The sequence below is a fragment of the Orcinus orca genome, chromosome 11, assembly GCF_937001465.1.
Source record: "Orcinus orca chromosome 11, mOrcOrc1.1, whole genome shotgun sequence".
Classification (NCBI taxonomy): domain Eukaryota; kingdom Metazoa; phylum Chordata; class Mammalia; order Artiodactyla; family Delphinidae; genus Orcinus; species Orcinus orca.
In genome coordinates, this window is record NC_064569.1 from 40,511,567 (window position 1) to 40,655,745 (window position 144,179).

General features: G+C 38.4%; 2 protein-coding genes across 8 annotated transcripts in view; one reads left to right on the top strand and one right to left on the bottom strand.

The window, feature by feature from the left end:
• Window positions 1–5,439: 5,439 nt before the first annotated feature.
• Window positions 5,440–70,736, bottom strand: FAM186A (family with sequence similarity 186 member A). The gene is given in 14 exon segments (XM_049694929.1): window positions 5,440–5,787; window positions 6,434–6,576; window positions 8,938–9,130; window positions 17,905–18,246; window positions 18,248–18,390; window positions 18,392–18,621; window positions 18,624–18,907; window positions 19,014–20,549; window positions 20,551–21,636; window positions 21,638–22,547; window positions 31,433–31,465; window positions 31,468–31,599; window positions 32,596–32,815; window positions 70,575–70,736. Coding segments are annotated over 14 exon segments (5,601 nt in total). The 3' UTR covers window positions 5,440–5,600.
• Window positions 70,737–93,741: 23,005 nt separating this feature from the next.
• The window catches only part of LARP4 (La ribonucleoprotein 4), a 67,004-nt gene continuing 16,566 nt past the window's right edge, over window positions 93,742–144,179 (top strand). For 2 of the 7 annotated variants that reach the window (XM_004274332.3, XM_049694101.1), the window contains exons 1-9: window positions 95,098–95,257; window positions 112,151–112,298; window positions 112,922–113,074; window positions 115,833–115,908; window positions 119,314–119,450; window positions 120,935–121,038; window positions 121,919–122,029; window positions 122,806–122,859; window positions 143,877–144,089. In XM_004274332.3, coding sequence (XP_004274380.2) covers window positions 95,240–95,257; window positions 112,151–112,298; window positions 112,922–113,074; window positions 115,833–115,908; window positions 119,314–119,450; window positions 120,935–121,038; window positions 121,919–122,029; window positions 122,806–122,859; window positions 143,877–144,089 — 1,014 coding nt within the window. In that variant the 5' untranslated portion in view covers window positions 95,098–95,239. Of the gene's footprint in view, window positions 93,952–95,097; window positions 95,258–103,967; window positions 104,017–112,150; window positions 112,299–112,921; window positions 113,075–115,832; window positions 115,909–119,313; window positions 119,451–120,934; window positions 121,039–121,918; window positions 122,030–122,805; window positions 122,860–143,876; window positions 144,090–144,179 lie in introns of those variants that run through there. The other 5 variants (XM_033436317.2, XM_049694098.1, XM_033436316.2 and 2 more) reach the window with 5 other exon arrangements.

Below are 144,179 nucleotides of genomic sequence, written 5' to 3' on the forward strand. Positions count from 1 at the left end.
GAGGGCACGGGGAGCGGGAAGGGTAAGCTGGGACGAAGTAAGAGAGTGGCATGGATATATATACACTACCAAATGTAAAGTAGCTAGTGGGAAGTAGCCGCATAGCACAGGGAGATCAGCTCCTGCTTTGTGACCACCTAGAGGGGTGGGACAGGGAGGGTGGGAGGGAGGGAGACGCAAGAGGGAGGAGATATGGGAACATATGTATATGTATAGCTGATTCACTTTGTTATACAGCAGAAACTAACAGACCGTTGTAAAGCAATTATACTCCAATAAAGATGTTAAAAAAAAAGTAACAGAATCCCTGACTAAGGATGGTTGAAACTGAAAAAGTCATTTATTGCTCACTTAACAAAAAGGCCAGAGGCAGGTGTACTCAGGGTTGTTCCAGCAACTTAATGTTATCAAAGATAGGGTTTCATTTATCCTCCTCCTCTGTAATTCTTGGTGTATTGTCTTTTTGTCCTGTGGTTATCACCTCAGGGTTGCCAAAGATGACAATAGCTCCAAGCATCACATGACACATCAAGGCAGGAAGAGAAATTTTAGTTCTAGTCATCTCTGTTGGAAACAGGAAGAAAGGGTGCTGGAGAGTAGGGAGGTTTTTGTTTTTATATATTTTTAATTAAAAAAATCATTTATTTATTTGACTGCCTTGGGTCTTAGTTGCGGCACGTAGGATCTTCGTTGTGGTGCACGGGCCTCTCTCTAGTTGTGGCATGCGGGCTCCAGAGCACGTGGGCTCAGTTGCCCCAAGGCATGTGGGATCTTAGTTCCCCCACCAGGGATGGAACCCACGTCCCCTGCATTGGAAGGCGGAATCTTAACCACTGGACCACCAGGGAAGTTCCTATATTTTAAATTTAAAAAAAAATTTTTATGAGATAAAGTAAAAGAAGAAATATGTTATCGGCCCTGGATTTTTGCATGTAGTGTACCTTCTGCCTGGCGTCCATGGTCTCTTGAACCCTTTCCACATATTATAACTCAGTGCCTCATTATAGTACCTGGCACATAGGAAGTAGTAAATATTTTTGAAAGGAAAGCAGGCAGAGCAAAAATAGAGGCAGTTGAACACAACAGACAGTTAATCTCCTTAAAACATATTGTCTAGGGGCTTCCTTGGTGGCACAGTGGTTAAGAATCTGTCTGCCAATGCAGGGGTCACGGGTTCAAGCCCTGGTCCAGGAAGATCCCACATACCACGGAGCAACTAAGCCCATGGGCCACAACTACTAAGTCTGCGCTCTAGAGCCCGTGAGCCACAACTAGTGTGCCCCTGTGCCACAACTACTGAAGCCTGTGTACCTAGAGCCCATGCTCCTAAGCCAGAGAAGCCACCACAATGAGAAGCCTGCACACCCCATCAAAGAGTAGCCCCCGCTCGCCACAACTGGAGAAAGCAGGTGTGCAGCAACGAAGACCCAACGAAGCCAAAAATAAATAAATTAATAAATTAATTAAAAAAAGCATATTGTCTGAAATCAGGGGAGGTAAGTAATAAGGCAATTACAATACAGAATGGTAAGTGCTAAGATAGTATTAATTGATGCTATGGGAGAACACAGGAGTCAGAGAAGACAGCTCGGAAAGAGTGATTGGGAACTTCCCTTTGATCCAGTGGTTAAGACTCTGTGCTTCTAATGCAGGAGGCGGGTGTTCCATCCCTGGTCAGGGAACTAGGATCCCACATGCCCTGCGGCATGGCCAAAAAAAAAAATGTTGAGAAAAAAAAAAGAGTGATTGTTTAAACTGAGATCCAAAGGATGGTAGAAATAACCAAACCCAGAGGGAAAAACGTCTCTTGGTTTGGACTATAATTGCCACAAAGTAAAAAAATATATAATCCTCTTTGAGGGAGAAAGACCTTGAAGAGATTCTAGGGAGGAAAAAAGGAGGGGGAGGATGGCAAATAGTAACGGATCATGTAGTGCCCATTATTACTAATTAAAGATGTCTTAAAAATAGGTTTAGTGAAAAATAGAAAAGAATCCAAGTCTTCAATTCTTCTATTTCCTATAATGTCTTATTAAAGTTTTTCACTGTTTTCAGCATCTCCTACTCTGAAAGTTTTCAAACATCTAACTCTATAACTCAGAAACTCCTAATACATATTTTGTATCTAATATCATGTAAAAATGGAAGTTTTGGCAAAGCCCAATAGAAGGGTTGCCAGATTAAATACAGGGTGCCTAGTCAAATTTGAACTTCAGATAAATAATAAATAATTTTTTACAATTACATGGGCCATACTTATACTAAATCACTTGCTGTTTATCTGAAATTAAAATTTAACTGGGTGTCCTACCTTTTTATTTGCTAAATCTGGCAACCCTAACAATGGATACCAAATTCTGAAGAGAAGTGCTAGACTAGGATTTACAAAGAACTTAACTCTTAATCTTTTAACTCACTCTGAGGGTATGAGATGGTCAAGGAGAAGAGGATTTTGAGAGTGCTTCTACCCTTCCTCCACTCCAAGAACTTAACACGAGTCTCCAATTTGGAGGCCCAGTAGACAAGGGTCTGATTCCATACCCGAAAAAAAAAACCATACCTGACTGATTGGCTAGCTGCTCTAATGGCAGAAACAAAGAAAAAGCTGCTGCTGCATTGGGATAGGCCTTCAGCCTCAGAGTTTATCTGGACAAAGGAGGCTCAAGTGTTTCCTATAGACTAGATGAGGGCCACACATACATATATACCCAGGAGAGATGACATAGGGCTGTCATGTATTCTGTCCAGGAGAACTGCCTTAATATGCAAACACATCTCAGCAGAGAGAAGCTGGGGGTATCACACATGCAAACAACCAGTTGGAATAGAAATGTATCTGCCATGATGAAGAAATCTGCAGGGAATTCCCTGGCTGCCCAGTGGTTAGGACTCCGCACTCTCACTGCCAAGGGCCCGGGTTCCATCCCTGGTCAGGGAACTAAGATCCCACAAGCCGTGGGGTGTGGCCAAAAAGAAAAAAACATGCAGAAGACATCTGCAGATGAGTGATCTCCAGTGATGATGATCACCAAGGAGCTCACCAAGTACATCCATGAAAGAGTCATCTTCAAAAATCTGTCACATCCAGGAAGCAATGATGTGAGAAAATGCAACAGTGGTAGTCAGTAAGAACTTTCTCTTTCCCTTTCCCTCTCCTCCCTTCTCAGAACTGTAATCCGTAAGAGGTCCAATGCCAGCAAGCTGGAAAAGTTGGAACAAAAGCACTAGGCCACAAGAGAGAAAATAAGCTGTTCATGTCCTCCTTCCCTGACTGTTAAGTTGCAATAGTCTTAGCTGGAAGAGAGGAGAACTTTAAAAGAAAATTAAAGCTTTATTATACATGGTTCTGGACATTTTAATTACCGACTAGATAAACTTACATTATTAAAAAGTTACCAGAAATGGGGACTTCCCTGGTGGTCCAGTGGTAAAGAATCCATCTTCCAATGCAGGGGACACGGGTTCGATCCCTGGTCGGGGAATTAAGATCCCACATGCTGCGGGGCACCTGAGCATGCACACCACAATTACTGAGCCTGAGTGCCTCAGCTAGAGAGGTGTGCCCACAAACTACAGAGCCCACGCTCTCTGGAGCCCACACGCCCCAGCAAAAGATCCCGCATGCCACAGTGAAGATCCCACCTGCCGCAGCTAAGAATAAATATTCGCGACGCAGCCAAGAATAAGATAAATAAATAAAATAAATATTTTTAAAAATACTATATAAAAAAAAAGTTACCAGAAATGTCATGGAACCATCTAGGTTTTCATCTGGAGGTAGGGTAAGAACTAGCTTCACTGAATAAATGTAAAGGGATGTAAAATCACTTTGGAAAATAGCTTAGCCATTTCTTATAAGGTAAATATACACTTATCATACAACCCAGCAATCCCACACCTGGGTATTTTTCTAGGAGAAGTCAAAACTTACATTCACCCCAAACCCTGTATATGAATTTTTAGAGCAGTTTTATTCATAATTGCCAAAAACTGGAAACAACTCAGATGTCTTTGACCTGGTGAATGGATAAAGTAATATGGTATAGCCATACAGTGGAATAATACTAGTCAGGAAGTAAAAGGAAATGAATTACTGATACATGTAACAGCATGGATGAATCACGTGAATTATGCCAAGTGGAAAAAGCCAGATTCAAAAGATTGCGTACTGTATACTTCCATTTATATGACATTCTGGAAAAGAGAAAACTATAGGGACTGCAAGCAGATTAGTGGTTGCCATAACTATGCAAGACTCAGAACTGTACCCTAAAGAGGTTAAATGTATATACATTATACCTTAAAAAAATGTATACCTTAAAAAAAATTATACCTTAAAAAAATGTGTATACATTATACCTTAAAAAAAAATCTATGGAAAGCTCCTTGATTCTGAGTACTTCCAAACAGTAAATTGGAAGTAGGAGTCTCACTAATTTTGTAGGATTTAGCATGAGTAAGAAGTGAATAGTTAGGTCAGTAGTATATCTAATAGTTGAAGCTAGCTGTGGAATGGAGATAAAGGAAATATTATTCAAAGAAAATTTTATACATCTTGTCCCAAGCACTATAGGCATTAAATTAGCAATGTTATCTCTCCAAATAGCCTAAGTTAATTAATTTAATTACTCAAAAAATGTAAGGGAAAATGGGAGACAAAAAGAAAGCTGCTTTCTGATTATAACCTATAACTTAGGAGTCATACTTATTCAACTTAATGGTTACATTTGATTTGGTTACTTTTTTTCATGAACGCTTGTGCTCATGGTATATGATTTTATATTGTATACATTATGTAATATTTTTGCTATTACTTTACTTTATTATAGAATTTTAATTGTCTTATTTCATGGTGTCTGCTACCTAAACAAATTGATGAGTTAACACTATTTCTTCTTACCCCAGGACTTGGATTTCACCAGAATAAATCAGACTGCTCCCACAAACTCTTTCAGGTTACAAAAGTTCCATTTCTAAATTCTTAGCTTAGAACATTAAATAATTCTCTTACTTGAGAGAGGTAATGGAGACTCCAAAACTCTTCACTTCCACTAGAATGGTTTCCAGTAGTTTCAGTGAGAATCTGGTTTAACAGAATTTGGAAATGTGGAACCACATGACCACCTTACCTGTTCTCTCCGAGTCTCTTCAGTGCATCCTGGGATACAAGCACCGAATTTACTTCAGATTTGGCCTAGATATGACAACTGCATTTAAGGTCATGTTACTGAATCATGAAGTGGGTGAAAGCATTCTACTACGGTCTTTCTGGTTCTTCCAGTAATAAATCCCTAAGGGTGGAATTCAAAGTGGACCTATCTAGTGTTAGATTAGGTTTCATGGTATTATAACTGCTTTTTGTCTGTTTGTTTGTTTGTTTATATTATTCCAGTAGTGACATCTATAGGCCTATGAAGAGAAACACTAAAAGACTAATGTTGAATTTACCTGTACTATTTTATGGCTGGTGTGAGTCTGACCTCACACCAAAAAACTGCTTTTGGCAACTCCCTGGTGCTGTAAGAGAAAGTCAGGTTAGGGAAACAAAAGGTATGTGACCAAAGGCCCAATTACCAGAGTGCTCCCTCCGAGTCCTAAACTTACTTTGGTTGAATGCATGTAAGAGATCTTCTGAACGTAGAGTGAACATCTAACTGGAGCAGCATAGGAATATCTGGGTACCCACCCAGCTGGGCCCAGAGTGATTACATTGATGTCTTCTCTGTTATTGGGTAACTTGAAGTGAATAGATCAGCATTCCAGATGGCTTCCATTTGGTCTTCTTGTCTAGAGAATCAGAGAACAAGCACCATTTGGAAGCGTCAAACTCTCCTGAACTCCATAGCCATTCAAAAGATATAATTCCTATTCTCGCCCCTTCTCTTCACCACCACCGTGTCCTATAAAGCCCCCCCGGAACCAAGGAACATTAGCTATGCCCACTTTGACCGAGAGATGGATTAAAACAGCAGAATTTGCAGAAATAACGTTTTTTCCCCCTGAAAGTTGCATTTCTGACTTCACCTACTAATACGTTTTAAAACGACTTTCTTAGCTTCATGGAGTATACACTCCATATGCAGGCTATGTTTCCCCCACAGCAGTCTTTTCCCCTTCCTTCCCAAAGTTCCTACCTTCTTAAAAAAAAAAACAACAACAAGTAATGCTTCTAAGTTTCTTCACTGTGTGTATTAAAATAATTTGTTTCTTCGTAAGGAAGAATCAACTTCATTTTTTTTAAGGAACTCAAAATTAGTTATTAAATATTTAAGTAGAAATAAGCCTTTTGCTAAATTAGCTAAGAAAATTAATATTCTCCACTGAACCATATCAAAACTGTGGAGAAGGGGAAAGCTCTTGGGCAGGAAAAAAAATCATGAGGTCCCAGATATTATCCAAAGAAAGTTTAATGTCAGTCTTTCCTACCACATACCTGAACTTATTGAATATGTCATACTTTTTGTCCTCTTCTTTTAGGATTGGCTGTTGAACAAATTTGGTAGAGGCAGGTATTTGCTTCTTTTTGATGATCAAAGGGATAGGTTGATTTAGATTCAATTTATATATCTCTTGAAGCTAAACATAAATAAATCAGAAAAAGGAAATCATGAAAAGAAAGGGCCAAAGTCTTTAGGAAGGTCTTCCTAGCTGGCCTTAGCTAAACTGTGACACTTCCTTTTCCTTGGAAAAGGAATTCTCCTTCTCCAGGCCCTTTCTCCCTTCCTCCTGCCACTCCTCGACCTCTACCTGCCTCCAACACACAATTTCAGAGTTGGCAACTGTGATGTATAAAAACCGTGGTCCTGCATTAAGTTCTAGTTTTAGTCCTCTCATTTCCCAGCTTTGTGACTTTGGGTTAGTTGCTAATTTTATCTGCACTTCTTTCTTCTCATTTCTAAAACAAGAATAATAAACACAGCGTTCTTATGAGAGTTGTGTAAGACAATATATTCATCAGTTGTGAAACATTGTGCAAATATAATGATAGCTAACTTTGACTGTCAGGTGCTTTCTATGTATTAATTTATTTGATATTTGCTACCTTATGAGATAGGTGCTATTATTATCCTTGTCTTCTTACATATGGGGATATGAAGCTCAGAAAAGTTAAGTGGCTTGCCCAAGATCTCTTAGCTAGTATGTGGTGAAGCTGATCTGAACCCAATCTGGTAGCAGAACCAACCTCTTGACCACCACTCTGATTCAGTGTATTTATTCATTTCTACCCTTTTCTTCCTTTTTGCTTTTTCCCCTCCCTTCTTGATGCCTTGATACCCACCTCATCATCTAGATTCTAGCTTCCCTGACCCCAGACCCATATGAATCCCCTGAAATGCCCTAGACATTGTAATTCCTGTCAGACAGTTCATGACACTGCCAATTCATCTTGCTTTACTCCATTTACATTGGTCGTATTTTCCAAACCCAGAACTGTCAAAAATATCCAATTTTTGAGGTCAGAGAGTTTTAATGTTTAAAGTGTACTTCTAGGGACTTCCTTGGTAGTCCAGTGGGTAAGGCCCGTTGCTCCCAATGCAGGGGGCCCAGGTTCAATCCCTGGTTGGGGAATGAGATCCCGCGTGCATGCCGCAACTAAGACCCAGTGCAGCCAAACTAAAATAAAATAAAATAAAATAAAGTAAAATAAAATAAAATAAAGTAAAATAAAATAAAATAAAATGTAACTTCTTGGGTGTTCCCTGATGGCCTAGTGGTTAGGATTCCAGGCTTTCACTGCTGTGGCCTGGATTCAATCCTTGGTTGGGGAACTGAGATCCTGCAAGCCGCGTGGCATGGCCAAAAAAAAAAAAAAAAGAAAAGAAAAGAAAAAGTAACTTCTGGAAAATTCACAATATGTCTATAATGAGAAGTCTCTCTGTACCTTCTAGAGTAGCAAGTAAACTAATCTTGTAAATTATTTACTTTAGTAAAAGAAAATGATGTATAAATATTCCTAGAACTCCAAGAATGTTCCAGAACTCCATGCTGGAGAAAATAATGGGAGCATATAATCCCAGAACAAAGAACTCTAATCTCAGCTCTATAACTTTTGGAAGGTATCACTTCCAAAAGCATACTGATGGTCATCTCAGAGAGGGCTCTGAGACATAATTGGGTGGATGTCAGAGTTTAGCAGGATCTTCTGTGCCTGGTGCTATGTAAGCAAGTTAAGTAAACCCTTATCTCCATTTTTTGTAAATGCATATTAAAACTTGCTTTCTGATAGTTTTGAGGAATGTAACCACCAAGAATCAGCTGGAGAGCAGTGAGCTCAAGAGGTTTCATATCTAGAGGCTGGTAGATGTGGGTTGACTAGGAAGGAGTTGAGCATTTCTGGAAGTCTCTCCTATTCTAACCTTTTCTCATCTAGAGAGTCCAGCCAGTATTCCTGTTGTCAATTTAGGAGTTTCACTGAAGTCACAGTGTAGTGGATTGAATGATGAACTCCCCAGAAGATATGTTCACTCAGAACATGTGAATGTGGCCTTATTTGGAAAAAGGGTCTTTACAGATGTAGTTAAGGATCTCAAGATGAGGTCATCCTGGTTTAACCAGATGGGTCCTAAATCCAATGACACATGGCTTTGTAAGAGGAGAACATAAAACACACTAGGAAGGAGGCCATGGGAAAGACAGAGGCAGAGATTGGAGTTATGCAGCTACAAGCCAAGGAATGCCAAGGATTGTCTATAGCCACCAGAATCTAGAAGAGAGACTTGGAACAAATTTCTCCCTCAGAGCCTCCAGAAGGAACCAACCCTGCCAACACCTTGATTTCTCGAACTGGCCTCCAGAACTGTAAGAGAATACATTTCTGTTGTTTTAAGCCATGAAATTTGTAGTATGTTATGGTATCTCCGGGTAACTTATTTTCAAAGCCTACCACTTTGCCTTTTCTTACAACACACTGGGGAGAGGGAAAAGAAAACAGATTACCTGGCTGAGTAAGTACATCATTTTCCTGAGGCACTGATTCTGTTTCTGCTGTAGCGACTTCTGCTTCCCTGTGCAGATCTGCATCACCTTTTTTTGATAGTCATCAATTCTGCTCAGCATTATGTAGAGGTTCTGGGTCTCATAACCTCTCCCAGTATTCTGGATGGCTTGTAACCATTTAATTATGTTGTTTCTTGGAAAAATTAACAAGAATGAGATTCATATAATTACTGACACTAACTCAGCAAACCTGGTGTCACCATTCTCATCTCATCCTTAGTAAGTAGAGAGAGATAGTATAGGGGTGGCAGGCTTGCTTAATGAGACCTTAATCTAGTTCCCTATATGACTAAACTTTCAAAACTCTATATGACTGTCAAATTTTCATTAACTCCTCACAGAGTTTTTAGTGTTAAAATAGTGTTGCTTATTATTTTTTTAATATATTATATTTTAGTATTGATATGTATACAACATATAGAAGGTACTTAATACAATTATGAAAAAGAGTGTCCTTGCCTTCAAAGCACTTACAAGCCAGATTAGGAGACTAATAAATTGTGTCAGAGAGAGAATGAAATAAATGCTAAATAGCAATTTAGCTGTTTGAGCAAAACATAATTAATTCTAATAAGAGGAATAAAGAATGCTTCGTAGGAAGATACTGAATAGGATCTTGAGGAACAGTCATAAAAATGTAGTACTCTCTTTACTATAATGTAATAGGCCACAATGTTTGGGCCTCCAAAACATAGTTTTTTGCCATCCCTATTCTACAGGAGAAGAAAAGGATTCTTAGCAAAGTTAAGTAATTTTCTAAAGTCACATAATTGATAAATAACAGATTTTGGAAGCAAATCCAGATCTTTTCTCTTTCCACAATACCAGTATTTTTCAAAGTATGGACCCTAATCACCTGGACTGAATCATTTTATTGGGGGTGGGAGGGTGGTGCTTGTTGAAAATGCAGATTCCAGGGTGCATCACCAGACCTTTTGAATAAAAAATCTTGGTGGTAAGCTTCAGGATCTGTATTTTAAAAAATATCTCAGGTAAAACTTATAGCCACTGAAGTTTGAGAAAAAGGGGATGAAGAATTCCAGGTTGAGGGAACACTATAAATAAAGGCAAGACAATAAAAGTTATATTTTGGGAGTGGTGAATAGTCTGGAACTTTTAGATCACATATATGTGAAAGGATATAGTGGGGGATGAGACTGACATAGCTGGATCGTGAAAGGCTTTAAACAGCATATTATGGAGTTTGGATTTTGGGGGAGGTAGGCAATGGGAACCCACTGAAGACGTTTTTCTGAATATATGTATTTTACACATATAGAGAGAGGGGGAAGGGAATAACTCTTAGGTCTCTTTGTGGGTTGTAATAGCTTAGAACCTACTGTATATATGGATCATTTAATACTTAAATATATTAACTTTCTGAGTTAATTTTATATTTTTTTATTATTATTATTTTTGGCTGCGTTGGGTCTTCATTGCTGCGTCCGGGCTTTCTCCAGTTGTGGTGAACAGGGGCTACTCTTTGTTGCGGTGCAGGGGCTTCTCATTGCAGTGGCTTCTCTTGCTGCGGAGCATGGACTCTAGGCATGTGGACTTCATTAGTTGCAGCACGCGGGCTCAGTAGTTGCAGCGAGCGGGCTCTAGAGTGCAGGCTCAGTAGGTGTGGCACACGGGCTTAGTTGCTCCACGGCTTGTGGGATCTTCCCGGACCAGGGATCGTCCCCTGCATTGGCAGGCGGATTCTCAACCTCTGCGCCACCAGGGAAGTCCCCTTGCAACCATTCTTTGAAGTAATTATCATTACATCAATTTTACAAATTTGAGTCAGCACATTTGAGTCTTAGAGAAGTTCAGAACTGGAAATTCAAGCCAAGTTCTTCCTGACATCAGAGAAAAAGCATGATCAGAATTTGTATATAAAACTATTACTACCCTCCTCCACTGTTGGTAGGAATGTAAATTGGTGCAGCCTCTATGGAGAACAGGATGGAGGTTCCCTAAAAAACTAAAAATAGAGTTACCATATGATCCTGCAATCCCACTCCTGGGCATATATCTGGAGAAAACTCTAATTTGAAAAGATACACGTTCTTTTGAAAAGATACATGCACCCCAATGTTCACAGCAGCACTATTTACCATAGCCAAGACATGGAAGCAACCTAAAAGTCCATCAACAGATGAATGGTTAAAGATGTGGTATATATAGACAATGGAATATTACTCAGCCATAAAAAGAATGAAATAATGCCATTTGTAGCATATGGACGGACCCAAATTTTATCATATTAAGTGAAGTAAGTCAGAGAAAGACAAATATCATATGATATCACTGATATGTGGCATCTGAAAAAATGGTACAGGGAATTCCCTGGCGGTCCAGTGGTTAGGACTTCATGCTTCCCTGCTTCCACTGCAGGGGACACGGGTTCGATCCCTGGTTGAACTAAGATCCTGCAAACCACATGGCATGGCCCAAAAAAAAAAGATAAAAATGAACTTATTTACAAAGCAGAAATAGACTCATAGACATAGAAAACAAACTTATGGTTACCAAAGTGGTTACCAGGGGGTGGGGGAGATGAATTAGGAGTTTGGGATTAACATATACACACTACTATATATAAAATAGGTAAACAACAAGGACCTGCTGTATAGCACAGGAAACTATACTCAGTATCTTGTAATAACCTATAATGGAAAAGAATCTGAAAAAGAATGTATATATATATGTATATATATTTATACGTATATGTGTATAACTGAATCACTTTGCAACGAACACAACATTGTAAATTAACTATATATCAATTTTTAAAAATTAAAAAAAAATAAATAAAAATACTTTATTGCTAAAAAATTCTAACAGTCATCTGAGCTGGTAGAGAATCTTGCCTCAGTGCTGATGGCTGCTGACTGATCAGGTGGTGGTTGCTGAAGGTTTCGGTGGCTTTGGCAATTTCTTAAAGACAAAAATGAAGTTTGCTGCATCCATTGACTTGTCCTTTTACGAATGATATCTCTGTAGCCTGCAAAGCTGTTTGATAGCATTTTTTGTTTGTTTGTTTGATAGCATTTTATCCATGGTAGAACTTTTTTTTTTTTTTTTTTTTTCTGCATTACGCGGGCCTCTCACTGTTGTGGCCTCTCCCCTTGAGGAGCACAGGCTCCGGATGCGCAGGCTCAGCGGCCATGGCTCACGGGCCCAGCCGCTCCGCGGCATGTGGGATCTTCCTGGACTGGGGCACGAACCCGTGTCCCCTGCATCAGCAGGCGGACTCTCAACCACTGCGCCACCAGGGAAGCCCATGGTAGAACTTCTTTTAAAATTGGAGTCAGTCCTCTCAAACCCTGCCACTGCTTTTTAACAGCTAAGTTTATGTAGTATTCTAAATCCTTTGTTGTCATTTCAACAGTCTTCCCAGCGTCTTCATCAGAAGAATTTATCTCAAGAAACCACTTTCTTTGCTCTTCCATAAGAAGCAACTCCTCATCTATTCAGGTTTCATCATGAGATGGTAGCAATTCAGTCCCATCTTCAGGCTCTACTTCTAATTCTAGTTCTCTTGCTGTTTCCACCACATCTGCAGTTACTTCTTACACTGAAGTCTTGAGCTGCTCAGTTACCCATGAAGGTTGGAATCAATTTCTTCTAAACTCCTGTTCACGTTGGTATTTTGCCTTCTTTGCATGAATCATGAATGATCTTAATGGCATCTAGAATGGTGAATCCTTTCCAGAAGGTTTTTAATTGACTTTGCCCAGATCCATTATCTATGGCAGCTACTGTATAGCCTTACGAAATCTATTTCTTAAATAATAAGACTTGAAAGTCGAAATTACTCCTTGATCCATGGGCTGCAGAGTGGAAGCTGTGTTAGCAGGCATGAAAACAACATGAATCTTAATGGAGATTAAGATTAATGGAGCATCTCCATTAGAGCTCTTGGGTGACCAGGTGCATTGTCAATGAGCTGTAATGTTTTGAAAGGAATCTTTTTTTTCTGAGCAGTAGGTCTCAAAAGTAGGCCTAAAATATTTAGTAAACCATGTTGTCAATAGTTGTGCTGTCATCTAAGCTTTGTTGTTTCATTGATAGAACATAGCCGAGTAGCTTTAGCATTTTAATTTAGCATGGTTAATGAGCACTGGCTTCAACTTACAGTCACCAGCTGCGTTAGCCCCTAACAAGAGAGTCAGCCTGTCCTTCAAAGCTCTGAAGCCTTGAAGCCAGGCATTGACTAATCCTCTCTACCTATGAAAGTCCTAGATGGCATCTTCTTCCAATATAAGGCAGTTTTGTATACATTGAAAATCTGTTTTTTAATAGAGCCACCTGCATTACTTATTTTAGCTAGATCTGGATAACTTGCTCCAGCTTCTACATTAGCACTTGCTTCACCTTGCACTTTGATGTTATGAAGAGGCTTCTTTCCTTAAACCTCATAAATCAACCTCTGCTAGCTTCAGACTTTTCTTCTGCAGCTTTCTCACCTCTCTCAGCCTTCATAGAATTGAAGAGACTTAGGGCCTTGCTCTGGATTAGGCTTTCAATTAAGGGAATGTCATGGCTGGTTTGATCGTCTATCCAGACCAGTAAAACTTTCTCCACATCAGCAATAAGGCTGTTTGTCTTTCTTATCATTCCTGTGTTCACTAGAGTAGCACTTTCAATTTCCTTCAAGAACTTTTCCTTTGCATTCACAACTTAGCTAACTGTGCAAAAGGCCTAGCTTTCAGCCTTTCTCAGCTTTCAACATGCCTTCCTTACTAAGCTCATTCATATCTAGCCTTTGACTTAAAGTGATAAAGGGAGAGACATGAGACTTCCTTCCACTTTAACACTTAGAGGCCATAGTAGGATTATTAACTGGCCTAACTTCAATATTGTTGTGTGTCTCAGGGGATAGGGAAGCCCAAGGAGAGGGAGAAAGATGGGGGAACGGCCGATTGGTGAAGCAGTCAGAACACACAAAACATTTATCATTTAAATTCGCCATCTTATACGGATATGGTTCATTGTGCCCCAAAACAGTTACTGGTTTCCACCGACAGACACACACACACACACACACACACACACACACACAAAACTTTGCTTCTTTCTTCCTTTCTTTATCCTGCTAGACTCTGCCTTTGCTGCCTTACTGACTTTTACTAGTTCTTTGAGACATAGTTCAAAGGTCTGGACTCCTAGAAGCTTTACCTAACTCTCCCCTCTCCTCAGTCCTCTTGTATAGAGGAGGTGATATATTCTTTCCACATCATACTATATAATCATCTGTTTGTATGACTGTCTCTTAGTAGACTTTGAGTGCCCTCAAGGCAGGGTTATGGCTTATCCATTTTTGTATCCTTCCACCCTCTACCCCCTGGGCCTAACCCAGCCCCTGGCATGTAGTGGATATTTTAAATGTTGATGAATTAAATGATAAGTTAAATCCTATCTAGTCACCACAACATTTAGTATCTTTAAGAACTTTCTTCAATATATATGGAAATGAAATGTTTAATTATCAGCATCTGGTGTAATTTTACATTCTTTCCGTCATTGCTTTTCAGGTATATTACACTGATCATGTGGTAATACAACTCTAAAACTGTATTTTAGCATTTAAACATGGACTCTTTACTTACAGAGGTTCTACAAAACTTTCTTTATTCAAAAATAGTTTATATTATTATACTTTATGTTTTCTCTCCCATGTAATGTTAGAATCTTCTTGACTCAGCCATTTTTATTATGGAATCTTTCATCTGTCAATATTTAATTCCTTGTTATACCTGTTGGTGATTTGATTATTATAACATTAAATATTAAAGAAGAGCTTTCTGCAGAATGAACAAATTGATCCTTGATGGATCAATTATAAAAGTTATAAGTGTATAAATTAAATATTGTTATGAAATGTTGATCTATATATTTCCATTTTTAAATGATTTTACTAAAACAGGTCACATCATGTCACTTAGATCTTCAAAATCTTCACTAAAACTAAACAAACTTAATTGCCATATAAAAATTAAGAAAGTTGTCATAGAATTCACCCCCAAAAGTACCAAGCCCATATAATATCATAGGTGAAATCTACCAAACTTTCAAAGAATAGCTAATTTTATCATTAAACTGTTCCAGAGCATAGAAAAAAAATAAGCTTTCACATTTTTTAAATGATATAAACTTAAAATTATACCAAAATTTGACAAAGATAGCACCAAAAGAAGTAAACCACCAAACTTACTAATGAATATCAATGCAAAGTAAAATCCTAAATAAAATATTAGCAAATGTAACACATTCAAAGAAAGATACAACAAGGACAAATTCCAGGGATGTGATGATGGTTTAAAATAATTAATCATATTAATAGATCTGAGGAGAAAATATGTTCTCTAATAACCCTGAAAATGAAGTGCTGAAATCACATTTAACAAAATGTGATTTAATAAATTTAACAAAATTCAACATCCACTCTTGATTTAAAAAAAATAACAAAACAGGAGCTGACGGATACTTTTTTAATATGATAAAATGTATTTCAACCCAAAAGCCGGCATTTTTTAATGACATATACTAGAAAGATGTCCACTATCACCACTATAATAATTAGCAATGAAAGGACTTACATTTTGGCATTCTGAGTTACAAAGGAATGGAGAAAATAACCCCCCTCAAAATGAAATTGACTAAGGTTAAAGTTGTTTTGTAACTTTTTCAGAAAGGAGAATATAAATATAAACAATCCTTTTAAATGTTCTTGAAGGTGAGTTTTTCCTAGAAAAAAATAACATGGGACCATGGAAGGGCACTACTAGCTGTTACTCAGGGCAAGTCAAATGAACAAAGATGGCCTTGTGGCCACATCACCAATATTTTTTAATATAGTTCTGAAGGTACTAATCAATTCAGGTAGACAGGGACAGAAATGAGATGTTTAAAAGTTGGAAATTCTAGATGTAAAAAATTATTATTTGCAGGTGTTATGATTATGTAATTGGAAAACTCAAGAATATCAACTGAAAAACTATCACATGCTTTTGAATACAGCAAGATGGCTGCATACAAAATTGATATAGAGAAATCTAGCCTTCATTTATACAAATAACAACCAGTTAGAAGGTATCATAGAAGAAGAGAGTCCATTTACAATAGTAACAACAAAAATAAAAACTAGCAAGATATACACTTATGGCAGAATATGCAAGAGCTAGATGAAAACTTTAGAATGTTCCAGCAGGACACACGCACACACACACGCACACGCACACACACACGACCTGAACAAAAACAAAGGTATATCATTTTCTTGAATAGGAAGACTATATTAGTAAAGATAAACTGGGTTTTGCTGTTTGTAAACAAAAGTTTACCTGTTGCTCATACTACAAATCCATCATAGCTTTGCAGGGAATGAGCTTCATCCTGTACTCTCAGGAACACAGGCTAACAGAGCAGTCATCACCTTGAACACTATAGGTTATCATACCAGAGGAAAAGGAGACTCTAGAGGGTCTCAAACTGACAATGACAAGCTTAGTACAGAAATGATACACATTAATTCTGCTCACATCTCATTGACAAGTACTGGCAAATAGTACTAACTACCACGAAGACTCAGCATCATAAAAATAAAACTGCAATAAATAACAGAGAATAGAAGTAACTCATCTATATGCAATCAATAAAAAATAATAGAAAATCCAGTTATGGACTTAAATGATACAACAATTTATGACGAAGCTACATTCAAATCAATGGGGAAAAAGGTAGATTATTTTGTAAATAGTGATGGGGCAACTGTGCAGCCATGTGGGGGAGTGAAAAACATCACACCTATATCTCACAACAGAAAGCTTAGAATCGAAGACTTAAATGTAAAACAAACAAAAAACTAATAACCAACCATAAAAGTACTAAAAGCAACCTAGAAATAATTTTTTTATATTTCTCATAGTGGAGAGGGCCTTTCTAAATATGGTACAAAGCATTATTGCAAATATTGATATAGGGACTTCCATGGTGGTCCAGTGGGTAAGACTCCAAGTTCCCAGTGCAAGAGGCTCGGCTTCAATCCCTGGTCAGGGAACTAGATCCCGCATACATGCCGCAACTAAGAGTCCGCGTACCACAACTAAGACGTCCACATGCCGCAACTAAGACCCAGTGCATCCAAAATAAATAAATAAATATTTAAATAAGAAAATATAAGCACATAAAAATCAAAATTTTTTTAGAAAGCAGAACCCACCAAAAGCAGAGTCAAAACACAAGTGGGGGAAATTTGGCAATTTATGTCACAGACAAGGGACTAATTTTCCAAATATTTGAACAGGCCCCACGAATCAATTAAAAAAGCAACTTGACAACCCAATTGAAAAATGGGCAAAGTATTGAATAGAATCTTCACAGAAAATAAAATACAGATGGCTCTTAAGTCTATGCAGAGATGCTTAACCTCAACCTATAATAAAAGTAATGCAAATTAAAGCATTGAAATGCCATATTTTATCTATTACATTGGCAATGAACCAAAAAACTGATAATATTTCATGTTAGTCTTGATGTGGGGAAGTACTCTTTTATAATGCTGACCAATGTATAAATTGTTACCAGTTGGAAGTTACCATTCTTGCAGTTGGAAGCATTTCTAAACTTCTGAAGTTGATATTTTGGAGATCAACCATGATCCACAAAATATACTTAAGCATGTCTGCTAGAGATATAAATGAATGAAATAGATGTTATAAGACATTTTTTATTTCCTAAAAAATATACTTCCTTTTACTATCTTAAATATGCTTCCATTCCACAGACCTTCTAGAAGAGAATCTTTTAGAACATCTAATCTGACAAATATGTATATACTTATAGGGCAGTGAGGGAGGATATTTGAAATCAGGACTAAACCTGATTTCAGAAAACTGGACACACAATATTTATATCTACCTTGCACACTGGATCAGCCTATAGGCAATGTTCTTGTGGAATAGGTATCCCAGCCGAACTTTGTCCGTATGAAGTGTCTCAATTATGAGATTCCTAGCTGTTGTGTGTAGTTGTGAAGGGAGTATAGAAGCTTTTGTCTCCTGATTTAAGAGAATCAGGTTCTTCCGCTGAGCCTCCACATCAACAAAATAGTTCTGTTCTTTGAGCTCTTGGGGATAGGAAGTGGGGGCCATCATCTTGGTTTTCTGGGTACCTGAAAGTGAGGTCAGTATCCAGGGCTTATCTATAGGGGGAAATCGGGATTTCTGGTCCCATTCAGAAGGTGAGCTCTGTGATGTTTTGGGTAGTAAGAGAAGGTAATGATATTACAGGCTTAATGAGAGTAGGAAGGGCCCCCTCATCAATGTAAGGGGTTTGGGATACTGGTGTCCTGTAATCAGTGGGATAGGACTTAAATGTTCTAAATTGTTCCGTAGCAAAAGGATCTCCGGGGTCTCTGGATTTCTTCATAAGTGTCAGAGACCTCTGATATTTGGAACTTCTTAGTGGTGAAAGGGGCTTGAGGTACCTTGAAACTTGGAGCACTGGGATGGACCAATGCTGATTTAGGTTTCAGAGAAGAAATAATTGACAATCTTTCCTTACTTTTCTTAGAGACAGGAGAGGACAAATTTTTCTGGGGCTTTCCAGGGGTTGAGGGAGCCCATAGTGTAGGGCGTTGCCCAGGGTGGGAGGGATCCATAGTGGGCAGGCTTGCCCAAGAAGGGTCCATGGTGACAGATGCTGCCTAAGGGTAGAAGGGGCTTGTAGATAGGGAGATTGCTCATGGGTGGCAGAGGTCTGGAATGCCTGGGGCTGCTCAGAGAGGGTTAAGGGTCCAGATTCCAAGAGTTCCTCAGGGGTGGAAGAAGCCCCAGGAACCAAGCACTTCCCATGAGAGAAAGGAGCCCAGATACTGGGAATCTGTGCAGAGGTGGCTGGGACTCCAGATATAAGGAGCTGTCTGAGGTCAAGAAGGGGCTTCAATATCAGAGGCAACTGGGGAGTCACAATGTCCCTAGATATGAAGAATTGCCTAGAACTAAGAAGGGCCTGGTGCAAGGGGCTGCCCTGGAGTGGGAGAGGGCCCAGATATTGGGCTGGGGACTGGAGCTGGGAACCGAACAGAGGTGGATTGACCCTTAGAAACTGGGGTCTGTCTAGAGGAAGGAAAAGTCTGTGGTGCCAGGAGCTTCCTGGGTTCTGAAGGAATCCTCATTCCCAAGGATTTCCCAGGGACAAAGGGGGCTTGTGTAAGAGGAGACCTTGATATCTGCAAAGGAGTAGAAGAGACCTCAAATATAGGGGACTTCTCAGCAACAGCAGATGATACTGGGGACTGCTTAGGAATGTGAGGAGCACGTGTTGTGATAGATTTATCAGTAATGGAAAAGATCCCAACTTCCAGAGTATGTCTTGAAGGAGAACCAGCCCTGTGTGGTAAGGACTGCTCATTAATAAGAAGAGCTCCTAATTTTAGGTCCTGCTCAGACCTGAGAGTAATACCCATGGACTGGGCCTGTCCTGGGGTGAAAGGGGCTCCCAAAGGTTGGATTTGTTCTGGGATGTGGGGAGATTCTAAGGTATAGTTGTTATCTGAGGTGGGAGGAACTCCTAATTCCTCAAACTGTTCTGGAGAGAGAGAAACCCCCAATGCTTGAGCCTGTCCTAAAGTGAAAGGGGCCCCCAAGTCCTGGGCCTGCTGAGGGGTGACATGGATCCCCAGTCCCTGGGCCTGTTGAGGGGTGAGAGTGATCCCCAGTTCCTGGGTCTGCTGAGCAGTGACATGGGGGACCACCTGTGCCTGGGCCTGTTCAGGGGTGACATGAATCCCCAGTGTCTGGGCCTGCTCATGGGTGAGAGTTATCCCCAATGCCTGGACTTGCTGAGGGGTAAGAGTGACCCTCAGTGCATGGGCCTGCTCAGGTGTGTGGGCTGCTCCCAAACCCTGAGACATCTTAGGAGTAGGGGTTTCCCCCAATTCCTGAACCTGATGGGAGGTGGGGGTGATTCTCAGTGCCTTGGCCTCTTCAGGGGTGAGGTCAATTTCCATTGCCTGGGTCTGCTGAGGGGTAAGAATAATGGACTTTGTGGGAGACTGTCCAGAAATAGAAAAGGCTCCTGGTGAGGAAGATTGTGTAGAGATGGGAGGAATGATTGGTATGGGGTGCTTTCCATCAGCCAGATTCTCTAATTTCTTAAGATTCCCATTGAACTCTCTTCTTTGGTGTAACTGCAATGCGTCTTTTGGTGTGCTCTGCCACCTGGAAGACAATGTCACTGAAGTGTGACTGAGCACCTGTTCTGGTTGTTCAAAAGTTTTCATCTCCTTTGCTGTTTTCTGCTTCTGCCTTTCATGGTCCTCTACCTTTCTCCTTGGCTTCTGCTTCTCCTCCTCTCTCTGCCAACTGCTTTCTTGCTCCAGTTATCTCACTTCCTTCTGAACCTGCATCATCTGCTGTCCTTTCTCCTTCTCCAAGGGCACTCCTTGTTCTTTCATTTTTTGCTTCCATGCTTCCAGCTGCTGCTGCTTTGACTTCTGATGCCCTTCTTTCTCCTCTTCCCTTTTCTTTTGCTTCTCATCTGGCTCAATCTGCTTTTGCATCCTGTTTTTGCTGTCCCTTCCACACCTCTTCTTCCTGCCGCTGTTTCTGCTTCTGTTGCCCTCGCTTTCCCTCCTTCATTGGGAGCCATGCCTCTTCCTTTTCCAAATTCTTATTTATCGTCTCATAGCTCCTTTCTTCTAGCCTTTGTTTTTCCTTCTCCTTATGGTCTTTCCCTACTGTTGAGGCTACAGGAACATCCCTTTCACTTTCTTTTTCAGCCAAGATCATTTGTATTAAATTGTCAGTTAGTGGGCCAAGGCTCTCCTGTGAAAGTAAGGTGCTAATTTCTGACTTTGCACTAATCTGCTTCTGAAAATGCACTTCTGGCATAAATTAGACCACTTTTTTTAGTTCATAGGTTTCTCTCCAATTTATCCTGCATTTTTTATATCTGTATTTTCTCAAGATTTTTGTCACAGTTTCAGTCACTTTTTGGAAATATTCCTCGATTTTTGCCTTTATGATTCCTAATTTTTCAACTTCTGCTCTTTTTAATAATAACTCTTCTTTTGACCTAGTCTTTTTATCCAAAGGCTTTCCTGTGTTATCAATTTTCTCTTTTAGGAATGACACTATGGCTTTCTGAATTTCTTCTAGGTTACTCTGTTCTCTTTTGCCATCTGGAATTCCTGAAGTCTCTTTAGTTATCCTAGACTGTGATTTAACAAGTTCAAGAGACTTGACTTTCATGGCGAAGACGGACATATCCTTCTCTTCAGTTTTTTCTTCTTTGCTTATAATGGTTCCTGGAGAGATTTGGTGTTTCTTTCCTTTTATTTTCATTTTCTCAGAGGAATAATCAAGTTGGCTCAACCTGGATGGCTCTGCTTGGCTACTCATCTCACTTCTGCCTTCTTCGTCCATTGACTCAATGATGAGTTCCTCTTTATTCTCTGAAGAAATTTGACTTTTGCTATGTGAATATTTAAGTTTGGCTTTCCTGAGTCTTTCCCATATACTACTGGTTCCACTTTTGCCACCTTGGCTCTTTGTGTCAGAAGGGAAATCAGAAGGAAAATGTTGACTTTTTGATTCAGTGAGTGACTTTGATTTGCTTTCAGAAAAGGATTTTATTTCTTTTCTTTTCTAGTGCTTGTATTTCAAAGTGGTGATCAAGTTTGGTCCCTGTGACTTTCTGTTTACCTTTATCATCATTCACATTTGATTCAGAGGTCTCCTGCACATATGGGCCTTTTGTGTGCTTTCCTTCCTGTGATTGGTACCGATCAGTCCCATCTTTCTGAAAGGCACCGCCTTTCTTCGCTGATATCTTATCTATAATGATATCTTCAGTGATCTCTTCAGAAGACTTTTTCTGTTTTCTTTCAGGTAAAGGGTATTGCTGGTCAGTTATATCTGAAATTGTCTCACCTTGGGCTGTGTATGAAGGAGATGAGTCCCACTTGATCCCCAAGGCTTTGGTCCCTTTTTGGGGGGCCTCATCTACAACAATTTCAAATTCTTTGGCCAAAATATTATCTACATTGTCTAATGTGTCAGCTTGGCTAATGGCTAATTGTGGAGAAGGCTCAGGTAACACTCTCAGTGTTGGTGTGGGCAATGCTTGGTGTTCTACGCCTTTGGATCGAACAAGGTGTTTATATTTTTCTTCTGCTTCTTGAAGTTTCTGCTGAAGCATTTCATTTTTTTTACTGAGATCTTGTATTATCTTCAGGGAAATCTCTTTTTCTCTTTCACTTGTCTCATTTGTATACATATTGGCACTTTGGAGGTTAATAACTTTCACTTCATCATTTAGTGTACTCGAAGCTTTAGAAAGGTTTTCTATTGTTGATGACATATATTTAATAGCATTGTTTTCCAATTTATTGAACACTGCAGTATCTTTGAGTTCCTGTAGCATATCTTGGATTTCTGAAACCTTTGTATTTGTTGCAAATTGATCACTAATCATCTGATCTGGTCTTAAAGCATGAGCTGTTGCAGGTCGCTGTATAACACTTTCTATCCAAGATTTCCATAGAGAACCTCTAGATGCTAGACGAAATAAATAAATAAATTAAATAATGAGATCGCATTTCTTCTTTTGTGCTGTGCTCTATGTTTAAGCCTAAGGAATTGAGCCTAAATTAACAGATAGATATAGGATAAAGTTTCATCAGGAAAGTTTGGCCCCAAAATAAACAGCACTATTTTCAAAAGAATGACTCTTTTCCCACAATCATCTAGAAGTTCTTCTTCCAGAGTTTAGGAGAAGAACTCAGCTGTGACCTCAACTTACTTCCGATTACAATTTTGAGATTAGACATAAGGTAAACCAGAACTTTCCTTTGGTTTTGATTATGCTTGGTGCTTTCCATTTTCTTTCTTGGGTTCCTATCTTTCTATTCTCCCTTTTCTGAGTCGAAGCTAACCTTGATTCTTTCAAAAGGATCACAAAAGACTAGAAGGCAAACATTTGAAGGGATTTCCAAAATGGCTGAATGAGAAACTCAGCAAATTTTTCCCAAAAAGGCAATGAAAAAACTGAGCAAAACTGCCAAAAACAATCATTTTAGGACTTTGGAAACTGAGCAAAGGCATACAACAAATTGAGAAGAATTTATTCAAGAAAAATTTGCTATGATGTTTTAGCCTGGAGCTGCTTCCATCTCCAACTCCCTAGCCCTATGGCCTGAGTTCTACCAGAGTGAGGCAACCTGTGAGGACTGACAGCTCTACTGCCTGAGGGGGTTGATTTGATCTAGAGCAAAGCAATTCTTTAACAATTCTACTTTAACCCATACACAGATCTGTTAGCAAAGAGTAGAAGCCTTACTGGATCAATCTGGATTAATTAACGATTGACTAATCATTGACTGACCACTAAGCTATGCTGACCCAAAAGTAACCCCTAAAATTCAGGCTTAAAAATAAAAATAAACAAACAAAAAAACACAACTGAGCAGAGATATCAGTGGCTGCCCACTGTGGGGGATACAGACTCCACCAAATTAGTCCAGACAAGTCACTAAAAAACAAACCAAAAAGGCAACAGAAACAAACTCTGGAGGTTGTAAGGAGAATCAAAATCCAGAGTTGCTACAACATATTACCTAAAATGTCCAGTTTTCAACATTAAAAAAAGCATGCAAAGAAACAGAAAAGTGTGACCCATACACAGGAGGAAAAGCAGTCAGTAGAAATTGTCTCAGGGACCAGGGAGAGGAGTGGGCAGATGTTGGACTTATTAGAAAAAAAGAAGCAGTTATAAATATGTCCAAAAAACTAAAAGAAACCATATTTTAAAATAAAAGTATGATGACAATTACTCGTCAAATAGAGCATATCATTAAAGAGATGAAAACTGGAAAACCAAGTGGAAAAATTGGAGTTGAGTAGTACAATAACTGAAATGAAAAATTCACCAAAAGGGCTCAACAGCATGTTTGAGCTTACAGAAGAAAATAACCAACAAACCTGATGCTAGATAACTAGAGATTGTCTACTCTGAAGAACAGGGAGGAAAAAGAATAAAGAAAAATGAACAAAGCCTCAGAGACTTGTAAGATACCATCAAGCATACGAATGTACAAGCAATAGAAGTCCCAGAAGAAGAAGACAGTGGGGCATTAAAAGTATTTGAAGAAATAATGGCCAGATTATCCCAAATTTGATGAAAAACATTAATCAACACGTTCAAGAAGCTCAGCAAATTCTAAGTGGGATAAATACCGAAAGATCAATACCTAGAACATCATAGTCAAACTGTTGAAAGCCAGACAAAGTGAGAATCTTTAAAGCAAAAAGAGAAAAATGACTCATCACAATCAAAGGAGACCCATTTAGAACAGGGGAACCGCAGTAAATTTAACAGGTCACTTCTTATCGGAAACAGTTGAGGCAGAAGGCAGTGGGATGGTATATTCAAAGTGCTGAAAGAATAATACTATTAACCAAGAATTCTATATCCAGCAAAACTGTTCTTCAAAAATAACACAGCAAACTTGATGCTAGATTACTAGAAGTGAAGACATCCATTCCCTGAAATAACACTCTTCCCAAAGTAGCATGAATGTACAGCCCTCATAGCCATCATTATTGCATGTTTTTAAACACTTCTCTAAATGTATTACGGAAGAGCTATCACATCCATTCACTGAAATAACACTCCTGTCAAAGTTGCTTTCAGTGAACACTCATATATCCATAGTTAATACATGTATTTTTAAACTCTTCTCTAAATACATTACAGAATGTCTGTCACATCCATTCACTGAAATAAGTACATGCTTCTCAAAGTAGCATGCATGTACAACTCTTTATTTTTAATGAAGGTAAGAAATAATATATACTGACAGCAAGTAAGCATATGAGAAGATGCTCAATATCACTTGTCATTGGAGAATTGAAATTACAATGAGATACTGTTGCACACCTATTAAAATATCTAAAATTTTTAAAAAAACAGATAATACCAATGCTCGCAAGGATATGGAGTAACTGGAACTTTTGTTTATTGCTGGTGGGAATGAAAAATGGTACAGATACTTGAGAAGACAGTTTGGAAGTTTCTTACAAAATTACTTACAAAATAATGTAGTCTTTTAAAAAATTTACTACTATTATTTATTTATTTTTGCCTGCATGGGGTCTTTTTTCCTATGTATGGGCTTTCTCTAGTTGTGGTGAGTGGGGGCTATACTCTTCGTTGTGGTGCGCGGGCTTCTCATGGCTTCTCTTGTTGTGGAGCACAGGCTTTAGGCATGCAGCCTTCAGTAGTTGTGGCACGTGGGCTCAGTAGTTGTGCCTCGTGGGCTTTAGAGTGCAGGCTCAGTAGTTGTTGTGCACAGGCTTAGTTGCTCCGCGGCATGTGGGATCTTCCCGGACCAGGGATCGAACCTGTGTCCCTGCGTTGGCAGGCGGATTCTTAACCACTGCGCCACCAGGGAAGTTCCAAATATTTATTTATTTGGCTGTGCCAGGTCTTAGGTACGGCACACAGGATCTTTGTTGCGGTGTGCAGACTTCTTAGTTGTGGCATGTGGACTCTTAGTTGCAGCATGTGGGATTTAGTTCCCTGACCATGGATGGAACCTGGGCCTGCATTGGGAGCACGGAGTCTTGACCACTGGACCACCAGGGAAGTCCCAATGTAGTCTTATATGATTCAGCAATCATGCTTCTAGGTATCTACCCAGTTAATTTGAAAACTTACGTCCACACAAAATACTTGCATGAGAATGTTTATAGTAGCTTTATTCTTAATCACCAAAACCTGGAAGCAGCCAAAATGTCCTTCAATAGGGAGATAAACAAACTGTGGTACATCTATACAATGAAATACTATTCAGCAATAAAAAGAAATAATCTATTAAGCCACAAAATGTTATGGAGGAAACTTAAATGTGTATTGCTAAGAGATAGAAACCTGTCTGGAAAAGCTACATACTGCATAATTCCAATTATATGACATTCTTGACAAGTCAAAACTATAGGGACCCTAAAAAAGCAGTGGTTGCCAGAGTCTTGGAGAGAGAGGGGAAGGATTAAACACAGGGGATTTTTAGGATGGAGAAACTATTCTGTATGATACTGTAATGGTGGATACATGACAATATACATTTGTCAAACCCTACAGAACTCTACAGTACCAAGAGTGAAACTACATAGGCACATTTTTTAAAATAACCACCTAGGAGGTAAGGGGATCCCAGGAAGGAATTCATACTGTGATACGAGAATCTAACCATATTAGAAATGTATGACACAACCTCACTGAAGGAAATGGCAGTGCTGGGGAAGAGGGAGTGTTGCTGACCTAAGTAACTGGAAATGAAAGGATTCTGTAAGACCAAGGCAAAAGGAACTACATATGAGGGCTGTACTGTAGTTGATAAGTTGTTTCCCTTGGGAGTATGGGTTAATAATTCTGATACTGCTATACATGTATACTGGACTGAACAATTAAGTAAATGGATGGCAGATGGTAGGAACAGGTTTCTCACTGTTTTGGGTAGGAAATTACTGATAAGCAAGGGGAGGGAGCTAGAATGATCCATGTGATAATGAATTAGAGTTAGAGACATTGACAAGAACTCATGTTTAGCTTAATGTAGTTACAGATGATTATATACATAAATGTCTATAGATATGTGTATATTCATGGGTCAGCACACGCACACATTTTTTTTGCTCTGTCAGATGAGAGGGCCAAGGGAATTCCCTGGTGCTCCGGTGGTTAGGACTCCAAGCTCTCACTCCCAAGGGCCCAGGTTGAATCCCTGGTCAGGGAACTAAGACCCCACAAGCCAAAAAAAAAAAAAAAAGGAAAAAAGAAAGATGAGAGGGCCAAACAGAAATAACACCCTAGTAGCAATGACCACACATAGCAACCAGATCTTGGTTTTTAATACTATTCTCTAATGAAAGGAACCAGAAGTCCTTGGAGAAATGACAGATTCTAGAACTGGGGCAGGAAATATTCAAGATGAACCTGAAGCATCTTGTAACTTGTAAGTACCAGAAAGTAAGGAAGTGCTAAAAAAAAAAGATAGAGAGAATAAACCACATTGATGCGGGTATGTGAAAGGGGCACAAAAACCAACTGAAAGAGGTTCTGATGGCCAAAGCTGGAACTTGAGCAAGAAAATAAAGTAGTATTAGGTTTTATAACCCAAAGTATTAAATGTCTGTGAGTTCATTTTGATATAAATAAATAACCTAATAAATTACTAAATAGGAGAGAAGAGACAGACTCCTGTGCTTAAAAGTTCAAATAATTTATGTAGATACCCCACCCTAGAGGAGGGGGCGCATAACTCTCCATTCCTTAAATGTGGGCTGCACATATGGACTTCCTTTTAAAGAGCACAATATGGTAAATGAGGAAGAAACTAACTTTGCAGTGGAGAAACCTGACAAGCACTGTTTTAGCTAGGTGATCAAGGTCAACACTGAGTCATAAATCATTTGATAATATGTACCCTTGAAATGATATTGTGACAATAGTACTTTACCTCTGTGATCTTTCTCCCCAAACCCCATAGCCCCAGGGTAAATGTGAGAAAAATATCAGATGAATTCCAATAGAGGGGCATTTTACAATACACCTGACTGGTACTCCTCAAACCCATCAGGGACATCAAACACAAGGAAAAATCTGAGAAATTGTCACAGCCAAGAAAGCCTAAGGAGACATGGCAACTAGATGTAATCTGGTACCCTGGATGGGCTCCTGAAACAGAAAAAGGACACTAGGTAAAAACAAGGAATTATTAATCAATTACAAACTTTAATTAATAATGTCTCAATATTGGTTTGTTAATTATAGCAAATGCATCATACTAATGTAAATATTAATAATAATAAAGTATGGTGAGATAAATGGAACTTTATTATAGTCTCAATTTTTCTCTAAATCTAAAACTGCCTGAAAAAAATGAATGTGAAATGAAGACAATGCCAGATAAGCAATGACTTGGTGCTGGTAGACTGGCCTTACAAGACATAGTAAAGAAGTCCTTTAGGTTGAAAGAAAATGACACCAGAGGATAATGCAATTTCACACAAAGAAATAAAGAGCACCAGTATATGTAAGTAAATTTAAAAGACGGTAAAAATATTATTTTCTTTTTCCTCTCTTAGTCAATTAAAAAGACAATCATATAAAACAATAATTTATATGGACTTCCCTGGTGGCGCAGTGGTTAAGAATACTCCCACCAGTGCAGGGGACATGGGTTTAATCCCTGGTCCAGGAAGATCCCACATGCCTCGGCACAACTAAGCCCATGTGCCACAACTACTGAGCCCACGTTCCACAACCACTGAAGCCCACGTGCCTAGAGCCTGTTCTCCGCAACAAGAGAAGCCACCACATTGAGAAGCCTGTGCACTGCAATGAAGAGTAGCCCCCGCTTGCTGCAACTAGAGAAAGCCCACGTGCAGCAGCGAAGACCCAACGCAGCCAAAAATAAATAAGTAAATAAATAAATAACAATAATTATAAAACTATATTGTTGGGCATATAATGCGTAAATATGTAATATGTATGACAAAGCACAAAGGAGGGGAAGAGAATGGAGGTATTGGAGCAAGGTTCTATATTTTGCTGAAATTAAGTTAGTACTAATCTCTGGCAGATTGTGGTAATTTAAGGTGTATAATGCAGTTCCTAGAACAACCACTAAGAAAATTACTCCAAAAATGTAGGAAAAAATGGAATTAAAAGGTAGACTAGGGCTTCCCTGGTGGCGCAGTGGTTGAGAGTCCACCTGCCGATGCAGGGGACACAGGTTCGTGCCCCAGTCTGGGAGGATACCACATGCTGTGGAGCGGCTGGGCCCGTGAGCCATGCCCGCTGAGCCTGCGCGTCCGGAGCCTGTGCTCCGCAACGGGAGAGGCCACAACGGTGAGAGGCCCGCGTACTTCAAAAAAAAAACCAAAAAAAAAAAAAGGTAGACTAGAAAATATCTGTTTAGGGGACTTCCCTGGTGGCGCAGTGGTTAAGATCCACCTGCCAATGCACAGGACACGGCTTTGATCCCTGGTCCCGGAAGATCCCACATGCCATGGAGCAAGTAAGCCTGTGTGCTACAACTACTGAGCCTGTGCTCTAGAGCCCACGAGCCACAACTACTGAGCCAGTGTGGCACAACTACTGAAGCCCACGTGCCTAGAACCTGTGCTCCGCAACAAGAGAAGTCACCGCAATGAGAAGCCTGCAAACCACAAAGAAGAGTAGTCCCTGCTTGCTGCAACTAGAGGAAGCCTGCACGCAGCAACGAAGACCTAACACAGCTAAAAATAAAATAAATAAAAATAAAAATAAAATATCTGTTTAACACAGAAGGCAGTAAAAGAAGAATAGAAGAAGAAAAAGATATATGAGACATATGGAAAACAGCAAAATAGCAGGTATATATCCAACCATATCAATAATTACATTAAATATGAATTAATCACTCCAGCCAAAGTCAGAGATTGCCATATTGTATTTAAAAATAAAAAAAAGCCCACAAGATCCAACTATAAGCAACACATCCTAGATTTAATCTTGCTAACAGTAAAGACAGGGGAGCTAGAGAGACTATACTAATATCTGACAAAATAAACGTTAAGGAAAAAAAATAGTTCTAGAGATAACAGAAGACATTTTATAATGATAAAAGGGTCAGTTCATCAGGAAGCTAACACAATTATAAACATATGTGCATCTAACAACAGAGCCTTCAAATACAGGAAGCAAAAAAACTGACAGAATTAAAGAGAGAAATAACAATAATATTGGAGAGTTCAATATCCCGCTCTCAATAATGGATAGAACAACTAGATAGAAAAATCAGCAAAGAGATACATAGAAGACTAGAACAACAAGATAAACCAACTATAAAACACTGCACCTGACAACAACCAGATATATATTCTTCTCAAGAACATATGGAATACTCTCCAGAATAGCTCATATGCTAGGCTATAAAACAAGTCCCAATACATTTAAAAGAATTAAAATAATACAGAGCATGTTCCTCAATTGCAATGTGATAGATAGATGGATAGATAGATTATATATAATCTCCTTCTGGTTCTGCTCTCATGGTTGAATTCTGACTGATACAAGTTCATAATACAACACTAAAACCACGATCCATATAAGAAAAAAATGATAAATTGATGGAACATCATCAAATTAAACACTTTTGGGTTTCAAGGCACCATTAAGAAAATGAAAGACAAGCCACAGAATGGGAGAAAACATTTGCAAATCACTTTTCTGATAAAGGACTTGTATCCAGGATATATAAGGAACTCTTAAAACTCAATAATAAAAATGGCTAAGTATTTGAATAGCCATTTCATCAAAGATATAGGAATGACTAATAAGCACATGAAAAAATACTCAACATCATTAATCATTAGGGAAATGCAAATTAAAACCACAATGAGGGCTTCCCTGGTGGCGCAGTGGTTGAGAGTCCGCCTGCCAGATGCAGGGGACACGGGTTTGTGCCCCGGTCTGGGAAGATCCCACGTGCCGCGGAGCGGCTGGGCCGGTGAGCCATGGCCGCTGGGCCTGCGCGTCCGGAGCCTGTGCTCCGCAACGGGAGAGGCCACAACAGTGAGAGGCCCGCGTACCGCAAAAAAAAAAAAAAAAAAACACAATGAGATATCACTTCATACTTATTAGAAAGGCTATAATAAAAAGGACAGACAATGACAAGTGTTGTTGAGGATGTGAAGAAGCTGGAACCGTAATACACTGCTGATGGAAATTGCAATGGTGCTGTCACTTGGGAAATCAGTTAACAATTTCTTAAAAAGTTAAACATAAGTTTACCAGCAATAGATAAATAAATGACATAGAAATTCTACTCCTAGGTATCTCCAAAAAGAAATGAAATTTTATGTCCACACAAAAACTTATACATGTGTGTTCATAGCAGCATTATTCATAAAAGCCAAAAAGTGGGAGCAATGCAAATGTCCATGCACTGGTAAATGGATAAACAAAGTTTGGTATATGCAAACAATGGTGTACAATTGGCAATAGAAAGGAAGAAACTACTGATACATCCTATAACATGGCTGAACCTCAAAAACATTATGCTAAATGAAAGACACCAGACATAAAAGACTACATAAAATATGATTCCACTTCATGAAATATCCAGGAAAGGCAAATCTATTGAGACAGAAAAGAGATTAGTGGTTGTCTGGGGCTGTGGGTGGGAATGAGGATTGACTGCAAATGGGCCTGAGAGATCTTTGGGGGATGATAAAAAAGTTCTAAAGTTAGATTGTGGTGATAGTTGCACAACTCTAAATTTATTAAAAGTCATTGAATTGTACAATTATCGTGGGTAAATTTTATGGTACGTAAATTATAAAGCTCTTTTTTAGAAAAAGTCAAATCTATTTTCAAAGTCTTAGAGCACTCTTACCTCGTTTTTTCTTTTGTTTCTTCTTTTCTTCAAAGATGTACTAATTCTGCTCAGTAGCTTGACATTGCTCTCGATAGCTTTGAGCGTTTCTGGTAACATCTCCATTTGTGCTATACAGTGGTGGTGTTCATCAATATCAATTGTAGTCATCTCAGACAAAATAACATCTTGAAGAGAGTAAAAAAAATTACTTTTGTGCAGAAAAATAAATAATTATAACCATATAGGCTTATAATATTGGCTACCTATTCAATATTGTAGTATTGGGAAATATAGGTATCTCGTAATTATTTCTATTCTGAGGCTTCCTCTATGAAGAAATTTAAAAAGAGAAACTTGGAATAGAAGGCCGAACAATAAGCCTTGGCCATGAAAATATGGTTAAAATATGGTTGAAAGGTGTCTAATTTGTTAGTTCCCTGACTTCAGGGATGGGGATATCTAAAATGTGAACATGTGCTTTAATATTGGGGATCTAAACCCCAATTAACTCCTTTGGTAAGTTTTCTAGTATTTTATAACCCCTGTTACATGAGATTTCTTGTAACTAAATGAAATTTCTCTTTTTTGTATTCTTAGCTTATTCATTCTTTCATTCAACCAGTGTCTCCTCTGTCATGTACTGTTCTAGATCCTGAAGATACAGCATTGAATAAAACAAATTCCCTAATTTCATACTATTTACATTCTAGTGAAAGGACACAGACAAAAAATATTTTAAAGACACATTAATTATAAAGTATGTCAGATGGTAAGAAATGCTATAGACAAAAATAAAGAAGAGTAAAGAATAATGGACAGTGCCAGTGGGTAGAGAATGGGGATGGTCAGAGAACACCTCATTTTAAATAGAAATATAAGCAGAGAATGAGCCATGTGGCTACCTGATGGAAAATGTTCCAGGCAAGGGACTAGAAAGCATAAGGACACTGGGCAGGAGTATGCTGGCATGCTTGAAGAAAAGCAAGGAGGCCAGAATAGCTGGTACTAAGTGAGCGAGCTTATATTTTCCTTATTCTATTCTTCCTGGAACAGAGAGCACCTGTTCTCTAAATAACCACCTTAGTCTTTTCTTGTTTAGTCTTCTTCTAATCCTTCATAATTTGGTTATAATTCCATTCTCTAGCTTTTTCATTAACTCTAAATCACTTCTGGAAACTTACTCCATTCTTCCAACCAGGCCAGAATGTAGACAAGAGTCTTTTCTTTAATTTCAGCAGTCTTGGCACAAGTAACTATTTTCTCCAGCAAACTTGCTCTCTATTTCTTATGTTCTGTAAGGGATATTTTCCTTCCAGAGTGCACATTCTCATCCATAGTATAGTGATTTATTATTATCTACTGCACATTCTGCATGATGTCACCCAGCTGCATATTAAGGTCCTATAAGAATAAGAAGGGGGAATATATTAATAAATCCTCTGACAGTAAGCTTTGACCACCTTTCTTCCCAGAATGTCAGTGACAGTCACTATAGAGCTGTCTAATCAAAGGCCTGCCAATTCTAGTTTTTTGTTGTTGTTGTCTTTTGTTTGTTTGTTTTTGGCTGCGTGGCATGTGAGATCTTAGTTTCCTGACCAGGGATCAAATCCACACCCCCCTGCAGTGGAAGCATGGAGTCTTAACCACTGGACCACCAGGGAAGTCCCCTAATTCCAGTTTTTCTCTGAGTCTCAGATTTTCCTCTTAAATTTTTTTTCTCTGCCTTCATCCTAGCATTGCTATGATATAATGAAAAGAATATTGGGTCTGAAACCATATCTGGACTCCAACTCTAGCTCTCTCATTAAAATGACTTTTAATAAATCACTTAACAATTCTGAGCTGCCCTGACTCATCTGTAAAATAACGGAGATGCTGAGTTTATAGTTGATGTGAGACGCGTAAGATGTGTGAAATACCTTATAAACTGTGGCTGCTGTAAACAAACTAATTAATTACTAATTAATTAAAGGAAGTTACTTCTTTTTCTTTTTTTAATCAACGCTTACACCTGGAAAGCAGCTATCAGAATATTCCACAACATGACTTCTACTTCATTATTTCCCCTCCTCAAGAATCTATCAGCAAATTCTCAGTGGGGGTAATTACTGCCTCATATGGGCATTTAGAAATTTGTGGGGACTTCCCTGGTGGCGCAGTGGTTAAGAATCTGCCTGCCAATGCAATGGACACGGGTTCCATCCCTGGTCGGGGAAGATCCCACATGCCGCGAAGCAAATAAACCCATGCGACATAACTACTGAGACTGCGCTCTAGAGCCGGCGAGCCACAACTACAGAGCCCACACACTGCAACTACTGAAGTCCACATGCCTAGAGCCCACACTCCACAACAAGAGTGGCCACTGCAACGAGAAGCCCGTGCACCCCTACAAAGAGTAGCTCCCGCTCACCTCAACTAGAGAAAGCCTGCACGCAGCAATGAAGACCCAACGCAGCCTAAATAAATAAATAACTTAAAAAAGAAATTTGTGGAAGCATTTTTGGTTGTAACAATGAATGGGAGGGAAGATTTATTGTATTTAGTAAAAGGTGCTAAGTAAGGGGTGCCAGCCCACCCAACGGTGCAATGGACAGTACACATGTTAAAGAATTGGTCCGTCCTGCATAAATTTTGACTGTCCCATGGGATATTCACATAGGTTTTAAAAAAATCTGTTTATAATTATCTGAGCCTAGAAACTTACTCTTTTTAAAGTATAAATGCAGAATAATTTTTTACAAAGTTTCATTGCTTACTGAAATTTCCAGGAATGCAAATACTTTGTAAATCAAAGGAAAATATTCTTTAGAATTTCTCCAATAAAATTTCACCATTCTGAAACACCATAGTACCAACTAGCAAGGCACTACTGCTAATAGTATGTAGTGCCAGTACAATAAACCTGCATTTGTATCAGCCTATATTTGTAGCTTTCATATTTATTTTAATTCTACATAAGGATGCAAGCCTCTATCTACTACTTTGTTATGTCTTCTAGTGAAGTTTGACCTAGAATTTACACATTGAAATGCATGTTATTATAAATTAGCACTTATATTTACGCTCACATATTAATTTTTTAAAGTATCAGTATAGATATTTTATCTATAAATTTCACTTCAGAGGAACAAAGGTATGTTAAAAATATTTTAAAAGGGAATGGTAAATCTGATAGATGGAGAATCACTGCTCCATCGTTTCCAAATTTATCAATTACTCGCTCAGTTTGGCTTCAGACAAACTGAACTCTCTCTACACTCCTTACAATAACATTAAGATTTGGATTTTGCAAGCCAAATCACCATGTCAAAAGAGTAATCAGGGCTTCCCTAGTGGCGCAGTGGTTGAGAGTCCGCCTGCCGATGCAGGGGACGCGGGTTCGTGTCCCGGTCCGGGAGGATCCCACATGCCGTGGAGTGGCTGGGCCCGTGAGCCATGGCTGCTGAGCCTGTGCGTCTGGAGCCTGTGCTCCACAATGGGAGAGGCCACAACAGTTAGAGGCCCGCGTACCGCAAAAAAAAAAAAAAAAAAAAAAGAGTAATCAAATGTTAGGTGCTGGAAATACTGCAATCAGAAATAGGTAATGCAGTTGCAGCAAATTATCAGAAATACAGGAGAGCAGAGACAAAGTTTGATAAGCCGTGATGAAGAATAACATTACAAACTAACACACAGCATGATGATTAAAGAAAAAGTATCACCAACTTCTCATAAATTCTCCCAGAAAATTGAAGAGAAAGGAACCTTTCTCAACTCATTCTTTGTGGTCAGAATTACCCTCATACCAAAGTCAGATAAAGATACTGCAAAACAGAAAAAACAAAAAAACTACAGACCAACATCTCTAAACATTGTTGCAAAAATCTTCAACAAAATACTAGCAAACAGAATTAAACAGCACATTAATAGAATTATATACCATGACCACGTGGGGTTTATTCAAGAGATGCAAAAATGGTTCAACATGTGAAAATAAATGAATGAAATATACCAAATTTACAAAAGGAAGGGGAAAAAAATCATATGATCATCTCAATTGATGCAGAATAAGCATGTGACAAAATTCAGCACCCTTTCATGATGAAAACTTCAACAAAACAGGTATAGAGGGAACATACCTCAAAATAATAAATGCCATATATGACAAGCCCACAGCTAACATCATACTGAAAAGTGAAAATCTGAAAATTATTCCTCTAAGATTAGGAACAAGGCAAGGATGCCCACTCTTACCAGTTCTGTTTGACATATTACTGGAAGCCCTAGCCAGAGTAATTAGGCAAGAAAAAAGAAATAGGGACTTCCCTGGTGGTGCAGTGGTTAAGAATCCACCTGCCGGGCTTCCCTGGTGGCGCAGTGGTTGGGAGTCCGCCTGCCGATGCAGGGGACGCGGGTTCGTGCCCCGGTCCGGGAAGATCCCACATGCTGCGGAGCGGCTGGGCCCGTGAGCCATGGCCGCTGAGCCTGCGCATCCGGAGCCTGTGCTCCGCAACGGGAGAGGCCACAACAGTGAGAGGCCCGTGTACCGCAAAAAACAAAAAACAAAAAACAAACAAAAAAAAAAGAATCCACCTGCCAATGCAGGGGACACGGGTTCAATCCCTGGTCTGGGAAGATCCCACATGTTGTGGGGCAACATAGCCTGTGTACCACAATTACTAAGCCTGTGCTCTAGAACCTGTGAGCCACAGCTACTGAACCTGCGTGCCACAACTACTGAAGCCTGCATGCCACAACTACTGAAGCCCGTGCACCTAAAGCCTGTGCTCCACAACAAGAGAAGCCTGCGCACAGCAACGAAGAGTAGCCCCCACTCGCCGCAACTAGAGAAAGCCCACCCGCAGCAGCAAAGACTCAACACAGCCAAAAATAAATAAATATTTTAAAAAAGAAAAAGAATAAAAGACATCCATATTGAAAAGGAGGAAATATTATATTTGTTTGCAGATGATATAATCTTATATATAGAAAACTCTAAAGATTCCATCAAAAGGGACTTCCCTTGTGGTGCAGTGGTTAAGAATCCACCTGCCAATGCAGGGGGCATGGGTTCGATCCCTGGTCCAGGAAGAGTCCACATGCCATGGAGCAATTAAGCCTGTGCACCACAACTACTGAGGCTGTGCTCTAGAACCCACAAGCCACAACTACTGGGCCCGTGTGCCACAACTACTGAAGCTTGCATGCCTAGAGCCCATGCTCCACAAAAGAGAAGCCACCGCAATGAGAAGCCCACTGTAACGAAGAGTAGCCCCTGCTCGCCACAACTAGAGAAAGCCTGTGTGCAGCAACGAAGACCCAACACAGCCAAAAAAAAAAGTTTCCATCAAAAAACAACAGAAACAACAACAACAACCCAAACCTGTTAGAACAAATAAATGAATTCATGAAAGTTGCAGGATACAAAATCATACACAAAAATGTTTAGTTTTCTATATACTAATAATGAACTATCAGAAAGAGAAATTAAGAAAGTAATCCCATTTACAACTTCATCAAAAAGAATAAAATACCTGAGACTAAATTTAACCAAGGAGGTGAAAGACGTGTATATTGGAAACTACAAGACATTAATGAAAGAAATTGAAGAAGACACACATGGAAAAGTATTTCATGCTCATACACTGCGAGAATTAATATTGTTAAAATATCTATACTACCCAAAGCAACCTACAGATTGAATACAATCCTTTTCAAAATTCCAATGACATTTTTTACAGAAATAGAACAAAAAATCCTAAAAATAGAAGAAAAAATCCTGAAATTTTTTACAGAAATAGAACAAAAAATCCTAAAATTTGATTCTTTTGGAATCATAAAAGACCCTGAAGAGCTAAAGCAATATTGAGAAAAAAGACAAAAGCTGGAGGCATCAAGCTCCCTGATTTCAAACAATATTACAAGCTATAGAAATTAAAACAGTATGATATCAGCATAAAAATAGACACATACATCAATGGAACAGTAAAGAGAGCCTGGAAATAAACCCCCCCACACATATCATCAGTTTATGACAAAGGAACCAAGAAGGGCTTCCCTGGTGGTGCAGTGGTTAAGAATCTGCCTGCCAATGCAAGGGACGTGGGATCGAGCCCTGGTGCGGGATGATCCCACATGCCGCGGAGCAACTAAACCCGTGCGCCACAGCTACTGAACCTGTGCTCTAGAGCCCACAAGCCACAACTACTGAGCCCGTGAGCCACAACTACTGAAGCCCACGTGCCTAGAGCCCGTGCTCTGCCACAAAAGAATCCACCACAATGAGAAACCCGTGCACCGCAACGAAGAGTAGCCCCCACTCACCGCAACTAGAGAAAAGCCCGCGTGCAGCAACAAAGACCTAAGGCAGCCAAAATTATAAAAAAAAAAAAAAAAAGGAACCAAGAATATACAGTGGGGAAAGGAAAGTCTTTTCAATATATGGTGCTGGGAAAATTGGACAGCCACATGCAAAAGAGTGAAACTGGATTTCTATCTTATACCGTACATAAAAATTAACTCCAAATGGATGAAAGACTTGAATGTAAGACCTGGAACTATAAAAATTCCGGAAGAAAACATAGGTAATAATCTCCTTGACATTGCTCTTGGTGATAATTTTTTCGATTTGACACCAATAGCAAAGGTAAAAAAAGCAAAAATAAACAAGTGGTACGACCTCAAACTAAAAAGCTTCTGGGGACTTCCCTGGTGGTCCAGTAGGTAAGACTCCATGCTCCCAATGCAGGGGGTCTGGGTTCAATCCCCAGTCAGGGAACTAGATCCCACATGCATACGACAACTAAGAGACCACATGACACAGCTAAGAGTCTGCATGCCGCAACTAAGAAGTCCGCATGCTGCAACTAAAAGATCTCATATGCTGCAACGAAGATCCCAAGTGCCTCAACTAAGACCTGGTGCAGCCTAAATAAATAAATAGCTTCTGCACAGCAAAGGAAACCATCAACAAAATGAAAAAGCAACCTACCAAATGGGAGAAAATATTTGCAAATCATATATCTGATAAGGGGCTAATATTCAAAATATGTAAAGAACTCATACAACTCAATAGCAAAAACCCAAACAATCTGATTAGAAAAATGGACTGAAGATATGCATAGACATTTTTCCAACGAAGACATACAGATGGCCAATGGGTACATGAAAAGATGCTCTACCATTATTAATCATCAGGGAAATGCAAATCAAAACCACAATGAAATGTACCTCATACCTGTTAGAATGGCTATTATCAAAAAGACTAAAATTAACAACACTTCTTAGTGTTGGCAAGGATGTGGAGAAAAGGGAACCCTTGTGCACTGTTGGTGGGAATGTAAATTGGTGCAGCTACTATGGAAAACAAAATGGAGTTTCCTCAAAAGATTAAAAATAGAGCTACCATATGATTCAGCAATTCCACTTTTGGGTATTTATCTGAAGAAAATAAAAATACTAATTAGAAAAGATATTTGCACTCCCATGTTCACTGTAGCATTATTTACAATAGCCAAGATATGGAAACAAACCAAGCATACATAAATATACAATGGAATATTATTCAACCACAGAAAAGAATGAAGTTTTGCCATTTACAACAACATGGATGGACTTTGAGTGCATTATGCTAAGTGAAATAAGTGAGACAGAGAAACACAAATACGGTATGATCTTTCTTATACGTGCAATCTAAAATAAAACTAAATTCATAGCTACAGAGAACAGTTTGGTGGTTACCAAAGGTAGGGGTAGGGACAGTGTGAAAAATGGGTGAACTATTTCTTTTTTTAGTTTAGTTTAAATAAATTGAATTTTTAAAAATCAGTTGTGTTGTTATACACTAACAGTTAACCATCTGAAAAGGAAATTAAGAAAACATTTCTACTTACAGTAGCATCAAAAGAATAAAATACTCATAATAAACTTAACCAAGGAGATGAAAGACAATGTTAAAACATCAGTACTACTGAACCAATCTACAGACAGTACAATCCCTAACAAAACCCCAATGGTGTTTTTTGCAGAAATAGAAAAATCCATCTTTAGTATTCATGTGGAATCTCAAGGTACCCCAAATACCCAAAACCATCTTGAAAAAGAAGAATAAAATTGGAGACCTCATACTTCTCATTTTCAAATATTACTATAAATCTACAATAATTAAAATAGCATACTGTCATAAAAGACATATAGACCAGTAGAATAGAATACAGAGCCCAGAAATAAACTTTTGCATATATGGCCAAATAATTTTTGACAAGAGTGCCAAGACCATTCAATGGGAGAGGACAATCTGTCAACAAATGATATTGGGAAAACTGGATACCCACATGCAAGAATGAAGTTGGACCCTTATCTTATACTATATACAAAAATTGACTCAAAATGGATCAAAAACCTAAGCATAAGACCTAAAACTATAATACAGAGGAAATGTAGAGAGAAAAGCTTCATGACGTTGGATTTGGCAATGATTTCTTAGATATGACACCAAAAGTACAGGCAATAAAAGTAAAAATAGATAGATTGGTCTAAATCAAAATTTAAAACTTGTGCATCAAAGGACACAACAAAGTGAAAAGGTAATCTATAGAGTGAAAAAAATTTTTGCAAATCATATATCTAATGAAGGGTTAATATCCACAATATATAAAGAACTCTTGGGACTTCCCTGGTGGCACAGTGGATAAGACTCCATGCTCCCAATGCAGGGGGCCCAGGTTTGATCCCTGGTCAAATCCACTGTGGGATCTGAGAACTAGATCCCACACGCATGCTGCAACTAAGAGTTCACATGCCACAACTAAGGAGCCCATGTGCTGCAACTAAGACCCAGAGCAATCAAATAAATAAATATTAAAAAGAACTTATTTAAAAATAAACTCTCAACATCAAATAAATAAATAACCCAATTCAAAAATGGGCAAAGGACTTGAATAGACATTCAAAGAAGATATATAAAATGGCCAACAGATATATGAAAAAAAGCTCAACATCACTAATCATTAGGGAAATGCAAATCAAAACCATAATGAGATACCACTTCACACCCATACAGATGGCTACTATCAAAAACAAACAAACAAGAGAAAAATAGAAAATAAATGTTGGCAAGGATGTGAAAATTGGAACTCTTGTGCACTATTGGTGGGGATACAAAATGATACAGCCACTATGGAAAATGTATAGCAGTTCCTCAAAATATTAAAAATAGAATTACCATATGATCCAGCAATTTTACTTCTGGGTATATACCTGAAATAATTGAAAACAGGGTCCCTAAGAGATCTTAGTACACCTGTGTTCATAGTAGCATTATTCACAATAGCCAAGAGATAGAAGCAACCCAAGTGTGCATTAACAGCTGAAAGGATAACAAGATGTGGTATATACATACATTGAAATGTTATTCAGCCTTAAAAAGGAAAGAAATTCTGACACATGGTACATGGATGAACCTTAAGACATTAAACTAAGTGAAATAAGCCAGTCATAAAAAACAAATACTGTATGATTTCACTAATATGAGATATCTAGAATGGTAGAATTTATAGAAACAAGTAAAATGGTGGTTTCCAGAGGCTAAAGGGAAGAGGGAAATAGGATATTGTTTAATAGGTGTAGAGTTTTAGTTTTGCAAGATGAAAAAGTTCTGGGGGAATCCCCTGGCAGTCCAGTGGTTAGGACTCTGTGCTCTCACTGCCAAGGGCTGTGCAGTGGGGCCAAAAAAAAAAAAAAAAAAAGATGAAAATGTTCTGGAGGTTGATTGCATAACAATGTGATTATACTTAATACTACTGAACTATATACTTGAAAATGATTGAGATGATAAAATTTATGTTATGTGCATTCTACCACAATTAAAATTAGACAAAAACTTTTTTAAAATTAAAATAAGGAGTAATCAGATGTTAAGTGCTGGAAATATTGCAATAGGAAACAGATGATCCAGTTGCAGCCAGTAATTTAAGTCAGGTATACAGGAGAGCAGAGTCAAACTTTGCTAGGTCAAGTGATGAAAAATAACATTACGAACTAACCAGCTGCTCATAAATTCTTCCAGAAAACTGAACAGGAAAGAACATTTCCCAACTTATCCTTTGAGGCCAGCATTATCCTGATACCCAAATCAGACAAAGACATAAGAAAATAAACTATATGTCAATATTCTTTATGAACACAGTCACAAAAATGCTTAACAAAATATTAGAAATTAGATCAAACAATGGACTAGAAAGAAAACATTATGAATAAGTGGAGTTTATTCCTAGAACACAAGGTTGATTCAAAACTGGAAAATTAATAAATGTAAGTCACCATATCAATAGTCTAAATAAGAAAAAACATATGATCATCTCAATAGATGCAGAAAAAGCAGCTGACAACATTCATTCATGATTTTAAAAAAAATTCTGTAGCAAACTAGGAATAGAGGATAACTTCCCCAACGTGATGAAGAACATTTACAAAAAATTTACAGCTAGGATTATACTTAATGGTGAAAGTCTAGATTGCTCTAAGGATTCATTTTTATTCAATCTTGTATTAAGGTCCTACCCAATGCAATAAAGTAAGAAAAGGAAATAAAAGAATATTCATTGGAAAGGGAGAAATAAAAGGTTTGTATTTACAGACCAAACAAAAACAAAAACAAACCAAAAATCAAACAAACAAAAAACTGTCTGTGTAAAAACTCCCAAAGAATCTATAAAAAAGAGCTTCCAGTATACAAAAATCAAAACCATATTTCTATGCACTAGCAATAAACAATTGAAATTTAATAAAACAGTACCATTTGCAATTAACACTAAAAATATGAAATACTTAAGTACAAATCTAACAAGTGCAAGATCTGTACGTTGAAAATTACAAAGCATTGATGAAAGAAATCAAAGAAGATCTAAATAAATGATGACAATTCTAAGCACAGACAAGGATGTAGAGCAACTGGAACTCATACTTTCCCAGTAGGAATGCAAAATAGTAAAGCTATTTAAGATAACAGTTAGGCAGTATTTTGTAAACGTATGCTACCATACGATCTAGCAATACCATTCCTAGGTATTTAGCCAAGAGATGAAAACTTATGTTTATACAAGAATTTATACATGAATGTTTGTAGTGACTCTACTTGTAATTGCTCCAAACTGGAAACAACCCCAATATCCTTCAACTAGTGAAAGCATGCTTTATGGTAAGACAGATTCAAATGATGTAGGGTATGATTCCCTTTGTGTGGCATTCAGGAAAGGGAAAACTATAAGGACAGAAAACTAATGGCTTCAGGGGTCTATCAGCCAGGGAGAGGTTGGCCACAAAAGGGCATAAGGGGATTTTTCGAGGAGACAGAATTGTTTTAAATCTGAATTTTGATGGTGATGACATGTCTTTGTCAAAACTCTTGAACAGTATACCAAAAGTGGGAATTTTACCTTAATTAAAAAAACAAAGTTACAGGCAGTAGAATCAGACTACCTGGATTTTATTTTATTTTTTTAATTTTTAAATTTTTTTGGCTGCGTTGGGTCTTCATTGCTGTGAGCGGGCTTTCTCTAGTTTTGGTGAGCGGGGGCTATTCTTTGTTGTGGTGCACGGGCTTCTCATTGTGGTGGCTTCTCTTGTTGCGGAACAGAGGCTCTAGGCACACAGGCTTCAGCAGTTGCAGCACTCTGGCTCGGTAGTTGTGGTACACGGGATTAGTCCTCTGCAGCATGTGGGATCTTCCCGGACCAGGGATCAAACCCGTATCCCCTGCATTGGCAGGTGGATTCCCAAGCACTGCACCACCAGGAAATCCCACACTACCTGGATTTGATTCAGATCCACCACAGTGTAACAACTATGACCTTTAGGCAGGCCTCAAATAGTCTCAGTTTCCCATCCGTGAAATAGGATTGATAGTAATACCTATCCATGTTGAATTATCATGGGAATTAAGTGAGATAATCCGTAAATAAACTTTTACCATAGGTAACATGGTAAACACTTTAAATGCTACCAGGTTATTAAGTGCTCACTATATGCCAGAGGGGTGAAAGGGTCAAAGTAAGAAGAAGGGTAGAGAAAGCACCGTAACCTGGAGCAGGATAGAACATGAGAAGCAGATAATAGCAATAGCAAAATGAACACAGTGTACCTATTCTCCAGTTGAAAAAACAGAAAATCTTTAAAGTCTCCTGTGTTCCCCATATCAATTGCATCCCTTTCCCAATGCCCAGAGATAAATACTATCCTGAATTTTAATCTCTATACTTTTAACACTGTAGTAAGCTGAATGATGTCCCCATCCCCCAAAGATATTGTTAACGAACACAAGTTCCTTCACAGTGAGGCCAAACAAATCTAAATGTCGGAGTTTGGAGCAGAGAAAGGTTTATTGCAGGGCCAAGCAAGGAGAATGGGTGGCTCCTGCTCAGAAACCCACAACTCTCCAATGGTTTGGGGAGATAAGTTTTTACAGGCAAAATTGGGGGTGAGGGCTGCAGGGTGTGTGACTTTCTTCTGATTAGGTTGGTGGTGAGGCAACAGCGTGGTGCTCTAGGAATCTTGTGTTCAGCCTGAAGTTACCATCATAACCTGGGTGGAGGCCTTAGTACCTGCAGAAGAACTCAAAGGCATTGTTATGTATATTCCTTGCAGAGGAACCAGGACCCTGCCCCAAGGCTGCACTATTGTTTCTTGACTGCTCCTCCTTTGCTTCTGCATTCCCTCCCTTCCCTGATTAGCAACTATTTGAATCTGCCCTTTAGAACTCAGGGAAGGTCGAGGAGGTTGAAGACTTTGCCTGCAAGTAAGAAACGGGACACGGAAAGGATTTGTAACAGAGAGGGCCCCACAGGGTCTTACTCCATTTCAGTATCAGGTCATAATCCCTAGAATGTGTAAAAGTTACTTTATATGGAAAAAGGGTCTTTGAAGGTGTGTTTAAATTAACGATCTTGGGGTGGAGAGATTATTCTGGATTATCCAGGAGTGCCCTATTGCAATCACAAGTGTCCTTATAAAAGGGAGGAAGAGGGACATAATTTTACAGACACATACAGAAGAGAAGGTTCAAAGTGAAGATGGAGCAGAGAGAGATTTGAACCTGCTGGCCTTGGAGTCTGGAGTGATGTGGCCACAGACAAGGAATGCCAGCAGCTACCAGAAACTGCAAGAGACAAGGAATGGATTCTCAGAGTCCGGGGAGAGAGCAGCCCTGCTGATATCTGGACTTCAGCCCAGTGATGCAGATTTCAGACCTCTAGCATTTCTGACCTTTAGACTTGTGAGAGACTAAGTATCTGTTGTTTTATACCACGTGGTTGTGGATATTTGTTACAGCAGTGAAGGAAACCATAATATGTCACCCCAAAATATGCCTCTGACATAAAAATTATTTTGAGCTGAAGGCTATTAAGAATCAGCAAACGTGGGAATCCCCTGGCTGTCCAGTGGTTAGAACTCCTGCTTTCACTGCCGAGGGCCTGGGTTCAATCCCTGGTTGAATCCCCGCAAGCTGTGTGGCGTGGCCAAAAAAAAAAAAAAAAAAAAAAAAAATCAGCAAATGCCAGAAAAGCTCTCTCATCCCCCTGTTCTGCCTAAAGGCAGGATACAAATTCTTTTTACCGAAGATAGACTTATCAGCACCAGAGGAATCTGCAAAGAAACCTTACTCTATTAGTTTCCTCCCATATATTTACCTTCCCACAGTTTGCCACTTTGAAAGCCTAAAACTACTTTCCTTTGTCCTGTCATTTCTCCACAAATTTATTGTTCTTTGTTGAAGATGCTAGCATAAGCCACTTGGAGTTACTCTTCCTTTAAATTTCTCCCAGGTGATGTGCACTGCACACGTTAATAAAGTGCTTTTCTCTTGTTAATCTGTCTTTTTGTGAAGGAGTACTAGCTGAAAACCTAAAATGGGTGAGGTAAAGTTTTTTCCCCTATAGTAGAGACCACACACGCACTCACTCACGCATGTGTGCACACACACATCCTTAGACAGTAGATTGTGTAGTTGTGCTTGTTTTTAAATTATTCTCTTTATCCTTCAGTGACTTGCTTTTTTCCCTCTACGTAGTGTTGTTTTTAGTTTATACACGTTGGAATGTATACCTATAGCTCGTTCATTTACACTGTTGTGTGTTTAGTATTTTATTGCACAAATATACTACAATTTACTTATCCATTACTATATTGGTTTGTTTTCAGTTTTGTGCTTTTACAGACAATGGTATAAAATTTTTGAACATTCCTCATGGTACACACATGCAAGAGTTTTTCTAGAGCTACGCTGTCCAATATGGTAGCCACTAGCCACATGTAGCTACTGAGAAATTTTAATGAGGCAAGTGTGACAGGAAATAAATTTTAATTTACATTAAACTAATTGAACATGTAAAACTAATACGATTCATTTATTGGAAAACCTTTAAGTATTTTGGAAGAACTTGGTATATGAATCTAAATCTTCATCTATAAATTTTATGAAATCTAAATATCGATCAAGTATTTCTGATGAAAATTTGACGTGCAATTTGAGATGTATTCTAAGAACAAATTACATGCTGAATTTCAGACAGTATGAGAACAGTGTATACCTCTTAATAATTTTTTTTATTGATAAACAACTTCAAGCTTTGAAGAGTAAATAGCTCTCAACCTAGAACTATATATCCAGCAAAATTATCTTTCAAAAGTATGAGGGTTATATGATATTAATATTATAAAAATATGTTATAAAGAGTTTTCCATTTTTCTCTTCTCTGAAAAATTTGTGTAAGTTTAATTTTCCTAGAAAATTTCCCGATTCACCTAAGCTTTCTAAGTTACTGTCCCCAAGTTGTACAATATATTCTATATCCTCTTATCATTTTTTCAATCTCTGCGGCATGTACTGTTATATCACCCCTTTCATTCTTTTTTTTTTTTTAAATATTTATTTATTTATTTGGTTGTGCTGGGTCTTAGTTGCAGCAGGTGGGCTTCTTAGTTGTGGCTACCCCTTTCATTCTTTTTTTTTTTAAAGGTAGAAATGAGTTTTCTTTTTTTTAAAATTAATTAATTAATTAATTTTTTGGCTGCATTGGGTCTCTGTTGCTGAGTGCGGGCTTTCTCTAGTTGCAGCGAACGGGGGCTACTCTTCATTGCACTGTGCAGGCTTCTCATTGCAGTGGCTTCTCTTGTTGCAGAGCATGGGCCCTAGGTGCGTAGGCTTCAGTAGTTGTGGCACGTGGGCTCAGTAGTTGTGGCTCATGGGCTCTAGAGCACAGGCTCAGTAGTTGTGGCTCTCGGGCTTAGTCACTCCGCGGCATGTGGGATCTTCCCAGACCAGGGCTCGAACCTGTGTCCCCTGCATTGACAAGTGGATTCTTAACCACTGCGCCACCAGGGAAGTCCACCCTTTTCATTCTTAATAGTGTTTATTTGCTCCTTGTCTTTTTTTTTCTTGATCAACTGTTACAAAGATTGTTCAATTAGACTACTCAAAGAATCATTTTTTACCTTTCTTAAGCCTCTTCATTGTATTTTTTTCTATTTTTTAAATTTGTACTCTTAATTTTTGTTATTTCCTTCATTTTACATTCTCTGGGCTTAATCTGTTGTTTCTTTCCCCCTAACTTCTAAGTTGTCTGTTTAACTTATGCATTTTTAACTTTCTTTTCTAATATAAGGTATAAATTTCCCTGTAAGTGCTACTTTCATTACATCTCATATGCATTTAATATAGTGCATTTATTGTTATTCTAAGTATGTTATTCTAAGCATTTTCTAATTTCTACTATGACTTATTTGACTTATGAATTATTTTGGAGTTTTCCCCAATTTGTTTCTCTATTTTTTAGCCAACTTTTGTCCACTAATTTCTAATTTGGTTACATTGTAGTCTGTACGATATCAATTCTTTGAAAATTTTAAAACCTTTAATCTAAAATGTGGCCAATTCTGGGAAATGTTCCATTTGTGCTTAGAGAATATGTATTTTCCAGTTTTAATGTTGATTCCTGAATTTGTCCATTAAATGATGCTTGTTATTGTGTTGTTTAAACCTTTTACATCTTCAATGTGGTTTTGTTAGCTTAATCAACCAATTATATCAAAATAATAGATTTTTTTTCTATTTCTTCTTGTACTTGTGAAATCTTTTTCTTTGTATATTTTTAAGCTTTGTTACTAGAGGCATAGGCATGCGTGCAGGTTCAGAATTATCACATATGGAATTGAATCTTATTGCTTGATAACCCTCTTTCTCTCCAGTAATACTTTTTTTTTTTTTGGCTGCGTTGTGTCTTCGTTGCTGCCTGTGGGCTTTCTCTAGTTGCGGCGAGCAGGGGCTACTCTTCGTTGCAGTGCACGGGCTTCTTATTGTGGTGGCTTCTCTTGTTGCAGAGTACAGGCTTTAGTCGCGTGGGCATCAGTAGTTGTGGCACGTGGGCTCAGTAGTTGTGGCTCACTGGCTTAGTTGCTTCACGGCATGTGGGAATCTTCCTGGACCAGGGCTCGAACCCATGTCCCCAGCATTGGCAGGTGGATTCTTAACCACTGCACCACCAGGGAAGCCCTCCAGTAATACTTCTTGACTTAAAGTCTATTTGTCTGATACTAAAACAATTGCACCAACAGTTAATATTTGTCTGGTATATGTTTTGCCATCCTTTTGTTTTCAATTTTTCTGTCTCTTGTTTTAGATATCTTCTAAAGAGAATTTACTGAATTTTTTTCATCCAGTCTAACAATCTTTGTATTTTAATTTTTACTTTTGCATAGCTATTGAATATATCAGTCAGGGTCTAACCAGAAAAAGAGAGAGCATTACATACGTAAAGCATTAAAAAAATTTAAAGTAGAGAATTTGTTACATATGTCATAGAAGAGCCAAAAGGCCAAACAGGGGATGAAAGTGAGGCAACCAGAGATTAGTAACAGCAGGAACAAAGAGAGGAGATTGTGTTACTGAAGCTCAGGTGCTTGGAAGCTGGTATAATAGGCCTGTCATGAACTGGATCCATGAAGGAGATACTCCAGAGACACTGCCCCAGCGAAAAAGGGAGGGGGTCTACCTTCCTCCTGCCTTACAGCCTTTTGCTTTGCCTTCCTTTGTCCAAACCCAGAAGCCTGCTGGCATAGGTGCTTGGGAAAGGCAGCATGCAGGGGTCTGTCCACCTCTCCTCCATTCCTTCCCATGCCACATAATTCAGAGAAGACTAAGGGAAAGGTAAACAGATCCAGGCCCAGCAGATTGATATATTTGCTTCATTTTTACCATCTATAATCATTCACGTTATTTCTAATTAGAATGATTACAAAGCACTAAATAAGACTGATTAGAATACTTACTGTTCTAAGATTTTCACCTTTCTTGCTGACTTTTGAATTGATTTTTTTCTCTTAGTAATAGCTTCCTTAAAAATTTCAACACATATATTTATAAATTAACACAGTCTAAGGTAAATCAATATCGATACGCATCTTGGATAGTACAAGTATCTTAATGCTTTAACTCTGATCAATCTCTTTTTAATATGTTATTGTTGTCCAGTATTTTATTTCTATTATTGTAAAGCTCCACAAATTAGACATTATTACTGTTTTATTGTTATTGTTGTATATACCTGATTTCTTTATATTTGCCTATGTGTACAATTTTATTTTCTCATTACACCTTTTTTCATATTAAACTTCTCTGTAATTACCTTCCTTCTTCCTCAGAAACATCCTTTAGAAGTTCCTTAAGTGAGGGTCTATTAGTAGCAAACCCTCTAAATTTCTCATTGTCTGAAAATGTCTTTATTTCACCCTCATACTTGAAAGATTTTTTGCTGGATATACAATTCTAGGTTGAGAGCTGTTTACTCTCAAAGCTTTGAAGTTGTTATCCCATTATCTTTGGTATCCATTGTTACTCTTGAGATAGCTGGGAGAATAAATGCCATTACTTTGTAGGAATCTGACTTTATTCTCTGCCTGCTTTTAAGATGCAATCTTTGTCATTGGTTTTCTGCTGTCTCACAACTATGTATTTAAATATTGACTTGATTTTTGTTACCTTGCTTGGGATTCTTTGGGATACCTGAATCTGAATATTGGTGTTTTTATCTAATACGTAAAATTCTCAGCCATTATTTATTTATGTATTACCTCTCTCCAGTCTTTTCTATTTTCTCCTTCTGAAAATCTGACTAGAATATATTGGATCTTCATGTTGGTTAACCCCTCTTTTGTGGTTTCAATTTTTTCATCTCTCTGAGCTGCATTCTTTTTTTTTTTTTTTTTTTTTTTTTTGGCTATGCTGCGTGGCTTGTGGGATCTTAGTTCCCCGACCAGGGATTGAACCCAGGTCCATGGCAGTGAAAGCACCAAGTCCCAATGACTGGACCACCAGGGAATTCCCCATGAGCTGCATTCTTAATAATTTCTTCACAATTTTCTCAGTTTATTAACTCTTTCTTTAGTGTTTAATCTGCTATTTCACCTGTCTATTGAGTTTGTGATTTTAATATTTTTATGTTTAGAAATTTTATTTGGTGGCTTCGCTGCTGGCACAGTGGTTAAGAATCCACCTGCCAATTGTAGGGGACGTGGGTTCGAGCCCTGGTCCAGGAAGATCCCACAGGCCACGGAGCAACTAAGCCCGTGCGCCACAACTACTGAGCCTGCACTCTAGAGCCTGAGAACCACAACTACTGAGCCCACGTGCCACAACTACTGAAGCCCACACCTAGAGCCTGTGCTCCGCAACAAGAGAAGCCACCACAATGAGAAGCCCACGCACCACAATAAAGAGTAACCCCCGCTTGCCACAACTAAAGAAAGCCCACACACAGCAACGAAGACCCAACACAGCCAAAAATAGATAAATTTATTTATTAAAAAAAAAAAGAAATTCTATTTGGTATTTTTCAAAACTTCCTGCTCACTTTGAGAGAATTTTAATCTTATCGTATTCTGGTCATTTTTATTCTTTTACACATGGTAAATGAGCTTAACTTCTACATCTGACAATTTTAAAAATCCAGTGTTGGTGGGTGTGATTTCTTAGATTCTTGTTTCTGCTAAATGTTGATCATTGTAGCCTATTTCCTCTTCCATAAAACTTCTTTGCTGGGGACATCCCTTGTGGTCCAGTGGTTAAGACTCTGCCCTTCCAATACAGGGGACGTGGGTTGGATCCCTGGTTGGAGAACTAAGATACCACCTGCCCTGCATACAGCCAAATAAAAAACAAAACAAAACAAAAACACTTCATGGCTGAAAATACATTGTCTTGTGTTTAAAATAATTCCCCTTGGGCAGGATCTATAGATCTATATATTCATTTTTGGCAAGATCCCTTGTGATTTCTTTAAAATTCCAGCTTGATTTTTAGGGGGATACAGAGTTAGCATGAATTCTAGTTCCAAACTCATATGAGCACCAATCTATTGGTAGGCATTCTAAGAGATTTTCTTTTCTTCTCTACCTTCCAGGCCCAAGACTGAACCAGTAAGCTTTCTTATTATTACCTTTGGTAGTATTGGGCAGTGGAATATAGTTAATTTACTGAGGATATTGTCTATCAAAGGTCCCAATTACATGCAAAGTTCTGTGTTCTGACCTCCCACCTTACTTGAAACCTGGACTTGTCTCGTTCCCCCAAGCTTGTGTCTAGTTAAAATTCAAGTTCTAATCTCTACTTCACATCATAAACAAAATTTAATTCCAGGTGGATTGTAGATCTAAATGTGAAAGGTAAACACAACATATAAATATATTTTCATTACTTTTTTCTTATATAAAATGCAAGAAGCACTAAGCGTAAAGTAAAAGAGAAATAAATTGGATTACATTAAAATTTAAGAAATTGCATTAGTCAATAGGCACAATTAAGAGCATGAAAGGAAATCCACAGAGTAAGAGAAAATAGTTGCAGGCCATATTATTAGTGAAGGACTTGAATCCAGAACATATAAAGAACACTTACAAATTAATAGAACCCGATAGAAAGACTAGGCAAAAGACATGAATGGTATTTCAATAAAGAGAATGTCCAAATGATCAAAAATCATAAGAAAATGTGTTCAATTTCATTAGTAACTAATAAAATGCAAAGGAAAACCATAATAACATAGTATCATATACCCATTGGAATGGCTAAAAATAAAAGACTGTAATATGAAGTACTGGTAATGCTACAGAGTCATGGCATTCTTATAGATTGTTCGTGGAAGTCTATTTGGTACAACCACTTAAAAAAACTCTTTCGGGGGCTTCCCTGGTGGTCCAGTGGTTAAGAATCTGCTTGCCAATGCAGGGGACACGGGTTCGATCCCTGGTCCGGGAAGATTCCACATGCCAAGGGGCAACTAAGCCCGTGCACCACAACTACTGAGCCTGCGCTCTAGAGCCCATGCACCACAACTACTGAGCCCATGTGCCGCAACTACTGAGCCCAAGTGCTGCAACTATTGAAACACTCATACCTAGAGCCTGTGCTCCACAACAAGAGAAGCCACCGCAATGAAAAGCCTGCTCACCACAACGAAGAGTAGCCTCCGCTCACCACAACTTGAGAAAGATCGTGTGCAGTAATGAAGACCCAGCGCAGCCAAAAAAAAAAAAAAAGAAAAGAATCCACCTTCCAATTCAGGGGACGTGGGTTTGATCCCTGGCTGGGGAATTAAGATCCCACACACCTCAGGGCAACTAAGCCCGTGTGGTGAAACTACTGAGCCCATGCGTGCTCTGGAGCCTGTGCACGACAACTAGAGAGAAGCCCATGCTCTGCAGCAAAAGATCCTGTGTGCCACATCAAAGATCCCAAGTGCAGCAACTAAGACCCGACACAGCCAAATAAATAAATAAATATTTTTTTAAAAAAGAACTCTTTGGGACTTCTGGGTAACTGCAAACAATGGAGGTCATGTAGCAAATAATCTTTCTAAATCTCTTTCCTAAAAGATACAGAATAACATCACATGTATGAAAATTCAATGCAAATATATACATACATCGCTGAAAGAGTTCTGAAAATGCAAGATGACTGTAAGTAAAAAGAGAGAAGAAAAAACCAAATACCAGTTACCCAGTCGCACATACTCCCACCCCATCCCTGCCCTGCCGCAGAGCTTTATAATGAGCAAAGGGAGACTGATCAAAACTACAGAGAAGATGGTGCAGTGGTTAAGAATCCGCCTGCCAATGCAGGGGACACGGGTTCAAGCCCTGGTCTGGGAAGATCCCACATGCCGTGGAGTGACTAAGCCTGTGCACCAAAACTACTGAGCCTGAGCTCTAGAGCCTGTGAGCCACAACTACTGAGCCCACGTGCCACAACTACTGAAGCCCACACACCTAGAGCCCGTGCTCTGCAACAAGAGAAGCCTGCACACAGCAATGAAGAGTAGCCCCCGCTCACCGCAACCAGAGAAAAGCCTGCATGCAGCAACAAAGACCCAACACAGCAAAAAAAAAAAAAAATCAATAAACAAAAAATTACAGGGAAGGGCTTCCCTGGTGGCGCAATGGTTGAGAGTCCACCTGTCGATGCAGGGGACATGGGTTCGTGCCCCGGTCTGGGAAGATCCCACATGTCACGGAGCGGCTGGGCCCGTGAGCCATGGCCGTTGAGCCTGCGCATCCGGAGCCTGTGCTCCACAACAGGAGAGGCCACAACAGTGAGAGGCCCGCGTACCGCAAAAAAAAAAACAAAAAAACAAAAAACTACAGGGAACACATAGGAAGGATGCTAGCAAAGATACCTTAGAATGAATTGGAACAATCCAGAAAAATCAAATTCACCTTAAGCCTGAAAATACTTTAAAAAAGCAGTAACTGGGCAGATGAGATCCTAAATTTCATAGAAGAGATTTCAAAGTTTGGGCATCCTGAAGGCCAGCTGCTGTAAAGAGTCAAAGCTGGGTTTTAAAAAGATAAACGCCTTTTCCAGATATGGGATTCAAAGAGACAGATACCATACGGCATGCCAGGCATGGACCTCTACTTAAAGGGGTATGACTTAAAAGGGCAGTCTTCTAGGGGGAGAGGGGGAATCCACAGGAAGAAAGAAGCATCTGTTAGTGATTGGGTAGTAAAGGGTGGGGGGAGATAAATTTAGGGTTCTGCAAAACCAAAGAGAACTACAATATCACAGGACTCATAATCCCTCCCCTCACCACCAATGCAAACAAACTAAAATTCTTTAAAATACCTGGATTTTGCTATCCTGACAGAAAAGGGCACAATTAAACTGGAAATCTGTCATAAAATGAGAGAGAACTCCCTGGATGTCCAGTGGTTAGAACTCTGTGCTCTCACTATCAAGGGCCTGGGTTCAATCCCTGGTCAGGGAGCTGCACAGGCATGGACCAAAGAGAGAGAGAGAGAGAGAGAGAGAGGCAGAGAAAAAAGAAATCTATAATAAATTACTGCAGAAGATTAGGAAATAAGTTTGCACATAAATCAAGTGGGGAAAATCTCTCTCTCCAAAAACAATCAGGAAGTCACAGACAAATTTAAATCCAACTCCAAACAGAATTAAATACACTCAAACAAGTATCTGAGGATATGAAAAACCACCTTGAATCATAAATTTTAAAACTAAAAACAAATATGGACAAAAACAGGGAGAATTGAAAAAAATGATGAAATGGGAAAGAAATGAAAGAAAAATAAAACTAGAAACAACTTAAGTATCCATCCACAGATGAATGGATAAAGAAGATGTAGAATATATATATATATGTGTATATATATATACACACATATATATATACACATATATGTGTGTGTGTGTGTAATATTATTCAGCCATATAAAATGGAAGTCCTACCATTTATGACAACATGGATGGACCTGGAGGGTATTGTGCTAAGTGAAATAAGTCAGAGAAACACAAATACTGTATGATCTCACTTATATGTGGGATCCAAAAAAACTAAGTTCATAAATACAGAGAACAGATTGGTTGTTGCCAGATGTGAGGGTTGGGGGGTGGATGAAATGGGCAAAGGTGGTCAAAGGTACAAACTTCTAGTTGTAACATGAATAAGTTCTGGAGATGCAATGTACAGCATGGCGACTATAGTTAACAGTACTGTATGCATATTTGAAAGTTGTTAAGAGAGTAGACCTTAAAAATTTTTATCACAAGGGAAAAATTTTGTAACTGTGAAATGATGGATGTTAATTAAATTTATTGTGGTAATCATTTCACAATGTATACATATAGCAAATCATTATGTTGCACATCTTAAACTAATACAATGTTATATATCAATTATATCTTAATAAAACTAGACAGAAAGATTATTAAAAATAAACTAAAGATATCTGTTGGCTCATCAGGGAAAAAAAGAAAGAAAAATATAAAATTGTCTCAGAAATAAACTATAAATTACAAGGTGCCCCAAGGGAGAATAGACTCAAATGTCAATTTAATAAGGGTCATTGAAGTCAAGAAAATAACCAAAATGATGAAGGACATAAGAGAAAAGTCAAAAAGGACCAGAGAAAAAGTGGATGAAATTGAAGATAAGCAAATAATTAGTAATATTCATATTTTCAGAATCTCTGAACAATAAAAATTTTTTAAATTGTATTTCTATATACTAGCAATGAATAACTGGAAATTGAAATTGAAAAACAATAACATTCACCAATATTTATAGCAGCTTTATTCATAATTGCCAAAACTTGGAAACAACAAGATGTCCTTCAATAGGTAAATGGATTAATAAACTGTGGTTTGTCCAGACAATGGAATATTATTCAGCACTGAAAAAAGAGAGCTATCAAGACATGGAGGAACCTTAAATGCATGTTGCTAAGTAAAAGAAGCCAATCCGAAAAGGCTACATACTCTATGATTCCAACATATCACATTTTGGAAAGGCAAAAGTGGAGGCAGTAAAAACATCAGTGGTTGTCAAGGGTCAGGGAGGATGGTGAGGCATGAATAGGTGGAGCACAGAGGATTTTTTTTTTTTTTTTTTTTTGCGGTACGCGGGCCTCTCACTGTTGTGGCCTCTCCCGTTGCGGAGCACAGGCTCCAGACGCGCAGGCTCAGCGGCCATGGCTCATGGGCCTAGCCGCTCTGCGGCATGTGGGATCTTCCCAGACTGGGGCATGAACCCATGTGCCCTGCATCAGCAGGTGGACTCTCAACCACTGCGCCACCAGGGAAGCCCACAGAGGATTTTTAGGACAATGAAAATACTCTGTATGATACTATCATGATGGATACATGTCATTATATATTTGTCCAAACCTATAAAATGTACAGCACAAAGAATGAACCCTAATGTAAACCATGAACTTTGGGTGATCATGATATGTCAATGTAGGTTCATCGATTGTAATAAATGTACCACTCTCTTGGGGGTTGTTAATAATGGAGAAGGGTATGTATTTTTGAAAGGGGGGTATATGGGAAATCTCTGTACCTTCCTCTTAATTTTGCTGTGGACCTAAAACTGCTCCAAAAAATATAAAGTCTTTCAAAAAATACTCTTCACCATAACATCAAAAATAAGATTTTTAAGGAATTGGTCCATTTCATCTAGGTTATCAAATTGGGGGGGGCACAGATTTATTCATATTATTCCTTTATTATCCTTTTAATGTTCATGTAATTTGTAGTGGAATGTTGCCACTTTCATCTCTGATATTAGTAATTTGTGTCCTCTCTCTCTCTTTTTTTTTTTCCCTAGTTAGCCTGGCTAGAGGCTTATCCATTTTATTGTTTTCAAAAAATGAGCTTTGGTTTAATTGATTTTCTCTATTGATTTCCTGTTTCCAATTTTATTGATTTTGGCACTAATTTTATTTCTTTTCTTCTGCTCTCTTTGGATTTAATTTGCTCTTCCTTTTCTAGTTTCCCAAAGTGAAAACTTAAGTTATTGATTTTAGATCTTTTTCTAGTGCTAGTTGGGTTAACATCTATCATGTTTGTTACTGTTTTCTATTTTTTGCCCTCCTTTTTCTATATTTGTATTCCACTCTATTTCTGCCTTTTGTGGTTTTCATTGAGCATTTTATATTATGCTCATTTCTCCTTAGTATATCACCTATACTTCTTTTTTCTTTTTTTCTTTTTAGTGATTGCCTTAGAGTTTTCAGTATATTCTTACAACTAATTGAAGTCCATTTTCAAGTAACATTATATTACTTCACATGTAGTGTGAGTACCTTATAATAACAAAATAATCCTAATTCCTCCCTCTCATCCTTTGTATTATTGCTATCATTCATTTCCCTTTTATACCAGGACACATAAGCACATATATATACAATATATACACAAGCATACGTAGTCAAATACATTTGTTGCTATTATTTTGAGCAAACTGTTATCTGTTAGAGCAATTAAGAATAAGAAAAATAAAAATTTTGGGACTTCCCTGGTGGTGCAGTGGTTGAGAATCCACCTGCCAATGCAGGGGACATGGGTTCGAGCCCTGGTCCAGGAAGATCCCACAGGCCACGGAGCAACTAAGCCAATGCACCACAACTACTGAGCCTGCACTCTAGAGCCCGCGAGCCACAACTACTGAGCCCGCGTGCCACAACTACTGAAGCCTGTGCGCCTAGAGCCCATGCTCCGCAACAAAGAGAAGTCACTGCAACGATAAGCCCGTACACCGCAATGAACAGTAGCCCCTGCTTGCCACAGCTAGAGAAAGCCCACGCGCAGCAATGAAGACCCAGCATAGCCAAAAATAAAGTAAATAAATAAATAAATTTATTTTTTAAAAAAAGAAAGAAAGGTTTCTATTTTATCTTTGCTTATTCCTTCTACAATGCTCTTTCTTTCTGAAGATCAGAATTTCTGGGCTTCCTTGGTGGTGCAGTGGTTAAGAATCTGCCCACCAATGCAGGGGACACAGGTTTGATCCCTGGCCCGGGAAGATCCCACATGCCGCGGAGTGACTAAGCCCGTGCGCCACAACGACTGAGCCTGCACTCTAGAGCCCACGAGCCACAACTACTGAGCCCGCGAGCCACAACTACTGAAGCCCACATGCCTAGAGCCCGTGCTCCACAACAAGAGGAGCCACTTCAATGAGAAGTCCGCGCACCGCAACAAAGAGTTGCCTTCACTTGCCGCAACTAGAGAAAGCCCACGTGCAGAAACGAAGACCAAACATGACCAAAAATAAATACATTTATTAAAAAAAAAGATCAGAATTTCTGATCTATATTATTTTCCTTCCCTCTAAAGATGTACTTCAAACATTTCTTGCAAGACAGGTTTATTGGCACCAATTTCCTCAAATTTTGTTTGTCTGAGAAAGTATTTCTCCTTCACTTTTTTTTTTTTTTTTTTTTGCGGTAAGCAGGCCTCTCACTGTTGTGGCCTCTCCCGTTGTGGAGCACAGGCTCCGGACGCGCAGGCTCCGCGGCCATGGCTCACGGGCCCAGGGGCTCCACGGCACGTGGGATCTTCCCCGACCAGGGCACGAACCTGCGTCCCCTGCATCGGCAGGCAGACTCTCAACCACTGCACCACCAGGGAAGCCCTCTCTTTCAGTTTTGATTGGTACATTTGCAGGGTACAGAATTCTAGGTTGGTGGGTTTTTTCTCTAAACACTTTAGATATTACACTCCATTCTCTTGCTTGAATGGTTTCTGGGAAATAGATGTAAAATTCTTACCTTTGTTCCCCTATAGATAAGATTCTTGCCCCCCTTCCCCAGTTTCTTTTAGGATTTTTTTGGTTTTATGAAGTTTGAAAATGATATACCTAAGTGTAGTTTGGGAGGCATTTATCCTGCCTGGTTTTCTCTGAGATTCCTAGATCTGTGGTTTGATGTCTGACATCAATTTGGGGAAAGTCTCAGTAAATATTGCTTCCAATATTGCTTCTGTTCCTTTCCCTCCTCTCCTGGTATTCTAATTACACATCGATTACACCTTTTGTAGTTGTCCCACAGTCTTCCGATATTCTGTTGTTTTTTTCTTTTTTTCCCAGTCTTTGTTCTCTTTGCTTTTCAGTTTTGGAGGCTTCTATTTTCATATCCTTGTGTTCAGAGATTCTTTCCTCAGCTATCTCCAATCTACTAATGAGCCCATTAAAGGCATTCTCCATTTCTGTTACAGTGTGTTTGATCTCTAGCATTTCTTTTCGGTTCTTTCCTAGGATTTGCATCTCTGCTTACATTATCCATCTGTTTTTTTGTTGTTTTTTTGTTTTTTTGAGTATAGTTGCTTATCCGTCTGTCCTTGCATGTTGTCTCCTTTTTCCATTAGAGGCTTTAGCATATAAACCATTATTATTTTAAATTTCCAGTGTTATAATTCCAAATCCCTGCCATGTCTGATTGTGATGCTTACTCTGTCTCTTCAAATTGTGCTTTTTTCCTTTTAGCATGCTTTATAATTTTTTGCTGAAATTTATACATGATGTACTGTGTGAGAAGAATTCTGGTAAACAGGTCTTTAGTGGTGTGGTGGTAAGGTGTGGGGGAAGGGGAAACATTTTATAGTCCAGTCTTTGGGAGAGCCTATGCTCTGGACTGTGAACTTCCCCAGTGCTTCTTAGCTTTTCCCCCACTTAGGTGGGACCCAATGGCAAAAGCAAGTTGGAATTAGGTATTATCCTTCCCCCAGGTATATTAGGTTCTGATACAATCCCAGCAGATGTGGCTATGGTTAAATAGTTTCTCCTGAGGGCAGCCCTTGTTAAGAACAGAGTGCTCTGGCATATTTCAAAATGTATACTTTTTTCCTCCCCTTGCCAAAAGCACAAGGGGATTTTTCTCGGATATTTACTGTGAGAACCTGTTCAAGCTCTTGGAGGTAAAATTCATGAAAGTGATGGGGTGCCCCCTATGATTGGGTCTCCCTGGAATTTTAAACTCTCAGACTCACCTACACTGAGCCTGCAGCAATTGTCAATTACAATTCAGGTTTTCCTACTCCAGCACTTGTTCCCACAGCAGTTTCTGCTTGTGAGTTCTCTCCTCCAGTAATCCGTTGACTCCCTGTACTCCCCTGTCTCTCCAGTCTTGAGTGCAGTGGTTTGACCCATGTCCTCACCTCTCTTACGGATCCAAGAAGAGTTGATTTTTCAGCTTTTTACTTGTTAGGATGGAATGGTGACTTCCAAGCTCCTCATATACAGAATCAGAAATCATAAGTCTCCCAAAAGGATTGTTTTTTCAACACATTGTTTTGGAATAATTGGATATCTATATGACCAAAAACAATTTTTTAAATGTTTATCCATATCTCATACAATATTAAAAAATTAAGTCAAATGGACCATAGACCCAAATGTAAAATCAACACTATAAAACTAAGAAAACAAAGGAGAAAATATTTGTAACCTTGGGTTAGGCAAAGATTTCTTGGATATGACATCAAAGCACAATTGATAAAAAAACAAATTCATAACTTGGGTTTCACAAAAAGTTTAGACTTCTGCTCTTTTGAAAACACTGTTAAGAGAATTAAAAGTCAGGGACTTCCCTGGTGGCACAGTGGTTAAGAATCCACCTGCCAATGCAGGGGACATGGGTTCGGGCCCTGGTCCAGGAAGATCCCACATACCGCAGAGCAACTAAGCCCATGTGCCACAACTACTTAGCCTGCGCTCTAGAGCCCGTGAGCCACAACTGCTGAGCCTGCGTGCCACAACGACTGAAACCCACGTGCCTAGAGCCTGTGCTCTGCAACAAGAGAAGCCACCGCAATGAGAAGCCCATGCACCACAACGAAGAGTAGCCCCTGCTCTCCGCAACTAGCGAAAGCCTGTGCACAGCAACGAAGACCCAATGCAGCCAAAAATAAATAAATAAATTTATTAAAAAAGGAAAAGAAAAGAAGAAGTCAAGCCACAGACTGGGAATAAATATTTGCAAAACATGCTGCTGGTGGAAATGCTAATTGGTACAACTTTTATGGAAGGAACTTTGTTATTACTTAACAGAACTACACATGCATTTACATTTCAACCCACCAACCCCACTTCTAAGGATCTACCTTGAAGGTATACATTTAACCACATGAAAATATATATACACAAGGTTATTCATTGAATCAATGCTTGAATTACAAAATATTGCAAACAACCTAAATATCCATACACAAGAGAGTGATTGAATCAACTACCATCTACCCACATAATGGATTATTATACAGCTATAAAAAAGAATAAGGAAGATCTCTTTGAATTGGTATGATCTCCAGGACACAGAGTTAAAGTGAAAAAAATAAAACAAACAAGAATAACTATTGTATGCTGCATTTTGTGCAGAAAAGAGAGAATATAAGAAATTACACATGAATCTGCTCATTTATGTGGAAGAAATACAAGAAGAATAAGCTAGATGCTAAAGAGATTGGTTATATACAGGATATATGTCGGAAATGGGTGGAAGGAAAGGAGGAATAAGAATGGGGCAACAGGGATGAGGAGGAAGTGACATTTCTCTGAGTATATCTTTTTGTATAGCTCTGCCTTGTATCACCATAGTAGTATTTCACATACCCTTCACATACTTGATAAAAAAAAAAACTATTAAAACCAACCAGTATATGGGGTGATAAGGAATGGATACAAATACTAACAATTGAACCTAATTGTATACAAGTGAATAACATAACCACACAGAAGAAAAGAACTAGCTAGTAACTTTGGAAAACAATATCTTGGCTGAATAATGTAATGTTAAAGAATGATACATATATGCCGTACTAGTCAGTAAACGTGTTTCTTGCAGGCTTATGAGTTAGCAACTCTGAAACTACTCTATGTGTATGCTAGAAATGAACAAATAAATAAATATACTGTAGATAACTAGAACTGGGATTCTAACTCTTGGGGAAAGAAGTAACAAATAAGGAACAAGAAAAGAGTAACATAAACCCTGTGGTACAGGACTGGAATCTGAACTATCAGTATAAAACCATATATTAAATATATATTCAGAGAGAGATAGTTATATAAGTATAAATATCTATATATACATGGGCTAATACACATACATATATTTCCTAGCTCTTTTCTTGCTGAGAGGACCTAGAAGAAATGACACTTGGATAGTAATGAACACACCTAGCCAAAGGTTTGGTTTCTAAACATCATTCTCCAGTAAAAGGAACCAGGGCTTTTGGAAAAGTCATTGATTCCAGGGCTGGGCTGGGAATGTAAAAGTTATGCTTCCAAAAAGTAATGAAATGCAGATAGATAGATAGATAGATAGATAAATAGATAGCTAGCCACTTGTTGAAAGGACACAGGAATTAATCTGAAGGTGCTCCTAATGGGCCAATCTGGAACTATTGAAGCCACACACACACACACACACACACATAGTTTGAATAATAACCCCACAGGCTAGAATAAATATCTATCAACCTATCAGTATATGTAAGTAAATAAATGGAAGAGGTAGCTCTTCCTTGCAATTGACTTCCAATTAATAAATATGAAAGAAGGAAATTTAAAAATTACCATTAGGTAAACACCACAGTAATAATTGTTGCAGACAATATTTATCAGTGGATTCCAAAAAGTGGACAAAAGTTTGAGAAGGTACAGAATGTGCATAATCTCAAAGTATCTTCCCCAAGATATTTCTTTTTTTTTTTTTTATAAATGTATTTATTTATTTTTGGCTGCATTGGGTCTTCGTTGCAGTGTGCTGGCTTCTCATTGTGGTTGCTTCTCTCGTTGAGGAGCACAGGCTCTAGGCATGCAGGCTTCAGTAGTTGTGGCTCGTGGGCTCTAGAGCTCAGGCTCAGAAGTTGTGGCTCGGGCTTCCCTGGTGGCGCAGTGGTTGAGAGTCCGCCTGCCGATGCAGGGGACACGGGTTCGTGCCCCGGTCCGGGAAGATCCCACATGCCGCGGAGCAGCTGGGCCCGTGAGCCATGGCCACTGAGCCTGCGTGTCCAGAGCCTGTGCTCTGCAGCGGGAGAGGCCACAGCAGTGAGAGGCCCGCGTACCGCAAAAAAAAAAAAGAAAAAAAAAGAAGTTGTGGCTCACAGGCTTAGTTTCTCTGCGGCATGTGGGATCTTCCTGGACCAGGGCTCGAACCCATGTCCCCTGCATTGGCAGGTGGATTCTTAACCACTGTGCCACCAGGGAAGCGCCCCAAGATATTTCTTAACTACAAAGGGAAAAATAGTAACTTTACAGTGAACAAGCCACTTTAACCAAGTGACCAAGTTCAACATTAGTCATAGCACAAAACACTGTAATATGATGTACTGAGGACACAGATCATTTCTAGTGTATATTCTTGACCCCAAAATGCATAACCTCAGTCCCACCATGAAAAATATTAGAGAAACCAAAAATTGATAGACATTCAGAAAAGTAATATTCTTTGAAAATATCAAGGTCATGAAGGACAATGAGTAAATGTCTAAGGAAATAGTAAAGACTGCAGAGGAATAAGGAGAAACAAGTAAACGTTATATGAGACCCTGGATAGGATCTGGTTACAGAAAAAGAATATTGGTGGAAAAACTGGTAAAATTCAAATGAGATCTTTAAGAGTATTTTATCAATTTTAATTTCCTGGTTTCAACAATTTTACTATGGTTATATAAGATGTTAACCTTAAGGGAAGCTGGGTTAGAGATATATGGAAACTCTGTGCTATTTTGGGGGCTCTTCTTTAAATCTAAAATTAACTTGAAGTAAAAAGCTTAAAGAAAAAAACCTATTTTGCATTATTTACTAAAGTTGAGTCTATACATAGCTGATTGCCCAGCAATTTCATTCGTAGATGAAATGCATGCTTACATGCATCAAAAGATGTTCACAAAAATGTTTATTGCAATATTATTTGTAGTAGACAAAAGTAGCAGAATGGATAAAATCATAAAATAGAATGACAGTGATAAAAATAAACTATAGCTTCATATAAAGAATCTCATGAACTTAGTATTAAGCAAAAGAAGCCAGACATTAAATATGTACTGTGTGCTTCTATTTATCAGGAAAAGCTAACCTAGAATGTTAAAGGTCAGGATAATAGTTGTCTTCAGAGGAAATCAGGAGGTTTCTGTAATGCAGATAATTGTTTTGTTTTTAATTTCAGAGTTTGTTCACTTCGTGATAATTGTTGAGTTTTTCAACTGTGAGTTCTCACTTATGTTTATTATAATTTTTAAAGTTTTCAAAAGAAGAATTTAACCTATGTTACTACCCTAGATAAACACACATGGGCCAGATTTATTCTCTTATCTGAAACAACTAAAAGAGGGCCACCTAAAAGGGTTAATAGAAACAATCCCCAGAGGTCACATAGGGAGAAGGAGTATTTTCTGTTCTCAGCTGGAGTAGAAAGCTTAACTCCTGGGACAACTGGTAGAGTACTCAGAAGGATTTTTGCCTCAGTGGTAGTGGGAACAAAATTAAGCGTAGGGTAAATGCTGTTATAGTCTCACATAACAACGCACAAAAGGAAGATTCAAAAGGCTCAAACTACTTCTGCATAACTTAACTGTGTTCTCAAAATTTGAAAATATTTATAAGATTAGAAATATACCCAGCACCTAACAAGATAAAAATTACAATATCTGATATTCGATCAAACAATATCACGCAGGAGGAGTGACACCAAGGAAGATGGCTGAGTAGAAAGCATGAGGAATCTATCTCTCCAACTAGACAACAACTGTATTGGCAGAATCTGTCTGATTTAACTGTTTTGGAATTCTCGAGTCTGTTCAATGGTTTCCATCTTTCAAAGGAAGACTGGGCCAGTAAAGTATGGGCAATTTCATTCAATTGCAGCCTTTAACATGGTAGCAGCTATTCATTTCCTACCCTCCACGCCTGTGACAGGAAGTGTTCCTAGAGCAGCTTACAAGAGCCAGGATGGGCAATAAGATTCTTGTCCTCCAAATATGAGAGATCTGTGTTCTGATTATGAACTGCTGTTTCAAATCACAGAGGTGCAGATACAAAGGCAAGCTACCATTTTAACCTGCACTGGGTGGAAGCTGCTTTCAGGGGATTTAAACAGACAGTTTCAGGGTTTTTTCCCCTCACTTTTCCTTTTTCCCCTTTTGGGAGCCAGACATTTAAAGATTAGAGCATTCAAATGCAACTGTATTTTCAAGGGAACTTAGAAAGTCACCAAGCATGCCCATAAAAAGATGCAGTTTCGGAAAACACCTGAGAAGAGCTGAAATTTACACGTCAGGCTGATCCATGGCACATAGTAGACACCATACAACACTAAAAACAAACAACAACCCTGGGAGAGAAGGAGAATCTGATTTCCAGACTTACAACATTATGAGATTCAGATGTCCAGTTTTCAACAAAAAAAAATCATAAAGCATACAAATAAATAGGAAAGCATGTCCCAGTCAAAGGAAAAAAAATTACAGAAACCATGAGGAAGAACTTAAGACATTATCAGATAAAAGCTGAGAAAGTACATTACCACTAGAACTGCCTTATGAGATATGCTAAAGGGAGTCCTTCAGGTTGAAATGAAAGTACTCAATGTTGTGTGAAGAAATAAAACTCTTTGGTAAAGGCAAATACATGGGAAATTATAAAAGCTAGTATTGATGTAATTTTGGTTTATAACTCCACTTCTTATTTTCTACATGATTTAAAATACAAATGCAGGGCTTTCGCTGGTGGCGCAGTGGATAAGAATCTGCCTGCCAATGCAGGGGACACAGCTTCGATCCCTGGACTGTGAAGATCCCACATGCTGCGGGGCAGCTAAGCCTGTGCGCCACAACTACTGAGCCTGAGAGCCACAACTACTGAAGCCTGCGTGCCTAGAGCCTGTGCTCCGCAACGAGAATCCACCGCACTGAGAAGCCCGTGCACTGCAACAAACAGTAGCCCCCACTCACCGCAACTAGAGAAAGCCCTCGTGCAGCAACGAAGACCCAGCACAGCCAAAAATACAATAAATAAATTGAAAAAAATTTTTTAAAGATTTAAAAAATACAAATACATTAAAAAACAATTACAAGTCTGTTTGGGGGCACACACTGTATGAAGATATAATTTGTGGTATCAGTAATTGAAAGGAGTGGGGACAGAGCAGTAAGGGGCAGAGTTACTATATGCTATTAAAGTTTAACTGGTATAAATTCAAGTTAAGAGTGTATAACTTTACAAAGTTATGTGTAATTCTCATGATAAACACAAAGAAAATAAATATAGAATACACTCAAAAGGAAATGAGAAGGGAATTTTTAAATTTCACTAAAAAAGAAAATTTAAAAAAACACAAAAGATGACAGCAATGAAAGAAATGAGGGGGGAAAAGCTATAACACAAATAGAAAACAAATAACAAAATGGCAAAAGTTAAACCCTCCTTATCAATAATTACTTTAAATGTAAATGGATTAAACCATTTTATCAAAAGATAGGGATTAGCAGAACAGATTTTTTTAAAAACCAATGATCCATGCCCTCTGTAAGAGACTCACTTTAGTCCAAAGACCCAAAGAGGTTGAAACTGAAAGGATGGAAAAAGATATCCATGTAAGTAATACCCAAAAGAGAAGTTGGGCGTTATAGTAATATCAGAAAAAATAGACTTTTTTTTCCCACTGGGGTATAGTTGCTTTACAATGTTGTGCTAGTTTCTGCTGTACAATGAAGTGAATCAGCTATATGTATACATATATCCCCTGCCTCTTGGACCTCCCTCCCACCACTCCCATCCCACCCATCTAGGTCACCACAGAGCACTGAGCTGAGCTTCCTGAACTATACAGCAGGTTCCCACTAGCTATCTGTTTTACACGTGGTAGTGTATATATGTCAATCTCAATCTCCCAATTCATCCCACCTCCCCTCCCCACTCCCATCCACATGTCCATTCTCTACGTCTGCGTCTCTATTCCTGCCCTGCAAATAGGTTAATCTGTTCCATTTTTCTAGATTCCACATATATGCATTAATATATGATATTTGTTTTTCTCTTTCTGACTTACTTCACTCTGTAAAGTCAGACTTTAGGTCCATCCACATCTCTACAAATGACCTAATTTCATTCCTTTTTATGGCTGAGTAACATTCCATTGTATATATGTACCACATCTACTTTATCCATTCATCTGTCAATGGATGCATGTTTCCATCCATCAGGACTTGGTTGCTTCCATGTCCTGACTATTGTAAATAGTGCTGCAATGAACATTGGGGTGCATGTGTCTTTTTGAATTACGGTTTTCTCAGGGTATACGCCCAGTAGTGGGATTGCTGAGTCATATGATAGTTCTATCTTCAGTTTTTTAAGGAACCTCCATACTGTTCTCCATAGTGGCTGTATCAATTTACATTCCCACCAACAGTGCAAGAGGGTTTCCTTTTCTCCACACCCTCTCCAGCATTTACTGTTTGTAGATTTTTTGATGATGGCCATTCTGACTGGTGTGGGGTGATGCCTCACGGTAGTTTTGATTTGCATTTCCCTAATAATTAATGGTGTTGAGCATATTCTCATGTGCCTGTTGGCCATCTGTATATCTTCTTTAGAGAAATGCCTATTTAGGTCTTCTGCCCATTTTTTGATTGGATTTTTTTAAACATCTTTATTGGAGTATAATTGCTTTACAATGTTCTGTTAGTTTCTGCTGTGTAACAAATGAATCAGCTATATGTATACATATATCCCCATATCCCCCTCCTGCATCTCTTTCCCACCCTCCCTATCCCACTCCTCTAGGTGGTCACAAAGCACTAAGCTGATCTCTCCGTTTTATCCAGCTGCTTCCCACTAGCTATCTGTTTTACATTTGGTAGTGTGTATATGTCCATGCCACTCTCTCACTTCGTCCCAGCTTACCCTTCCCCCCACCCCCGTGTCCTCAAGTCCATTCTCTACGTCTGCGTCTTTATTCCTGTCCTGCCCCTAGGTTCATCAGAACCTTTTTTTTTTTAGATTCCATATATATATATGTTAGCATATGGTATTTGTTTCTTTTGTTTTTCTTTCTGACTTACTTCACTCTGTATGACAGACACTAGGTCCATCCACCTCACTACAAAGAACTCCATTTCTTTTTATGGCTGAGTAATATTCCATTGAATACATGTGCCCCTTCTTCTTTATCCATTTTTCTGTCAATGGACACCTAGGTTGCTTCCATGTCCTGGCTATTGTAAATAGTGCTGCAGTGAACCTTGTGGTACATGTCTCTTTTTGAATTATGGTTTTCTCAAGGTATATGCCCAGTAGTGGGATTGCTGGGTCATATGGTAGTTCTATTTTTAGTTTTTTAAGGAACCTCCATACTGTTCTCCATAGTGGCTGTATCAATTTACATTCCCACCAACAGTGCAAGAGGGTTCCCTTTTCTCCAGCATTTATTGTTTGTAGCTTTTTTGATGATGGCCATTCCGACTGGTGTCAGGTGATACCTCATTGTAGTTTTGATCTACATTTCTCTAATAATTAATGATGTTGAGCAGCTTTTCATGTACCTCTTGGCCATCTATATGTCTTCTTTGGAGAAATGTCTATTTAGGTCTTCTGCCCATTTTTGATTGGGTTGCTTGTTTTTTTGATATTGAACTGCATGAGCTGTTTGTATATTTTGGAGAATAATTCCTTGTCAGTTGCTTCATTTGCAAATATTTTCTCCCATTCTGAGGGTTGTCTTTTTGTCTCATTTATGGTTTTCTTTGCTGTGCAAAAGTTTGATTAGGTCCTATTTATTTATCTTTGGTTTTATTTTCATTACCCTAGGAGGTGGGTCAAAAAAGATCTCTCTGTGGTTTATGTCAAGGAGTGTTCTTCCTGTGTTTTCCTCTAAGAGTTTTATAGGGTGCGGTCTTACATTTAGGTCTTTAATCCATTTTGAGTTTATTTTTGTGTATGGTGTTAGGCAGTGTTCTAACTTCATTCTTTTACATGTAGCTGTCCAATTTTCCCAGCACCACATATTGAAAGACTCTCTTTTCTCCACTGTATATTCTTGCCTCCTTTATCATGGATTAGGTGACCATAGGTGTGTGGGTTTATCTCTAGGCTTTCTATCCTGTTCCATTGATCTATATTTCTGTTTTTGTGCCAGTACCATATTGTCTTGATTACTGTAGCTTCATAGTATAGTCTGAAGTCAGGGAGCCTGATTCCTCCAGCTCCATTTTTCTTTCTCAATATTGCTTTGGCTATTCAGGGTCTTTTGTGTTTCCATACAAATTGTAAAATTTTTTGTTCTAATTCTGTGAAAAATGCCATTGGTAATTTGATAGGGGTTGCATTGAATCTGTAGATTGCTTTGGGTAGTATAGTCATTTTCACAATATTAATTCTTGCAGTCCAAGAACATGGTGTATCTCTCCATCTGTTTGTGTCATCTTTGATTCCTTTCGTTGGTGTCTTATAGTTTTCTGAGTACAGGTCTTTTACCTCCTTAGGTAGGTTTATTCCTAGGTATTTTATTCTTTTTGTTGCAATGGTAAATGGGATTGTTTCCTTAATTTCTCTTTCTGATTTTTCGTTGTTAGGGTATAGGAATGCAAGAGATTTCTGTGCATTAATTTTTTATCCTGCAACTGTACCAGATTCATTGATTAGCTCTAGTAGTTTTCTGGTGGCATCTTTAGGATTTTCTAGGTATAGTATCATGTCATCTGCAAACAGTGACAGTTTTACTGCTTTTCCAATTTGGATTACTTTTACTTCTTTTTCTTCTCTGACTGCTGTGGATAGGACTTTCAAAACTCTATTGAATAATAGTGGTGAGAGTGGACAGCCTTGTCTTGTTCCTCATCTTAGAGGAAATGCTTTCAGTTTTTCACCATTGAGAATGATGTTTGCTGTGGGCTTGTCATATATGGCCTTTATTATGTTGAGGTAGGGCATAACTTCTATGCCCACTTTCTGGAGAGTTTTTTTCATAAATGGGTGTTGAATTTTGTCAAAATCTTTTTCTGCATCTATTGAGATGATCATATGGTTTTTATTCTTTAATTTGTTAATATGGTGTATCACATTGATTGATTTGCATATATTGAAGAATTCTTGCATCCCTCAGTTAAATCCCACTTGATCATGGTATATGATCCTTTTTTTTTTTTTTTTTCGGTACACAGGCCTCTCACTGTTGTGGCCTCTCCCGTTGCGGAGCACGGGCTCCGGATGCGCAGGCTCAGCGGCCATGGTTCACGGGCCCAGCTGCTCTGCGGCATGTGGGATCTTCCCGGACCGGGGCACGAACCTGTGTCCCCTGCATCGGCAGGCGGACTCTCAACCACTGCGCCACCAGGGAAGCCCGGTGCATCGGCAGGCGGACTCTCAACCACTGCGCCACCAGGGAAGCCCGGTATATGATCCTTTTAATGTGCTGTTGGATTCTGTTTGCTAGTATTTTGTTGAGGACTTTTGCGTCTATTTTCATCAGTGATATATGTCTGTAATTTTCTTTTTTTGTAGTATCTTTTTCTGGTTTTGGTATCAGGGTGATGGTGGCCTTGTAGAATGAGCTTGGGAGTGTTCCTTTCTCTGCAATTTTTTGGAAGAGTTTGAGAAGGATGGGTGTCAGCTCTTCTCTAACTGTTTGATAGAAGTCACCTGTGAAGCCATCTCATCCTGGATTTTTGTTTATTGGAAGATTTTAATTGCAGTTTCAATTTCATTACTTGTGATTTAGTCTCTTTATATTTTCTGTTTCTTCCTGGTTCAGTCTTGGAATGTTGTACCTTTCTAAGAGTTTGACCATTTCTTCTAGGTTGTCCATTTTATTGGCATATAGTTGCTTATAGTAGTCTCTTATGATCTTTTCTATTTCTGCAGTGTCAGTTGTAATTTCTCCTTTTTCATTTCTGATTTTAGTGATTTGAATCCTCTCCTTTTTTTCCCCCTTTTTTTCTTGATGAGTCTGGCTAAAGGTTTATCAGTTTTGTTTATCTTCTCAAATAACCAGCTCTTGGTTTCACTGATGTTTGTTATTATTTCCTTCATTTCTATTTCATTTAGTTCTGCTCTGGTTATTATGATTTCTTTCCTTTTACTAACTTTGGGTTTTTTTGTTCCTTCTCTAGTTGCTTTAGGTGTAAGGTTAGGTTGTTTATTTGAGATTTTTCTTGTTTCTTGAGGTAGGATTGAATTGCTATAAACTCCCCTCTTAGGACTGCTTTTGCTGCATCCCATAGGTTTTGCGTCATCATATTTTCATTGTCATTTGTTTCTACTTTTTTTTCAAATTTGGAAAAGGGTCTTTAATTTTATTGAAGCTCATTTTTCTGGGCTCCATTGAATAGGGCTCTAACTTTGGGTGTATCTCCAACTTCAATGAATTTGGCTCCAACTAACAACTGCAAAATCAAACCAGATGTTACAATTGGGGAGATACCCAATTGCATTAAAGTTCCTCTGTTGGATGCAAGAATAACTCCCATCCAGTAGAAAGGATCTGCAGAATCTGATGACATGATTCCAAATAGTGGTATCTGACAACATACTAAGAAGATGAAGAAAGTTATAGGAGTCCATAGTACCTTTTTTCTAAACTGGATTTTCCTTTCAGGTTTCTGAGTATCTGGTAGAACTGCACAGAAAGGTTTGATAACTTCTAAAACTTTGATACCCTTGGTGGCAGCTAGGGCAACCCGGGTGGGCCCAGCGACCTTGGGGAGGCCTTCACTAGGGTCCCAAGGCTCAGGCCTCAGCACCCACTCCGGACACTCTATGTATTTTTTTCTTTTCACTCTGTATTTTTTGATTTCCTCTTTGATTTCTTCAGTGATCTCTTGGTTATTTAGTAGCGTATTGTTTAGCCTCCATGTGTTTGCAGTTTTTTTGTTTGTTTGTTTGTTTGTTTTGCGGTACGTGGGCCTCTCACTGCTGTGGCCTCTCCTGTTGCGGAGCACAGGCTCCAGACGCACAGGCTCAGCGGCCATGGCTCACGGGCCCAGCCACTCCATGGCATGTGAGATCCTCCCAGACTGGGGCACGAACCCGTGTCCCCTGCATCGACAGGCGGACTCTCAACCACTGTGCCACCAGGGAAGCCCGTGTTTGCTTTTTTTTACAGTTTTTTTTTCCTGTAATTGATTTCTAATTTCATAGTGTTGTGGTGGGAAAAGATGCTTGATATGATATCAATTTTCTTAAATTTAGTGAAGCTTGATTTGTGACCCAAGATGTGATCTATCCTGGAGAATGTTCTGTGCGCACTTGAGAAGTAAGTGTATTCTCCTGCTTTTGGATGAAATGTCCTATAAATGTCAATTAAGTCTATCTGGTCTAATGTGTCATTTAAAGCTTGTGTTTCCTTATTTATTTTCTGTTTGGATGATCTGTCCATTGGTGTAAGTGGGGTGTTAAAGTCCCCCACTTTTATTGTGTTACTGTCAATTACCCCTTTTATGGCTGTTAGCATTTGCTGTATGTATTGAGGTGCTCCAATATTGGGTGCATAAATATTTATAATTGTTATGTCTTCTTCTTTGATTGATCCCTTGATCATTATGTAATGTCCTTCACTGTCTCTTGTAACAGCCTTTATTTTAAAGTCTAGTTTATCTCTTATGGGTATTGCTACTCCAACTTTCTTTTGATTTCCATTTGCATGGAATATCTTTTTCCATCACCTCACTTTCAGTCTGTACGTGTCCCTAGGTCTGAAGTGGGTCTCTTATAGACAGCATATATACAGGTCTTGTTTTTATATCCATTCAGCCAATCTGTGTCTTTTGGTTGGAACATTTAATCCATTTACATTTAAGGTAATTATCAATATGTATGTTCCTATTACCATTTTCTTTATTGTTTTGGGTTTGTTTTTGTAGATCTTTTTCTTCTCTTGTGTTTCCCGCCTACAGAAATTCCTTTAGCGTTTTGTTGTAAAGCTGGTTTGGTGGTGCTGAATTCTCTAAGAGTTTGCTTGTCTGTAAAGCTTTTGATTTCTCCATCAAATCTAAATGAGATCCTTGCTCGGTAGAGTAATCTTGGTTGTAGGTTTTTCCATTTCATTACTTTAAATACATCCTGCCACTCCTTTCTGGCCTGCAGAGTTTCTGCTGAAAAATCAGCTGATAACTTTACGGGATTCCCTTGTATGTTATTTTTTGCTTTTCTCTTGATGCTTTTAATATTTTTTTCTTTGAATTTAACTTTTGTTAGTTTGATTAATATGTGTCTTGGCATGTTTCTCCTTAGGTTTATCGTGTATGGGACTCTCTGCGCTTCCTGGACGTGGGGTGCTATTTCTTTTCCCATGTTAGGGAAGTTTTCAACTATAATCTCTCTGAATGTTCTCTCAGACCCTTTCTTTTTCTCTTCCTCCTCTGGGACCCCTATAATTTGAATGTTGGTGCATTTAATGTTGTACCAGATGTCTCTGAGACTGTCCTCATTTCTTTTCATTCTTTTTTCTTTATTTCTTTAGTTTTTAATTTATTTATTTTTGGCTGTGTTGGGTCTTCATTGCTGCACGTGGGCTTTCTCTAGTTGCGGCGAGCAAGGGCTACTCTCCGTTGCGGTGCATGTGCTTCTCATTGTGGTGGCTTCTCTTATTGCAGAGCACAGGCTCTATGCACGCAGGCTTCAATAGTTGCAGCATGCGGGCTCAGTAGTTGCGGCACGTGGGACCTAGCGTGTGGGCTTCAGTAGTTGTGGTGCGTGGGCTCTAGGGTATTCGGGCTTCAGTAGTTGTGGAGTGTGAGCTCAGTAATTGTGGCTCATGGGCTCTAGAGCACAGGCTCAGTAGTTGTGGCACATGGGCTTTGTTGTTCCATGACATGTGGGATCTTTCCAGACCAGGGATCGAACCCGTGTCCCCTGCATTGGCAGGCAGATTCTTAACTACTCTGCCACCAGGGAAGTCCCTTCGTTCTTTATTCTTTATTCGGCTTCTCAGCAGTTATTTCCACCACTCTATCTTCCAGCTCACTTATTCGTTCTTCTGTCTCAGTTTTTCTGCTATTGATTCCTGTAGTGTAATTTTCATTTCGGTTATTGTGTTATTCATCACTCTTTGTTTGTTCTTTACTTCTTCTAGGTCCTTGTTAAACATTTCTCATATTTTCTTGATCTGTGCCTCCATTCTCTTTCTGAGATTTTGGATCGTCTTTACTATCATTACTCTGAATTCTTTTTCAGGTAGGTTGCCTATTTCCTCTTCGTTTATTTGGTCTTATACGTTTTTACCTTAATCCTCGTCTGTAACATTTTTTTGTTATCTTATTTTTTTTTGATGGGTGGGGCTGTGTTCCTGTCCTGGTAGTTGTTTGGCCTGAGGTGTCCAGCACTGGAGTTTGCAGGCAGTTGGGTGGGGCCGGCTCTTGGTGCTGAGATGAGGACCTCCAGGAGACCTCACACCAAGTAATATTCCCTGGGACCTGCAGTTCTTTGTTAGTCTAGCAGCTGGGACTTGGCGCTTGCACAACAGGCGCTCAGGCCTGACAACCAAGATCCTGCAAGCTGTGCAGCGTGGTAAAAAAAATCAATCAACAAAAAGAAAAGAGCAGAACAATAGCAAAGACTAAGAAATAAAATAAAATTAGGGCTTCCCTGGTGGCGCAGTGGTTGAGAGTCCGCCTGCTGATGCAGGGGGACACGGGTTCATGCCCCAGTCCGGGAAGATCCCACATGCCGCGGAGCAGCTGGGCCCATGAACCATGGCCGTTGAGCCTGCGTGTCTGGAGCCTGCGCTCCGCAACGGGAGAGGCCACAACAGTGAGAGGCCCGCATACCACACACACACAAAAATAAAATAAAATAAAATAAAATAAAATAAGAAAAATAAAAAATATATTAGAAAAAAATAACAATAAAAATGAAACAACCACAAAACAAAGCAGAACCACAACAGCAAAAAAATTTTTAATAAAATAAAGAAAATAAAAAATATTTTTAAAAATAAAAGATAAAAAAATAAGATAAAAAAATTAAAAAAATAAAAATTTCCTGATGCCTCCTCGTCAGTGTCCTTGCCCTTATGGTGAGCTACAGCTTCCTCCCACCTCCCCAGTAGGCCTCCAAGACCTCTAGGTAGGTCTCTGGACCTGCTGTATCAGCCCCACCTATGTATGTGTTCCTCTCCCACAGAGGCTGGTGCAGCCAGAGGAGGCCCTGTCAGGGGCGGCACTCGGGCTGCGTGCACGCACGTGGCTAGAGGAGGCTTTGGTGGGGGTGGGGCTCAGGCCCAGGACGCCCTCGTCTGGGAGAGGCTTTGTTGGGACAGTTCACGGTCGCTCAGGACCTGTGTGGCCCACGGAGGCTTTGTGGGGGAGCTGTGCTCAGGCCGCTGGGAACAGCACGACCCACAGAAGCCTTGTTGGGGGCGGTACTCAGGTCTGCCAGGACCCAAGCAGCCAAAGGAGGCCCCAGCTGGGGCACAGCTGAGGCCCAGGACCCACGCATTCAGAAGAGGCTTGGGGGGGGTGCTCAGGCCCAGGACCAGCACAGCCGGAGGGGGCCTCAGATGGGTGGGGGTTCAGGCCTGGGACCCCAGCAGGCTTGCTGGGGCCTGAGCAGGCGGGTGAGAAGTATTCCCCTCCGATCCCCCAATCCCCTGAAGGTCCCTCTTCGTCCCCACTGTCCCATGTCCATGAGTGGGCACCTCTGAGCGTGGGAACATTTCCCCTCCCCCATCCCCCCTCAGGGGTGCTGGTCCCATCCCACCTCTGCTTTTTTTTTTTCACACACACTGTATTTTATTTTTACAAGATATAAATAAACTGACACCAAGCATTGTAAATGGATGACCACAATAAAAGCAACAATGATTGCAATTACCAAACAGGAAGCACACTCATACTATGTCATAATATTGACATTCAGTCCAGTAATCCTCCACTGTAACAGCTCCTTTACTTTGCAGTGAAAATTGATTTGTATATTTTTTGCCTCTGAGTCCTTGTGGGACTTTTTTTGTTTTTATTGAAACAGAAAGTCACAAATATAATCATCCTCATCAGTTCACTCAGTCCCATGTAATTAATTTTTTTTCATCTTGATCTTTGTTAACACTTTTATGAATTCATCAGTTTTCCATTAGGGTTCTGAAAATGCTTATTCATTCAGTTCAGCAGTATAGTCAGTTACCAGAAACCTGTATTTGTCAGTCTTTTCCATGAATTCCTTGAAGATGAAACACTTTTATAGGAACATTTTTGCAAAAGTATCAGAGTACACCCAGAACTGTCTGTAAATGACAAAAGACTTAAAAATGACCACGGATAAAGATTTGATGAAAGTTCATAATAATGCAATTGACAAGGAAATTTAGTTATTTCTGAGATATACATTTTAAAATAATAACTAGAATTATGACTTATAACATTATACCAGAACATATAAGATTTTTAGAAATTTCATGTAATGTCTGAAACATTTATATTAACATATTTCCATACAAATAACCCAAAGAAAGTTTAGTATTAGTGTCTTTTTTGTTTGTTTGTTTGTTTGTTTATACTACAGGTTCTTATTACTCATCAATTTTATACACATCAGTGTATACATGTCAATCCCAATCGCCCAATTCAGCACACCACCATCCCCACCCCACCGCGGTTTTCCCCCCTTGGTGTCCATACGTTTGTCCTCTACATCTGTGTCTCAACTTCTGCCCTGCAAACCGGTTCATCTGTACCATTTTTCTAGGTTCCACATACATGCGTTAATATACGATATTTGTTTTCCTCTTTCTGACTTTCTTCACTCTGTATGGCAGTCTCTAGATCCATCCACATCTCAGCAAATGACTGAATTTCATTCCATTTTATGGCTGAGTAATATTCCATTGTATATATGTACCACATCTTCTTTATCCATTCATCTGTCAATGAGCATTTAGGTTGCTTCCGTGTCCTGGCTATTGTAAATAGTGCTGCAATGAACATTGTGGTGCATGTGTCTTTTTGAATTATGGTTTTCTCTGGGTATATGCCCAGTAGTGAGATTGCTGGGTCATATGGTAATTCTATTTTTAGCTTTTTAAGGAACCTCCAGACTGTTCTCCATAGTGGCTGTATCAATTTACATTCCCACCAACAGTGCAAGAGGGTTCCCTTTTCTCCACACCCTCTCCAGCACTTATTGTTTGTAGATTTTTTGATGATGACCATTCTAACTGGTGTGGGGTGATACCTCATTGTAGTTTTGATTTGCATTTCTCTAATAATTAGTGATGTTGAGCAGCTTTTCATCTGCTTCTTGGCCATCTGTATGTCTTCATTGGAGAAATGTTTATTTAGTTCTTCTGCCCATTTTTGGATTGGGTTGTTTGTTTCTTTAATATTGAGCTGCATGAGCTGTTTATATATTTTGGAGATAATCCTTTGTCCATTCATTCATTTGTGAATATCTTCTCCCATTCTGAGGGTTGTCTTTTCATCTTGTTTATGGTTTCCTTTGCTGTGCAAATGCTTTGAAGTTTCATTAGGTCCCATTTGTTTATTTTTGTTTTTATTTCCATAACTCTATGAGGTGGATCAAAAAAGATCTTGCTGTGATTTATGTCAAAGAGTGTTCTTCCTATGTTTTCTTCTAAGAGTTTTATAGTGTCCAGACTTACATTTAGGTCTTTAATCTATTTTGAGTTTATTTTTGTGTATGGTCTTAGGGGGTATTCTAATTTCACTCTTTTACATGTAGCTGTCCAGTTTTCCCAGCACCACTTATTGAAGAGATTGTCTTTTCTCCATTGTATATCTTTGCCTCCTTTGTCATAGATCAGTTGACCATAGGTGCATGGGTTTATCTCTGGGCTTTCTATCTTGTTCCATTGATCTATGTTTCTGTTTTTGTGCCAGTACCATATTGTCTTGATTACTGTAGCTTTGTAGTATAGTCTGAAGTCAGGGAGTCTGATTCCTCCAGCTCCGTTTTTTTCCCTCAAGACTGCTCTGGCTATTCAGGGTCTTTTGTGTCTCCATACAAATTTTAAGATGATTTGTTCTAGTTCTGTAAAAAATGCCATTGGTAATTTGATAGGGATTGCATTGAATCTGTAGATTGCTTTGGGTAGTATAGTCATTTTCACAATATTGATTCTTCCAATCCAAGAACATGGTATATCTCTCCGTCTGTTGGTATCATTTTAAATTTGTTTCATCAGTGTCTTAGAGTTTTCTGCATACAGGTCTTTTTTTTCCCTAGGTAGGTTTATTCCTAGGTATTTTATTCTTTTTGTTGCAATGGTAAATGGGAGTGTTTCCATAATTATTCTTTCAGATTTTTCATCATTAGTGTATAGGAAGGCAAGAGATTTCTGTGCATTAATTTTGTATTCTACAACTTTACCAAATTCCTTGATTAGCTCTAGTAGTTTTCTGGTGGCATTTTTAGGATTCTCTATGTATAGTATCATGTCATATGCAAACAGTGACAGTTCTACTTCTTTTCCAATTTGTATTCCTTTTATTTATTTTTCTTCTCTGATTGCCGTGGTTGGGACTTCCAAAACTATGTTGAATAATAGTGGTGAGAGTGGACATCCTTGTCTTTTTCCTGATCATAGAGGAAATGCTTTCAGTTTTTCACCATTGAATGATGTTTGCTGTGGGTTTGTCATATGGCCTTTATTATGTTGAGGTAGGTTCCCTCTATGCCCACTTTCTGGAGAATTTTTTTTATAAATGGGTGTTGAATTTTGACAAAAGGTTTTTCTGCATCTATTGAGATGATCATATGGTTTCTATTCTTCAATTTGTTAATATGATGTATCACATTGATTTGTGTATATTGAAGAATCCTTAGATCCTTGGGATAAATCCCACTTGATCATGGTGTATGATCCTTTTAATGTGTTGTTGGATTCTGTTTGCTAGTATATTGTTGAGGATTTTTGCATCTATATTCATCAGTGATATTGGTCTGTAATTTTCTTTTTTTGTAGTATCTTTGTCTGGTTTTGGTATCAGGGTGATGTTGGCCTCATAGAATGAGTTTGGGAGTGTTGCATCCTCTGCAATTTTTTGGAAGAGTTTCAGAAGGGTGGGTGTTAGCTCTTCTCTAAATGTCTGATAGAATTCACCTGTGAAGCCATCTAGTCCTGGAGTTTTGTTTGTTGGAATATTTTTAATCATAGTTTCAATTTCATTACTTGTGATTGGTCTGTTCATATTTTCTATTTCTTTCTGGTTCAATCTTGGAAGTTTATACCTTACTAAGAATTTGTCCATTTCTTCCAGGTTGTCCATTTTCTTGGCATAGAGTTGCTTGTAGTAGTCTCTTAGGATACTTTGTATTTCTGCAGTGTCTGTTGTAACTTCTCCTGTTTCATTTTTAATTTTATTGATTTGAGTCCTCTCCCTCTTTTTCTTGATGAGCCTGGCTAATGGTTTATCAATTTTGTTTATCTTCTCAAAGAACCAGCTTTTAGTTTTATTGATCTGTGCTACTGTTTTCTTTGTTTCTATTTCATTTATTTCTGCTCTGATCTTTATAATTTCTTTCCTTATGCTAACTTTGGGTTTTGTTTGTTCTTCTTTCTCTAATTCCTTTAGGTATAAGATTAGATTGTTTATTTGAGATTTTTCTTGTTTCTTGTGGTAGGCTTGTATAGCTATAAACTTCCCTCTTAAAACTGCTTTTGCTGAATGCCATAGGTTTTGGATCGTCATGTTTTCATTGTCATTTTTCTCTAGGTATTTTTTGATTTCCTCTTTGATTTCTTCAGTGATATCTTGGTTATTTAGTAACGTATTGTTTAGCCTCCACGTGTTTGTGATTTTTACTTTTTTTCCCTGTAATTCATTTCTAATCTCATAGCGTTGTGGTCAGAAAAGATGCTTGATATGATTTCAATATTCTTAAATTTACTGAGGCTTGATTTGTGACCCAAGATGTGATCTATCCTGGAGAATGTTCCATGCGCACTTGAGAAGTGTAATCTGCTGTTTTTGGATGGAATGTCCTATAAATATCAATTAAATCTGTCTGGTCTATTGTGTTATTTAAAGCTTCTGTTTCCTTATTTATTTTCATTTTGGATGATCTGTCCATTTATGTAAGTGAGGTGTTAAAGTCCCCAACTGTTATTGTGTTACTGTCGATTTCCTCTTTTATAGCTGTTAGCAGTTGCTTTATGTATTGAGGTGCTCCTATGTTGGGTGCATATATATTTATATTTGTTATACCTTCTTCTTGGATTGATCCCTTGATCATTATGTAGTGTCCTTCCTTGTCTCTTGTAACATTTTTTATTTTAAAGTCTATTTTATCTGATATGAGTATTGCTACTCCAGCTTTCTTTTGATTTCCATTTGCATGGAATATCTTTTTGCATCCCCTCACTTTCAGTCTATATCTGTCCCTAGGTCCTAAGTGGGTCTCTTGTAGACTGCATAGATGTAGGACTTGTTTTCATGTCCATTCAGTGAGCCTGTGTCTTTTGGTTGGAGCATTTAATCCATTCACGTTTAAGGTAATTATTGATATGTATGTTCCTATGACCATTTTCTTAATGGTTTTGGGTTTGTTTTTGTAGTTCCTTTTCTTCTCTTGTGTTTTCCACTTAGAGAACTTCCTTTAGCATTTGTTGTAGAGCTGGTTTGGTGGTGCTGACTTCTCTTAGCTTTTGCTTGTCTGGAAAGCTTTTGATTTCTCCATCGAGTCTGAATGAGATCCTTGCCAGGTAGAGTAATCTTGGTTGTAGGTTCTTCCCTTTCATCCCTTTAAGTATATCATGCCACTCCCTTCTGGCTTGTAGAGTTTCTGCTGAGAAATCAGCTGTTAACCTTATGGGAGTTCCCTTGTATGTTATTTGTCGTTTTTCCCTTGCTGCTTTCAATAATTTTTCTTTGTCTTTAATTTTTGCCAATTTGATTACTATGTATCTCAGTGTGTTTCTCCTTGTGTTTATCCTGTATGGGACTCACTGCGCTTCCTGGACTTGGGTGGCTATTTCCTTTCCCATGTTAGGGAAGTGTTCGACTATAATCTCCTCAAATATTTTCTCTGGTCCTTTCTCTCTCTCTCCTCCTTCTGAGACCCCTATAATGCAAATGTTGTTGCGTTTAATGTTGTCCCAGAGGTCTCTTAGGCTGTCTTCATTTCTTTTCATTCTTTTTTCTTTTTTCTGTTCCACAGCAGTGAATTCCACCATTCTGTCTTCCAGGTCACTTATCCATTCTTCTGCCTCAGTTATTCTGCTATTGATTCCTTCTAGTATAGTTTTCATTTCAGTTATTGTGTTGTTCATCCCTCTTTGTTCTTTAATTCTTCTAGGTCTTTGTTAAACATTTCTTGCATCTTCTCGATCTTTGCCTCCATTCTTTTTCCGAGGTCCTGGATCGTCTTCACTACCATTATTCTGAATTCTTTTTCTGGAAGGTTGCCCATCTCAACTTCATTTAGTTGTTTTTCTGGGCTTTTATCTTGTTCCTTCATCTGGTACATAGCCCTCTGCCTTTTCATCTTGTCTGTCTTTCTGTGAATGTGATTTTCGTTCCACAGGCTGCAGGATTGTAATTTTTCTTGCTTCTGCACTCTGCCCTCTTGTGGATGAGGCTATCTAAGAGGCTTGATGGGAGGGACTGTTGGTGGGTAGAGCTGACTGTTGCTCTGGTGGGCAGAGCTCAGTAAAACTTTAATCCACTTGACTGTTGATGGGTGGGGCTGGGTTCCCTCCCTGTTGGTTGTTTGGCCTGAGGCAACCCAACACTGGAGCCTACCTGGGCTCTTTGGTGGGGCTAATGACAGACTCGGAGGGCTCACGCCAAGGAGTACTATCCAGAACTTCTGCTGTAAGTGTCCTTGGCCCCACAGTGAGCCACAGCACCCCCCGCCACGCCACGCCTCTGCAGGAGACCCTCCAACACTAGCAGGTAGGTCTGGTTCAGTCTCCTCTGGGGTCACTACTCCTTCCCCTGGATCCCGATGTGCACACTACTTTGTCTGTGCCCTCCAAGAGTGGAGTCTATGTTTCCCCCAGTCCTGTCCCAGTCCTGCAATCAATTAATTCCCACTAGGCTTCAAAGTCTGATTCTCTACAAATTCCTCCTCCCGTTGCCAGACCCCCAGGTTGGGAAGCCTGAGCTGGGGCTCAGAACCTTCACTCCAGTGGGTGGACCTCTGTGTTATAAGTGTTCTCCAGTCTGTGAGTCACCCACCCAGCAGTTATGGGATTCGATTTTACTGTGATTGTGCCCCTCCTACTGTCTCATTGTGGCTTCTCCTTTGTATTTGGATGTGGGGTATCTTTTTTGGTGAGTTCCAGTGTCTTCCTGTCGATGATTGTCCAGCAGCTAGTTGTGATTCTGGTGTTCTCTCAAGAGGGAATGAGAGCACGTCCTTCTACTCTGCCATCTTGGTTCCCCTCTCGCTTGTCTTTAAGTTTGTTTCCTGGGCAAATGTCCAAGCAGTGACTGGGAGAATGACTCACTCTTGTCTCTGTGAAACTCTAACTTCTCTCTGTTTCTTCCTCTGTAACAGCCCCACCTCCATTTTTCTTTCCCCTCTCCCTCCCACATCCTACCTGGTCACGTGGGGATTCCTCCTGTCCCCTTAGGTGTCTGAGGTCCCCACCAGCACTTAGTAGGTGCCCTAGTTGTGAGGAGATGCGAACTCCATGTCCTTCTACTCTGCCATCTTGACTCCGTCCCCCAAAATAGACTTTAAATTTTTTAAAAGATTGCAAGAGACTGTAATAAAAAGGTTCAATAGAGGAAGAAGATATAACAATTATAAAAATGTATGCACCTAATAACATACCCTCCAAATATAAGAAGCAAAAATTAACAGACTTGAAGGGAGAAATAGATAGTTCTACAGCAATAAGGGGAGATTTCACTTTCAGTAATGGACAAAACAACTAGACAGAAATAAATTAGGAAATGGAGGACTTGAACAACCAATAAACCATCTAGATATAACAGATGTATACAGAATACTCCATCAAATAACAGAATAGAAGAAAAGGGACTTCCCTGGTGGTCTAGTGGTTAAGACTCCACACTCCCAATGCTGGGGACATGGGTTTGATCCCTGGTCAGGGAACTAAGAGCTCACATGCCTTACCGTGTGGCCAAAAACAAACAAAAAAAACCAGAATACACAATTTTTTCAACTGCATGTGGGGCATTCTCCAGGATAGACCATTCTCCAGGATAGGCCACAAAATAAATCTCAATGTATTTAAAAATATATTATACAAAGTATCTTTTCCAACCACAGTGAGATGAAATTATAAATCAACCACAGAAGGAAAATTGGAAAATTCACAAATATGTGAAAATTAACACATTCTTAAACAAGTGAGTCAAAGATGAGATTACAAAGGAAATTAAAAAATTCTAAGAGATGAAAATGAAATCACAAGATAGAAAAACTTATGGGGGGAGGGCTTCCCTGGTGGTGCAGTGTTTAAGAATCCTTCTGCCAATGCAGGGGACACAGGGGAGGCAGGTTCTTCCCCTGGTCTGGGAAGATCCCACATGCTGCAGAGCAACTAAGCCTGTGCACCACAACTACTGAGCCTGAGCTCTAGAGCCCGTGAACCACAACTACTGAAGCCTGCGTTCCTATAGCCCAAGCTCTGCAACAAGAGAAGGCACCACAGTGAGAAGCCCATGCACCAAAATGAAGGGTAGCCCCTGCTTGTCGCAACTAGAGAAAGCCCTTGTGCAGCAACAAAGACCCAACGCAACCAAAAATAAATAAATAAATTAATTAATTAAAAAAAAAACTTATGGGGGGACTTCCATGGTGGTGCAGTGGTTAAGAATCTGCCTGCCAATGCAGGGGACACAGGTTCAATCCCTGGTCCAGGAAGATCCCACATGCTGCGGAGCCACTAAGCCTGTGCACCACAACTACTGAACCTGTGTGCTGCAACTACTGAAGCCCATGTGCTCTAAGGCCCATATGCTGCAACTACTGAGCCCATGCGCTGCAACTACTGAAGCCCGTGCGCCTAGATCCCGTGCTCTGCAACAAGAGAAGCCACTGCAATGAGAAGCCTGTGAACCGCTCGCCACAACTAGAGAAAGCCCTCGTGCAGCAACGAAGACCCAACGCAGCCAAAACAAAAAACAAAAAACAAAAAACTTATGGGATGTAGCAAAAGCAGTGCTAAGAGGGAAATTTATAGGAATAAACATGAAAAAAAGAAGGTCTCAAGTCAACAACCTAACTTTATACCTTGAATGAACTAGAGAAAGAAAAATTAACCCAAAGCTAGCAGAAAGAAGGATTAGAAAAATTAGAGCAGACTTAAAAAAAAAAAAAAGAGTATAGGGACTTCCCTGGTGGTCCAGTGGTTAAGACTCCAAGCTTCCACTGAAGGGGGCACGAGATCAATCCCTGGTTAGGGAACTAAGATCCCACATGCCCCATGGCACAGTCCCAAATAAATAAATAAATAAATGAGTTTAGAGAATCAATACAGAAAATCAATGAAACAAAAAGTTGACTTTTCCCCCTAAGTCAACAAAATTGACAAACCTTTAATTAGACTGACAAAAAAAGAGATTACTCAAATTACTTAAACCAGAAATCAATGTGGGGACATTACTACTGATTCTACAGAAATAAACAGGATTAACAAAAACACAAATTCGAAAAGATACATGCACCCCAATGTTCATAGCAGCATTATTTACAATAGCCAAGAGATGGACACAATCTAAGCATCCATCAACAGATGAATGGATAAAGATGAATGGATAAAGAAGATGTACATAGGGACTTCCCTGGTAATCCAGTGGTTAAGACTCTGTGCTTCCACTGCAGGGGGTGTGGGTTTGATCCCTGGTCAGGGAACTAAGATCCCACATGCCACGTGGTGTGGCCAAAAAAAATAAAAAAGAAAAGAAAATGTACACATACACACACAATGGAATACTACCCAGCCATAAAAAAGAATGAAATTTTGCCATCTGCAACAACATGGATGGACCTAGAGGGTATTATGCTTAGTGAAGTAAGTCAGACAGAGAAAAACAAATACTGTATGATATCACTTATATCTGGAATCTAAAAAATACAACAAACTAGTGAATATAACAAAAAAGAAGCAGATTCACAGATATAGAGAGCAAACTAGTGGTTACCCGTGGAGAGAGGGAAGGGGGGAGGGGCAGTATAGCGGTAGGGGAACAAGAGATACAAGCTACTAGGTATAAAAGAAGCTACAAGGATATATTGTACAACACAGGGAATATAGTCAATATTTTATAATAACTATAAATGGAGTATAACCTTCAAAAATTGTGAATCACGGAATGGGTGGGTGAATGGATGGGTGGATCTGTGGTGGATGGGTAGATGAATGAGTGGGTGGGTGGATGGATGGGTGGATAGATGGTTGGGTGGGTGGAAGAAAAATTATGAATCACTATATTGTACACCCATAACATAAAATATTGTTCATCAATTATACTTCAATTTTAAAAATTTTTAAAGAAAAAAGTAGGATTACAAGAGGGTACTATGAACGATTGTATGCCACCAAATTGTTAACCTAGATGAAATGGAAAAATTCCTGAAAACACAAAACATATGAAAACTGAATAACAAAGAAATATAAAATCTGAATAGATATATAACTAGAACAGAGAACAAACCAGTAATAAAAAACCTCCCAACGAAGAAAAGTCCTAGACCAGGTGGCTTCACTGGTGAATTCCAACAAACTGGAGAGTTGGTATGTCCTGAGGTAGACCAGTAAAAGTGTATTGCTCGCCTTGCCCACTGAAAGAAAATTGCGTCTGGTGGTCCATATTAACAGGTATGGAGAAAGCCATTTGCCAGATCAGTAGCTGCATACCAGGTACCAGAGTGTGTGATAATTTGCTCAAGCAATGAAACCACATCTGGTACATCAGCTGCAATTGGAGTCACCACCTGATTAATTTTACAATAATCCACTGTCATTCTCAAAGGTCCATCTCTCTTCTGCACAGGCCAGATAGGCAAGTTGAATGAGGATGTGGTGGGAATTACCACTCCTGCATCTTTCCCTGATGGTGGCATTTACTTCTGCAATTCCTCTAGAAATGCAGTATTGTTTTTGGTTCACTACTTTCCTAGGTAAAGGCAGCTCTAGTGGCTTCCACTTGGCATTTCCCACCACAATAGCCCTCACTCCACAGGTCAGGGAACTAGTGTGGGGATTCTGCCAGCTGCTGAGTATGTCTTTTCCTTTTACGTATTCCAGAATTGGCAAAATAACCACAGGATGGGTTCAGGGACCCAGTGGGCCCACTGTGATATGGACCTGAGCTAAAACTATTAATCACATGACTTCTATAAGTCCCTACTCTGACTGGTAGACCATAGATTACACTTTGGATCTCCTAGAATTAGTGTCAGTTCAGAGCCAGTAGTCCCCAAAAGGTCTGGTTATTTCCTTTTCTCCAATGCACAGTTATCCTGGTAAAAGGCCAGTTCTCTTCAGAGAAGGCTTGGAGAAGGATTAATAGTATAAAATTTTGACAGTGTCCTTCTGCAAGGAAACCCAACCTCCCCTTCATTCAAGGGGTTCTGGGTCTGTAAACTGGCTTAAGTCTGGGAATTGATTGAGGGGCCATGACTCTCTGTTGTTACGATTCAGGTTAGACTTTTGTTCACTTGACCTAGAAGTTTTCCACTTATACAGATCAGGTAAGAATTTAGTAGGTTCCTAACTATTTTACTTTTAGTAGGAATACCGCGATCAACTAGCCAATGCCATAGTTCTTTGTAAGTCAGACTATTCTCATTGATGCTTTGACTCTGCTGTCCATTATGGTAACCATGCCCACTTGGCCTTTGATGGTTGACTGCCACCACTTGGTCCTTGGCATCTCAGGATCCAATCACTCCCATTGTTTTTAGATTTCCCACTGTAAGGTCTGGTCTACAGAGAAGAGTGATCACAGAGTTCTCCAAGAATGCCAAGGCTCCTCTCGTACATCTGTTTCTCACAGTCATGATGAAAGGTGTGTCTTCTGGACTCTCCCAGGTTGGATGAGCAGATCTTCAATGACAAATCCACTTTAACATTCCAATCTCTCTAAGCCTTTTAATTCTTTCCCCTACATTAGACAAGTCTGGCATGTCTAACTTATTCACTGTGAGTAACCTTTCGGTCCATGCTTCCGTCAACCAACCAAACTGTTAGAACCTTTTCTGATTCCCCAAGCTGAAATGTTAAATACTGAATCTCAGCTTAGTGAGTCTACATCAGTTGGCCTGATCCAACTTTATGTTCCTTCCACCATTATCCCACATCTTTAACATCCATTCCCACACATATTCCCTGGATTTCTGCCTGTAAAAATTAGAAAACTCAAGTAGTTCTTCTGGAGTGTAGTGTACCTCCTCATGGGTCACTCTTTGTACCTCACCTTTAGTGGCCTACTGGCATTTGAATCTAGTTATAGATCTAGAAACAAAGAAATACTGTGGGAGTGGTTCCTGAGGAAACTCAGCCTTGTCTTGCATGACAACTGCCTCAGGAGAGGTCAGTACAGTTTCCTCAGGCAATGCAGGGTTAATACTCTCAGACAGGGGTGGAGTGGCCATTCCCACTGGTGTTGGGTGAAGAGGCCGCTCCCCTGGCAAAGAACACTCATCAGAATTTAGAGTTTTCAACATCCCAAGCTTTAACGAAGTCTTTCCACACATCCCCATTCCAACTTTCAGGATCCCATTCCTTTTCAGTCAATGCCCTTACTTTATAAATTTATGTATTTATATTTAGCTGCATTGGGTCTTCGTTGCTGTGTGTGGGCTTCTCATTGCAGTGGCTTCTCTTGTTGCAGAGCATGGGCTCTAGGCACGTGGGCTTCAGTAGTTGTGGCACGTGGGCTCAGTAGTTGTGGCACAGGCTTTGTTGCTCCATGGCATGTGGGATCTTCCTGGACCAGGGCTCAAACCCGTGTCCCCTGCATTGGCAGGAGGATTGTTAACCACTGCGTCACCAGGGTAGTCCCAATGCCCTCACTTTAACATTAGCCACCCAGTGAGGCTGGGAGATCAACTTGTAATTCAGTTAGTCAGAGAATGAGATTCTTCGTTTAATTTTCATCAGTCTTAGCCTGGAGCTACAGGAGATTAAGGGTCTCCTTTAAGGCACACACAGAAGCTTTCAGGTCATTTATGTGGCACTTGAGCTGGGAATCTGATTCCCTGAGCTCATCCTTTTCTTTCCCCACTTTGTTCAGTGACATTAGGAGCAACCAACCAATCTCATTATATTTGTTAATTTGCCAAAAATGTTTGAAAGTGTCATATACACAGTCACCCAGGTTCTTGCTTCTTATAAGCAGTGCATCAGGAATATCCAATGGTGACATTTTGCATATCTTAATTGCCAGATCATGCCAAGGATGGAGATAAACAGGATACTGGCTCTAAGTAGTTAAGGTGCATGTCAAAGGAATGATTTCAATGAGCCCAGATTCTTGCATCTTCCCAGTTAATGAATTTAGAGAAGTGCGAAATTCATTAACTTGAAATATCTGGTTTTCTTTAATTAACAATAATCTTTTTTGATGTTCCAGCTACCTGTTGTTGTTGGTTTTTTTTTTAATGCAAAACATCCTATATATCCTTGGTCCTCCCTTACCTCTTTGGAACAGTCCCTCACAGCTATCTGAGAGGCTGTCTCCTGGGCTTAAGTTTTCAGCAAGTGCACCAAATAAAACATAATTCTCAACTTTTAGGTTGTGCATTTTTTTTCAGTTGATATATATATCTTTTTTTTCTCTTATAATGAATCAGCTCACATGATTGTGGAGGCTAAGAAGTCTCATGATCTCTACTTGGCAAGCTAGAGACCCAGGAGAGCCCAAGGTATAGTTCCAGTCTAAAAGCCAGCAGGTCCAAGACCCAAGAAGAGCTAATGTTTCAGTTCAAGCCTAAAGACTGAAAAGTCCCAGCCCAAGGCAGTCAGACAGGTGGAGTTCCCTTCTACTCAGACTTTTTTTGTTCTATTCAGGTCTTTAATTGGATAAGAAGCCACCCATGTTAGGGAGGGCATTCTGCTTTACTCAATCTACTGATTCAAGTGTCAATCTCATCCAGAAACATCTTCACAGACATACCCAGAATATCTGACTAAATGTCTGGGCTCCCTGTGGCCCAGTCAAGTTGACACATAAAATTGATTGGCACAACTATCAACAGAGTAAAAAGGCAATACACAGAATGGGAGAAAATATTTGCAAATCACATGTCTGATAAGTAATTAACATCCAGAATATATAAAGAATTCCTACAACTCAACAAGAACAAACCTAGTTCCAAAATGGGCAAAAGACTTGAATAGACATTTCTCCAAAGAATATATACACATGACAAGCAAGCACATGAAAAGATGCTCAACATCACTAATCATTTGGGAAATGCAAATCAAAATCACAGTGAGATACTTCAGACCCATTAGGATAGCTATTATGAGAAAAAAAGCCAAAACCTAGAAAATAACAAGTGTTGGTGAGAGTGTGAGGAAATTGGAACCCTTGTGCACTGCTGATAAGGATGTAAAATGGTGCAGCCATACGGAAAACAGTATGGCAGTTCCTTAAGAAATGAAAAATAAAATTATCATATGATCCAGCAATTCTACTCCTGGATATACAAAGAATTGACAGCAGGGACTTAAACAGATATTTGTACTCCTATGTTCATAGCAGCATTATTCACAACGGCAGAGAGGTGGAAGCAACTTGCGTGTCCAATGATGAATGAGTGGATAAACAAAACGTGATATATACATACAATGGAATAATAGTTAGCCTTTAAAAGAAAGGAAATTCTAACAGATACTGCAATAGTGATGAACGCTGAGGACATGCTAAATGAAATAAACCAGGCACAAAAGGACAAATACTTTATGATTTCACTTAGATAAGGTATCTAGAGTAGGCAAATTCATAGAGACAGAAAGATGAATGGTTGTTGCCAGGGTTTGGGGGAAAAGGGGAATGGGTAGTTACTGTTTAACGGGTCAGTGTTTCTGTTTGCGGTGATGAAAAAGTTAGTTATGAAAAAGTTTAGTTAACAAAAGTGTAGCTAATCGAATACAACGTAGTAAAAAGAATGCTACATCATGAGTAAATGGGATTTACTCTAAAAGTGTAAGGTTGGTTTAACATTCATAACATTAATGTAATTCACTATATTGCCAGATTCAAATAGGGGGAAAAAATCATGATTATCTCCTTAGATGCGGTAAAACCTTTTGATAAAACCCAATGCCTATTCCTGATTAAAAACTCACCAGGGGCTTCCCTGGGGGCGCAGTGGTTGAGAGTTCGCCTGCCGATGCAGGGGACACGCGTTTGTGCCCCGGTCCGGGAAGATCCCACGTGCCGCGGAGCGGCTGGGCCCGTGAGCCATGGCCGGTGAGCTTGCGCGTCCGGAGCCTGTGCTCCGCAACGGGAGAGGCCACAGCAGTGAGAGGCCCGCGTACAGCAAAAAAAAAAAACTCACCAAACTAGGAAAAGAAGGAATTTCCCAACTTGATAAAGAGCCATAAAATATATACAGCTGTTTCATACTTAATGGTAGAAGACTGAATGCTTTCCGCTAAAGCCTAACATCAAGAAAAAAGCAAGGTTGTCTCATCACTTTTATTCAACTTGATATTGGAGGTCCTAGCCTAACCAATGAGTCAAGAACCAAGTTTAAGTGCACAGAGATATGAAAGGAGGAAATAAAACTGTCTCTATTAGTATATGATAGGATTGTCTATGTAGAAAATCCAAAGACTGTACAAAGAATATCTATGAGAACTAATAAATTAGGTTTCAGTATACAAGATCAATATACAAAAATTTATTGTATTTCTTTGTTAGTTGTGAACACTCGAGAATAGAAATTAAGGAACAATACTATTTACAATAATATAAAAAATATGAACTACTTGGGGATAAATCTGACAAAAGATATGCAAAGCACTTCTGAGAAAAATTAGACCTAAATAAATGGAGATATATGCTATATTCAAGGGTCAGAGACTCAATATTGTTAAGATTTCAATTCTCCCCAAATTGATCTACAAATTAAATACATTCCCAGTCAAAATACCAGTAGGCTTTTTTTTTTTCCCCAATAGTATTTGACAGACTGATTCTAAATATCCTATGGAAAAGCAAAGGGAGAAAGCAGTGTGGATAAAGACAGTTTTTATTTTTTTTAATAAATTTATTTATTATTTATTTTTGGCTGCTTTGGGTCTTGCTGTGCGTGGGCTTTCCCTAGTTACAGCGAGCGGGGGCTACTCTTCATTGAAGTGCCCGGGCTTCTCACTGTGGTGGCTTCTTGTGTTGTGGAGCATGGGCTCTAGGTGTGCGGGCTTCAGTAGTTGTGGCATGTGAGCTCAGTAGTTGTGGCTCGCGGGCTGTAGAGCACAGGCTCGGTAGTTGTGGCACATGGGCTTAGTAGCTCCGTGGCATAGTGGGATCTTACCGGACCGAGGCTCAAACCCATGTCCCCTGCATTGGCAGGTGGATTCTTAACCACTGTGCCATCAGGGAAGTCTCAAAGACAGGTTTCAGATTATGAGTGTTTGAGTCTTGAGAGAAAAGCCCAAGAAGAGGAAAAGGAAGTAAAAGGAAGATGAGAGAAGTTGGGCACAATTGAAAGAGAACAAAGTTTAGGAATTAAAACTACATGATTTCAAGAATTATTATGAAACCTCAGTAATCAAGATACTGTGGTATTGCGGGACTTCTCTGGCGGTACAGTGGTTAAGAATCTGTGGTGTACCCTGATACTAGCCGTGGTGTTTCAGTCCGGGTGATGTCATAATAGACCCACTGTGACGTTATCATTGACTCAAACATTTAAAGAGTGCTTACTATATGCAGAGAATTAGGCATTCTATATGCTGTGATGGTAGTGGGTGAAGGGGGGAGGGAGGGAAGGAAAGAATAAACAGGAACGCTAAAAGAAATAAAAAGAAACGCTAAAAGAAATTAAAGCCCTGCTTTAAATGAGCTTAAAATCTAGGTGTTAGAATTCAAGATCCAGTGTATCAAATGTAATTTCTGGTTCTTCTCTCCTCCTGAGGTTTCGCTTAAGAATGTTTAAGCTTGTAATGGAATAATTGTGTTACAACTTCCTCAGCTGCCCTTCAACTTTTCCTAGACTTGTAGTAACTTGGAAGATAGTATTTGCATGAAGATCACACTCTTTGCACTGCCTAGTGGCTCATTTTTTCAAGAAGCCTGACTGAAGAAGGCTTTGACGTTCTGTAGTTGGCTGGGAAATTGAAGGGAATGCTTAGAGGCTGCTTTCTAACTGAAAGAAGAGTACTTTGGGCAGCTCCTCTGATTGTAGAGGTGGTGAAAGGATTTAGGACACTAGAGCAATTAAAAGGACAGATGGTTTTGTTGGTTGTGTAGATTATTTTTTAATTTAAAAAAATGTGAAAAGTACAGAAAGAAATATAACAAATAGCCATGTGCCTACCACCCAGAATGAACAGATATTAACATTTTGTCATATTTGCTTCAGATATTTTTAAATAAAAGAAAGCATTAGAGATAAAGTTGAAGTCCCCTTTGGTGTTCTCCCCAGACTCCTTCCTTCCTGTTTTTCCCTCTTCAGAGGGCCATAACAAGCATGAATTTGATGTATTTGTGTCTAGTCTCTGTTTATATACTTTTATTGCAGGTGTATGTGTTCATAAACTATGTAATATCATTTTGTATGTTTTAGATTTTATATAAATTGTGGATGTATAACAATTTCTCTATGAGAACTTCCTATGTTGAGTCCTTATTGTAACTTAGTCCTATGTTGAGTGCTTGTTGTAAACTTGTAAATTTAAACAATTTGTTTCAGTCCTTCAGAGAAAGGGATACAGGGGATCATAATGTAATTGTCTTTTAAAAATATTAATCAATATGTAAGAGCAAGTTAAATATTTTCCCTTCTAAGATCCTGTTGTCTAAATTACTCCCTCCCCTGTGTTCCCAAATCATTTTGTAAACTTTGTATTATAGCACTCATCTCATTGAGTGTAACTATTTATTATTTGTTTCTATCCACCAGTTGGTGAACCTCTCAAAACCAGATGCGGTACTTTAGGTTTCTTTATCTAACATTTGGCATATTCTTCCTCAGTACCTCCATGGAAACTGTCTAAAATTTGGATATTCATTATAGTTTAAAACTCCTCTCCTCATGGAAACTTTTCTAAGTCCCAGAATACTTTCATACTTTCTTTTATTGTTAGACTGCACCCTCCCCCCCAGTCATAAAATATCACTCCCTCCTTTCCTATAAATCACAATAAAGTCTATTTATTCAAGGAAGTTCATAATATTTTCTGAAAGGGCCACATTTTTTTTAAACATCTTTATTGGAGTATAATTGCTTTACAATGGTGTGTTAGTTTCTGCTTTACAACAAAATGAATCAGTTATATATATACATATATCCCCATATCTCTTCCCTCTTGCGTCTCCCTCCCTCCCACTCTCCCACTCCCACCCCTCCAGGCGGTCACAAAGCACCGAGCTGATCTCCCTGAGCTATGCCGCTGCTTCCCACTAGCTATCTATTTTACGTTTGGTAGTATATATATGTCCATGCCTCTCTCTCACTTTGGCCCAGCTTACCCTTCCCCCTCCCCGTATCCTCAAGTCCATTCTCTAGTAGGCCTGAGTCTTTATTCCTGTCTTACCCCTAGGCTCTTCATGACATTTTTTTTTCTTAAATTCCATATATATGTGTTAGCATACGGTATTTGTCTCTCTCTTTCTGACTTACTTCACTCTGTATGACAGACTCTAGGTCTATCCCCCTCATTACAAATAGTTCAATTTCGTTTCTTTTTATGGCTGAGTAATATTCCATTGTATATATGTGCCACATCTTCTTTATCCATTCATCCGATGATGGACACTTAGGTTGTTTCCATCTCCGGGCTATTGTAAATAGAGCTGCAATGAACATTTTGGTACATGACTCGTTTTGAATTACGGGATTGCTGAGTCATATGGTAGTTCTATTTGTAGTTTTTTAAGGAATCTCCATACTGTTCTCCACAGTGGCTGTATCAATTTACATTCCCACCAACAGTTACATGTACCTGTCCAGTATTCCCAGCACCACTTATTGAAGAGGCTGTCCTTTCTCCACTGTACATTCCTGTGAAAGGGCCACATTTAAGGAGAATTATTTATTTATATAAATGTGAGGTTTCATTAAAATATCTATCATTACCCAGCATTTCTCAACATAATCAATTAATCTATTAAATTACTTTGTTGATAATAATACTATATTGTGAGATCCTTAAATAACTGTTAATTTCTCTTGATTTCTTTATATTGCTTACCCTAGTGGACATTCACAAAGCAGCCTACATACTTGTCAACAAAACTAATTTAGTATTATTGTGCTCTCTCTCTCCTTCATATTTTTTTATGCAGCATGGAATTCATCAGCAACTGGAAATGAAGGCTTTTTAAAGCAAATTTTAAAATCTCTTCAATCTGACAAGCATTTGTTGAGATACTACTATGTGGCTACCATTATACTAGACTGTGAAAAATATATGATAGGGACCTGTGAAGAAACTAAAAAACAAAAAAAAAAAATTTAAGATAGAATATAATATTCAAGTGCTAACAAGGGACATGAAGAAGAGACCTGTGAGGAGCAGAGTCTTTGGGAGAATCTTATGGAGAGAGAAGATTGACTGACAAATGAAGGCATTTCAGATAGGCTTTTCAATGAGCCATGGCTTTGGAGGTGAGTGCAGAGTTTGTTATTTCAGGGAAAAAGTAAGGAGACTGGTTTAATTGAGATGAGGTAATGTTGAGTTTACTGCAGATCAGAGTAGGAGAGTATGGGACAGAAATATCAGCAATTCGAAGGGGAAATTAATTTGGTATCTAAATGAAAAATGAAGGGATTCATTTGAGGTTAAGGGAGATTACATAGGATCAGAATGGTAAGGTCTTGAAAGCAAATAATAACAGTTTGGTAAAAATGAAACTTTCAATTTAGGAAGATTTTTTGAAATAATAGAATAGAAAAAATCCATTGGAGAAGATCAAGACATGACTGTTTCAAACGGTGAGTGTCAGAGCTAGGATATAGAAGTGGGACTGATAAGGGAGGGATAAATCCTAGTAAGTGTTGCTAAAGATAATAAGGATTTTGGATCATCTAACAGAAAATTATAAAGATAATTTAAAATTTTTTTTGTTGTATTTCATTTGAATTAATGGCAGAACATCAATGAAGAGGCTATCCAGGCTAAGTACTACCAAATAGGATTATATTGAGCAGAGATGTGGGTACCTAATTCAAGGGAACTTGGGGCAAAGTGTGTTCTAGAGAGCTCCTTCAACTGTAAAATAGGGATAATAGTATTATTGCGTTGGATTGTTTAGATTAATTCACGTAAAATACTTAGAATAGTGCCAGGCATGTAGTAGGCCTTTAATGTACAGCAGTTGCTGTTAATGTATTTACTATTACTGCTGCTTTTTTCCCTTCTCTACTTTTTCCCTGAGAGCCGCCGCCTTTTCGGCAGGGGTGGTTGTTTTTCAGTACATTTTGCACAAGCTCGGCTTTTTATCAGATCTAGGTCTTGGGCCACGAGAACTGCGGAGTTATTATGGCCATGGTAACTAACCGTTTCGCCAGGGATAAAATGCGCCTGTAAAATTTTTACATACTCCCGTGGCACAGAATGGTGCCTTCCTCTGATCGCTTCCCCCGCCCCCCCTCCCCCCGGCCACATGATAGTACAGTCCATACTGCGGCTGGAAAAGGTAGCGCAAAAGTTGAGCGCGCCGAGGATTTTCTCTTCTCCCGGAAGCAATTGTTCTCTAGAGCCGGAAACAGTTGCTGTTTCAAGGGAGGTGGGACTGGGCGGGTCAGGCCGCAGCGGCTGACGGCGGGGGAGGAGCCGGGTCCGCTGCCGGGTGGAGGGGCCAGGCGAGTGTCCTTATCCTAGCTATTGGGGCTCCGGCCTGTAAGCCAGTTGGAGTCGCGTCGGCGAGAACGATTGGCCCGAGCGGAGAAAGTCATGTTGCTCTTCGTGGAGGTGAGTGGACTTGGGATTCTCGTCCTGCTCTGAGGAGAGCAGGAGTGTGAAGGCGCCGGCCGGTTCCAGCGCCATGTGACTTTCCAGGCCGTACACGGCGCGGAACCGGCAGATAGGCTGACACAGCACCTGGGCCGTGCAGGCCCGCGGCTCCGATTTGCGCGCTCGCAGCACTTTAGGAGGCTGTGAGAGGCGAGCGCCGTGGCGGGGGAGAACCGAAGGTGGAGTATCGAGGCTTCTCTGGTGCGGCGTGAGGATCGGAGGAAGGGGAAAGCGTCCCATATGGACCTTCTAGAGGAGGCGAGCGAGGGGGGGGGGAGGGGGGGCGGGGAGGGCGGAGTCTGCGGAGAAAAGGGTAATCAGGTGGGCGCGTTCCGGGGTGAACCGAGGCCTCGCGCGGCCCTCTGGGAGCAGGCGAGCAACATGTGGGGCTGCGGAGGCAGGAAGGTGAAATTAGGTAGAAGTGTTTGGGAAAGAAAGTTGAAAGCTTCTGTTTAGCAACCCCCACCAAATTTTGTTTGGTCCCCGTCCCTAGATCTCTGGAACGTTCTGTGGGTGGCAAGCGAGTTACTGTGAACGGAGGAGAAGCCAATAGGGTTTGGCTATATAAAGTTAACTCAGGCAGCCGCTCTGTGGTGAGGAGCTGATTTTATGAACGGATAAGAGCCCTTTACAAGGAAAATTTCAAGAACGAGCGAAACCTAGTTCGGGGAAAGCCGGTTGTTTGGGATTTTTTTAATTGTTATTTTAACAATAGAAATACTTATATTACTTTAACTGGAACATCTGCTGTTGGCCTATTTTAGCTTTAAAACGTAGTGGTTTTACGAGGTTCAGTTTCTCTTATTTCTGTCTTTCTCTTGTGTGCAGTGAGCATCAGCTGACTGCCTGGCTAATGCTTTGAGTAGATTCCAGATCATATTGTTCTTGCATTGTGAAAACGTCAAACCAGCAAAGCTGCAACTTCGCAGCTTGGCACTTGTTAACTATGCCCACAAAAAGAATCTTTTCAATGAGGGAAGGAATTTACAGGTTGTATAATGGATCGGGAGCCAGTCTATGGCGGGTTTTTTTCAGACGGACTTGGGGAGGGGGGAATCTTAATCTATAGTATTCCGGCATAAAGTAGACACATGCTTCTGCCTTTTTTTTTTAATCTAACCGACAATATGTAGCTGATAAATTTGATATCTTTATATTGGGTTTTAAAGAGACAGCTACCTTATAGAGTATTCCAACCTTGGTAGTAAAGATTCCAAGTAAATCATGAAGAGATTTAAAATTATTGAATCCATTCTATTGATCGTTTTTTATCCTCGTTGTTTTCCTTAGGCAGAATAAGAAATCATATCTGATTTCAAGCAGTGCCAGTTCGTGTTAGGAGTGTTATGCCAAGCAAATGCTGCAGGTTTTAAGTGTGTATGTGTTTTGCCGGGCAAAGGACTGTGAAGTTGTAGTTGTATAAACATGAATTCCAGAATAAACTTTTGAGGTCCAAATTGATTGCTTTGGCTTTGTTAAAATGTGAACTTTAATAATAACTCCATTTATTGACCGTTTAAGCTAGATCCTCTCGTTTCTAAAACAACCTTTCAGTGTTCTATAGATGAGAAAACTGAGGTGGAGAGTTTAACTTAGTAAGACTAAAGTAGTGGAACTGGGATTTAGATACAGGTCATTCTGAAGCCAAATCATAGCTCTCACTAAAATGTTACATATAGTTAATATTTTCATTTTCTTTGTAAATCAGTATGTGGTTTTTAATTTTTCACATATAATGAGTTTTACTGAAAATTAACAATGGCATTAAATATTTGGGTCTAATTATATGGTATTAAAATCAATAAAATATAACATACTGGTCTTTCGGCATTTTGTTAACTAATATTCAATCCTTGTAACCTCATGATGTAGGAATTATTCTAAATGAGGGAACCAAAGTTCAGAAGTTTGATGTCTAAGGTCATTCAGGTGTAAATAATGTGGGGACTAAAGTCTGAAGTCTGGCTTCTAGAACATAAGTCACAGACTCCAAAACTTATTTTTGCACTTACTTTCCAATAAGCCAGGGGTTCTTAATCTGGGTCCCTAGATGGAATTGAGGAAGTCCGTGAACTTGGTTGAGGAAAAAAAAATTTGCCTGTTTATTTTCACTAGCTTCTAATTGAAATCTAGAATTGAAGAGAATTAAAAATTCTTGACATTTCAATGGATGCAACAAGAGAAGTGTTTTCATATCATATTACAGTTTTTGCAGATATCTTGAAATGTTTACGTGCATTGCTCCTTATTATATGTAAAAAAAAGTCTTGTTTAATGCACTTGTAAAGAAACATTTATTACTAAATTAGAAATTTTAAAATACTTTCATAACTATACTATAATTGATTTGTTGTAGTCCTGTGTATTTCATATACTTAAAAACATTCTGAGAAGAGATTCATAGGTTAATTGGACTACTGAAGAGGTCCATGGCATGAGGGAGGTTAATAACTACTTTACTACCAACTAAGTTGCTTTGGTAAGACTTCTCTAATCTGGGATTGATGAGTCCTCTGCAGCTGTGTTCAAAATCTTTTATTTGTGTGCATTTTTCTGGAGAGACCCCAGCTTAACTAGTTTATAACTGGAATCAGTGGGATAGATAATAGTAATGATAATAATATAATAATAGTTGTGTTCTCATGAATTGTGCTCACTATTGATATGTCAGGCCTGTTAAGTCTTTTTGCATGTATACATTTATATACATCAACTCAAACCTATCTATGAGGTAAGTAGCATTATTATCGCCATTTTAGAGATAAAGAAACTAAGGCACAGAAAATTTAAGAAACTTGCCCAAGATCGTACAGCTAGTGAATATTGAAGGTGGAATTAGAACTCTAAATTGCAGTGTACTGCAATAGAAATCTATAGGCAGACTAGGAATCCTATTTTAGGTAATACTTAGATGTAACTTTTTAAAAACTTGGTCTTGCAGACAAAGGGCTATACTGACTTCAGTAGTTTTATTGTCTTTATCTCACCTCTGTTCTGAAGGAGACACATACCGTGTCTGTCTCTCTGGGAAGAGGTAAAAACGTTTGGATAATATACCAAATTGTCAAACATGTTCCAACATAAATTCGGTTACAAAAAATTCTGAAAGTTTGAAACAGCAATTTGCTGTGTTCTTCTGGCTGCTAGAGAGTTATTTAAGTTTTTGAGCGCCAAGGAGGCAGTTTGCAATCTTTTCGTGTTTTTATGGTTTGCCAGTATTTTATTCATTTTTCAGATCATTTTCTCCCTCCAGTATTTCCAGCCAATTATGTCTGCTCTAGTTGTTTGGCAATGTTTTAATTGGATTTCTGTCTCTATTTGAGTTTTTCCCTAAAAATGAATACTTATAACTACTTATTTAGGTAGCAGTGACTTTTATGCACCCTAGGATGCATACTCTAACATAATTTTTAAAAATTATGGTAAAATACACATAACAAAATGTATCATCTTAACCATTTTTAATGTACAGTTCAGTGGTATTAAGTACATTTACATTGTTGTGCAACCATTGCCACCATCCATCTCCAGAAGCTTCATCTTGCAAAACTGAAGCTCTGTACACATTAAACAGTAAATCCCTCTTCCCCCAGATCTTATACAATTTTAAAAGTAATTTATCTGACTTCTAAAGTTTTCTGCTTTTTTTTTTTTTTTGCCCGCACCGTGTGGCATGTGGGATGTGGGATCTTAGTTCCCTGACCAGGGATCAAACCCGTGTCCCCTGCATTGGGAGCGCGGAGTCTTATCCGCTGGACCACCAGGGAAGTCCCTAAAGTTTTCTGCTTTTTTAGGTGATAACGTTTTAAATTTTAGGTTAGCTTTAGAATCTGAAGTAAGTGAGATATTTGCCTAGATAATTTTTCATTGATTTTATATTTCAGTAATCATGGGAAGTATTGTGCCTTTTACCTCAAGTATAGTACTCAGTTTTTTCCCATTAGCTTAAATAATCACATATTTATAAAAAGTTATTAGATATGACTTAGTTGAAATGACTTTTCAAAAATGACTGAAAAGAAGAAAGTGCCTTAACGAATTGTGAAATTATTGCCAAGAAGAATTATAAATAAGTGAATAGCTGAGTGATTTTTGAACAATTTGATTTTGGAATATTTATTGGAGCTGGATACAGAGTTTTAAAATGGATAAACATTTTCAAAGAAATATTTTCAAATATAATGGGCTGAAAATGAAGTAGAAATTATTTTCAAAGTGTGAAAAGTGGAATAAAATGCTCAGAAGTGAATATAAAGATGTAAAAGTACCTCATGGTGCTTCAAATTACAGTATGTGAAAAACCAGTAACTAGAAATATTGATATTCAACTATTTTCTATCAATTCAGGCTGTCTGTCAGCTCCATATTACTTGTCAGCTAATGGAAGTGATCTTTAGTACTAGACATGAACATTTGAAATCTGTAATTTTGGTCTCTCCCTAAGAGCTTAAAAAAAGATTTAGGCCCTGTAGGTAGAGATGGGGTCCATGTCTGTATTGCAGAGGAGTGGAAAGTAGAGGAAGTTAGGAAACGAATGCAGCTATCATTGTGAAGTCTTAAAAAAATTTTTTAAACTTCCACTTCGAATATCCTTAAGTGAAAATGGAAAGTGACTCTTTAGCTCTGATAGTGCTTGTAGGATTTTAATTTATTGTTCCTATAGTCTGTGTTTTACTTAAGTTGTGTTTTCTTTAAAGTTCAATTCTTGAGGGAGGTTTCCAGTCTTGAAAACATTGTAAACTTTTGTGTTTTGCGCTATGTTTTCTGTAAGGGTTTTGGAATCCTGGGTTCAAATGTTAGCTATGACCCGAGGCAAGTGACAACTTTTTTTGATCCTCAACTTCTTATCTGTAATTTGAGAATGATTCTTCTGACAGTTTAGGTTGTGTTCATGGTGGGTTTTTTTGTTTTCTTTTTTGTTTTGTTTGGCTGTGTTGGGTCTTTGTTGCTGCACGCGGGCTTTCTCTAGTGGCGGCCAGCCAGGGCTACTCTTCGTTGCAGTGCGCAGGCTTCTCATTGCGGTGGCTTCTCTAGTTGTGGAGCACAGGCTCTAGGTGCGTGGGCTTCAGTAGTTGTGGCTCATGGGCTCTGGAGCACAGGCTCGGTAGTTGCGACGCACGGGCTTAGTTGCTCCGCGGCATGTGGGATCTTCCCGGGCTAGGGATTGAACCTGTGTCCCCTGCATTGGCAGGCAGATTCTCAACCACTGCACCACCAGGGAAGGAAGCCCTGTGTTCATGGTGCTTATGTATTAAGCCTTGTTTGTAATACAGTCTAGGTAAAGGCTTGACAGACACTATCATGTGATCATCACAGCAAGTATTTCTGGGAAATTTATTAAAACTACATGATAGTAGCACTATTAATTGCAAAAGCTACTGTGAGATAGCACTGATTTAAGAGACGTATAACTTTGAGTTTGAATCCCAGCATTGTTATTGATTTGCTGTAAGCCAAACAGGTTAATTACCTTACTTTAAATTTTTTATAGTTTGAGCATATTATCAATTGGGCAAATAAAACTTTTTAAATGAGAATGAAGCTTGCGGACTGTTAAAATTTAGACTCATTTATATGCAAGATTTAAAGAAATACAAATGATAGAGTGCAAATCGGCACTTTATATTTGCTCTTGTGGAAAAAAATATTTTTTCTAATGTATAAGTGTAAGTAAATGTAAGGAAAAGAAACTTGAATATCACATACTCATGTTTCCTCTCGTCTGTTGCCTTGTCTGGACATTTGAACCAATCTTTAGTTCAGAAAATATCTCTGTATTTATAAACGACTGGCTCTAAATTAAAGACAGAGGAGTACTTTAGATGAATATTACTAGGAGTATGGTATGAACATAGGCATAGAGCCAAGGATGAGGAATTAAGTTTTGTTTGATTTATATATTATTGAGGGAAGAGAAAAGCATTTTCTCTGTCAGGGCAGAAAAGTCAGGAGTAATCCAGGGTTTGTATAGTACATAGTTGGCCAGTATTTCATACCACTAGGTAGTGCAAACTACAAAATGGGTAGAGTGACCATACCTCCCATTTTGTCCTGGACAGTCATAGTGTACACCTGTTTTCTGGAACAGATGTCGCACCCCATTTTATTCTCAAAAATGTCCTGGTTTGTATGATAATTTTTCAGAGGAGATCAGAGATTTACTGTGTGCTTTTTGGCTGGTTGTTGTTTTTCCATATCATTAACAAGGGAAGATAGTGTACTAAATTGGTACTAAAGTATTTGTTGTTGAATTGGCTATGGGAAATGTAAATTTATAGGATTTACAAAAATTTGCAGTTGAGCAAGCCAAGGGAAATAGGGTTATTCTATCGTTTTGAGTTGGAGGAAGGAAAAAAATAGGAGGGCAGTGATTGAGTAATAAGATACATTTATATGAAAGGTTGCATAAAAGAATGGTTAAGAACATGGACTCTGGGGCCAGGCTGCCTGCTCAGGTTAGGCAATTTTCTAGTTGTATGACCTTGGGCAAGTTGTTTAACTTGTGTTTCTCAGTTTCCTTATCTGTAAATTGAGGATAATACTAATATATGAGATATTATAATTATTATCTATCTCAAAGGGTTGTTAAGAGGATTGACAGTCAATGTAAAGCACCTAGTGTCTGGTACATAATAAACATAAGTGAGTTGCTGCTTTCACATATACTTATGAAATATCTCATTTCAGTTTTCGTAACAAACGGTTTGCTGACTTGGCTATACACACTAGGAATTAAAAGGTGCCCTTTTTTGAAAAGGATTATTTTGATATTTAGTACTGATATTTGAGGTTTGAGGTTTTTTGAGTTCATTTGTATAGTTAGCTATTGGCTTTATCAGATGACCAATTTGAAGTAAAATGACTTGGTATTTTGAGGACTATTTAAATGCTAAATATCTATTAATTGGGTTCTTAGTCTTTAACAGTAAGGTGATTATGAATCTCATATGAAGAACTTTTTAGGAAGAAGTCTAATTTTGATTATATCTTCAGATCAATCCATGATTCCCCCAAAGGTGGTTGGTTGTTTTTTTTTTTTTGACCGCGTTGGGTCTTCGTCGCGTTCGGGCTTTCTCTAGTTGCAGCGAGTGGGGGCTTCTCTTCATTGCGGTGCGCAGGCTTCTCATTGCGGTGGCTTCTCCTTGCGGAGCACGGGCTCTAGGCGCACAGGCTTCAGTAGTTGTGGTGCACGGGCTTAGTTGCTCCACAGCATGTGGTATCTTCCGGGACCAGGACTCGAACCCGTGTCCCCTGTATTGGTAGGTGGATTCTTAACTACTGTGCCACCAGGGAAGCCCTCCCCCAGAGTTTTAAGCACTCATCATCTGTCATCTGACTGAGGAAGTGGGAATTTGGGGAACTTGTCTTTCCCTCTGATATTAGAGGATCAGCAGTAGTAGTTTTATTGATGAATAAACTGAAGATTTCCTTCCAGGTGTGGAGTAAGTGAATCCTGATTTTTGACAATTTGGCAAATGACTTAGATTGGTCCATTTACCTTGCTATTCAAAGTGTGAGCCTCAGTAACTTCTTTACCCAGGGCTTGTTAGAATACAAACTCTCTAGCCCTATCCCTGAACTGCTGAATCAGAATCTGCATTTTATCAAGATCCCTAGATGATTCTTATGCACAGTAAAGTTTAAGAAACTCTCATATAGCATATAAATTTTATTATTGGTCTCCTGTGTGCTAGTTACTGTTCAAGGTGCTAGAGAAGAGTAAACCATAGACAAGGTCACTGCCACTGTGGAGCTTGCAGACAAAATAATTCAAGTTAGGGTAAGTGCTTTGTAATAGGGGGTAAATTTTATTGCATAAATTACCATGGATCTTACCTTTTTTAAAAAATTTTTTTTTAATAGCTGAAAATTAGCTGTACCATGGCCCTAAGATAGAAATCATTGCAGAGCTGAATTGACTTCTGCCCTAGGTACTCTAGTTCTTATCTGGTGTCTATTTTCTATATCCATTTCTTCTGTATTGTTAGACACTGTAGGTGGAACTGGGGCCAGGGACTGTTTTACAGACTTGGTGAGGAGATTTGTAATATTCCTTAAATAGTATGTAACTTGTTGTCTTAAAGTTTTCTCTGAGGCAACTGTAGTATAGTGGCAGACTCTGCAGAGTGCCTAGGTTCAAATTCTGGCTCTGTCTTTATTAGCTGTGCAGCCTTGGGCAGATTACCTTTAGGTAATGTAAGGTTTTCCTTATCTACAAAATGTAGATGATAGAATTTAAATGTAGTTGTTATGAAGATGAATTAAGTGTTCCATAAATGTTAGTTATCCTTTGTCAGAATGGGTGAAAAATTCCCATTTTTCATTTTTACTTTCTATAAAATGCCCCTAAGCATATTCTGGTAGGACTCTGAAGTTTCATGCTGGATGAAATGACAGGTGTTTATTTTTTTGGGGGGGTGGGGGGCGGCTGTGCCTTGCAGCTTGTGGGATCTTAGTTCCCTGATCAGGGATTGAACCTGTGCCCCTTGCAGTGGAATTGCGGAGTCATAACCGCTGGACCGCCAGGGAATTCCACCCCACTTTTTTTTTAAAGTACTTGTGGTGTTGTCCTCTCAGTATTGGAGATGTAAAAATTAAACCTGGATGATTGATCTGCCATGAGGCAAATAAGTTTAATCAATTTCTATACTTTATTTCTGTTTTTCAGCATTTGTAGGGTTAAGTGGCATGGGATTTCTGTTTCTGATAGTAAATAGGTAAGTAAAACAAACAGTTATATATGACCAAAGAGATGGTTTTGCCATATTTATGGTGACTTTTTCCTAACTCTTGGTTCTGTTACCTTAAAACTGCTCTTTTATGACCAGAAGATATCATTTTGCCAAGAAATTTATGTTTCTGTTTTTTCCTTTCATTTGTATCTTTCCCCAGATAGGAACTGGCATAAAATGGGTCAATCATAAGGACTGCTTTTGGCTTATTCGATAATGGCATATATTGCTTAGAGATAGAGGTATTGATCTGTTAGTTTTATGGACTGACAATTTGAATTTTTTTGTGGTGATTTGAGAGTATCTTTGTGCTTACATACTGCATATGTGTATGTTGGCAGATAGTTTCAGCATGCACTTGGATAATTTACATCCTTTAATAGATGTTTTATATAACTGTAGCCTCAAGGGCTTACTTCTAGTTCTGTGGGAGAGATAAGGATTTTTTTTTAATGAGATAAGGATTTTTATGGGCTTCTTTATTAAACTTAGTCAAAAGATGAGTCAAACATGGTTATCTAGAATTTAAATGAAAAATTAAGTCTTTGTTCTCGTTAAACTGACTTGTCAGATTCATTATTGTGTCATTTTAAAGATTATTTGTTATATGAAAACATCAACGTTTTAATTTTTTTTTCAATTAAAAAATTTATTTATTTTGGCTGCGCCGGGTCTTTGTTGCAGCACTCAGGATCTTTAGTTGTGGTATGTGTGCGGGACCTAGTTCCCTGACCAGGGATCAAACCCAGGCCCTCTGCATTGGGAGCTCGGAGTCTTACCCACTGGACTACCAGGAAGTCCCCACATAAAAGTTTTTTTGATGGACATTTTCAGTTTCCAAATTTTCTTTATATTGAGTAATTCTATAAAGGACATTCTTATGTATAAAGCTGTTAGGCTAATATTCTCTGTGGTAGCTCAAATAGTGAATGTTTTAAAAGTTTTTCACATCAGTATTGACATATTGCTTTACAAAGGTGTTATGACCTTATTTATTTATTTGTTTGTTTATTTATTTGCTGTGCCATGCGGCAAGCAGATCTTAGTTCCCAGACCAGGGATCAAACCTATGCCCCCTCAGTGGAAGCATGAAGTCCTAACTGCTGGACCACCAGGGAATTCCCTCTCCACTTTTTTCTGTGCTTGTGCATTATTTCACACACTTGAATCATTTCCATAAGATAGCAACTTGCTTTACTGTTTTTCCAAGTGTCTTCAAAATGTGAACATTTTCCATGTCTTCTATATTTTTTTCTCCATTTTTAAAAACTTTATTTTGAAATAATTATAGATTCACAAGAAGTTGTCTCCAGAATGTACAGGGTGGTACCGTGTACTTTTTGCCCAGGTCCCTCCAGTAGTAACACCTTGCTTAACCATAGTATGATGTAAAGACAAGCAAATTTACGTTGATACAGTCCACAGAACTTATTCAGGTCTCATCAGTTTTATATACAATCTGGTTTTAAGGCTCTAGGATATTCTGTATGTGGCTGGACTACAGTTACTGAACAAATCCTCACTCTCTTGTTGGTGTCTTGTTCTATTCGGGCTGCTATAACAATATCACAGATTAGGTAGCTTATGAACAACAGAAATTTATTTCTGGGAAGTCCAGGATCATGGTGCCAACAGATTTGGTATTTCGTGAGGGTTTTCTGGTTCATAGATAGTGCCTTTTCACTGTATCCTCAGTGGTGGAAGGGACTAGGGAGGTCTGTGGACTCTCTTTTAGAAGAGCACTAATCTCATTCATTTTCATGACTTAAGCAACTCCCAGAGGCCCCACCTCCCAGTACTATGACATTGGGCATTAGGATTTCAATATATGAAGTTGGGAGTTACACAGATGTTCAGACCATAGCAGTTGAAAGTTTCTAACTTTTCACTATTATAAAATTGTGATGAACATCTTTGTATTTATATTTTTGTATATCTTTCTTTTGAGCAAATCTGACAAGTAGAATTTCTGGACCAAAGAATATATAATTTTAAGGCTTTTGATAAACATTGCCAACTCTTAGCAAAGTTATATGAATTACAGCAGTGAGTTGTTTCTTTTTATACTTGTCAAAATGGCACTAAGTAGTTCAATAGGTAAAATAGACATTTAAAAAAATTTTTTTAATTTATTGTTATTTTTGGCTGCATTGGGTCTTAGTTGCAACGCACAGGCTTCTCTCCAATTGTGGCACGCGGGCTCAGTAGTTGCGGTGTGTGGGCTCTCTAGTTGTGGTACGTGGGCTTAGTTGTCCTGCAGCACGTGGGATCTTAGTTCCCCGACCAGGGATCAAACCAGTGTCCCCTGCATTGGAAGGCGGATTCTTAACCACTGGACCACGAGGGAAGTCCCGGTAAAATTGACTTTTTTTGGCTGGGGGGTGGGGGGCCATGCTGCGCAGCATGCGGGATCTTAGTTCCATGACCAGGATTGAACCCGTGCCTCCTGCAGTAGAAGTGTGGAGTCCTAACCACTGGACACCAGGAAATTCCCTAAAATTGACATTTTGCAATTAATTATTCCTGCTTGTTTTTGTACCTTTTCCCTGTTTGTTAGATCTCTTACTAGTTTGCAGTTCTATTGTTTTCTTTTCTTTTTTTTGCCTGCATTGTGTCTTTGTTGCTGTGGGCGGGCTTGCTCCAGTCGGAGAAATGGCTACTCTTCATTGTGGTGTGCGGGCCTCTCACTGCGGTGGCTTCTCCTTGTGGAGCACGGGCTCTAGATGCATGGGCTTCAGTAGTTGCAGCACACAGGCTCAGTAGTTGTGGCACACAGGCCCTAGAGTGTGTGGGCTTCAGTAGTTGTGGGGGTGTGTGGGCTCATTACTTGCGGCACACAGGCGCTACGGTGCGTGGACTTCAGTAGTCGTAGCTCACGGGCTCTAGAGCGCCGGCTCAGTAGCTGTGGCGCATGGGCTTAGTTGCTCCGCGGCATGTGGGATCTTCCTGGACCAGGGCTCAAACCCGTGTCCCCTGCATTGACAGGCGGATTCTTAACCACTGCACCACCAGGGAAGTCCCCAGTTCTATTGTTAATAGTAACCTTCCAAACCTTCTCTGTTTTTACATACCAATATGTTTATCTGTACAATGATTTTATGTTTGTTAATATGAGTAAAAACCAAAATGCTTATTGTTTTGCAACTTGAATTTTTTCACTGAATAATATACCTTGGAGCACTTTCCACATTAGTGTATGTAGGCCTTTTTTTTTTTAAACTTTTATAGTATTCTATGTTATGAAATATACTACATTTTATTTAACCATTTGTCTATAGATGGATATTTAGGTTATTTTCAGTCTTTCACTAATGGGGTCAGGGCTGCAATATACATTCTTGTATATGTCTTCTTCTGTACATTAATGGCTTTTAGAGTGCATACTCTTAACTAGTCTGGAGAAAAATATAAACATGCCCAGGAGTACTGCTTGTCTATATGCCATAGACCTCACACTTTGATTATTCTTGGCACCATTAGCAAGGGAGACATCAGATTTATGGGTAGTATGCTGCTGAAAGGCATATAGTTAATTATTTTGAGTCATTATTTAATGCTTAGTGAAATAGTACATCCCGTCAGTAAGTAAAAGTTAAGTTTTTTTAATCATAATTCCCCAATATTGGGTATTTATTTATAAATTAAGTATACGTGGCATAATATATCTTGTATGTTAAATATTAGCCTTAATCTCTTTATCATATTTGGGACCTCCCAATTCTTCAGTAGCTTTCTACATTTGCAGAAATGCCCATATTATGAATTAGGCCTCTCCAGTGAACGTACTAGTCAAAACGCAAATTCCCAGATTCCCTTGTATCTGGATGGATGCAGGCATGTTACTAAGAGCCACTAGTCAGACCACACCTACAGATGTCTTCTTTTTGAAAATATACAATGTAGGGAAATGAGGGTTCTATTCATAACTTCCATTTCATAGACAGAAGTGGCAGTAGAGGCGGTCAGCTTAAAGTGGAGTTAATACAAGGTTGAGTTAGTTCCTAATGGAGAAGTGACATTGGTGCTGGTAATAATAAAAGTTGTAATGGATTTGAATTTTGGCATTTACTGCTTGGTGGTGGCAGGGTTAGTGATTTCCTCATCAGGGCACTTCCGGAACATTTTTTTTTTTTTTTTAAAGATGTTGGGGGTAGGAGTTTATTAATTAATTAATTTATTTTTGCTGTGCTGGGTGTTCGTTTCTGTGCGAGGTCTTTCTCTAGTTGTGGCAAGCGGGGGCCACTCTTCATTGCGGTGTGTGGGCCTCTCACTATCGCGGCCTCTCTTGTTGCAGAGCACAGGCTCCAGACGTGCAGGCTCAGTAGTTGTGGTTCACGGGCCTAGTTGCTCCGCGGCATGTGGGATCCTCCCAGACCAGGGCTCGAACCCGTGTCCTCTGCATTAGCAGGCAGATTCTCAACCACTGTGCCACCAGGGAAGCCTGACACTATCTTTTAATAAATTACGTTTCTGTTTAATTTAGCCAGAGTGGATTCTGAATTCTAACTGATAAGCATGCCCTGTTTACATGTCTACATAGGGGCAAATGTAAAGTTTACTTGCATTCTAAAATTGCTACATAGGGACTTCCCTGGTGGTCCAGTGGCTAAGGCTCCGCTCTCCAATGCAGGGGGCCCAGGTTTGATCCCTGGTCAGGGAACTAGATCCCACATGCATGCTGCAACTAAGAGTTTGCATGCCGCAACTAAAGTTCGTGCATGCTGCAACTAAAGTTCCTGCATGCTGCGAAGAAGATCCCATGTGCCACAACTAATACCCGGTGCAGCCAAATAAATAAATAAATAAATATTTTAAAAAAAAAAAGAAAAAACCGGTACCTAGAGGTGTTTTTGATTGTTTGTTTCTTTTGCCACGTCATGAGGCTTTCAGGATCCCAGTTTCCCGACCAGGGATTGAACCCCTACCCCCTGCAGTGGAAGCGTGGAGACCCAATCACTGGAGCGCCAAGGAATTACATACCTAGAGGTTTTTAAATAATACCTGGGTACCTGTCCTGGTGGGGCTACCTGGTGGTACTATAAGAAAATTGGTTGTTTATTCCCTGAGCTAATTAATGATATGAAGTAGTTGTGAATTAACATCTCTAAGCGAAGATGTTGCTTTGGTTATTCATCTTTGGTGCTACTTTAAAGATGCTTTTGCTCCCTTGCTACGTTTGACATTTTGTTATTGGTTTTGATGTTTATTGTAAAAGCTTTTAGCAGCCCTGAAATCAAAAAGCCAAGAACCACTCCAATGTAAGACTTCCATTTTAAACAGGCACATGAAAACAAGGAAGATTGTATCAACTCTGATTTTCTAGCACATCAGAAGGGTAAATACAGTAGTTAAACATTAGTTGGGTTCTTTTGTTTGTTTTGTTTTGCACCTATGCCTCTACTGTTCCATTCAAATAGACAGTTGAAAGTGTACTCTTGGCCTGTTTTATATTAATAGCTGAAATAGAAGAGGAAGACCCAGTTTCTACCTTTTCTTCATTGAGCCCACTGCCTGGTTGCAAAGAACACTTACTTAAATAAACTATTACAGTGGTAACAAAATAGAAGTATGTACAAATAACAAGAGGGAAAGAGGAAGTAGTGACCAACACACATGAAGTTAGGTGTCCAAGGTGTGTAGAAACTATAAGGAGTTTTGGTAGAATAGGCATTATACATATATATACACACACACACACACATATATATTTTTAAAACTTGCTTGTTTACTTTTTTTACCTAATGAAGGTTTTATTTATTTATTATTATTTTGTTTGGCTGTATTGGGTCTTTGTTGCTGCACGCAGGCTTTCTCTAGTTGTGGTGAACAGGGGCTACTCTTCACTGTGGCGCGTGGGCTTCTCATTGCTGGGGCTTCTCTTGTCGCGGAGCATGCGGGCTCTAGGCGCGCCAGCTTCAGTAGTTGTGGCTTGAGAGCTCTAGAGCTCAGGCTCAGTAGTTGTGGCTCACAGGCTTAGTTACTCCGCGGCATGTGGGATCTTCCCAGACCAGAGCTTGAACCCATGTCCTCTGCATTGGCAGGTGGATGCTTAACCACTGCACCACCAGGGAAGTCCCATTATATTTTTTAAAATAAGGAAACTGGGGTCAGTGATTGCACAGTTACTGGGTGGAAGAGTGAACTTGATCTTTGTCTGTTATACCATAGTTGCCTCTCAATTGTTGGAATTTCTCTTCAATTTTGCTTTTTTAAAAAAAAAATTATTTATTTATTTATTTTGGGCTGCATTGGGCTTTCGTTGCTGCACGCGGGCTTTCTCTAGTTGCAGTGAGCAGGAGCCACTCTTCGTTGTGGTGCGCGGCGGCCCTCTCACTGCGGTGGCCTCTCCCACTGCGGAGCATGGCCCCTAGGCGCCCATGCGTCAGCAGTTGTGGCTCGCAGGCTCTAGAGCACAGGCTTAGCAGCTGTGGCGCACAGGCTTAGTTGCTCTGCGGCATGTGGGATCCTCCTGGACCAGGGCTCGAACCTGTGTCCCCTGCATTGGCAGGCGGATTCCCAACCACTGCGCCACCAGGGAAGTCCCCAGTTTAGCTTTCTTAAGACAGTATTGGTACTTTTAAAGAAATACGAATTTGAGATTTTGGAAAACAACTGGGAAGGTGGTTAATTTTTAAAAATTATGTTTTAAGCAGAGCTTTAAGCTGGTAAGGAAGCAAATGAAATCTTCAGACCAAAAAAATCAGGAAGTACTAATCCAGAGAAAGAAGCAGGTGTTAAACTTAGGTCCTGCCCCTAATGCATCTGTTGATCCTTAGTGGCCCAGAGCTTAGATTTTCATCGCAGTGCTTAGAGACAGGACAAAAGATAAACTAGGGGAAAAAACAGCTTTCTCAGAGAAAAGGGAAAACTTGTCAGCTTTAGCCTTGGCTCTGGGTTGGTGGAAGGAGGGGTCTTATTCTAACCACAAATCCTCTTTGATGCAAAGTAGGGCTAAAATTCCCTACTTGTTCTCCAGAAACCCACGTTGAAAATTTTAAGTGATACCAGATTGGTAGTCTTACTGTGCAGTCATCCAGCAGAAAGAAAACAAATCCTCTGGGCTTCCCTGGTGGCGCAGTGTTTAGGAATCCGCCTGCCAATGCAGGGAACACGGGTTCGAGCCCTGGTCTGGTAAGATCCCACGTACCGTGGAGCGACTAAGCCTGTGCGCCACAACTACTGAGCCCGCGTGCCACAACTACGGAGCCCGCATGCCTAGAGCCTGTGCTCCACTACAAGAGAAGCCACCTCAATGAGAAGCCACCTCAATGAGAAGCCCGCGTGCCGCAACTAGAGAAAGTCTGAAGGCAGCAACAAAGACCCAACGCAGCCAAAAATAAATAAATTAATTAATTAAAAAAAAGAAAATACACTTTCAGGACAAATGAAATAATGCATTGTAACATAAGGCAGAATGCGGTTTTTGACTTGGGAAAAAATTTCCACTTACAGAATCATTCAGACCCTCTATCACAGCTTAGATGGCAATAAAAATTGTACTGTGGAAAATTGCTGTAGATAACTCAAAAATTTGTTCTAGGTACTCAAACACACACTAACATCAAAGATATGTGAATAGTTTTAATAAATTTAACAATACTTGCAAGTAGGTTGGGGTAAAGCAGTATTTCTATACTAATAGTATTTTATAAAAATATGTTTTTATTGTATAGGTAGCTAAATTTTACATATAAACATTTCAAGTTCATCTGCTTAAAAAGGTTTATATTTTCAAGTTGAGCCAAAAACTTTAAAATATTGTTTATTTAATATTTATTATTAGATTACATAATATTATTGGGGATTTTCTTCACATTTAAGTAATGGAAAAGTTTTGTCTAAATTTATAATTTTAATGCACTGACTTTTTTTTTTTTTTTTTGCGGTGCGCCAGCCTCTCACTGTTGTGGCCTCTCCCGTTGCGGAGCACAGGCTCCGGATGCACAGGCTCAGCGGCCATGGCTCATGGGCCTAGCCGCTTTGCGGCATGTGAGATCTTCCCGGACCGGGGCATGAACCCGTGTCCCCTGCATTGGCAGGCGGACTCTCAACCACTGCGCCACCAGGGAAACCCTGCTCTGACCTTTAAAATTAACAAATGGATCCTTTTAATATTTAGCAGGTAACATCTAAAGGAACTGGCTTAAATCCTAATGCCAAAGTATGGCAAGAAATACCTCCAGGAAATACTGATGCCACTCCAGTAACTCATGGAACTGAAAGCTCTTGGCATGAAACAGCAGCCACATCAGGGTCTCATCCTGAGGGTAAGTCGTAAATATTTCATCAGATTGAATCACATTTTGGTTAAACATACGGCCAAACCAGTTTATAGAACTTTTAATAGATTCTTTGATTATTTGATAAAATATATTTATAAATGTTTAACATGTAATTTGTATACCATTCTCGTTTATTTCTAGTACGAATGGATTGTCACTAATTTCAGACAGTAGCTGTATCTTTGGGTTCAGCATTTAACCCATGTACAATATGGTATTTTTAAATTAGTTTTGATCTACCATCATTGCCAGTGTTACTTACTCACTGTTTGATCTTAGGCAAATGACTTAACCTCTCCATGCTTGTTGCCTTCATCTGTAAAACATTAACAATAGCAATTAATTTGGCATTGGTTTTTCTGAGAATTAAGTGAATAAAGAACATGAAGCTGTCTTATACATAGATAGTACTATGTAAGTTTAAGCTGTTGTTAATCATTTTAGCTTATCCGTAATGGTCAAACTTACCTCCTTTGGACTCTTACTTAAAATCTTGTGGATATTTTCCCAATTGCTAGAATTCTTTAAAATCTTGTTGTGCCCAGAGTGCCTAAAGATAGGATTTTAAAGAATTACTATTCACTTCCAGTATGTTTTTTTTAATACAGGTAATAGAGAACTTGCAGATGATATGTGTAAGGAATATGAAGTAATGTATTCATCTTGTGAAACCACAAGAACTACTACAGGCATTGAGGAATCAACTGATGGAATGATTTTGGGACCAGAAGATCTGAGTTACCAAATATATGATGTTTCTGGTAAACTTTATGGTTTTATTGTTAAAATGAGAATGCAGTATGCTAGTCTTTTTCCCCCTCCAGTCTTTTTATCATTGTTCTAGTAAACATGGCATTGATTGGTCTATTTTATTATTTGAAAAGAAGTTTATGTTAATGAAATATTAGGTGACTTTTATAAATACTGTTTTCAAATGGCCAAACATGAACATTGTAATTTAAAAAAAAAGTTTATTTTAAAGATCTTATTAAAGGAAAGTGTGAAATTAGAGATGAAAGGAGAAAACAGTCAATATAGTTAAAAAAGAGACCTAAATTACAATCTTTCAGAGTCCAAGTTTCTTGATCTATTAGTTGGGATCAACGCAAGTTCTGTCAGTTTTCCCATCACTTTTGTCAGTGTGAAATGCATTTATAAATGTGAGATTGCAGGGATTAATTTTGAGAAAAAGGTTGTGTTATATCATAGTTCTACTACAGTTCAACTTGTGAGATATGTTTTTTTCACATTCATTTAATTAGCATGGATTATTAATTGCTTGGACTTAAAATGGATAAAATTTAAAAGAAACTAAAGATAGACTGTAGAACCTGATTACCTAACTTTATTTTTCTAAGTTCTAAAGGGTTTCTTTGGAAAATAAGTGTAATAGGGAGTAGGCATCTCTGTCACTGCTTAGTTCCCTGGCATTAGTCAAGGTATATAAACCTTTGTTCTCAGTTTATTTATTATATATATCTGGATTAGATTTCTAAGGTCAGTCAGCTTGTAAGTTGATTTCTGAAGTAGAATGGGGTGGTATTTCCATATAGTAATTTAAGGTGGTTAGGTTTTGCTCCCTCCTTGTTATAATATACCTATCCTGGCTACTTTGAACTTAGAGTTGGTTTAAGTGAATTGGCAACCAACTGGTATTTTTAAAAGTTTGCTGTAATAACACTGAAAGCTTAAATGAAGTTATTATTCATTTAGCCAGCATTTGGGTAGATGAATTTTATATTAGAAGGGTTGCATATACTACATAGAAATAGAATGCTTCTTATTTCATTTTTAATGAAATTAATTTAATATCTAATATTTTGAATCTTGAGTAGTAAGACAAAGTAGTGGTAAAATCATGCACAAAATTTATCTTTACAGGAAAATATAGTGCTCTAAAATTAAGCAATGAAAAGAGTATTAAGAGATAGAAGTGGGTTTTTTTTTAATTGAAGTATAGTTGATTTACAATGTGTTAATTTCTGTACAGCAAAGGGATTCAGTAATACACACACACACACACACACACACACACACACACACACACACACACACACGTTCTTTTTTATATTCTTTTCCATTATGTTTTATCACAGAATGTTGAATATAGTTCCCTGTGCTATACAGTAGGACCTTGTTTATCCATTCTTTATATAATAGTTTGCATCTACTAGCCCCAAACTCCCAATCCATCCCTCCCCTCCCCTACCTCCCCCTTGGCAACAACAAGTCTGTTAAGAGATAGAAGTTTAAGGAGTGTGACTAACATCAGATTTACTACCGATAGTACAGATGTGGAGCCATATATATATCCCACTTTGTGTAGTTCCTGTCTTCAAATTTAGATTACTGTTACTTTTGTTTATGTATATAAATTTATTTGTTTTTTTGGCTGCGTTGGGTCTTCGTTGCTGTGTGTGGGCTTTCTCTAGTTGCGGCATGTGGGCTTCTCACTGCGGTGGCTTCTCTTGTTGCGAAGCACAGGTTCTAGGCGTGCAGGCTTCAGTAGTTGTGTCTCACGGGCTCAGTAGTTGTGGCTTGAGGGCTCAGTAGTTGTGGCTTGTGGGCTCAGTAGTTGTGGCTCACGGGCTCTAAAGCGCAGGCTCAGTAGTTGTGGTGCACGGGCTTAGTTGCTCCATGGCATGTGGGATCTTCCCGGACCAGGGCTCAAACCCGTGTTCCCTGCATTGGCAGGCGGATTCTTAACCACTGCGCCACCAGGGAAGCCCCTAGATTACTATTACTTTTTTTTTTTTTTTTTGGTGGTACGCAGGCCTCTCACTGTTGTGGCCTCTCCCGTTGCGGAGCACAGGCTCCGGACGCACAGGCTCAGCAGCCATGGCTCACGGGCCCATGACCAGGTCACGAACCCGTGTCCCCTGCATCGGCAGGCGGACTCCCAACCGCTGCACCACCAGGGAAGCCCCACTATTACTTTTGTTCTTTGAGTTTTCATTAAAGGAATAAATAGTTATCACATTTTTTTAAGTATTTAGGGTAATGTTTTACAATATGGTATCCAAGTGCTTTTAGTATTACCGATGATTTGTTAATTACTTGATAAAATATGTAATTTAAAAACTGATATGAGGGCTTCCCTGGTGGCGTAGTGGTTGAGAGTCTGCCTGCCAATGCAGGGGACGCGGGTTCGTGCCCCGGTCCGGGAAGATCCCACATGCCGCAGAGCAGCTGGGCCCGTGAGCCATGGCCGCTGAGCCTGCGCGTCGGGAGCCTGTGCTCCGCAACAGGAGAGGCCACAACAGTGAGAGGCCCGCGTACCGCAAAAAAAAAAAAAAAAAAAAAAAAAAAAAACTGATATGAAATCTGTCTAAAGAAAGAAGAATAGATAGGTTAAAAGGTAGACCTTGTGTGTATCTGAATTCTAAAAAGAATAAAAATACAGTTTTCTGGTGATTTTAATTTGTGCATACTTTGTGGCTTACTCTGAAAACAATATGTAAAGTTTACCACCTATGGTAATTAGATATTAACTTTTCCCCTCTTGTTTTCTACTATCAGGAGAAAGCAACTCAGCAATTTCTACAGAAGAACTAAAAGAGTGTTTGAAGAAACAATTAGAATTCTGTTTCTCACGGTACAGTATCATTTTTAAACTGACCTTTCTCCGTTTTGAATTGTTTGATTAGTAGATGTGAAATACCTATGAAATAGAATGGAAAAATGGTTTTAATTTCCTTTGGTGATGTATTTTGGTATCATTCTTCAGTATATTTCTTAACTAGATTTAAAGATGTGGTCTCCAGTTGATTATGTAAAGGGTCTAGTCCCAGTAGAAAGATAATGAAATTTCTTTTGGATATTTTTCCTATAATCATATTCATTTTTAGGGTTCTCTATGTTTTTAGTAGTTTGCTCTTGTAATCTTTGAGCATAGAGTTATTTTTAATAAGATGTGGATGGGTATAGAATTTATATTACCAGTTTCTTCTATTAAATAAAGAGTTCCTTCAGGCAAACATTTCAAGATACCTTATTTACAGATAAGAATTAAGAATTATGTAGGTATATTTATAGCTTAGATGTATAAACCTTCAGTATGTAGAACTGCCCCTTCCAAAATAAACAGAAGTTTGGATATGTGTGCAAATGTAATACCTTCTGTTTTTTGGAGGAGGACCAGTAAACCAATTTTTTAAGCTAGAAACCTGGATTTTATCATAGACTTCTTTATTTCCTTACATATAATACAGTCTTGACTCAGTTTTAATTCTTCATCCTGAATATCTCCCTTTTCTTCTCCACCTTTTTCTTCTTTGCCTTTATAGTCTAGTACAGGCCCTAGTTTCATGAAAACAAGACCCTTCTAGTCAGTTGTGCCTATGATGCAATTCATTTTGTCTCCCATACTTGTCATAGTTATTTTAAAATCTTTGCCGACTAGCTGGATCATTTGTGTGTCTGCTTATATTTGAGGGTTTTTTTCCTCTTGATTGTCACAATTTCCTGGCTTTTTGCGTGTCTTATAAATTTTGATTATAATTTGGACACTACATATGCTGGGCACTACATAATAAAAGAAACTAGAAAGCTGCAGTGTCATAATTTTTCTCTCTAGACAAGAGTTGAGCTTTCTTCTGGTAAGCAGAAGCAGATTGATTTCTTCAATCCAGTTAAGGATTGAGCTGAGTCAGGGCTGAGCAGCAACTTTAATTAGACTCGATCGACCTCTGATTTATCTCTGTTCCTTAGGCATAACCTTCTTAGGCTTTTGATTTAGAAGTTGGCAGGTTTCTGTTACCTCAGTCGTGAAACACCAAGGGAAATTTAGTTCTGTTCTTCAGAGGTTTGAGATGAGCTCTTCAGCCTCTTACCCTGTACAGCTTCAAAATCTGGCAAATGTCTTGTCAGGGAGACCTGTCTTAGGTTTGATGCAAGGTTGCTTCTTCTACTGGGGCTTCCACAAGACCACAAAGATTTTACTCTCCTTTTTCAGCCTTCCATCTTTCAGGGTCCCAGCCTTCCATCTTCCTCCTTAGAACTCAGTAAATGTCATATAGAGGAAAATCAGCTGTGTATTGGGGGCTCCTTTAGCTTCCAATTCATAATACCAGTCTTGTGCAACTGCCTAAAATAAAGCTCTACTAGTTTCTTTCTGGTCCAGGATCTGCAGATATCCTTGGAAAAGAAAGATTATCTTTCTGGAATTTCATTTTGTCCTTGTAGCTTCTACAGTTTTTATTTCCAAAAACATGATTTTTTTGTAATCTATCCAAGTTTTTTTAGTTGTTGCAGCATGAGCTCTGGCTTATCATGATCTATCACATCCTACTCAGAACTACGATACAGTTCAAACCAGCCGGGTAATTGCCATTTGTAGCTCAGTAGAATTGCCAGTAAGACATATTAGGTATTAGTCATGAACATAATAGGTATTAGTCATAATCCTCGATGTTATATATCTATTAATTTGACTTACTTCTGACAAGGTAGTTTCTTTAAGGGTTTGTCATACTGTTTTATAAGGAGAGACTGGCTGAAAGTCTGAGTTGATTTAGGCTACAGCCTTTTAGTTGTACAATATTATGTTTACAGTTGTCTTATTTTCAAGTTCTTAAAGAATATCTGGTTGACTAGTATGTTCCTTTTTTTTAAATAAATAAATTTATTTATTTTATTTTTGGGTCTTCGTTGCTGTGCGCAGGCTTTCTCTAGTTGCGGCGAGCGGAGGCTACTCTTCGTTGCAGTACGCAGGCTTCTCATTGCGGTGGCTTCTCTTGTTGCGGAGCACAGGCTCTAGGCACCAAGGCTTCAGTAGTTGTGGCACACAGACTCAGTAGTTGTGGTTTGTGGGCTCCAGAGTGCAGGCTCAGTAGTTGTGGCACACGGGCTTAGTTGCTCTGCGGCATGTGGGGTATTCCCGGATCAGGGCTCGAACCGTGATCCCTGCATTGGCAGGTGGATTCTTAACCACTGTGCCGCTAGGGAAGCCCTGTTCTTTCTTTTATGAAGAAGTGAGTTTAACTGTTACTGGTATCCTCTCTATTCTTTTTTCCCCCAAGACAAATAACCACCACTTGTTGACAATTGTAACCTTAAAAAGGTAATTACTACTCTATTTTAGTATAATTTGAATGTAAAGGCCTGGACCCTACTCTTTGCCAAGTACTAAGGCTTTGTCATTTTGAATGACAAAGATCCTTTGTGGAACCTGTATTCTGACTGGGGGAGACAAAACAATAAACATAATAAATAAGCAGCTTAGAAGTGTGTTAGGTGATAAGTGCTATGGAAAAAAGTAGAGCGGAATAAGCAAGGGAAGAGGGGAATCAGGAGTACTTGGGTGGTTTCAGAATAGGGTGGTCATTGAGAAGGTGGCTTTTAAGCAAAGATTTCTAGCTGTTTATAACCAGACTGCTTCAAAGGTTTGATGTAAATAACAAGACATGAATTTGATTCTCCTTCAGTTTGTTGAACAAGATTTTATGTGTAAGATAGAGCATTTGTATCTTCTTTTTTAAAAAATGTATCTTAGTCTTTTGTCTTAATTTAAAATGTTTTATATTTATTATTTTAACTTTATTATTTAAATTTAAATAAAAAGTCAAACATACCTATTAAAAAATGCAAACATTAAGAAACTGAAAATCCTCCATGATCCAACTCATGGTTTACATTACAATTTTCTCCATATGCATATTCTAACATCAGTGATAAGGTATTTATAAGATAGAACAAAACTGTATGTAATATTTTGTAATATACTTTAATATTAAGCCTCTTTCCACATCAATATAATTTCATAAATTCCTTGTTCAAAACTGTTGGGCACAATGTATTTGGGGATTCAGAAACTTTCCAGGAGTTGTTAGAATGTATCTGTTGTATATTACATATTTTCATAGTTCACTGTGTTATTTCTGATAGCATAATTTTGTTTTCCTAGGTTTAGTGACAAAAGTTAATAAGGCATCTCTTTTCTTTAGGTGCTTTTTAAGATTTGTTTGTTTTATAGGACTGTTGCTTCTCTTATTCCTTTCAGAGAAAATTTGTCAAAGGATCTTTACCTGATATCTCAAATGGACAGTGATCAGTTCATCCCAATTTGGACAGTTGCCAACATGGAAGAAATAAAAAAGCTGACCACAGACCCTGACCTAATTCTTGAAGTGTTGAGATGTATGTAAATCGTACCTTTTAGCTTACTTTTAAAATCAAAGATTAAATATTCTTTTGACTTCTGATCATGCAGGAAATTGTTTTTAACTCCATATTTTTTGCTATTCTGTGCTAATAATTTATCTGTTTTTACTGACTGGTACATATATAGCTTGTATATCAGTTCTGTACCTTGGTTGTTCATCTTGATACCCATTTACTCAAGTATAAGCAATTAAACCTCTGTTTTCTGGGCTATTAGAAAGCTATATGTGTCATTATCACACCCTGTAAAGCAATCTGTTTCAAACTTTTGAACAAAAGTAATAAGTAAACTTTATATCACAACCCAATACACACATACACACAACTGAAATGTTAATAGTAGATTAATACTAAATGCTTGAAATGAGTTCATTTCTTTTATTATAAAATTGTTTTCACAACCTATTAAAAGAGTTGCGACCTGCAGTTTGACAAACACTGCTCCAAAGTTTGGTAAAGAATTTATATTTTAGATTGAGGCTTAAGAATTTTTAGTGGTGTTTGTGTCTTATATCAGCATTTCTTGGTAACCTCTCTTATACAGGTTTTGTTAACTACTTGAGTAAAGGTGGATCTTCACTTTTTTTTTGAAATTCGTTGAAATGTTTGAAAGTTAAATAAAGCAAGTCCAGTAGTAGACTTACATGGGAGTAGGGATTTCCATTGTCAGAGGGATAAAAACATTTATGAAATCTCTGATCGGTTTGTACAGATCAAACCAGTCTTGATCTGGTTTGACCAGATCTTAAAATGACCCAGTCTTGTCAACATTTAAAGAATTTGCCAAGAGACAGAATCTCCTACCTCCAAGGGCTGAAACCTAGCACTTATACACAGGCCTTCTTCCTTAACAACTACTTTTATTCTCTCTACTTACCTGCACAGGAAGATGTGACATATTATCCTTTGAAGGGACTAGAAATAAAAGTTTTGGCTTGTGGTACTACCTTCATTCTATATTAACTCAAAACCAGCATCTGAAAGAAAGATTGTAATCATTTATATATAATTCTTGGTTTTAAGTGTTTCTCAGACTTTAATTTTAAGGAGAATTTTTTCACATATCAAAGCTCATTACATTCCCTAGAGTAGTGTTTGGCTAATGCAGTACATTGATTTTACTTGAAATAAAGAATTTGGTAATTGTATACAGGGAAGTGCCCTATGAGATATAAATATTGTATACTACTTAAAGGCTTCTTTTCAACTCCAACACTGTGCCACGTCACAAAATAAGTACACTGAGTATTTGTGCAATGAATAACATTGGACAATGTTCTTTGCATATCAGTCTCAAGATACTTTATTGTAACTGTGATCTTTGATTCTACAACTTAATTTCTTTAAGATGTTAGCCTCTGCTAATTTATTCAGTTGGAAATTGAAATGAATAGTTTTTTAATGGAATTATTAATATCACTATTTTTACACTTTTGAATGAAACTTCTTTAAAATTTCAGCTTCTCCCATGGTGCAAGTTGATGAGAAGGGCGAGAAAGTGAGACCAAGTCATAAGCGTTGTATTGTAATTCTTAGAGAGATTCCGGAAACAACACCAGTAGAGGTAAATCATTAGTATTGTTAAAGCTAAATATTCTTAACTGTTTATTTTATTTTCAGTAATTTTTAATAGATTTATTTATTTTTGTTTATTTTTTTGGCTGCATTGGGTCTTCGTTGCTGCGCGCAGGCTTTCTCTAGTTGCGGCGAGCGGGGGCTACTTTTCATTGTGGTGCATGTGCTTCTCATTGTGGTGGCTTCTCTTGTTGTGGAGCACAGTCTCTAGGCGTGCAGGCTTCAGTAGTTGTGGCACACGGGCTTAGTTGTTCTGTAGCATGTGGGATCTTCCCGGACCCCAGGGCTCGAGCCCATGTCCCCTGCATTGGCAGGCAGATTCTTAACCACTGTGCCACCAGGGAAGTCCCTCTGAGTTTTGATAATCATCTTTTTCTAAATCCATATATTTTTTTGAGTTTTAGTTTTTAATTAAATCAGTTATGAAAAACAAGATATCTGTGTACAGTTCATGTCTGTGACTGTTGTAGACAGAGCATTTGGAGTAAATGAAAATGCATAAAATACTTCGCACCTAGAAAATGTTAATGTAGGACAGTCCCCCCACCCACCCACACCTGTTTTTTTGGACAATGACAGGACTGGAAAGATTGTACTCTTAAGCAGAATTTAGCTTGCCACTAGGATTGAAATAATACTTCAGTTTTGCTGATTATAAAATAAGCTTCCATCCCTAAATCATGCACAAAATTTGCACTATAACTATGCATGTTCTTGTTTCAGAGTATAATTCTACTCAACAGAAAAATGGGCAGAAGGCGTAAACAGTTACTAAGTAAAGAAATAGTAAAGACCAAAAGACATGAAGAGGAAAAAAAAAGCCCATTTTTGATATATTTTTAGAGTTAACTGAAGATTTTCTTTTTTAGGAAGTAAAAGCTTTGTTTAAAAATGAAAACTGCCCCAAGGTGATAAGCTGTGAATTTGCACACAATAGCAACTGGTATATCACTTTCCAGTCAGACACAGATGCACAGCAGGTGAGAAGAAAACTTTTCTTCTGATTTGAAGTCCTGGTGATAAAAGCAGTAGTGTATATTTTAATTGAGAAAAATGTGTGCTTACAGTAATGTTTGTAAAGACTTTGGAGAACCTTGTTCACCTTTTTGGTGTTGCTTATTAATTGGTTTCCTTTTTGATGATCTTCTTAAAGCTTTTTTTGTTTCAATTTAAGAACAGTTTGTTTCCTATCAGTAAAAATATTAACAATTTTTAAATTAACATGGGGATCAGAGACTATGTACTCAGTAGTTAGTATTTCTATTACAGAGTAGGCCCGCAATATATTATAACTTCCGTTCTGATTCTTGGTATTTTGACATAATGATTTTACTCTTAATTGTTATCATGGCCTATTTAAAGATAAGAAAAGTAATATTCCTTTGAAACAAAAATTTCTATAATAGCCTTTTAAAACCTTGTACTGATTTTTTTTTTTTAATTCTTCATCTTAGAAGGCCCTCCGAACCCATTTTAAAATTGATATGTAGTGATATTTTGGGTCTGTTTTGAATTTTGTGAGTATGTGTCAGTAGTAATCCATAGTAGTTTAATATACAATAAATGTGAACTGTAGCTGAAGTCTTAAATTTTTACTTTTTCATTCCCTGTCACCTGCATAATGGGGTCACCTTCAGAATTTTTTATTGTTTAGTTTAGAGATAGTTGCAATTACCAAAACTCTCTTGATAGAATAATGATGGCTTTAATGAAATGTTTGAATGCTAATGAAAGTTCCTTCCTGCTTTGTTAACAGGCTTTTAAATACTTAAGAGAAGAAGTTAAGACATTTCAGGGCAAGCCAATCATGGTAAGAAACATTTGTTAGTCCATCATGAGACAAGAAGGTTTTTGTTGTCTGTCTATTAACAAACAAAGATGAATAACATTTTATAAAACCCATAATGATTTTAAAGAAATTTCTGGCTCATATGAAATGCTATTTCAGGAAATTAGTGATAGAATGTCAAAATACTTTGTAAACAGCAGTTTCTTCTAGAAGTATAACTTCAGACAGCATGAAGTTTAAGTTAGATGCTGATTGACAATGTGTAAGATAATCATAGATCTCATTCCTGCTCTTAGGAGCAGGAATAATTTTTTAGTAACAAAGGTGGAAAACATTCTCAGTACTTTCATTTCAATTAACTGCATCACTGCATTAATAGCCATTTGGGAACCAGGAAATTGTCGTTGATGACACTTGCTCACAGTTTACATGTCTAATCTGTTCTCACATCCTATGAAATCTGCCTTCAAAACTTCTTTCAATCATTACTACCATTGTTTAGGCTTGAGCAATTGGAATAGCCTTTTAGCTGTTAGGCCTTCAGCTTTCCCCTCCTTACAGTCCATCCTCCACATTATTTTAAGTGTGAAAGTAATACCTATATGTGGTAAGAAAGTCAAATGATTTATAGTAAATAAGTTAATTAAATCTCCCTGTCCCAGATTCCTCCAGTCATTTTCCCTAGAGGTGATGAGAGAGAGCAGTTTTTTCTGCACCTATCTAAGAATTTTCTTTCTGTCTTTACGTGAATGGAAATATATAGTATATACACGCCTATTCTTTTCTCATAATAGATATTTTCATTCACCATTGTTACAGGTATACATTTAATATTGTTCCGTGATTTAATTATTAAGTTGTTGTTCTATTTACAAATAATTTGTAACATATGCTTTCTTTAAAAGTTTTTTTTATTGTGATAAAATATGCATACATACAATTTACCATTTTTAAGTGTACAGCTAACCCAGTGGTGTTTAGTACATTCACATTGCTGTGCAACCATCACCGGTATTTATTTCCAGAACTTTGCAGCATCCCCAGAAACTCTATACCCATGAAACCATAACTTCCCATTCTTCCCAGCTGCTGGTAACTTCCCTTCTAGTCTCTGTCTTTCTGAATTTACCTATTTTAGATACCACATATAAATGGAATCATGCAATATTTGTCCTTTTGTATCGGCTTATTTCACTTAGCATAATATTTTCCAGCTTCATCTATGTGGAGCATGTGTCAGAACTTCATTACTTTTTATTGGCTGAATAATATTCCATTGTATGTATATACCACATTTTGTTTATTCATTATCTATTGAAGGATGCTTAGGTTGCTTCTGTCTTTGGATTACTGTGAATAATGCTGCACAACTATCTGAGTCCCTGCTTTCAACTCTTTTGGGTATATACTAGGAATTACTGGGTAATATGATAATTATATGTTTAACATATTGAGGAGTGCATAACTGTTTCCAAAGCAGTTGTATCCTTTTATATTCCCACCAGCAATGGAGGAGGATTCAAATTTTTCTACATCCTTAACAACACTTGTTATTTTTGCTTTTTGGATAAAGCCCTCATCCTAATGGGTAGAAAGTGGTATCTCATCATGGTTTTCTGCTTCGTTTTCCTAGTGACACATGATATCAGGCATCTTTTCATGTGCTTCTTTGCCATTTATATGTCTTTTTTGGAGAAATGTCTGTTCAAATCCTTTGACCATTTTTTAAATTGGGTTATTTGTTGTTGAGCTGTACCAGATCTTTATATATTCTGGATATTAAACTCTTGTCAGATATATGATCTGCAAATATTTTCTCCCATTTTGTGGGTTATCTTTTTTACTCTCTTGAAGTGTCTTTGAGGCTCAAAAGCTTTTAATTTTTATGAAGTCCAATTAATTTTTTTGTTATCTGTGCTTTTGTTGCCATACTTCATAAATTGTTGCCAAATCCAAGATCATGAAATGTTTCCCCTATGTTTTCTAAGGGTTTTATAATATTAGCCTTTCCTTTTAATTGAAATATAGTTGATGTACAATATTATGTTCATTTCAGGTATACTACATAGTGATTTGACATTTGCATACATTATGAAATGATCACCGTGTTAAGTCTAGTAACCATCTGTCCCCATGCAAAGTTAATACAATATTATTTAACCATATTCTTTTTAAAAAATATTCATTCATTCATTCATTCATTTATTTTGGCTGTGCTGGCTCTTAGTTGGGGCACGCGGGATCTTCATTGTGGCATGTGGACTTTAGTTGCGGCATGCAGGCTTCTTAGTTGCGGCACGTGGACTCTTAGTTGCGGCACGCGTGCGGGATCTAGTTCCCCGACCAGGGATCAAACCCGGGCCCCCTACATTGGGAACGTGGAGTCTTAACCATTGGACCAGCAGGAAACTCCCTGACCATATTCTTTATGCTGTATATTACATCCCCATGGCTTATTTATTGTATAACTGGAGGCTTGTACCTCTTAATTCCATTCACCTATTTACCTGCCCCACAACCCCCTCCCCTCCGTCAACTACCCAAATGTTCTCTGTATCTATGAGTCTGTTTTCATTTTGTTTTGTTTGTTTTATTTTTTAGTTTCCACATATAAGTGAGATCATGTGGTATTTGCTTTTCTCTGTCTTACCTCACTTAGCATAATTACCCTCTAGATCCATCCATGTTGTCACAAATGGCAAGATTTCTTTTTTATGGCTGAGTAATACTCCACTGTGTATATATATCACATCTTCTTTATCCATTCATCTATTGATGGGGACTTAGGTTGCTTCCATATCTTGGCTGTTGTAAATAATGCTGCAGTGAATATAAGGGTGCATATATCTTTTGGAATTAGTAGTTTTGATTTCCTTGGGTAAATACCCAGAAGTGAAATTGCTGGATCCTATAGGAGTTCCATTTTTAATTTCTTGAGGAAGCTCCATACTGTTTTTCCATAGTGGCTGCACCAATTTACAATCCTACTAGTGCACAAGGGTTCCCTTTTCTCCACATCTTCGCCAACACTTGTTATTTGTTGTCTTTTTGATGATAGCCATCTGACGGTTTTGAGGTGGTATCTCACTGTGGTTTTGATTTCCATTCCTCTGATTATTAGTGATGTGGAGCATCTTTTCTGTCTGTGGCCATCTGTGTGTCTTCTTTGGGGGAATAAAAAGTCTGTATTCCGGTCCTCTGCCCATTTGTATATGGTGTGAGAATGTAGTCCAATTTGATTCTTTTGCATGTAGCTATCCAGTTTTCCCAGCTCTCTTTAAGAGGCTGTCTTTTCCCCATTGTTTATTCTTGCCTCCTTTGCCATAGATTAATAGGCCAAATATGTGTGGATTTATTTCTGGGCTCTCTCTTTGGTTTCATTGATCTGTGTGTCTCTTTTTGAGCTAGCACCATACTATTTGATTATTGAAGCTTTGTAATATAGTTTGAAATCTGGGAGCGAAATACCTCCAGCTCTGTTTTTCTTCCTCAAGATTGCTTTGGTATTTGAGGTCTTTTGGTATCCATACAGAGTTTAGAATTACTGTTCTATTTCTGTGAAAAATGCCCTTGATATTTTGATAGAGATTGCTTTGAATCTGTAGATTGCCTTGCTTAGTTTGGTCATTTTAACAATATTAATTCTTCAGTCCATGAGCATGGTGTACCATTTCATTTGTTTGTGTCATCTTTGGTTTCTTTCATCAATGCCTTATAGTTTTCAGAGGATAAGTCATTTACCTCTTTGGTTAGATATTTTATTTTTTGATGCAGTTATAAATGGGATTGTTTTCTTAAAATCTCTTTCTGATAGTTCATTATTAATGTATAGAAGGGCAACAGATTTCTGTGTATTAGTTTTGTATCATACAGCTGTACTGAATTCATTTATTTTAATAGATTTTTGATAGCATCCTTAGGCTTTTCTGTATATAGTATCATGTCATTTACAAACAGTGACAGTTTTACTTCTTCCTTTCCAATTTGAATCCTTTTTATTTCTCTTCCTCGTTATTGCTATGGCTAGGACTTCCAGTACTATATTGAATAAAAATGGCAAGAGTGGGCATCCTTGTCATGTTCCTTAACTTACTGGAAATGCTTCAGCTTTTCGCCATTGAGTATGATGTTGGCTGTGGGTTTGTCATATATAGCCTTTATTATGTTGAGGTATGTTCCTTATATACCCACTTATTGGGTATATAAGGAACATACCTGTCATAAATGTTAAATGTTTAATTTTCAAAAGCTTTTTCTACATCTGTTGAGATGATCATATGATTTTTATGTTCAGTTTGTTAAAGTGATATATATTGATTTATTTGCAGATATTAAACCATCCTTGATCCCTGAGATAAATCTTACTTGATCATGATGTGTGATCTATTTAATGTATTGTTGAATCCTGTTTGCTAATATTTCGTTGAGGATGTTAGCATCCATGTTCATCAGTGATATTGGCCTGTAGTTTTCTTTTTTTGTGTCTAGTTTTGATATCTAGGTGATGCTGGCCTCATAGAATAAGCTCAGAAGCATTCCTCCTTCAATTTTTTGGAATAGTTTAAGAAGAATAGGTGTTAATGCATCATTAAATGTTTTGTAGAATTCCCCTGTGTAGCCGTCTGTCTGGTCCTGGGTGGGTGAGATTTTTGCGTCCACCCTTTAGGAGCAGATTCTCTGTTTCCTACAATCTTCTCAGTGTCCAGTATGCAAGCTCCACTGATTTTCAAAGCCAGACCTGGCGCCTCATCTTCTTGTTTTAGGACCCTCAGCCTGGGGAGCCCGATGTGGCATTTGGACCCCTTGCTCCTTGGGGGAGGAACTCTACAATTGTGATATTCTTCCTGTTTGTGGGTCACCAACCAGGGGGTTTGGGTCCTGACTATGTCTCATTTCCACCCATTCTACCCATCTCGTGCTTCCTTTTTCATGTCTTTAGTTGTGGAAAATCTTTTCTGCTAGTCTTCAGGTTGTTGTCATAGATACTTGTTCTGTAAGTACTTGTAAATTTGGTGTGTCCATGGGAGGAGCTGGGTTTATTTCTGGGTTCTCTATTTCCATTTAATTGATCTGTATGTCTGTCTTTATGCCAGTACCACACTATTTCAATTACTGTAGCTTTGTAGTAAGATTTGAAAACGAGAAGTATGAGCTGTTCAATTTTACTGTTCTTTTTTAATACTGTTGAGGGTATTCAGGGCCACTTGAAATTTCATATGAATTTTAGGTTGGAGTTTTCTGTTTCTCCAAGCAAATGCCGTTGGGACTTTGATAGTATACTGAGTCTGTATATCATTTGAATATTGTTGTCATCTTAACAATATTGAGTCCTCCAATCCATGAACATGGGTTTCATTCTATTTATTTAGGTTTTTCATTTCTTTCAGCAATTTGTAATAGTTTTCATTGTATAGGTGATGTATTCCTAAGTATTTTGTTCTTTTTGATATTGTTGTCGATGGAATTTTCTTAATTTCCTTTTCAGATTGTTCATTCCTAGTGTATAGAAATACAACCATTTTGAGTGTTGATTTTATATCCTGCATCTTTGCTGTACTAGTTGATTAGATCTAACTTTTTTGGGGGGTGGGGGTGGGGGTCTGATTCTTTAAGAATTTTCTACATATAAGATCATGTCATTTACAAACAGATCATTTTACTTCTCCTTTCTAGTTTGGATGTCTTTTATTACTTTTTCTTGCCTAATTGCTCTGGCTAGAACTCCCAATACTATGTTGAGCGAAATGGCAAAAGTGGGCATCCTTGTCTTGTTCTTGATCTTAGAGGAAAAACCATCAGTCTTTTACCACTGAGTGTGATATCAACTATGTGCTTTTCACATACGGCCTTTGTCATGTTGATGAAGTTCCCTTCCCTTCCCAGTTTGAGTATTCTTACCTTGAAAGTGTGGAATTCTTTGAAATGCTTTTTCTGTATCAATTGAGATGATCATGTGTGTTTTTCCTTTGTTCTGTTAATGTGCCATATTACATTGATTTTCTTATGTTGAACCACCCCACCTCCCATCCTCCCTCCCCACCCTCCCACTCCCATTTCTGGAATAAATCCCACTTGGTCAAGATGTATTTTTTTGTGGATTTTTAAAATCTATATTCATAAGGGATATTGGCCTGTAGGTTTTACCCCCCCTTGTAGTGTCTTTGTCTGTTTTATCAGAGTAATACTGGCCTCTTAGAATGAGTTAGGAAGTGTTTCTTCTTCTTCAACTTTTTTGGAAGAGTTTGAGAAGGATTGGTGTTAATTGAGAAGGATTGGTGAAATTTTTTTCTTTTCTTTTTCATTATGGTTTATTACAGGATATTGAATATAGTTCCCTGTGCTGTACAATAGAATCTTGTTGTCTATCCATTCTGTATATAATAGTTTCCATCTGCTAGTCCCAAACTCCCAATCCAACCCTCCCTCACCCCTCCTCCCCTTGGCAACCACAAGTCTGCTCTCTACATATATGACTCTGTTTCTGTTTCATAGATAAGTTCATTTGTGTCATATTTTAGATTCCACATATAAGTGATATCATACGCTATTTGTCTTTCTCTTTCTGACTGATTTCACTTAGTGTGATAATCTCTAGGTCCATCCATGTAGCTACAGATGGCATTATTTCATTCTTTCTTTATGGCTGAGTAATGTTCCGTGTGTGTGTGTGTGTGTATGTGTGTGTGTGTGTGTGTGTGTGTGTGTGTGTCTCACATCTTCTTTATCCATTCATCTGTCAATGGGCATTTAGGTTGTTTCCATGTCTTGGCTGTTGTAAATAGTGCTGTTATGAACATAGGGGTGCATGTATCTTTTCAGATTATAGTTTTATCTGGATATATGTCCAGGAGTGGGATTGCTGGATCATATGGCCTCTTTGAAATTTTAAAATCACTGATTCAACCTCCTTCTTAAAGGTTTATTCAAATTTCCACCTTCTCGGGTCAGTTTTTGTAGTTTGTGTGTTTCTAGGAATCTGTCCGTTTCGTCTAGGTTATCCACATGTTGATCTGCCTTTGTTTACACTGTTCTCTTGTATTCTTTTTATTTCTGTAAAATCAGTATTTGGGTCTGATTTTAGTTTTCATTTCTGATTTAGGAATTGGAATCTTTAACCTTTCTTAGTCAGTCTAGCTAAAGGTTTGTTCATTTTCTTGATCTTTTCAAAGAACCAGCGTTCAGTTTCATTGATTTTTCTGTCATTTTTCTGTTCTTTTTATCTCCATTCTAATCTTTATTATTTCCTCCTGCTATCTTTGGTTTTAGTTTGCTTCTTTCTAGTTTTTAGGTGGTAGCTTAGGTTATTGCTTTGAGATCATTCTTTGTTAACATAGGTGCTTATAGCTATAAGTTTCCCTCTTTGCACTGTTTTTATAACATCCAGTAAGTTCTTTTTTATTGGGTTATAGTTGTTTTACAATGTTGTCTTCATTTCTGCTGTACAGTGGAGTTCCCTGTGCTATACAGCAGGTTCTCATTAGTTATCTATTTTATACATATTAGTGTATATATGTCAATTCCAATCTCCCAGTTCAACCCACCCCCCTTCCCCCCTTGGTGTCCATATGTATGTTCTCTGCGTCTGTGTCTGTGTTGCTGCCTTGCAAACTGGTTCATCTGTACCATTTTTCTAGATTCTGCATATATGCATTAATATACGATTTTTTAAAAATTTATTTATTTATTTTTGGCTGTGTTGGGTCTTCGTTTCTGTGCAAGGGCTTTCTCTAGTTGTGGCGAGCGGGGGCCACTCTTCATCGCAGTGCGCGGGCCTCTCACTGTTGTGGCCTCTCTTGTTGCGGAGCACAGGCTCCAGACGCACAGGCTCAGTAGTTGTGGCTCACGGGCCCAGTTGCTCCGCGGCATGTGGGATCTTCCCGGACCAGGGCTTGAACCCATGTCCCCTGCATTGGCAGGCAGATTCTCAACCACTGCGCCACCAGGGAAGCACACGATATTTGTTTTTCTCTTTCTGACTTACTTCACTCTGTATGACAGTCTCTGGGTCCATCCACATCTCTACAGATGACCCAGTTTTGTTCCTTTTTATGGCTAATACATCCAGTAAGTTCTGATATGTTGTGTTTTTGTGTTCATTCATCTCAAATTATTTTCTAATTTCTCTTGCGATTTCATCTTTGACCCATTGGTTAAGAACGTGTGTTGTTTAATTTGTGAATTTTCTAGTTTTCCTTCTGTCATTGATTTCTAGTTTCATTCCATTGTGGACAGAGGAGATACTTTGTAAGATATCAGTCTTTTGAAATTTATTAAAACCAGTTTTGGTCTCTCATAGAGAATGTTCCATGTACACTTGATAAAAATATATACTCTGGTGTTTAGAGTACTGTCTGTCAGTGTTTGTAGTGTTATTCAAGTTCCCTGTTTGTTTATTGCTTTTATTTTATTTATTTATTTGGTTGCATTGGGTCTTAGTTGTGGCAGGAGGGCTCCTTAGTTGTGGCATGCAAACTCTAAGTTGTAGCATGCATGTGGGATCTAGTTCCCTGACCAGGGATCGAATCTGGGCCCCCTGCATTGGGAGCATGGAGTCTTAACCACTGTGCCACCAGGGAAGTCCCTGTTTATTGCTTTTCTGTTTTGTTATTATTCATTATTGAAAGTGGGTTATTGAAGTCTCTATTATTGCAGAACTGTCTATCCTTTCAGTTCTGTCAGTTTTTGCTTTACATATTTTGTGGCTCTCTTGGTAGATGCATGTATGTTTATAATTGTTTTATCTTTTTGCTGGATTGAACCTTTTATCAATATATAATCTCCTTTGTCTCTGATATCCTTTTTTGACTTTGTTTTGCATAATAATAATATAGTCATCTTAGCTGTATTTTGATTACTGTTTGCTTGGAATACCCTTTTCAGTTCTGTTAATTTCAATGTCTTTGAATCTAAAAGGAATCTCTTATAGACAGCATATGGATGAATCTTGTTTTTTTTTTCAACCCACCAGTGTCTGCCTTTTAAGAGGAGAGTTTAAGCCATTTACATTTAAAGTTCTTACTGATAAGTAGGGTATACTTCTGCCATTTAGGTATTTGTTTTCTGTGTGTCCTAAATGTCTTTTCCCCCTGAATTCCTCCATTATTGCCTTTTTTGAAATTTTGTAATGTAACTATTTTGATATCCTTTCCTATTCTGTATACTTTTAAGTTTTGTTTTGTTTTTTTTTTAGTGGTTCTCTTGGGGGTTACAATTAACATCTTAAATATATAACAACCTCATTTGAATAATACCAATTTAGTTTCAGTAGTGTACAAATACTCTGCTTCTATACTTCTCTGTCCATCCCCCTTTATATTCTTATTGTCACAGGTTACATCTTTATATGTGTGCCCATTGGTATCACTTTATATTGTTTTGTTCATTTCTCTTTTGAATCATATAAGGAAAAAAGAGGAGTCACATACCAAAGGTGCAGTCAGCCCTTTGTATTTCTAGGTTCTGCAACCAGTCCCCTGTGGATACCAAGGGACAACTGTACAATAATATTTTTTAAATTTACCTATGTAATTACCAGTGTTCTTTATTTCTTCTTATGGCTTTGATTGTTTGGTGTCTTTTCATTTCACCTTGAACAACTCCCGTTAGCATTTCTTGAAGGGTAGGTGTACTGATTACCTTTTATCATTTTGTTTATACATCTTTTTCCTGATCGCTATTAGGTTTGTCCATGGTTTTCATTACTTATTGAGTATACTTAAGATAGTTGATTTAACGTCTTTGGCCAGTAATTCTAATGTCTGAGCTTCCTCAGGATGGTTTCTATCAAATTCTGTTTTTCCTGTGAATGGACCATAGTTTTTTGTTTCCTTGTGTGTTTTGTAATTTTTTTTGAGAATTAGACATGCCAAGGTAGTGTAAAGTGTTAACTCTGGAAATCTGATTCTCCTGCTCCTCATATATTACTGATTTCTTTGCTTGTTGAGGGCTATAGCTGTTCATTTGTGACTTTTCCAAATTATTTTCGTAAAATATATATTCCTTGTTGTTTGTGGTCACTGAAATTTCTGTTCCATTATCTCTGCATTTGGCATGTGACCTAAAAAAGATTTCCCTAAATGTCTGGCTCTGAATAGGGTAGTGCTGGTGGCAAAGGATTTTGTCCTTTTAAGTCAGTCACCAGTGCTGCTGTGAATAAAAACTAAGGCGAGCATGGGCACTGATTTCTCAGGAATCCACCAGACCAACCACAGTGCACCCTCAATTTTTGGAGAACAAAGTCCCCACTACATGCCTTGGCACCAGCCAGCCACTCCAGGAACACAAGCTACTGAGGGGCAGGGATGGTAGCTACTTTTATGTACTGCTCACTTAGAAAAGATCAGCAGCCTCTCCTTTTGTCAAGCACTCACCTAGTTATAAGTGTACAAGCACTCTTTCTTGCTTAATTATTGATGCAGTGGAGGTACCTACGCATAGAGCCTATTCTGCTGTTATACCACTGTTTTTCTGTTTATATATGCAATTATAACTTTAGGATAATACCCTAGAACTAAATTATCTGTATCGAAGAGTATATCCATTTACTTATTAGGTAGAACCAATTTACACTCTTACAGTATTTTTTTTAATTTATTTATTTTATTTATTTACTTTTGGCTGTGTTGAGTCTTCATTGCTGCACGGGGGCTTTCTCCAGTTGCGGTGAGCGGGGGCTACTCTTGGTTGTGGTGCACGGGCTTCTCACTGTGGTGGCTTCTCTTGTTGCAGAGCACAGGCTCTAGGTGCACGGGCTTCAGTAGTCGTGGCTCGCGGGCTCTAGAGCACAGGCTCAGTAGCTATGGTGCATGGGCTTAGTTGTTCCACGGCATGTGGGATCTTCCAGGACCAGGGCTTGAACACGTGTCCCCTGCATTGGCAGGCGGATTCTTAACCACTGCGCCACCAGGGAAGTCCCTACAGTATTTTTTATTTCTTTAAAATTTCCTGTAGTTGATTCTCTGATTTTCCAACTTTTTTTTTTTGGCCACACTACACATGTGGGATCTTAGTTCCCTGACCAGGGATTGAACCTGTGCCCCCTGCAGTGGAAACATGGAGTCTTAACCAATGGACTGCCAGGGAAGTCCCCATGACTATTTTTCTGTGAAGATTTTCTTATTGATTTGTATGAGTTCTTAGAGGAGCTTAATCTTCTTGTCAAATTAACTATTTGTATTGTTACTATGTTTGTGGTATTTGTGTGGAAATCCATTTTGTTGTAGCAAGATTACAAGATTGATATTTTTCTTTATGCCTTTGGATTTGAATGTAGTTTTGCTAGGCCCTCTCTAAGAAAAATTTTCTTTTTTAATCAACATTCTTATAGTTTACATACAATAAAATGTACTTATTTGAAGCATACATTTTTATTAGTTTTTGCAAATTTATTCACTGTTGTTTCTCACTCAGTCTCCCCTCATCAACATCCAGTGTTGGCAATTATTGATCTGCTTTCTGCTGCTATATGTTTGTTTTCTTCTGTAGTTTCATATGAATGAAACCACACAGTATACTCTCTCTTGTACCTGACTTCTTTCACTTGCCATAATTATTTTCAGTAAACCGTATTGTAGCATGTATTGGTAATACACTCTTTTTTATTGCCAAGTAGTATTCCAGTGTAGGAATATACAGGCATACCTTGGAGGTATGGAGGGTTCAGTTTCAGACCACTGCAGTAAGGCAAGTCACACGAATTTTTTGGTTTCCCAGTGCATATAAAAGTTACATTTACACTCTACTGGAATCTGTGAAGTGTGCAATAGCATTATGTCAAAAAATGTACATACCTTAATTTCAAAATACTTTATTGCTAAAAAAAAGTGGCAATCATCATCCATGTCTTCAACCAGTTGTAATCTTTTTGCTGGTGGGGGATCTTGCCTTGATGTTGATAGCTGCTGATGGATCAGGATGGTGGTGGCTGAAGGTAGGGGTGGCCATGGCAGTTTCTTAAAATAGGACAACAGTGAAGTTTGCTGTATCAATTCTGTCCTTTCACAAACCATTTCCCTGTAGCACACAGTGCTGTTGATAGCATTTTATCCACAGTAGAACCTCTTTTAAAATTGGAGTCAGTCCTCTCAAGCCCTGCCACTGCCTTAACAACTAAGTTTATGTAATATTCTAAACCCTTTGTTGTCATTTCAACATTCTTCCCAGCATCTTCATCAGAAGGAGATTCTATCTCAAGAAACCACTTTCTTTCCTCATCTATAAGAAGTAACTCCTCATCTGTTTAAGTTTCATCATGAGACGGTAGCAATTCAGTCCCATCTTCAGGCTCTACTTCTAATTCTAGTTCTCTTGCTATTTCCACCGCATCTTCAGTTACTTCTTACACTGAAGTCTTGAACTGCTCAGTTATCCATGAAGGTTGGAATCAACTTCTTCTAAACTCCTATTCATGTTGGTATTTTGTCTTTCCATGAATCATGAATGAACTTAATGGCGTCTAGAATGGGTGAATCCATTCCAGAGGTTTTTTTTTTTTTTTTTTTTTTTTTTTTTGCGGTACGCGGGCCTCTCACTGTTGTGGCCCCTCCCGTTGCGGAGCACAGGCTCCGGACGCGCAGGCTCAGCGGCCATGGCTCACGGGCCCAGCCACTCTGCGGCATGTGGGATCTTCCCGGACTGGGGCACGAACCTGCGTCCCCTGCATCGGCAGGCGGACTCTCAACCACTGCGCCACCAGGGAAGCCCCAATTCCAGAGGTTTTTGATTGACTTTGCCCAGATCCGTCATCCATGGCAGCTACTATATAGCCTTACGAAATCTATTTCTTAAATAATAAGACTTGAAAGTCGAAATTACTCCTTGATCCATGGGCTGCAGAATGGAAGCTGTGTTAGCAGGCATGAAAACAACGTGAATCTTAATGTGCATCTCCATTAGAGCTCTTGGGTGACCAGGTGCATTGTCAGTGAGCAGTAATATTTTGAAAGGAATCTTTTTTTCTGAGCAGTAGTTCTCAATAGTAGGCCTAAAATATTTAGTAAACCATGTTGTCAGCAGTTGTGCTATCATCTGAGCTTTGTTGTTTCATTCACAGAACACAGGTAGAGTAGATTTAGCATAATTCTGAAGGGCCAAAGGATTTTTGGAATGGCTAATGAGCATTGGTTTCAACTTAAAGTCACCAGCTGCATTAGCCCATAACAAGAGAGTCAGTCTGTCCTTGAAGCTTTGAAGCCTTGAGGCCAGGCATTGGCTTATCCTCTCTAGCTATGAAAGTCCTAGATGGCATCTTCTTCCAATATAAAGCTGTTTTGTCTACGTTGAAAATCTTCATTACTTATTTTAGCTAGATCTGCTGAATAATTTGTTGCAGCTTATGCATCAGCAGTTGCTGCTTCGTCTTGTACTTTGATGTTGTGGAGACGTCTTCTTTCCTTAAACCTCATGAACCAACCTCTGCTAGCTTCAGACTTTTCTTCTGCAGCTTCCTCACCTCTCTCAGCGTTCATAGAATTGAAGAGAGAGTCTTGCTCTGGATTAGGCTTATGCTTAAGGGAATGTTGTGACTGGTTTGGTCATCTATCCAGATCACTAAAACTTTCCCACATCAGCAATTAGGCTGTTTGGCTTTCTTAGCATTGGTGTGTTCACTGCAGTAGTCCTTCTCATTTCTTTCAAGAACTTTTTCTTTGCATGCACAACTTGGCTTAACTGTTTGGCACAAGAGGCCTAGCTTTCAGCCTGTCTTGACTTTTGACATGCCTTCCTCACTAAGCTTAATCATTTCTAGTTTTTGATTTAAAGTGAGAGATATGTGAATCTTTCTTTCACTTGAATACTTAGAGGCCATTTTAGGGCCAAATTGGCCCAGTTTCAATATTGTTGTGCCTCAGGGAATAGGGTGGCCCGAGTAGAGATAGAGAATGGGAGAACTGCCTATTGGTGGAGTCAGAAACACACATCTGTTGATTAAGTTCATTGCCTTATATGGGCATGGTTTGTGGTGTCCCAAAACAATTACATTAGTAACATCAAAGATCACAGATCACCATAACAAAGATAATAATTTTGACAAAGTGAGAAATATTACGAGAATTACCAAAATGTCATACAGAGACACAAAGTTATTAAATGCTGTTGATATAAAAATATTGGACAGTATTTTGTACACTTTAAACTAATAAAATACTGTGTGGGGACTTCCCAGGTGGCACAGTGGTTAAGAATCCGCCTGCCAGTGCAGGGGACATGGGTTCGAGCCCAGGTCTGGGAAGATCCCACATGCCGTGGAGCAACTAAGCCCATGTGCCACAACTGCTGAGCCTGTGCTCTAGAGCCAGTGAGCCATAACTTCTGAGCCTGTGTGCTGCAACTACTGAAGTCCACGTGCCTAGAGCCTGTGCCCTGCAACAAGAGAAGCCACCACAATGACAAGCCCACGCACTGCAATGAAGAGTAGCTCCCGCTTGCTGCAACTAGAGAAAGCCTGCATGCAGGAACAAAGGCTTGACGCAGCCAAAAAAAATAATAATAAATAAATACATAAAAAAAATTTTTTAAACTGCAATATTTGGGAAATACAATAAAGCAAAGTGCAATAAAATACGGTATGCCTGTAGTGCGATTTGATTATCTAGTCACTTGTTCTTAGACATCTTCGTTCTTTCCATACATCTGTTTTAGTTAACTGTCTTTTTAAATCTTTTTTCTATCTTTAAAAATTTGGTTGTTAGTCTGATTATTGATTTGTAAGCGTTCCTTATGTATTCTGGTTACAAGTTTTTTGTCAGATGTGTATTACAAATATATTTGCCCTAGTTTGTGAATTGCCTTTTGCTTTCTTAACAGTGTATATTAAAGAGTAGACTTTTAATTTTGATGAAGTCTGTTTCATCTCCTTTTTCTTTTAGGGTTCATTATTTTTGTCTTCTCTAAAATCAACCCCTCCTAATGTCATGAGTATTTTTTTTCATGATTTCTTCTAGAAGTATTATAGTTATAGTATTTATATTTACGTCTTATGATCTATATCAAGTTACTTTGTGTTTTTTGGAAGGAAAAGTCAGGATTCTTTTTTTAAAAGAAGTATAATACTTGTTCCAGCACCATTTGTTGAAGACTATTCCTTTGTTGACTATTAAAGCATATATGTGCTTGGGTCTATTTCTAGACTCTGTTCTTTTCTGTTGATCTGTGTTTGTCCCTTAAGTCAGTTCCCTGCTGTTTTGATTACTATAGCTTTATAATAAGTTACAAAATCAGATATGTAAGTTCTCAAACTTGTTTTGATTTTCCAAAATTATTTTTGGTATTCCAAGTCATTAACATTTTCATATAAATTTTCAAATCAGTGTGTCGATTTTACAAAAATATTTGCTGGTATTTTGATTGGGATTGCATTGACACTATACATTAATTTGAGAGGATTGCCACCTTATTAATATCGAGTCCTCTAACATGGTATCTCCATTTATCTAGGCTTTTCGTTTCTCTCCTCATTGCTTTGTAGTTTTCGGCGTACTTGTCTTAAACGTATTTTGTTAAATGTATTAACAAGGTAAATGTAATTTTTTTGTGTTTGGGCCTTTTAAATCATTTGTATATTCATTACAGTAATGTATTCTACCCTACCTAATACAGAATCTCTTTCCTGAATCCATAAAGCATATTGTATTGAATGTAAACACTCCTTGCAGCATATTAACATGATTTCTTTACTACTTGCTCTTTGATGAAGTAAATTAATTTAATACATACTGATTTCTGTTTTATAGTACAGCATATACCAATACAAAATATAAATATTAGTAATTCTGTTCTTAACCTAAGAAAGATTTTTTTAATGGAGAGTTATTTATTTTAAAGTAGTTTAAAATCTGATGTGAAATTAGATTCTGACAATTTTTTTTAATAAAATGGCTTTAAATGCTTAAACTCCAATTTAGACCTATCATTTTTCTTAGATTTTATCTATTTTATGTAAAGATGCTTTTGCATGTGTTTTCCTCTAAATCATAGTTATTTACGTTTTTCACAAAAATTTAAAATAGTTATAAAAGCTATTATACCATAGTGCTATATTTTATTATAGTGTCTTTGTGCCCAATTAATTGGAAAATTATAGTGTTCATGATTCAAAAATTAATAAAAATCACCCATGATAATTTGGGAGAGCTCTCACTCTTGTGCAGTGGACATCCAAGGTCAAGGGTCCTTGCAGACTTTGGCCTAGAGATATGCTTGTGAAGGAGTCCAGTGAAACATTTATTGTGTGTGCTAATAAGTTGCTTCACATTTTATCTTGTTTCTCTTGTAAATAAGCAAGAACGCTTGTTTTTTCTTTTTTTTTGCGGTACGCGGGCCTGTCACTGCTGTGGCCTCTCCAGTTGCGGAGCACAGGCTCTGGACACGCAGGCTCAGCGGCCATGGCTCACGGGCCCAGCCGCTCCGCGGCATGTAGGGTCCTCTCGGACCGGGGCACAAACCCGTGTCCCCTACATTGCCAGGCGGACTCTCAACCACTGCGCTACCAGGGAAGCCCAAGAACGCATTTTTTATTGCTCTTCCTCCATAGATCAATTCTACCTGGTATTAGTTCCTTTCAGGCTAAAGAACTTCCTTTGATGTTATAACAGTGCCCACCAGGGATGAGTTTTCTTAGTTTTTCCTCATCTAAAGCTGTCTTGTATTTCACACTCATTTTTGATGGGTACAGAATTCTGTACATTGATACATGTACATGGATACAGAATTCTGGGTTGATAGTTTTAATTTTTTTCCTTCTTTTAAGATTGCATTGTTTTCTGGCTTCTGTTCTTTCTAGTGAGTCATTCTTGTAATATATGTTGTTTTTCTCCGCCTGCCGCCAAGATATTTTTTGTTTTGTTTTCTCTTTGGTTTTCAGTAGGTTGACTCTAATGTGTCTAGCTATGGTTTTCTATTTATACTGCTTGGGGTGTTCTGAACTTATTGTTTGTAAATTGATGCTTTTCACCAAATTGGGGGAATTTCAACCTCTGGTTTTTCAAAAAATTTTCTGCCTCACTTTCTCCTCTCCTTTTGAGACTTCAGTTACACATATGTAGTATTGCTTGATTCACTGCGATTCTGTTTTTCTTCCATCTCTTTCTTCTTCAGATTGGATACTTTCTGTGGACTTGAATTCATCTTCAAGTTGGGTTCTAGCATTTCTATTTTAAACAATATATTCCTTCTCTGCTGAGATTTCCCCTTTTATTCAGTCTTTAAGAACATTATTTCCCTTTTATCCATAGCATATTTATTTGGTTTTAATAGATTAATTAGTAGAGCATGGCTCTTCTTGTTTCATCTTAATCCCACCTACTTCCCGATGTCCCCAGGTTTTTTGAAGCAAATTTGAAACTTAATTTCATCTGTATGTAAATAAACTAATACTGGTATCTCTAAAAGAAAGGGATTAAAAAAAATAGCCACACTACTATCACACTTTTTGAAAAATAAACAATAATTTCTTAAACATCAGGCACTGTTCACATTTTCCCGATTCACATTTTTTCTTTCTCTTTTTTCTTTTTTAAAATTTATGATTTGGGGAATTGCCTGGTGGTCCAGTGGTTCGGACTCGGCATTCTCACTGCTGGGGCCCCAGGTTCGATCCCTGGTCAGGGAACTAAGATCCCACAAGCTGCGGGGAGCGGCAAAATAATAATAATAAAAATATAAAATACAATTTATGATTTTGTCCTCTACCTCTTTAGTTTTACTTTTGGAAGTATGTTTTTGAAATCACTGTTATTTGTCTTACAAAGTTTCTCACATTATACATTTCGTTAGCTATGTGTTTTTTTATTGTGTTAAAATACACATATATAAAATTTACCATCTTAACCATTTTAAATTTTAATTTCATTTATCAGTGCCATAATATTAAACATATTCACATTGTTGTGCAGCCATCACCACCATCCATTCTCATAACTCTTTTCTTGTAAAATTGAAACTCTGCCTATTAAACAGGAACTCTCCACTTTCCCCTCCTTCAGCCCATACTTTTTGATTTTTGACCATTTACCTCATATAAATGGAATCATATAGTATTTGTCTCCTTGTGACTTGCTTATTTCACTTTAATATGGTGTCTTCAAGGTTCATCCATGTAGCATATTGCAGAATTTCCCTCCTTTCTAAGGCCTGAATAATCCATTGTATGTATATACAACAATTTGTTTATCCATTCATCTATTGATGGACACTTGGGTTTGCTTCCACATTTTCGCTTTTGTGAATAAGGCTGCTATGAACATCGGTATACAGATTTCTCTTCAAGATTCTGCTTTTAATTCTTTTGCATATATACCCAGAAGTGGAATTGCTGGGTCATATGGTAATTCTATTTTTAATTTTTCGAGGGACCTCCATACTGTTTTCCACAGTGGCTATACCACTTTATATTCCCACCAACAGTGCACAAGGGTTCCAGTTTCTCCACATCCTGTCCAACATTTGGCTGTTTTCTGTTTCTTGATAGTAGCTCTTTTAATGAATGTGATGTGATATCTCTTTGTGGTTTTAATTGCATTTCTTCAGTGATTAGTGATGTTGAGCATCTCTTCGCCTACTTATTGGCCACTTATATATCTTCTTTAGAGAAATACCTATTCAAGTTCTCTGCCCACTTTTGAATTGACTAGTTATATTCTTTTCTTGTTTTAAAAACGAGCTCTTTTTTAATAAGTTTTTTTAATATAAATTTATTTATTTTTGGCTGCGTTGGGTCTTCATTGCTGCACGTGGAGTTTCTCTAGTTGCAGTGAGTGGGGGCTACTCTTCGTTGCGGTGCGCGGGCTTCTCATTACGGTGGTTTCTCTTGTTGCGGTGCATGGGCTTCAGTAGTTGTGGCTCGCGGGCTCTAGAGCACAGGCTCAGTAGCTGTGGTGCATGGGCTTAGTTGTTCCACAGCATGTGGGATCTTCCAGGACCAGGGCACGAACCCATGTCCCCTGCATTGGCAGGCGGATTCTTAACCACTGTGCCACCAGGGAAGTCCCAAGTTATATTCTTTTTTTTTTTTTTTTTTTTTAACATCTTTATTGGGGTATAATTACTTCCAAGTTATATTCTTGAGTGTAGTTTAACACGATCCTCTGACCTCTGTATTTCATGCAAATTGGTAGCTAGATCTAGAGGCTTAATCAGAATTAGATTTTATTTTGGAGCAGCAAAGAGAACAAAAACATGTAGTATATGTCTTTGTGTGTCTCTCTTATACTAGCTGCTGCTGATCATTGACTAGATACATTGATTTGTTAATGGTTGCAAAGTGGTACTATTTCTGTGCTTTTTTCCATTTATTATTTGAAACACTTCCATAAAGAAAAGCTTTCCTTCATCTTCATTACCCTGAGGTACAGCTCATATATACAATGTGTGATAAATGCTTGGTTCTAGCTTTTACTACCAGTTTTCAAAATAATGTGTCGGTTCCTTGGCAACCTTCAAAAACGACCATTCAGATATTTTTTGGTTTTGAATATTTAAACATATTTGGTGTGTTCGTTGTCCTTACTGATGAAGTACGGCCTCTTTGAGTCCTTTTGTAATGGTAATTTTCAATGTTCCTTGCTCTCTAGTGTGACAAGATGTTCCAGGCTCTTGTACATTTTGTGTCACAAGGCTCTGGAGTTGCCATGTTACTTTTATGGGAAAGTAATGTTTTGCAGTCCACTGGTTAGGCACAAGGAGTGCTTCTGGCTAATTGTTTGTTATTTCTAAGCTTTTTCTTTGAACAGAGCTATTAAATACTTTTTTTTTAATGACAGTATATATCATGAGTTTATATAGATGCTTTCGATTTAAATTCAGGCTACATGGTTTTTACTTCTTCAGTTGCTGTCTGCATCTCTTTTCTCCCACGTGAAAATCTCAGATGTCAGTGACCCCAATATAATTTATGATTTGCTGTATCCAAAATCACAGACAGAAGTCTCAGAATAACAATACCAAAAGTCATTTAGAGTTTCTCTGTGTTATTCCTCTAGTTGGATACACATTTAGGTTCATTTTGCATTGAACTTTTACAAACTGATTTTTTAAAATTTTATTCAGTGTGTGCATGGCTTAAAAGTAAAATATCTAAAGCAGTATATTAAATTCATATTCACGTGTCTGTATGAATGCAAGTATATCTTCATATCCACATCTAACTTATCTAAACAACACCTTACTATACATACCTTTCTCCTTGCATTGCCTCTTTTTTTTTTTTAAATAGTATTTTCTGGAAATCACTCCATTATAATATTTAGAGCAGTTCCTCAGGTTTCTTTCTTTTTTTGTTTTTTCTTACATCTGATAATTGTTTGGATATACCACGTTGTTTTCAATCATTGATGGACTTTTGGGTTGTCTCGTGTGTGTGAGTGTGTGTTTGGGAGAGATGTGGGTCTGAGCCCCCTCACTCCCCACGTCCCCCCACTTCCTATCATAGTAAGTGTCAGTGAGTAGCCGTATGCATCATTTTTTAAAAAACCTCTTTTTGGTCTGTGTATATGCGGTAAAGTTTCCTAGAAGTGGGGTTGATAAGAATATGATAATATGCATATGTGATGTTTTGGAAGACATTGCTGAATTTTCCTTTTTAAGGGTTGTGTTGTTTTGAATGCCCATCATCAATGTATCAGAGTACCTGTTTTGCCACAGCCTTATCAATAGAGTATGTTGTCAAATTTTTAGACTTTTTCCAATTTTATAAGTGAGAAATGTTAATCCCATTTTAATTGCATTTCTCTTATGAGCAAGGTCTAGCATCTTTTCATATAAGAGCCATTTGCCTTTCTTTTTCCCCCTTGTGATAAGTTGCAGTTAGTTTTAATATTTTGACATTCACTGTTTTACTTTGTTTATTGTATTAATTGTATTTGCCATGTAAAAGTTTTTAAAAGTACAGCTATCAATCATTTCCTTTTCTTTTGCTCTACTAACTCTATAGTACATGGAAATAATGTCATGGAAAATATGTTCCAAATGTAAATTAAATGTATTTGTGAAAATATACACTTTATCCTTTGTGATTATATCCTTTGTGTTCTTCTTGCTTCTAGGCAAGGATAAAAGCCATCAATACGTTTTTTGCTAAGAATGGTTATCGATTAATGGATTCTAGTATGTATAGTCCGCCCATTCAAACTCAAGCACAGTATGCCTCACCGGTCTTTATGCAGCCTGTATATAATCCTCACCAACAGTACTCTGTTTATAGTATTGTGCCTCAGTCTTGGTCTCCAAATCCCACACCTTACTTTGAAACACCACTGGTAAGTGAAATCCTCACAGAATAATACAATTTTTTCACTGAAGCTGAAATTTGAAGAAATCAGCTAGAATTAGAGTTCATGTTTTATTTT